This window comes from Spinacia oleracea, chromosome 2 (genome assembly GCF_020520425.1).
Source record: "Spinacia oleracea cultivar Varoflay chromosome 2, BTI_SOV_V1, whole genome shotgun sequence".
Taxonomy (NCBI): Eukaryota; Viridiplantae; Streptophyta; class Magnoliopsida; order Caryophyllales; family Amaranthaceae; genus Spinacia; species Spinacia oleracea.
The window spans coordinates 61294083-61438261 of NC_079488.1; the positions used below are offsets into that span (position 1 = coordinate 61294083).

Here is a 144179-nt window from a genome sequence, read left to right on the forward strand (position 1 = left end):
TCAAACATAATTGCACTCCCTTTATGTCACGATAACCGGGTTTTGTCAGTTTTTCTCATTGTCGTTAAAAACTGAATGGCGACTCCTATATTACTAGTCAATTGGGTGTAAACTCACAGGAAATCCAATTACACTTGATTAGACAAAAAGAAACGTCACACCCACGAGGGACAAGGCCACGCATTAGCCTCGTGCTTTTTCGACCCCCTCACATCGTGAGAGGGTCTCCTAATGCCTTTTCTTTGCTTCTTACCTTTTTTAAAAAAAAAGTTTTAGGCAGAGTATTAATGTTCTAAAGCTTCTGATAGGATTTAGAAATTGTCTTAAGTTGTAATCTATTCCATAACATTACCAATTGAGATAGTGTACAAGAAAACACCTATTCTTTTCCTCAAGAATCTGACTCTATTATTCGAGAATCAAGTATCAAAACTGTTGTTGCTTTTGTGCAAAGAACAAGTATTGAATTGATCTACACGATATGGGCATACTGGCATACATATAGTTATGTACTCTAACTTCTAACAAAAACTATAGTTTCCCTATCATCACACTTGATATACAACCAAAACTGCAGAATACATCGATTATGCACGATGGCACGAGCGTTTCCCTTAAAGGATATACTTAAGAGCAAATCATACTGCATAATTCCTTCAATCTTGTAGCTGAGACGTCAGTGAAAGGCAAGATCTTGAAGTTGTCATTTCGCAAGCACCTTAAAGCAGTCTGCCCCTTGAGTTCAGTGGTCTGAAATTCCTATCATCATAAAACAACATTAGCAGTGAGAAGAAATAGTTGTGTACAAATCATATACGGAGGAAAAGGAAGAAATGAAGTAGCATATATCACAGTTTCAATCAAGTTTTGCGCATACCTAGTACTTTAAACGAGAATATTAGTATACCAAATTTGTTACAAAGTACTCGACGTTTAACTTCTTTCTGTTAAATGAATATTACCTTACAAGCTGGAGTCTTCATATCGCATATCCACTTTCTCCAAGGGACACAATCAATATAGTGGTACCAACTGCATTACTTATTGCCATCTATACTGCTAAGGACTGCGATAATGAGGCCAACTACCATGCATTAAGAATCCGAACCTCATGTTAGATTAAAGATTTACGTGTTTGATTTATTTACCAAGTTACCAATGAGAAAAGAGCTCACATGATGATAAATAGGAAAAGATAGACAGTCCTTAAGACTGGTCTGTCCAACTTATCCTTCAATTCCAGAGACTTCTTCATACCATAGTCAAATAAACCTATGTAATGTGGGATTCCTAAGTTGTGGAGAGAAAAATAGGATATAACCAAGAAGTATTCCAGTAGTAAATCTTGCAATATTTGAAAAGTTATTGACGCATCCCTAGAGCAAAATTGATGGAAAAGACCAGGAGCAGCGCCATCACAGCTAAAACTGCACACAAATGCAGGCATTCAAAAATTTTAATATAGAAGCAAAGAATCAAGCAGAAGAATAATGTGTGGAGGTCGAAGAAGAACCTTATCTACATATGATCTCCAGTCTCGAATAAGCCCTGATACTGAAGCACCAATCAAACCAAAGAGAGCAGTAGGCGAGGAAAACTCAAGGATATTTCGGACAAAGAGTGTGGCAGTCAAACCACCAGCTAAGGCCGACAAAATGTAGATGATTCCAGGCCTCAGGCCGCCAGATGATCAAGGAATAGGTACTAATCTTGGTTTATAATTTTATTAACTGTTTCCCTTACATAGTTGCATAGTTTCGATTCTAAGGTCTTTGGGTATTTTTTTATTTTTTATTTTTTATGTTTAGTATGGAGCTCTTCGGAGGATAATTGGAGGAACATACAAGGATTTATTTAAGTCATATGTCAAAAGTATGCATTATCAACATTTCACTCGCTGTTAGATGTCTAACTATCAGTTATTCCAGACATGCACATACAAGGATTCCAAACATGCAGAACCGATTCCATCATTGTAACAATCAAAGTTCATATTCGGACAAAATTTTACTATTCCACTCTAATACATTTAGTACTAAGAAACCCCAAGGAAGTTGAAGGGGAAAACCCGTTACATGTTGTGCATCATCAGAATCTCAAGATCACTGGCATTGTGACAGGCTAAATCGCACTCCTATCAAAGATAAACCTAACGTTCACCAACTAAAAATATAGCAAGGGAAACAGGGATCATATCCACAGGGAAACAGGCGTTCTTTCTACTATTAAATTATTAATCTAGACTACTGGGAACAAGAGTTGGATTGATTTGTATAATAAACTAAAACAAGTAATCAAATCGGAAAATAACAATATTAAAATAATCTAGGGCAGCGGTTCACCATAAATGCAGACCGGGATTGGACAACGGACAATAACAATCAATTAACAATCATAACTAGGAAAACATGCATCTCTCGAATCTTATGAATTCCTTAGGATAGAACAACTAGCGGGCTGTCGCTACGTACTAGAAATAATTCCTATCTAATAGCCACAGACCAAAAACATCAGATTTATACCTCTCGGCGCATAATCTAAAGTTAATTAAACTCAAATCAAAATAGTCCGGCCGAACAAAATTGACGAGCAATAATAATAAGCTATAGAAATTATAATCAATCAATCAATAATCAAGTCCACATATAATCCCAATCATGCATTCATGGATCCCCTAAACCCTAGAAATTGAACTACTCACTCATGATAATAAATAACAACGCAATTAACATAATGGAAAACATGATTAAAGCAATGAATTAAATTAGAGCAAGAAATAATACAGAATTAAAGGACAATGGAATAATAAATCTTGAATCTTTGATTAAAATTAAAACTAAGTGTTTTGAGAAATAGAGAAAACTAGAAATAAACTAAGTATTCAAAACTAAAATAATAGATGTCACTAAAAATATAAGGGGCTAGTATTTATAGTTTGCCCAAAATAGAGCCCAAAATCGGAAGTAAAAACTCGCGAAATACGCTGGAGGTTGGCGTCGCCCGATCGGGCGATGTGCTCGATATTCGGCCCGATCGGGCAAAATTCCGCCCGATCGGGCGGTTGCAAAATGCCCAGAACAGCGCCCAGAATGACCGCCCAATCCGGATCGGGCGAAGCCCGCCCGATCGGGCGCGTGTTGAAACTGCACGATCCTTTACCTTCAAAACGTCATATCTCGTACGTTATTTGTCGAAATTAGGCGAGTGACCACTTGTTGGAAAGCTATTGAAGTCTAGAATCCAACCCGATTGGAATTACATCATTTGGAGTTGTAGAACTTGAGTTATTCTTAAAATAGTGGACTATAGTCATTTTTGTACTTCCTTCGTTATTCGCTTTGCTTCAAAACTCTTCAAACTTAATGTTTGTGCTCTCGAAAGTACATAATCTCTTGTATTGATTCAAATGAGTAGGAAATACACAAAAATATGCTAATTCCTACAATGATGAACCTGAAACTACAAACACACTACAAGGAGCACATTAGTACTAAAAATCGCTCCGAATAGCTCATTTGAGATCAAAAAGTACTAAGGGACGGGGGTAAAAACTCTATATAAAACACACATATCAAACTCCCCCAAGCTAGATCCTTGCTTGTCCCTAAGCAAGAAAATCATCGATGAATACAAGACCAACTTCACCCCCAACATATTTCAAAATGAAAAACATAATTCAAGGCAAAATCCAACGAGCATGCATCAATGTCAACCAATCAAATCCACCCAACCACAAATCCTCCCTAACAATCGTCATGCAAAGCAAACCACAAGTGCACAATGGAATTCAAGACTAGTGCTCACACACTCGTCATTCATTTATGTGGCGGATAAAAGATGTACCCGTTCGCTCTCCTCCCAACATATAAGTGAACAATGCCCTCCCAAACTCACAACACTCGTGTGTCTAGAAAAACATACACTCAACCTAGTAGTCGACTCGAAATGTGTCATGTCATAACTTGCATTGATAAACAACTATTTTCACATAAGTACGACTTTATGCACAAAGGTCGGAAGGTCTTCAAAGCTTGTAATGTTAGGCTTAAGTAAGGGTGCGGTAAGTTTGGGTATAATGTGAGCTTTAAAGCCTTGGCTTTGGGGAGCATAAATCCTAAAAACAACCATGATCAACCGATGTAATGACCATAACTCTCCCACTCAACACATGACAAAACAACAAAAAGCCAACACCATACTTTCTTGCCTTTTTTCCACAATTGTAACCAATCACTCATAAGGATATGAATTTGCAAAACTTGATTGAAACAATACTTTGAAATTTTTTATGAGAGTAATAAATTTTTCTCTTTCTTTTCCTTTTCAATCTCTCTTTTTTTCTTTCTTTTTAGAAACCTTCACATTTATTTTGTTCTTTCATCTCTTTTCATTTTCAACTCATTTTCAACAACAAACATGATAAGACGAACTCCTTTTTCAATACCCACTTTGTGCTCAAAATGTAGCACATTACAACTCCCTCACCTCACTACTATTAGCTCCCCCAAGCTAGGCTTGGGACTAGTAACCAATGGGGTTTTACAGGCTTGTAATGTGGCTAGTCACCGAATAAAGGGGCACAAGCAACAATATGGGTAGAAAAGGAGGGAACAAATGTATCTAGATTCATCTGAAGGCTACCTAAACAGAAAAATGCCTTCGTCCTCCACAATGTGCATGTATATGAGTAATAAAACACTACTAATAGTTGTAAATCAATACTCAAAATCAATGACACACCAGGAAGCTATTACACATCCTAACCAAGTCAACTAGTCAAGCACCAAGTCCACAAATAGTTAGTCAGAGTTGACTCGTATTAAGGCATCAAAGTAGTCGAATATCAAATCATGGCTAACACATCTACATTGCCCATCATCAAATACCAAGAATCAAAACAATTTCCAATCAAGGGGCACAGGGAAGCATGATTTTGTATTTATCGGAACGTATTTTTGTAATTTTTTTTTTCAAAAGCGATAAACTACTCTAGAAAGCAATAACACATACCTCCGCCAAGCCAAACTCAGCAATGTCCTCAGTGCTTCAAGGAGTGGAGATCGAGGGTCTCAATCTTCATTAAGCCCCTCCGGCTCCAACTCTTATGTGCCTCCCGCAAAGAGATTGGTTAGTAGATAACCAACGAACGAGCGTAGAAACTTGCCATGCGCACTCGCACAACTTTCGTGCAACAAGACATGCACGATAATCTGAAGGAAATATGTCCTTCACCCAAGGTGCATTAAGTCTAATGCCAAGGTTCAGATTAATTACGAACAATTAATTCAGTGAGATCAAGTGATCGGAACAGCTAGCTGGAGCAATGCTTCCGATCAGTGAGTTCTAATGGTTATTGAACTCACAACTTACTCTTGACTGAACCTACAAGGTCACACCAATGACACGTAACAGATCACCAGATTAAATGAATCGGAAATTCATTTAATAGCTTTTCGGGAATTAGTTGGAAACGTATTATACGATACGACCTTTGTCGAAATCGTATATCGTATCGCGAATATTCGTAAACTGGGCGACCGAATAAATCGTATCGTATGACGGTGATTCGTCGTATACGAAATGATAAATAATATATCGGAAATATATTAAATCGCGAATACGAAGGGCATCGGAGTTGCCGGCCCGTCGAGCCAAGCACGTAAGCGTGCAAGGCCCAACGAGCCAGCAAGCTCGCGAGCAAAGGCGAGCAAGGCCAGCCCAATGGGCGCGAGCACGCAACAGCACATCGCAGCAACGAGCGAGCAGGCCCACAGCCCAGCTGCTCGGCGCACGCGTTGTGGGCTTCAGCCTGCAGTGTGTCGATGGGCGCGGGCGTGCGGTCCGTGTGTGCTTGCGTGATGTCGCCGGTCAAGGCCTTTGGTTCTTGGCCGGTTACATCATTAATACAATAGGCATATTGTATTTTCCAACAACACACAATTCATATTACTCAAACCCTAGAGACAAAGAGAACCCTAATTCTCTCTATGCCTCCAAAGTGAGTTCTTCCCAAAAGCAAAGTATCTTGATCAATTGTCTAAGCTATGATAATCAAGACGGATCTGATCGTGTCGGTGAACCAAGTAGAGGAACGACAAGTGGAGTTCTTTGTTCGTGTTCGTTGACAGATTATTGTGGAAAACACGCTTCGAATGTAAGTTTGCTTAATCTGTGCTTTATACATGTTTCCTGGCTTTGGGGATTGTTCCGCACATGTTATTATGTTTAACTGTATTCCCCTACAGTGGTATCATGAGCCTTATGTATTCAAAGCATGAATTAGCATGATTTTTTTTTTTTTGCATCTGTCGAAAAATTTGGAATTTTTGTTGATTTTTCGGAATTTTTACGTATTATTGGATGAATTGCGTAATAATCAGGTCCGAAATAAAAAATCTTCGCTTTTTCGATTTTTAAAACCCTAATCTGATGGAAAACGATTTTCTAAGATCAACTCATGAGAATAGAATTGCGAAAACAGGCCTCGAAGTATCGTTTTTTGGGCGTTTTTGTTAATTTTTCATTAAAAATTAAAAGTGTCGGACAGTAATTCAATTAAAAGGTCGACCTAAACTACTCGGAATTGCTTGAAATTTTGACACAATGTTGCTGGGTACATGCTTGATCTATGGTAAAATTTCAGATTTTTCCGATAAGTATAAACCCTAATTTTGCCTTTACCCAATTCGTAAAATTTGAAACCCTGATTGAATTTTAATTAATTTTGGTTTAATAATTCGGTTAATTGGGAAAGGGGATATAATTTCATGGGTCAGTGGCTAATTTTAAAAATTATTGGATTAAAATTTGGAATGGTTTCGTTAATTTTAATCGCACTTAAACCAAATTATTAAAAATCTGAAATTTAATTGTTTATGAACGAATTAAAGCTTCGGATTTTATTAATTAAAAGTTCAAACTTTAATGTTGATTCGATCGTTCTTAAAAGTTTGAATATTGTTAGCCCTTGATTTATTAATTTTACGAAATTGGATTGTCGTTAAAGTTTATTAAATCGTTAAAAATCGTTGTTTTTCGAAAATAAAAATCGTAACTTTTTTGAAAAATAAAATTAATGCAAGTTCGTGAATTAAATTTAATTTTAATTAAGATGGTCCATATTACGAACCAAAGGCACGAACATGAGCATGGTGGACGTATGGCTCGTCGAGCCATACGAGGCCATTGTGCTTGGACCGAGCCGCATGCGACACGGGCAGCAGCAGCTACGCTGCGTGCCTCGTGCGTGCTGGGAAAGGAAGGGGCAGGCGGGTGATCTCGCGGGGCTGCGACGAAGCGAGGCGCAAGCCTTGCGACGTCCAGCACACACACGATGCACAACACGCACGCAGGGGCAGCTGCGCTGCGGGGACGCGGTGCGCGCGCGATGGGGCCTGGGGTGTGCGAGCCTTGCTCGTGCGCTCTTGGGCCTCACGCAAGGCACGGGGCTGGGCGCAAGCCTAGCCCGACTAAGTAATTGGACTTTTTTGTTAAAAATCGTTTAATTCGTTGGGCTTCGTATATTTGCATTAATTTGGGCTAACGGGATATTTAATTTAATATTTTATTTGCTTGGGCCGGGCCGCGAGTTTTAATTTAATATTTCATAATTAATTATCCGGAATAATTATTGGTTTGAGTGGGAGCCACTAATGAAATTAAAATGAAATAATTATTTTAATTATTTTCGTAGGTCGCATTATTTTAATTAAATTCAATTTTAATTAGAATAAAGTCTAAGGATTAATAATTTGGAAATTGATTAATCTTTTAGGACGCGTTTATGTGAACGTGAATTTTAATTAATTCACGTAAATACTTGCATATTAATATGGGCCATTCGTTTTTAGCCTACGAATGGGTGAATGCATAGAATATATATTTTATGTAATGCAGGTACTCCAAGTGACTAGTATGGCCAGTTTAGGATAGTTAAATACGGTCTGCGTACCGTTCTATCTTTGAATGTAAAGTTTTAAATATGGTCTGCGTAGCATGGAAATTTTGATGTAATTTTATTATTTTCAAGTATTTCTAAGTTTAGAACTTTAAGTTAGCATTTGAACGAAGATTCAAGACAATGCCAAGCTAACAAGGAGGTGATGAAGATTGGATGCTTCAAGACAAGATGTTTTGGGCCATACTAGATCACCATTTATTTATGCACTTCTATATATATATATATATATATATATATATATATATATATATATATATATATATATATATATATATATATATATATATTATGCGTGAATGTATGAATGTATGTATACTTTGCATGAACAGGTTGTTTCCTATGAATCGATTAGTTTTAAGTTCACTTAATAATCGAACCAGCATAGAAACAACTAGGTCCAAGTAATATTGAGTTTAAAAGTTGCCTTCCAAATCAACACTTACAAAAATCTAGGGATCTAAGATAGTAGGTTTATGCTAAAGCGAGGTGCTATTTTAGTTGACTTAGGTGGTAAGGCGTCCTAAAGGAGCACGTTGATTGTGGTTACAACTCAAACAACAATGGCATTAAGTTGTGGCAATGGGATAAATTATGGCATTAATTTATTAACCAAGAGTAATTTGGAGATTACTAGCAATAGGTTTTGCTTACCTAAAATCTTAAACTGCTTAAGACATGCTAAAGCTGCTTAAGGATTTAGGACTTTTGGGGTCTTGGAATCGTTTCATTCATTTTGGACCATGTTTTTGCTTTTTGCATGAATGAAATATTTTAATAGCTTTAATGATTGCATGTTTTTCTTTTATTTCAAAGTTATTGAATTGTATGAATGGTTATTTATTGCAAATTCTTTTCGATTGTAGTAATCAATATGGCCGCGATCAAAACAAAACTCAAAGTAACTGAAATTTTGGATGTAAAATTGAGCGTATCAGACTTTCTTGATTGGGAGAGGAAGCTTCGGCAAGTCCTCAGGTGGAACAACATTGAATATGTAGTTGACCATCCCATCCCCAACTATTACTCAAAGGATATGACTTCAGAAAAGCATTGTACGTGGGCAAGCCACGTGTCGCTAGTGATGGATCTTATTCTTGGCTCTATCCCCAATGATTGGAGTGCAAGGTTCGTTGCATACGAGCCATGGGCACTCCTAAGGCATCTTAGGGATATATGTCGTGGTAGATTCCAACATGTGGTCAACATGTCGACCAAAATGTTTTGGAATTGGTAAATTCATTTGAGGATCTAAAGCTTAACGCTCCACTGGGTTGTTGCTTTGACGTCGAAAGACAAAAAGCAAGGGAAAGGGTCATTGATCTTGAAATGACAGAACGGACGCCAATCAGAACTCATACAAAGAAAATGGTTGGGCTTCTCAACCGGCTTGAGTTACTTGGTGATCCATTCCCAGATTCTGCAGCTGCGGGAATACTTTTGAATTCTCTTCACCCTGGTTATAAGAAATTCAAACTACTCTATTTCTCCAAGAAAAGGGAGAATACTCTTAGTGAACTAATTTACTTGCTTCATCAGTACGAATTGGACTTTGTAAGTGATAAGCAAGCATCGCTAAAAGTAAAGAGTAAGAAAATCAAGAAAAGGTTCCGGGGAAGATCCAAAGCAAGGGTGCATCTCCATCTACTTCAGGAAGGAAAGTGGCGCCATCCAAGAAGAAGATGAAGAAGGATCGTTCTCCATCTACATCGCAATGCTTCAATTGTAATGAAATTGGTCATTACAAGCGAGATTGCCCCAAACTAAAGGAAGAGAAGAAGGACGGAAACGTTGCTTCTCCTTCAGGTATGTATGTTATACATTGTAATCTTGCTAATTCTACTTCTTGGGTATTAGATACTGGTTGTGGCTCACACTTATGTTCCAATTCACAGGGACTAAGGAGAAGTAGAAGGCTTGATAAAGGCGAGATGGATCTATGCGTGGGAAATGGAGCACGGATTGCTGCATTAGCCGTAGGATCTTATTTTATTTCTTTGCCTAGTGGGTTTGTTTTGGAACTAGAAAACTGTTACTACGTTCCTAGTATCACCAGAAACATTATTTCCGTTTCAAGTTTGGATTCTAAAGGTTTTAGTTTTCAATTTAAAGACAATAGTTGTTCTTTTTCATTGAATGGAATGTTTTATGGTTCAGCACAACAAGAAAACGGTCTTTATGTGCTAGATACGAGCAAACACATTTATAACATAAATACCAAAAAGGCTAAAACTGGTGATTCGGATCTCACATTTCTGTGGCATTGTCGATTAGGCCATATAAACATAAAGCGCATGGAATTACTTAAACGGAAAGGAATTCTAGAATCATTCGACTTAGAGAAGATTGATCAATGCGAATCTTGTTTACTTGGCAAAATGACAAAGAAACCTTTCCCAAAGGTGGGAGAAAGAGCAAGCGAACTACTAGGGCTAATACATACGGACGTATGTGGGCCTATGAGTACGAAAGCTAGAGGTGAGTTCAGCTATTTCATAACGTTTACGGACGACTTCAGTAGATATGGATATATTTACTTAATGAAGCACAAGTCTGAATCGTTTGAGAAATTCAGAGAATTTCAAAATGAAGTAGAGAATCAACATGGCAAGAAAATCAAAGCTCTAAGATCGGATCGAGGAGGTGAATATCTTAGCCACGAGTTTGATGACCATCTAAAAGAATGCGGTATTCTTTTTGAATTGACTGCTCCGGGGACACCTCAATGGAATGGAGTGTCGGAACGGAGAAATAGGACCTTACTCGATATGGTCAGGTCAATGATGGGTCATGCCGAACTTCCTTTACAGTTTTGGGGACATGTGTTGCAAACTGCAGCACTCACACTGAATCGTTCTCCGTCAAAATCTGTTGAAAAGACTCCATACGAATTATGGACTGGGAAACTTCCAAAGTTGTCTTTTCTGAAGATTTGGGGTTGCGAAGCATATGTCAAGCGATTAATTTCGGACAAGCTACAACCTAAATCTGACAAATGTTTCTTCGTTGGGTATCCAAAAGAAACTATGGGGTATTATTTCTACAACAAGTCAGACAACAAGGTATTCGTTGCTCGTGACGGTGTCTTTTTGGAAAGAAATCATATTTCCAAATTGACAAGTGGGAGAATAATAGACCTCGAAGAGATTCGAGACGAACAACGAACTCAGAACTCTTTAGAAGCAGTTCAAGTTGATGAACCTCCAAGGTCTTTAGAAGAGCCAGTGGGAGTAATTCCTCAAAACGTTGTTGCCCCTCGTAGGTCAAATAGAACTATTTTTCAGCCGGATAGATGGACAGGCGTCCTCTTGACTGAAAACTTAGACGTTCTCATATTGGATAGTGATGAACCTTTGACTTACAAGAAAGCTATGACGAGCCCAAGCTCCATTAAATGGTTAGAGGCCATGCAATCTGAAATAGACTCCATGTCTGAAAATCAAGTCTGGGATTTGGTTGATTTGCCGGATGGGTACACACCTATCGGATGCAAATGGGTCTTCAAGTTGAAGAAAGACAAAGATGGAATTGTATACATATACAAGGCTAGATTGGTAGCAAAAGGTTACAGGCAAGTTCACGGCTTTGACTACGATGAAACCTTTTCTCCAGTCGCGATGCTTAAGTCTATTCGGATAATCCTTGCGATTGCCGCTTTTCATGACTATGAAATATGGCAAATGGATGTCAAAACTGCCTTCTTGAACGGTGTTCTTGAAGAGACTGTGTTCATGACACAGCCGGAGGGTTTTGTCGATCAAAAGAACCAAGGAAAGGTATGCAAGCTTAAGAAGTCCATCTACGGACTAAAGCAGGCATCAAGGAGTTGGAATAAACGGTTTGATGAAGAAGTCAATAAGTTTGGCTTCATCAATCAGGACGAATCTTGTGTATACAAGAAGGTCAGTGGGAGTAAAATTGCATTCCTAGTCTTGTATGTTGACGACATACTGCTTATTGGAAACGACATTCTTATGTTGGAGTCTGTAAAGACTTGGCTCGGGAAGTGTTTATCAATGAAGGACTTAGGAGAGGCACAATACATATTGGGCATCAAGATCTATAGGGATAGATCTAAGAGGATGATTGGACTAAGCCAAAGCACTTACATTGACAAAGTGCTAGCTAGGTTCAATATGACGGAAGCCAAGAGAGGCCATCTACCCATGTCACATGGCATATATCTAAGCAAGAATCAGTGTCCCAAAACATCTGATGAGCGTAGAAAGATGAGTGGAATTCCATACGCTTCGGCTATTGGATCCATCATGTATGCTATGATTTGTACAAGGCCGGATATTTCGTTCGCACTCAGTGCAACGAGCAGGTACCAGTCAGAACCAGGTGAGGCGCATTGGACTGCTGCCAAGAACATCCTAAAGCACCTGAAAAGGACTAAGGATCATTTTCTGGTTTATGGTGGTACAGATGAGTTGATTGTTAAGGGCTATACGGACGCAAGCTTTCAAACCGACAGAGATGATTTCAGATCACAGTCTGGGTTTGTGTTTTGCCTCAACGGCGGAGCAGTAAGCTGGAAAAGTGCTAAGCAAAGCACTATTGCGGATTCTACAACTGAAGCCGAGTACATTGCTGCCTCAGAAGCAGCGAAGGAAGCTGTTTAGATTCGGAAGTTCATCGAAGAACTTGGTGTTGTCCCCTCCATTAAAGGACCAGTGGCTTTGTATTGCGACAATAGCGGAGCCATTGCCCAGGCAAAGGAGCCTAGGAGCCACCAGAAGTCCAAGCACGTACTGCGGCGATTTCATATACTTCGAGAGATCGTTGAAAGAAAGGAAATCGAGATTTGCAAGGTTGGAACTGACGACAACGTCGCGGATCCATTGACTAAACCGTTGCCACAAGTGAAACACAACGCACATGTAGCAACCATGGGAATCAAGCATGTTGGAGAATGGCTTTGATTTTCTAAGTATTGTTTTAGAACATCCGTTAGATCTATGTTTAAAACAATTGGTTTAACCATTTCATATTTATGAAATTTATTTATTTCATATTCATTTAATTGTGGTTTAGAATAAAATGATAAGTCCATGTGATTCAAATCATTCAAATGGGATGTCAAGATGGATTCTTCGACAAAGAAACACCCATAAGTGAACTTGAATATTGAAGTCACAAAGGATCCCTAATCCAGGTCATTGAAAGGTGGACAACCAATGACTAATGAAGATTAGATTGCAAGTAGATTACTTAGTTCTATTTCTTGAACTAGAGTGACTGGATGTCAGAATCTTTTGCATAGATACTTATTGGATCTTGTATCGGATTGACCATGAGAACGCTTTAAGAGATTAAAGTCATGTCATAAGTAGTTCTCATTAATGGTTATTAGAAACCGTTCCTCAGAACATGAGCGATTATGTCTGCTCGTTTGAGAATTAGTTCGCTTTGATACTAGCTAAACGTCGCACCGTAAAAGGAGGCTATAAAAGCAGTTATTGGGCGTACTATGAATCAAAGTGAGTGTTCATAGATTGCAAGAATGGATTGTCCTCCTATCTTTGATAGGATATGGTGTTGTTGTGTAACAAGGCCTCTCGGAGAGTTAGATACTGTAAAATGCATTGCCGTGCTCAGAATGGTTAGGCTTAACCTTCTGCAAAAGTTTGACAGTTGAACTCTGTAATCCAAGAAACACCTCTGAACCTAATAAGGATGGCTTGGATCCTACCTTATGTTCAGTAAGTAACACTAAGTGACAAAGGAATGTGGATGCACACTTGTCTGAATGACAAGTGGGAGATTGAAGGAAATATGTCCTTCACCCAAGGTGCATTAAGTCTAATACCAAGGTTCAGATTAATTGCGAACAATTAATTCAGTGAGATCAAGTGATCGGAACAGCTAGCTGGGGCAATGCTTCCGATCAGTGAGTTCTAATGGATATTGAACTCACAACTTACTCTTGACTGAACCTACAAGGTCACACCAATGACACGTAACAGATCACCAGATTAAATGAATCGGAAATTCATTTAATAGCTTTTCGGGAATTAGTTGGAAACGTATTATACGATACGACCTTTGTCGAAATCGTATATCGTATCGCGAATATTCGTAAGTTGGGCGACACGAATAAATCGTATCGTACGACGGTGATTCGTCGTATACGAAACGATAAATAATATATCGGAAATATATTAAATCGCGAATACGAAGGGCATCGGAGTTTCTGGCCCGTCGAGCCAAGCACGTAAGCGTGCAAGGCCCAACGAGCCAGCAAGCTCGCGAGCAAAGGCGAGCAAGGCCAGCCCATTGTGCGCGAGCACGCAACAGCGCATCGCAGCAACGAGCGAGCAGGCCCACAGCCCAGCTGCTCGGCGCACGCGTTGTGGGCTTCGGCCTGCAGTGTGTCGATGGGCGCGGGCGTGCGGTCCGTGTGTGCTTGCGTGATGTCGCCGGTCAAGGCCTTTGGTTCTTGGCCGGTTACATCATTAATACAATAGGCATATTGTATTTTCCAACAACACACAATTCATATTACTCAAACCCTAGAGACACAGAGAACCCTAATTCTCTCTGTGCCTCCAAAGTGAGTTCTTCCCAAAAGCAAAGTATCTTGATCAATTGTCTAAGCTATGATAATCAAGACGGATCTGATCGTGTCGGTGAACCAAGTAGAGGAACGACAAGTGGAGTTCTTTGTTCGTGTTCGTTGACAGATTATTGTGGAAAACACGCTTCGAATGTAAGTTTGCTTAATCTGTACTTTATACATGTTTCCTGGCTTTGGGGATTGTTCCGCACATGTTATTATGTTTAACTGTATTCCCCTACATAACCAACAACAACATTTGCATAAAGTCCGAATGAACTCTATGCCAGTAAGGAGTAGGATGCCTAAAGGAAGAAGAACAAAAAGAAAAAACAATAATAAAAGAAGAATAAGAAAAGGAAGGAAAAGAGAAAGTAGGCATACTCTCCTTATGGAAGTTTTTTTTGCGGAATATTGATTCTTCAACCTCAATAATCAATGAAATAGCTCTCTCTGTGTTTTGGAATTCATGGTGGGCAGGCTCTTCACCATATAGAGCTCTCTGCAAAGCATCCACCTCTTCTTTGTAAGTACTATAAGTATCTGCAAAAGATTCACAAAGAGGAACATACTCTATTGGGTCATTGGGCTTTTGATTTTCGTGGAGAGGAGGAAGATCCTCAAGCAAAGGTTTTATGGGGAAAGAGAAGGGGAGTGAGACGGTGTAAACGGGGCTAAGAATAACCCTTCTTGGACTTGGAATATGAGGGGTAGGGGTTGACACAACAACAAGGGTTTTATCAACTTCAACTTCCTCATGGACTTGCTCTATAACATATGGCTTTTCAGTTTCAACAAATCCTTCATTCATTGATCCAACAGTCACATCATCATCCTCCAACTCATCCTCAACCTCTGTTATAAGTTCCTCCCACTCTTGGTTGCCTATGGGTTCACTCAGTTGACCCCCATCCCCAACACAACTCGAATCATTATTTTCAATAATTTCTTGAACTTTTCTAAATCTCTCAAGATTTGCCTTACTAGATTTAATAATCTCATTAGTAGCCTCTTGAGATCTATTACACTGAATCACAATCTCAGAGTTTAATCTTCTTAATTCCTCTAAGAAGCTATCTCTGCTTTCTGATTCGGGTTGAACAGGATTGGGCAAGGGTTCACAATAATACACGGGAGAAGCAACAGTGGAATCATGAGGAAAAACATTGATATCCATGCAAGGGTTAGATAAGTCATTAGAATAGACATGATTATCATAAAAATTAGAATGCTCCTCATTATAACAAGCATTCAAGGGAGAGGGGGTAGAAACATGTAGATTATGCTCATAATTTGGATTAGCACATGTAACATGAATCGTCATTTCCCGCTCATACAAATCCTTTGCAAACCACATATAGTAATCCCACATATCATCCAAAGACAAGGCTCGAAAATCACCATTAAATCTACTTTCTATCACATTCCTTGTATACTCATTTAAACCACCATAAGCAAAACCACAAGAATCCCAAAGATTCAAATTGTGGTAACCAATAAAATCATTTAGCCTATCGAAATACACCCAAAAAAGGCTCATTTACGAATTGAGGGAAAGAATAATAATCCATTTTTTCAGGGGAAAAAAGTTTAAAAAAATAAAAAATAAACTGAATAAAATAAAATATATACATGGTCTCAAAGAACAGGAAGTTCTATGAGACTCAAGAAAATAATCTAGATCATAAAATTAGTAGCAGAAAATTAAACCGTTTCCCCGGCAACGGCGCCAAAATTTGACAGGCTAAATCGCACTCCTATCAAAGATAAACCTAACGTTCACCAACTAAAAATATAGCAAGGGAAGCAGGGATCGTATCCACAGGGAAACAAGCGTTCTTTCTACTATTAAATTATTAATCTAGACTACTGGTAACAAGAGTTGGATTGGTTTGTATATTAAACTAAAACAAGTAATCAAATCGGAAAAATAACAATATTAAAAGAATCTAGGGCAGCGGTTCACCATAAATGCAGACCGGGGTTGGACAACGGACAATAACAATCAATTAACAATCATAACTAGGAAAACATGCATCTCTCGAATCTTATGAATTCCTTAGGATAGAACAACTAGCGGGCTCTCGCTACGTACTAGAAATAATTCCTATCTAATAGCCACAGACCAAAAACATCAGATTTATACCTCTCGGCGCATAATCTAAAGTTAATTAAACTCAAATCAAAATAGTCCGGCCGAACAGAATTGACGAGCAATAATAATAAGCTATAGAAATTATAATAAATCAATCAATAATCAAGTCCACATATAATCCCAATCATGCATTCATGGATCCCCTAAACCCTAGAAATTGAACTACTCACTCATGATAATAAATAACAACGCAATTAACATAATGGAAAACATGATTAAAGCAATGAATTAAATTAGAGCAAGAAATAATACCGAATTAAAGGACAATGGAATAATAAAGCTTGAATCTTTGATTAAAATTAAAACTAAGTGTTTTGAGAAATAGATAAAACTAGAAATAAACTAAGTATTCAAAACTAAAATAATAGATGTCACTAAAAATATAAGGGGCTAGTATTTATAGTTTGCCCAAAATAGAGCCCAAAATCGGAAGTAAAAACTCGCGAAATACGTTGGAGGTTGGCGTCGCCCGATCGGGCGATGTGCTCGATAGTCGGCCCGATCGGGCGGTTGCAAAATGCCCAGAACAGCGCCCAGAATGACCGCCTAATCCGGATCGGGCGAAGCCCGCCCGATCGGGCGCGTGTTGAAACTGCACGATCCTCTATCTTCAAAACGTCATATCTCCTACGTTATTTGTCGGAATTAGGCGAGTGACCACTTGTTGGAAAGCTATTGAAGTCTAGAATCCAACCCGATTGGAATTACATCATTTGGAGTTGTAGAACTTGAGTTATACTTAAAATAGTGGACTATAGTCATTTTTATACTTCCTTCGTTATTCGCTTTGCTTCAAAACTCTTCAAACTTAATGTTTGTGCTCTCGAAAGTACATAATCTCTTGTATTGATTCAAATGAGTAGGAAATGCACAAAAATATGCTAATTCCTACAATGATGAACCTGAAACTACAAACACACTACAAGGAGCACATTAGTACTAAAAATCGCTCCGAAGAGCTCATTTGAGATCAAAGAGTACTAAGGGACGGGGGTAAAAAATCTATATAAAACACACATATCACATTGTGAACAACAAAATTCTTGAAGCCATTGGGAAAAAAGTGGCGAGTTTTCTTGTTTGAAGTCTGAACCATAACCAATGTTTGGCATCAAAGTAACTCCCTTGAACTTTCACCTCACTCGTGAAGAATTTCCTTTGGCCTATGCCAGTTAGTCTGTAGGGGGAAATCATTCAGATTAACAGGCAAATTAGAGAAAAGCAATTCTGAATCAAATAGGACAAGCTAATGTTTTTCATGGAAATTTTTCTCTTAAGACACACCCCATATAAGGGGAGCCCAATATATCTAGACTAGGCATTCTAATTTGAGTTAGTGGGGTAAATCTAATTATTAAATATTATAGAAAACCAAGATTTTATCAACTCTAAGTAGAGTGTTCACTTTTACACATCCCTTCATCCAATGTGAATCGATTGTGCGATAAGGTGATAATTGAAAGGTTGGTTTCAGTTGACTTAATCCAATACACAAGAATTGTCTATTGCTTGATGATGAACAAGAATCTTATACAGTTAGTCAGTTAAATAAGATATTTTAGCTGAGAAATTGTTGAAGTTCAGAATTATGGTAATAGCAGGAATTTAAGCATATTTTTTCTATGCAATTAACCAAGTAGCCTAATCATTTTCTAGGTATTCTCTCCTTGATTTCCTGTGAAATTTATTTGGCTCTTCTTCATCATAACTGGATAAGAGCTAGGTTCGAGTTAGTCAGGCAAATCTCAACTATTAAATCTTGTAGAAGACCAGGATTTTATCAATTCTACAAAGTAGAGTGTTCGTCTAACTCTAGCAGATCCAAACCGGAATAATTAAAAAGAAAATTTAATTTTTCTTGCCACCAATGATTAATTTCTTGAGTGAAACGATTACAAACTAAGTCCTAAATCTAACTTGTCGAAGATTCGAGAAACTAATTGAAATCAAACAAACCTTATCTCCTCTTAGATTCTAGCTCCTGAAGTTTTGGTTCAATCAATTCCCATCATTGGAGGTATTTCACTCCATTTGTCTTTATTTTCGGCATTCTCAACTGCACAATTCATCGCCCTACACTATAATACTAGTATATTGTGAAATTTAAAGTAGTAAAACTACGACCAAAAACCAAAGAATTATTTTCTTTAATTCATGTTCTATCTATTTCAAGGGATATTGGTAAATGGACAGGAATTAACAGAGAAAATATTTTCAAAATCTTCCGGATCATGGACAAGGACTGGAAGAGTTCATGACATAAGTGAATATTTTCGTAAACTCGATCGGCTGCCACAGCTTGACGAAAAATACAATTAAAAAAATCAGATTAAACCCAGAAATGGACATCGAATTCATCTAAAATGTTGAGTTTAGAAAAACATAAATATAGTAATGTATTACCTACAACCACAATAAATCAAAAATTCAAAAGGAAAGGCTCTATATAACATCATACCCACGGATGGAATTCTCAATAAATACTGAAATGAAACTAACAATAGCAGAAATGAATCAGAGAACAAATTCACAAGAAAGCAAAACTTTAATCAACATGAATTTGTGGTATTAAGAGAGAACGATTTCAAACCTTTAATCAACCTTAAACTCGACTCCATCTCTAACGAAGACTAGAAGGAAAATGAGGGTGAATGTATCAGACTCGACCCTATCTTTCGTAATGGGTGAAGCAACAGAGGAGGTGGTGAAGTTTGGTGATGGCAGTTGTCGTAGAGTTCGAGGGAAGAGAACACAGATCAGAGAAGGGAGGCGCAGGAGAGAGAGATTCAGATTGGAACAAGGGAGAGTGGGCGAGAGGGCAGAAACGTCATTGCAGATCAATAAGGGTAAATCAGTCAAAACACTATTCTTAAGAGAATTCTCATTTTTTGGAAGAAGGATTTTAAGGGCATGTCAGTCTTTTTACTATTCCAAAGAGCCATTTCTCATTTTTAAAATGTTTAATATTGTAAAATTAGCATATAGTAAACTCTACTATTACCCAACAACTTATGTTAATGGCCTACGGAGTACTTATAGAGTTATAGCTTAATTTTTTTTAAAGCATAGTTATAGAGGCAAATATCTATTATGTCAAAGCCATTATCTACTCTTATTTGAATTTGTTGATTTATAAAGTGGAGCGCTAAAAGCCGCCCCATATTACTCAAAACCGCTCCACTATTTTCCCTTATTTTACATTAGTACCCTTACTTAATCTTACTTTCCAATTCTCTTCCACCACCGCCGACCACTACCGCCGGCCACCATCGCCAGCCACTACCTCCGGCCACCACCGCCACCATCACGTCGTCGACGACAAAATGGCTAAGTCTTCACAAGAGGGTAATTTTTTGTCCGGATTTTTTTTAGAAACTTATGAATTTTTAGCTTGTACCATGGTACAGGGTTATAAATTTTAAGCTTGTACTATGGTACAGACTTATGAGTTTTTAGCTTCGACCATGGTATTGAATTATGCAGTTTAAGCTTGTACCATGGAAGGAGCTTAAAATTCACAAGCCCGTACCATGGAAGGAGCTAAAAATTCATAAGTCTCTATTTTTTTCCAAATTACATCTCTACCCTTTTAAAAGCAAGAACATGAAAACTAACATTATAATTAATACCTGTAATACCCCTGAAATCCTTCTTCAAAAAAATTTAATTTCTCTTAAGAATAGTGCACGGACAGAATTGCCCCGATGACTCACCTTCTTTGTTCCACCTTGTCTGCCGAATCAGTTCACAACTTCAATATCCTCCGCCCCTTTCATTCTTCTTCCTCCTACCACCATCGTCTCTTTCTCTCTCCCTTATCTCGCAATTCGGCGTTTGACCTAGGGTAATACTGGATTCTCTTCATAATTTGAGAGTTCTTGCCCAAATTAGGTATATCGATTCCCGATTTTCTCTCTTCTTTCCATTGTTTTTTAATTTTCTTTATCTCAATTTCGATTAGTTAGTATACTACACTTAATTGCTACATTTCTTCAATTGTTAGTTTAATATCAATTTCTGCAATTATATATTTTGTTAGATTTTTTACAATAGTATCTCAATTTGTAAGCTCGCTCTGTTCCTGTATTTCCCTATTGTGATGTTTTCTTCAATTTATTTTGAACTATTTCAATTTAGGGTTTCTATTTGAGTTTAATGTAGTAGTTTTCGGTTAATAATTAGAGTTGGTTGAACATGTGTTTGGTTTCTATGTGTTGGAATTGAGTTGGAATGGAGAAAATTTAATTTTGTTTCCATTTTTATTGTTTGGGCACTTCACATTTTTCATATCGATGGATAACCCAAGAAACTCCAATAATCAAGTGAATTATGAAGTATTATTTTGAAACATTCTTAAGAAAGTCAGTAAAATACACTATAGAAAAATAAAAAATGAATAATGCGGAATGGTGAATTGCCGTGCTTAGGGACTCTTGAAGAACTGAACTGGCTTCAGTTTCAGTACTTCAGCAAGCATTATACTCTGTCTGCTTTGTTTTCCTAAAAGCTTCTCATACCATGAAATTGTAACACTTACTTCAAAATGTAAAAAAAAAAAGAGTTTGTTTTTGTTCAACATTTTCCAGTTCAATTTAATCATTGTTTGCTATTTGTAAATTGTTCTGCGTAGCTGATACATATTTGTTAGGGATAACTCTGTATTATTTTTGCTTGTTTAGATTATTCCAATCTTTACAATGGTGATGATTATTTGTCTCCTCGTCAGCCCAAGTAGGAAATATTATTGACTATAGTGGATGCCAGTCTCTTGAATGCCAATCAACTTCTAGAATCGGTATATTGCTCATTCTTTCTACTTAAAAGTTCGTTTGTCGTCACTGTGACAAGGATTTCTAAATTATTTGAATTGAATTGGAGCTTAGTATTTGTGTAATATGTCACGGTTGTGATTATATTGTACATATTAGTAACACTTGTATATTTCGCCCCTGAGAATGATGTGGCTTGCAAATGGTGGTGAATACAGATTTGGGCTCATGTATATTTACATTACGAGATGAGTACTTGTTTCTTTTCCTCTTCTGCAGGTCCTGTGACACAGCTCACCAAGTGGAAGATTTCCGGTTTTTACTGCCCCTGGTTTTCCTTACAAGGAAATGATCAATTATTGTGAAGTTCTTATGATGGGTAAGCAGCAAACGATGTCCCATTTGATGACGGTCCAGAGACAAGAAAGCTTAATTAGCTTCTGCATCCAAAACGTTGACCTTGAGCTAACCAACAGGACAGTACCTCCGACAGTGGTAAGATATGATTCTTTGACTTAACTAATTTTTCGTATTGTTCTTTATCTGTTGAACTTTATCAGTACTTTTCTTTTTAGGGTAAAAATGCTTCAAAATTTTGTCAACTTTGAATTTCTTATGTGGGTATTGTTTGTTTAATTTGACATATTACACATATTAAGAATCGTTTAATCTAAACTCAAATGTACCTCAATAATTTTTGTATGCTTGCATGAATTGTATGAAATGCTTTGAATTTAATTTGGAGGTTGTTTCAATTAAATGGAATTTTTGTGCTCTGTCTAATGGTTTTTAGGGATCTATTGATTTGTCCATGTTTATTGGAAATTTTTACGGGGTTAAAATCGGCTATTTTCAGTAACAATGATAAATGTGTGTCTCACTAATTAGTAATGTTCGATTAGGACTTTCATTTCTTACTGGTCTTGTTTCTTTGGATTTATCAGGAAACAATCTGAACGGGAGTATTACTCCTAGCATAGGAGAGTTGACATCATTAACAGACTTTCTGGTAAAATACCTTCAACCCTACCGAACTGAGTACTTTGGAAATCTTGGATTTGTCGAACAATAAGTTAACTGGAAGAATTCCGATGGGTACTCAGTTACAGTCGTTTAATGCTTCAGCTTATATGCGGAATTCCGGGCTTTGTGGTGACCCGCTACCCAACTGCCCCGGGGATAACCCACATGTTAGTCTGATGAATGGAAATGGTAACACTCAACACAAGGAGAGTGATGATGATTTCCTGGATTGTACATAAGCGTGGTGCTTGGATTTATCGTGGGATTTTGGGGAGTTTGTGGAAGTCTGGTGATCAAAACGTCTTGGAGGCGTGATTATTTCCGGTTCTTTGATGACATGAAAGATAGATTCTATGCAGTTTTTACTGTGAACAAAACCACAGCTTCCAGGAATTCTTGAACCTTATTGGTAAATCTTTATCTTTTACTACATGTTGTATCGTTTTTTGTTTCCAGTTTTCTATTTTTTTACAAAATATGAAAATCACAAAAAGTAGTTTTCAGTTTGTTGTTGTCAGTTTTCAAAATTACCATGATTACTATAAGTATTATTATTTTTTAGTCCGTGAATCAATATAGACCATATGGCTTGTAAAAAACCAAAAACCAAAAACTAGAAGTGATACCAAACGAGCCCCTTAGTTACGTTGCCTGCGTTTTCAATATGTAACTCTTCAGTTCACTCAACTCTTATTTTCTGCAGAGGAGTGTTCTTGTAGTCTTGTTGCTGCATGCCTGCATGAGTTTTTTTACAGTATATAACAGCTCTCATTTGGGTATTAGGTGAGTAAATTTACAAATTTCCTGTTAATAAACTAATTACATTCTTAATTCTAATCGTATGGTCGTGTCCGATACTTGAACTCTTGAAGCATTAACTTTTCTCTTTCGATTTTCCTTTCTTTGTGTAGTAGCTAGAATATTTGGTGTTAATTGAGCATTCATTGGCAAAGTAGAGCAGATAAGGCCTTAGCAAGCTTGGACTGTTCTTTATCTGAAGATCAACATTTGTGTAAATACGATACTAGATTCTCCATAGTAGATTTTTTAGTTATATAATGAGGGGTCAAGGTTTGAAACTTCAAGATATTACTGAATATAAAGACATTCAATCAATACGAAGTATGTCACTGGCATCGTATATGCTTCAAATATATTATTTTTAGCTTGTATAATTAATACCTTTAAAAAACTTATCGTGTGTGACTGTGTCTTGTTCTGACTGGCCCCGGTGGCCCGGTGGAAGATTTTCCCCTGATCTTCTTGTATTATTGCAAGGAGGAAATTTACTACTTCCTCCGTCTCTTTTTGTTCTTTACGTTTGGTATTTTGCACACATTTTAACGAAGAAAAAAATTAATGTCCCAATGGAAAAGTGTGAGAGATTAAATGACACAATGAATTTATTTGATTAAAATAATCATTGGACATAATTTTGATATAGAAAGTTAAAGCATTTATGTGATAATATAAAAGGAAATGTAAAGAATATTTTGGGACACCAAAAAAGGAAAACGTAAAGAAAAAAAAGAGACGGAAGGAGTATTTAGTATGAGTATTACGCAATTTTTCCGTTTTTCATAAGCGCAAAAAGTAGTAATGTTGATAACATTCAATCTCAAATCTTATGTACCATCGAAACTTTAAATTTTACGGTGTTGGCTAATTGTCTTGAACATATGAGAAGAAAATAGTAAAATAAAAATATCTTTCATATGAAATCCCAATCTCATGCCAAAATGAGGAGGTTGAGTGGGCTGGGCTGGTGGTGGGCCGTGGAAAATACTAATATTTTGCTTGAGGATGTTTTTCTTTTTCCTCTGTTTTGTATGAGTGGGACGAGTGGCTTGTATTATTGTGAAATGTGCAACAGTACAACTCCCTCTGAAATCTGAATATAGGGTATTACTATTTGACACTTGTTTTCACTAGAAACGCCCAATTTGATAAATCGATGGGGGATTGATCCCATCTTTGTGAGATCATGTACGACTCTTTTCACAATAGCAAATACTAACTAACAATTAACATATTGAGAATATCTATCAACCATATTGAAAATAGTCAATATTGAGAATGATCATTCTCAATACTGTTATAGGACAAGATACTATAGCAGTATTGAGAATGATCTTGTCCTAGAGAAGTATCTATCAACCTGCTTCGCCGTTAGATGGTTTTCATCTTGATTATTTTAGTGCTTTTAGACCTCATGTTACTCATTCACCTACTTCTGATGTGATTGCTTGGGATCCCTCTGTTGTACTACTCTTAGAAAAAAGGCATCACACCTGCCGTGTTATTTGTTCAAGTATCAGTACTCCCAGTAATAATGTCGCCAACTGTCGTTTCCTGCTAGGGAAATTCTTGCTTCATTTATGTAAATAAAATCTTGTGATGGAAGTATATTGTTTATTTCAGTTGTGGTTGCAAACTTTTACCCGGATACAATAATACTCCATCCAGTCTTACAGTCTTACAGGTATCCGGTGGACAATTTTAAGCATTGTATTGATTAAGGAAATTATATACTCCGTAGAAGAAACCTGGACCAAATTTTTTACTGTTAATTTTCCTGAAGAATTTGAGAGCACATGTATTATTGGGGAGGGACAGTTGAAGAAAGCGGTTGATCTTTTCAAAACGGCATATAATGGCATATGAACAGATAAAGAGGAAATTTAATTTTAGGCATGCTTATGTGGAGTTCCCTAAATTTAGGTGACAATCCCTAAAAAGGAGGTGGCACAGTTAAAGATGCTATTATTCTTTTGTTGTCAAATGTGTCTGGTAGCTTCACTGCAGGCCTGCATCGTCCACGGCTTGCACCTGAAATCACAAAACATTGATATGGTGCTAATTCTGGTCAAAGAAGGTATATCTTTGCCTATTGTTGTTGCGAACCTACATTCTCGTGAAGTACTTTCTACGTAGTCTACTTTGAAGTGGGTCGTTATCGATGTTGTTGTAGTGGGAAAATCATCCTCTACAACAGGTCTGCTATGTGATGAAATGCACATTTTGAACTACAAGAGTGAATTGTTTGAGTTTTCAATGGGCTCATCACATTGCCAAGTTGAATACAACTTTGACTAATATGTTAAATTTGAATCTTTGGATTGACAATAAACGTTTCAAGGGGTCAATCATCACGTAGATCATTTTGTTTCTTAAGTATGGAGTATTTCTATATGTTTTGGGTAATCTTGTAGGAGCGAAGGAATTACCAGTTGGAAAACGTCATTTCTATATCTCTTTTTCTTCAGGAAATAAATTACCGCTATTTTGTTATATATGTAAAGGCGTTATATACTCTTATGTTTTCATATTTTAATTGTTTCTTTGTATCTTTCTTATGCATCATGCCTTTAACATATTGCTTGTATATATTGAGAAATTATTAAAATTAAGGCAATATAATGGAAGGATATGACATGGTTTTCTCTTGATTGTGTTTGCTTATTAACCAGTTTGTATATCAATATCTTTGAAGTTAAAGGATGAACATTTCATGACCTACTACGTACATAGTATTTTGTTGTTGTAAATGCAATTTTATTTAGTTGTTTTTAGCACAATCTCAAATATTCAAAAGGTAATACACTTTTGCTTTCACACAATCACCGATTAATATGAAGTCGAGTTCACTCCGTCTATTAGGCATAATATACATTGTTAATACTCTTCTTCATAAAAGAAATTCATCGTTTTCTTCGACAGGCATCCGCGCGCGATAGCGCACGGTCCAATTCCTAGTTAAATCAAATGCAACAACAAATCAAAACCTTAAATAATATAGACTTATGAATATTTAGCTTGTACCATGGTACATGCTTATGAATTTTTAGCTCCTTCCATGGTACATTCTTAAAATGCATAAGTCAATACCATGGTCGAAGATAAAAACTCATAAGTTTGTACCATGGTACAAGCTTAAAATTCATAAGCTTGTACCATGGTACAAGCTAAAAATTCATAAGCATGTACCATGGTACAAGCTAAAAATGCATAAGTTTCTAAAAAAATTCCTGACATAAAAAAACCCTCTTGGGAAGACTCGACCATTTTGTCGCCGACGACGTGATGGTTGCGGTGGTGGCCGGAGGTAGTAGCTGGCGATGGTGGCAGGAGGTGGTGGCGGCAGTGGTGGTTAGATTTGGGGTGGGAAGGTAAGAGGGTAAATGAGGAGGGTATATGGATAAATGAATGGGGCGGTTTTGAGTATATGAGGCGGTACATAGTAAGCCCCAAAAAGAAATTATATTATATAGATAATGACTATGATAACTATAGAGAATTATTGTTTATATATGACTTTTTCATAGCCTTAAATATATAACATGAGAAAGTTGCACAACTTTCACTTCGTCTATCATTCTTTTATGTTTTTGTTTGTTTATTTAGGACCTTTTATAGCCATAAATATATTACATGAGAAAGTTACACAACTTTCACTTGGTATATTGTTATCATTCTTTTATGTTTGTATATATATATATATATATATATATATATATATATATATATATATATATATATTGATAAAATTACGGTACAAAATGAACAAAGAATAAAAAAAAACGAAGTATCATATTCGATAGTACTTCGTATCACTAGAGGAAAAAACCTTATAAGTTGCTCTTAAAAGTGGCTTATAAGGTGCCCTTCGTAAGTGCCACCAATAGGGGGGTCACTTTTGTAAAATTATCAAAAGTTGCCCTTAACAAGGGCAACTTATAATCTTATAAGGTGCCCTTGTTTGCAACAAGAGCACCTTATGTGAAACTTATAAGGTGCCCTTATTGCAACAAGGGCACCTTATAAGCTGCACATAAGTTGCCCTTGTTGCAAACAAGGGCACCTTATAAGCTGCACATAAGTTGCTCTTGTTGCAAACAAGGGCAACTTTTGAGTTTTTTTTTTAAAAAAAAAAAAAAATCTGCAATATAATTTCTGATTTTGCAATATAATTTCTGTTTCATCAAACATCAGCTTGACATTCTCAAAAATGATATAAATTTCAAATTTCCAATAATATTAACGAAATAATTCAAATGTAATTAATTAAATCGATAAATAACAAAATAATGTAAGAGTCACGAATAACTACATGTCTGCTCTATTTATTACACTGAAGGTAGTTCACAATCGTTGAAGTAAATAGCCCACTTGTCTCGAACTTCATCCAACTCCTTTTTGGTAAAGGGCCCCTCCCTTGGAGTTTTGAAAACCTTTAAAAGAACACCGTACATGCAAACCAATAAATTAAATTATGTTTCATATGCGAAAACAAAAATTATATTGGTCGCGAAAACAATTATATTGGCCAAAAATGACATTTTTGAACCCAACTACCAACATACGAACCTCTTTCCACATTCTAACCCTTTTTCATGATTTATATGATTAGTCAGATGATTATAAGACTCATTTCAAGTTCGTTATGCATGCCTATTGGTCATTTGGGTCGATATAGGTCATTTATGGCCAAAAATGGCATTTTCGATCCCAACTACGAACAAACGAACTTATATCCACATTCTAAACCTTTTTCATGATTTAGATGATTAGTTATATGATTATAAGACTCATTTCAAATTCGTTATGCACGCCTATGGTTTAGAATAGGTCATTTATGGCCAAAAATGGCATTTTCGATCCCAACTACCAACAAACGAACCTATTTCCATATTCTAAACGTTTTTCATGATTCATATGATTAGTTATATGATTATAAGACTCATTTCAAGTTCGTTATGCACGTCTATGGTTCATTTGGGTCGATATAGGTCATTTATGGTCAAAAATGGCATTTTCTATCCCAACTACCAACAAACGAAACCTATTTCTATATTCTAAACGTTTTTCATTATTCATATGATTAGTTATAAGATTATAAGACTCATTTCAAGTTTGATATGCACGCTTATGGTTCATTTGGGTCGATATAGGTCATTTTTGGCCAAAAATGGCATTTTCGATCCCAACTGCCAACAAACAAACCTATTTCCATATTCTAAATGTTTTTCATGATTCATATGATTAGTTATATGATTATAAGACTCATTTCAAGTTCGTTATGCACGTCTATGGTTCTTTGGGTCTATATAGGTCAATTATGGTCAAAAATGACATTTTCGATCCCAATTACTAACAAACAAACCTATATCCATATTCTAAATGTTTTTCATGATTCTTATGATTAATTATATTATTATAAGACTCATTTCAACTTCGTGATGCACGCCTAAGGGTCATTTGGGTCGATATAGGTAATTTTTGGCCAAAAATGGCATTTTCGATCCCAACTACCAACAAACGAACCTATTTCGATATTCTAAACGTTTTACATTATTCATATGATTAGTTATATGATTATAAGACTCATTTCATGATATTTATGAACGTCTATTGGTCATTTGGGTCGATATAGGTCATTTTTGGCTAAAAATGGCATTTTCGATCCCAACTACTAACAAATGAACCTAAGGAAACTTTCTAAATATTTTTCATGATTCATATGATTAGTTATATGATTATAAGACTCATTTCAAGTTCTTTATGGACACATAAGGCTCATTTGGGACAATATAGGCCATTTATGGCCAAAAATGGCATTTTCGATCCCAACTACCAACAAACGAACCTATTTCACTATTCTAAACGTTTTTCATGATTCATATGATTAGTTATATGATTATAAGACTCATTTCAAGTTCGTTATGCACGTCTATGGTTCATTTGGGTCGATATAGGTCATTTATGGTCAAAAATGGCATTTTCGATCCCAACTACCAACAAACGAACCTATTTCTATATTCTAAACGTTTTTCATGATTCATATGATTAGTTATATGATTATAAGACTCATTTCAAGTTTGTCATGCACGCCTATGGTTCATTTGGGTCGATATAGGTCATTTTTGGCCAAAAATGGCATTTTCGATCCCAACTACCAACAAACGAACCTATTTCGATATTCTAAATGTTTTTCATTATTCATATGATTAGTTATATGATTATAAGACTCATTTCATGATATTTATGAACGTCTATGGGTCATTTGGGTCGATATAGGTCATTTATGACCAAAAATGGCATTTTCGATCTCAACTACTAACAAATGAACCTAAGGACACTTTCTAAATCTTTTTCATGATTCATATGATTAGTTATATGTTTATAAGACTCATTTCAAGTTCTTTATGCACACATAAGGCTCATTTGGGACGATATAGGTTATATTTGGTCCAAAATGGCATTTTCGACGGTTCATGCCAATTATAGGCGAATAGTTTTTTTAACTAATTTCTAGCCTAATAATACATCATAAATAAGCTATTTTATGTACCTTTTCCGGATCTTGAACTTCCTTGCAACTTTTGAATATGTCATGCATGAATTTTATCACGTAAGAGCCACACTCGACCCTACCCTCTTGTTGGGCGCACTAGATTAAAGACAACATATATTAGATAATAGGAAATGTAATTGTTTTGGCCGTACAATAAGTAGTGAACAAGTTATTATTTACCTTAACTGATTTCCATTGAGGAAGTGCCCTTTTTTTGACATTCATTTTCATCAACACTCTGCAATTCCATAATTCATTGGAAGTTAATTAACATTAAATGCTTGAATGTAAAATATGATTGCAAGTTTTATTTGATTGCAAGTCCCAAGCATATATTCCCGAGCGCAAGACATGATTAGCAGCTGAATAGATCAGAAACTGACCTGTTCAGCTGCTGCTGATCTGCAGTGGAACAGATCAGTTTCTGATCTGTTCAGCTGCTGATCTGCTGCTGCTGATCTGCAGCGGAACAGATCGGTTGACCATCATATTATCCTTCAGTTGAAAATCCGGAACAGTCAACAGATCAGTTGACCATCATATTATCCTTCAGCGGAACAGGCTTTGGCTGAGACTGAAGTAAGCTTGAAATTCATAACTATAACCCGGAGGAAGAACTAGAGAAACAAGCACATGAATTTGAAGCTGATATGGAAGCCCTTGTTCATGCTAAACTGGAAAAAGAACAAGGAGCATCAAAAGCCAAAGAAACTGTTTCCGAATTTAGTGCTACCATAAATGAGCTCAAAACCCACATCAAAAACTGGAGAAAGAACTCAAAAAGCAGTATGAAGAGTCTTCTGATAATTTGGCTTCAGTAAAGGAACTTGAAGCTCATGTCCAAAACCTTGAGGAAGATCTGAAGTCTGAACCTTGAGCATGAGAAGGAACATGCAGTTACAAGTCTGAAGTTTGAAGGGGAAGAACTAAAATTTCAGTGTGACAACTTGAAGCATTCTTTATATGAGGATGAGTTGGAGAAAGAGAAACTAAGGACACAACTGTTCCAACTCAAAGCTTATCTAAAGAAGAAGGATGAAGCGATTGTGAGTATTGAGAAGAAGTTCAAAGAGAGTAGTGGACGAGCTGTAGTTCAAGACAAACCCAAAGCTACTAGCTTCTAAAAATACAAAATCTGAACGGTGTCCGAAAGAGGTAGGTTCTAAAGAAGTAACCACGTTGAAGGAAAGAATAAAATTTCTTGAGGTAAAAACTCTTTGATGTATCTATTGTAAGTCTGTAACTATAATTTTGATATCATGATTTTCAATCTTATTTCATGTTATTGACATCTTTTTGAAATGACAGGAGCAAGTTAAGTTGAAGGAAGTTCTAACCTTTGTTCATTTTATGATTCAGGAAAAGGTTTCCGCTGAGACTTTCAAGTTCTAACAATTAGGCACAGGTATAAGAAGTGACCTGACAGGCATGAACGATGAAACAAGATTGGCATGCTTGCAGACTGATTTAGAACAACAAATTCTTTTGCTGGTGGCACTAATGTCTGCATTTTAGGTAGTAGAGACGGGATAGCAGCAGCTGAGGCTGCTGAAGAAGAGGATCAGGCATAGGATGTCCAAGCTACAGTTTCATCTATCAGATTGTCAATATCTATTGTGTGTTTGCTGTTGGTTTACTATGTATCTGATTATATTAAACAGTTTGACTAAATTATTACATTAATTAGATGGTAGCCACTTGGTTATTCCTTTTTTTTTTCTTCAATACTACAGAACCATGAAAAACATGACCCTATTGTTTTAGCACTTCTATTGTTCTGCCTTTGTTTTTCTTTTCATTTTCTCTTAGTTCATGTCTAGAATAATAATGTTCCTGTGATGGGGGGAAAGCCCCTTCCATTTGTGTTGTTTTATAGTGTTTACTCGCAATTTTTCTATTATCTGTCATGTCACTTGTATGCCTGTTCCCCCCTCTGTCTGAATTTTTATTTTCTAACAGGATATCTACGTTAAGAAGGTTCTAACTTCACAAGGGTTTTAAACTGGTAACCTTTAACTGTTTTGTTTTTTTATGGATTGGTCTAGTGGCTTGGAGCTCTGATATCTCAGTGATGTCAACTTCTGCAGTGAAATACTGAAATGGACTGTATATCTTTACTTTTAGTCTTTAGACTTTACATCTTGACCTTCTCAAGCCATGTTGTTCATAGATGGACAACTGACATGGGATATGTTAGCTTAGCTCTGGAAACACGACAAAGACCTTGGGACAATAATGATTTCTTTTGCAAGTCTTACTTCTAAAAAGATATTTGGAGATTCAGAGGAAACTAGGAGAATCATATTAGATTATTAGAAGAATGTGGCAATTATGCAATTTTCTATTGAGTTAGCTCGGCATAAAGATGTTTAGAAGATTATTGTGTATCCCTTCTATACTAAACTAGATATAATATACTGTCCTTGGTGTATCCCAATACAGGCACATTGTTGGCTGGAAAATCATCTGATTGTTGAGAAATGGAATTATGTCGTTTTTCAAATCTTGCATATCTAATTCTAACTAATTTTGGGATAACTAGACTCGAAAGAAGGTTATCATCAACCAAACTTCAATGAAAAGAAGTAATACGTAGTACAATATAAAAGGAAAGAAAATAAATAAACATCTAAATGTTAAAACAACATCAATGTTACAGCTATCTTCACAACATTTTGTAATTAAAAATTTCATCTCAAAATACTTATAGAAGCATTAAAGTTTTAAACAAAGTCAGATAAGCAGGATTGTGACCAGAAAGATAACAGAAATATTCCTGTAAGTTTCAGGCTTCAGTAGATGATTAAAGAGCCAGGATGGTTAGCACTTTAGCAGAAATGAAAATAGAGGAAGCATTCACTCAGTAAAAATGGTTCATAACTAGAGAATTTAAGAGCTACAATCTGAGATGAAGAGAACAAAACAAACTAAACAACAACAGGGTATGTGGTATGATTCACGCTTTGGGTGCGAGAGGTTCCCAAGTTCAATTCTAAAATGCCCCTTACTTTCTATTTTACTGTATTTCTGTTGCAAAACAAAAAAGGTTGTATCTGATGTTGAATATGTTATCCACCAATACCGAAATATGCACACAGATAAATCTGCATAATACATCTGACAAACAGTGCCAACTTTTCGTTTGGTTTCAAGATATTGATACTTCAGACATGCATTACAAGAGTTATACATTTCTACACTAACAAAATATCATATGGAGACTGTAAAAAAGCAAATTCGTTTGCTTTGAACAACCATAACTGAAATAATATGTACTTATCATCTAAATATCGAATAGAATTAGGAAAATTCAATAAAAATTTGAAAAGAATTAGAATATAGAAGAGTAAAATTACCTGCTTCGTGAGGATGGCTAATTCGTGTTTTCTGAATACCTGAATTTGGGGAAGGAGAGAACTGATGACAAGGGAACAACCACAAACGAATTAATATGTAATTATCATCCACATAACAAAAAGAATTAGGAGAATTCAACCAAAAATTGAAAAGGATTGGGAAATTCAACCAAATTTCCAAAATAATTAGGAAAACTTAACCAAATTTCGAAAAGAATTAAAATAAAAAACAGGAAAATTACCTTCAACTTATGATGAAACAACTGCAATGGAGATTCGTGAAATTGGGTTAAGAATCTAGGATGAAAACCTGATCAACTTTTGCGCGAATTATTCACACCCTGCCCCAGAATCTCGCGCTTTGAGTTAAGCTTTTGGTATCTATGGAGGATGGAGAAAACTGATCTAAACCCTAGGTTGAGAAGACGTAAGGTATGCTAAAGAAATTGGAATATCTCTCCCTCATTTCAAAGGTATGCAACGAACTTGAAACGCATAGTCGGAGTCGGCGACAAAGTACTCGCCGAATTCATCACTGATTTGAAGAAAAACGGTGCAGAAGAAGAGTAGTGCGCGGGAGCAGCAAGAACAAAGGGGAGCATGAGCACCAGCAACAAAGGGGAAGCAGCGAGAAAACACAAAAGATGCGCTTCCAAGGAATTAGGAGGGGAGAGTTTTATTTATTTATTTTTGTTTTAATTTTTGTCACTCAAAGGATGCCCTTGTTAAATAAGGGCAACTTTTAACTAGCCACTTTTGATGTTTTTTCCCCTAGTGTATATAACATATAAGAGTGTCTGAGTGTTTCATAGCAAGCAGGCATCAAACATTTATAACATTAAAATAAAATAAAAAAAGTAAAACAAGAGAGACGACAGAAAAGAAAATAAGATTTCAATTAAAACAATTGGTTTTATAAAAATAATGATATAAATATTACTTACCATAAATAATCTGGAACACATTCAACATTTTCAGATATCAAGGTTGGAAGGCTCGGTGTCAAGTTCACAATATTCATACTCTTCTTCGTCATAACCATCCAACCAATTTTTAGATGTAACCAAAGCCTCAAGGTGTTTATCCGATAGACAACTCCTTATCTTGGTCAAGATTCGACCACCCATGCTAAACGAAGATTCTGAGGCAACGAAGGATATAGGAATGGCGAGTACATCTTTTGCCATTCGAGAAAGAATCGGATAAGAGGCAGATTGCTCTTTCCAATAATCAAGGATATCAAGTTCCTCTCCCGAAATATGTTTCCTCAATGGAACACTCAAATAGGCATCAACTTCAGATGCACCAACTCTACTTGGAGCTACCGTTGCACGAAAATTCTACAAATACAAACAAATAGTTTAGGTTCAGAAGATAAGAAAGTTATCTAAACAAAGAAAATTATTGGGAAGGGAAATGACCTTATAAATATCACCGGTCTTAAATGGTGTAGAAGAGGCAAGAGGCAAAGGAGATCTTGATATGCTTTGTAATGAAGATGAGGATGAAGCACACGGTGTTGAAGATTTCACATAAAAATTGTACATCTCAATAAATTCAGAAAGCACAATTTGTGCTTTACTATAAGCTTCATCATCAACATATAAAATAGAATACGAGTTTTTCACAGAATCAAGCTTGTAATGAGGGTCAAAAATCACACCAAATGATAAGATGACAGAATAATTGCTCCAATATTTGTCAAACTTACCTTGCATCGTACTAGCCATTATTTGTATCATAAGATCCTCATCAACATGGACATCATGTAATAGCTTTTCAATACTCAAAATATTACCAAAATAATGGTTTGCAGTAGGATAATCAGAACCAGAAAACAGCTTTGTGATAAGATAAAAATGCTCAAAAAAGTTAGACATTGACTGAATATGTTGCCATTCAAGAGACGAAAGATAAAACTCATAACTACTATCTCTTTTAGCAAACATATCAATATCTTCTTTAGCTAACAATTCTCTTTCAAGCATTAAAAAGGTAGAATTCCACCGAGTGGACACATCTTTTTTTAACTTTAATTTTAAATCCGAATTAGTAGCCACTACACATTGCTTAAATTTGATTTTTCGACCTTCAGTAAGTGTAATGTACTTAACACCCTCACGAACCTTCACAATACAACCATTTATAACTCTCAAACCCTCTTGCACAATAATATTCAAAATATGTGCACAACATCGAATATGAAACTATCTACCATCCAAAGGTAAAGGAGAACAAGCATTCAAATCACACTCTAATCTTGCAGCAAACACATCCATATTAGTTGCATTATCTACCGTAATTGTAAAAACTTTCTTTTCAATACCCCACTCTCTAATCAAAGCTTGTACAAACTCATAAATACCATTCCCAGTATGAGAGGATTCGAAATGTTGAAAGTATAAAATTTTTAAACGTAATTTTCAGCTATTGTCTATATAATGGGCTGTAAGGACCAAATATGAATTCACGGTACTTGCACTCCACATATCAGAAGTGAGACATATTCTAGAAGTTGACGCACCTAAAGTATCAAACAATTGTTTCTTTAAACCATTATACTCACACATGCAACACTTAGTCATGGTATTTCTACAAACAGTTTTGACCTTTGGATTCAGATAATCATGCAATCTTCTAGTTCTAGGATGTTCAGCCATACACAAAGGATATCCATGACATAATATTGATTGAGAAAACAATTTTAGATATGTTTTTTGATCAAAATTAGTACCAGCAAGCCCATTTGGATTATTAGACATGCACTCTAAATAAGAAGGGCACTTTAGATAATGTCTCTTAGCATTAGAAGTCCCCATGATACTATCATAAACAAACTTGTGTGTTTTACAGTACTTACAGTGCACCTCATAACCTCCTGATAATGTCATGAAAGTGAAGTGTTCCCATACCGCAGAAGTGCGCCTGCCGCCTACCCTTTTTAGATAATGTGTCTTGTTTAGTAAAAGTTCGCTTTCGTTTTGGAGATGCAATGCGATTACTTGTAGACATCAATAACGCTTCATTATCATCAATTCCTTCAATTAAAAAACAATTTATCACATAAACATAATACATAAAAAAGTTATAAACTTCTAAGAAAATATAAACATTACCTATCTCATATTCATTATCAAATTCTGACGGTACTTCTTAATTGTCCATGGTGACAACAGGAAATTAGGAGAGAATAGAGTGATCTCCTCTGTTTCACAAAAGAAGAATAAATTATGCATACCAAATAATGATTAAGAGTTGCTAAAAACAAAGCATCAATAATAAAGGAATAAACTTGACATCTTATACATTCGGTTTTAATAAACTGGATATCAATTTATGAAACTGAACAAAAAAAGGACAGATAGCAGGTAGCCTCATAAACTTAACTAATACAGAATAACGGAGCATTTTTCCACTCTCTTTATATTACAAAAATGTTAGTCCAGAAAATCGTAACAAGAGACTTTCATTCTCCTCCCCCAAACAATTTGAACAAGTTCAACACTTCGGATTTTTAATCGACAACCAGATCAACTAGATCAACTAGACTGACCCCTGAAATATACTTTTCAAACATTCTATCAATTCCCTGGAAACATATAAGAGTGTCTGAGACTCTGAGTGTCTGATAACAAGCAGGCATCAAACATCAAAAATTCTCTTAAAAACTACCCACCAATACTTCTCCAGAGTTTAAGTGTTTATAATTCAACACTAGAGAAAAACTTAATAATAATGTAGGCATTTAAAGTATGATTATCACTCACACATAAAACACTTTCACGTTTTCATTGACAAAGACAAGCATGTATGTAATGAGATTCAATTGGAGGTGGCATTTTCTATATTTTTAGAATTAAATCTACTTTCATGTCGAAATATAGCACCAGATATATTCCTTTAACATTAATGAGAGCATATAAAAATCAACATCGCTGTCCACAGTTCCACCCGTACGTGTTCTAGCCTATTGACAAGGATACATAATCATAAATTTTCCCATAAACAAATCCCATCTCTAAATTTAGAGACCTTAAGAACAACTGAACAATCATTATGATCTATGAATCATAAATTCACAATATAAACATAATTCAGCATCAAAGTGACACATTCTTACAAAAACCCTTGAAATTCACAGGCATAATTCCGCACACACACAAAGAAATTTTAATTATGTGAATATAACAGATCTACAATAAAATTAATAAAACTCTAAAGATAGGATAAGATGTATACGAAATTACCTCAAGAACAAAGAAATCGTACTCCAAATCTTGAGCTTCTTCTAGATCAGAAAATACCACATCCTTAAAGTTTTTCTTGTTGATTATTGAGCGGGGGTTTCTTGTTGAAGAAGAACGTAACCGTGTGAGAGCAAACGAGTTGTGAAGGGACCGAAGTGATCGGGGGTCTGATTGTATTTCTTGTTGAGAGTTGAAATCCTAGAGGGAGAGGCGGAGAACCCGGAGAGGAAGAGGCAAGAAGATTAGGGTTCTGATTGATGAAGTTGTGAATGCGAGATATTTATATTAAGGGTTTGTTGGATTATTTTTGGGCTAGAAAGTTGGGCTTTGTATCTTTTATTCAAATGGATTTTATGACTAATTTAATTAGTGTTTTATTTTTTTAAGCTAATTTTATTATTTTAGTTGATGTTTTTTAATTAGTGTTTTATTAGTTGATGTTAATATTATTATTGTTATTATTAATATACTATTGTTATTATTATTAAAAGTAAGTCCACATAAGAAACATACTTGTGTTGTATAATTAAAAAATACATATTACTTATAATTACCTAACGCATTTACGATGTGATTGAGATTGAGAGTATATGTAGTGCAAAGTCGTTATAATGTGATTATGTTTAACTTATTCCGATAGGAGTGTCTCTTAATGCCTTCTTTTTTCTTCTTGAGTTGTTTAAACTAATTTTAATATGACTTTGTTTGAACTAATTGTCTAATTTGTTGTTAATTGAACTAGTAAATCGAGTAATTGAACATGCTATAAACTATCTGAATCGTTGTTTGAACTTCATATAACAATTTATCAATACTTAAGTATAGTCCTATTAGAGTTATATAATTATAGTCTTCTCTTATCGAGTTATGTGGTTTTAATTGTATATAGTTACATAGTTATAGTCATAACCGAACTGAATATGACGTCAATCGAACTTAACCTGTATCCAAATGGTAAACAACTTTAATGACCCGGATCAACTTTGGTTATAGGCACATAGAGTTTTTTAATTATTTACAAGTCATAAGCCGTTTTGTCGTAGTTATTTGCTTGTAAGATTTATCACTTATAATTATATATATAACTTGAGTTACTCTGTAGTTAACTAGTGTTAGTAACCTATATTTAACTAGTCTAACTAGTCGTCCACACTCATAGACATAACAAAACTTATAATATCATAATTTGGATTTAATATGTTTCGATATATATATATATATATTCATACTTAATATAAAATCGTACAAGATATATGTCTTTCGCCAATAATAATTAGTGAGTTTCAAATGATAATGAAAGTTTAGGAGTTTAGCATTTTGGATGAGATGAAATGTAGGAATTGAATCTAACATCCTAACTGGCAGCCTTTCTCTTTGTCTGCGGGACCTATGTCAATGTGCTCAACAACGAGAAAAAATGTTACACTATCACACAGGAAACTCGCATTGGCTCGAGACCCACTCACTTACCCCTAATTCCAAAAATGAAATTCGAGTTGCGGAAGTAAATGTTTTTCACTTTCACATTTTGAGATGACCAAATCGATCATTGGTTTGTAATCCATATGCACTTTATATATGTGTCGACTTGACAAAAACAAACGATTATTTGGTCTATATATTTTTTGACTCTAAAATAGGTTAAACAATATTTTTTTACAATATAAAATAATTAAACTGTATAGGTTAAATATCAGACCCGAGTTTGACCCGTCCCCGAGAGTGACCCGACCTGAATTCTATTTAATACGATTATTATCCGATCCAAACCAAGACCCGAACCCGAAAATAACTGTGTTGCAAACCGACTTAAACCCGACTCGATAAGACCCGAACCCGAAATTACCTGCTACAAAGCGACTTAAACCCGACCTGATAAGACCCGAACCCGAAATCAAACCTGACCGAAATGTGATCCGACCTGAACTCGACCTGAATCCAGGATAAGAAAAAACCCGACATGACCCGACTTGAAATCGACCAGACCGAACCCAAAGTTAACCCTAATGGAATATTGATCCGATACGACCCGACCTGATCATAACCCGAGACACGAGATGACCCAACCCAAACCCGGCCCAATAACCTATTTTGACAACTCTAATTAGGACTCACCAATGCTCATGCTCTAAATACATACGGAATAATAGTTTGCCTTAAACGAAAGAGTGAAATTTAGCGGAAATTGAGGCAGGTCCGAGGCTTCATCAAAACCCGCCTCCTTTCAGCTCCAATAGTTCCACAACCCATCGCTGACGTCTACTCTCCTCTGCCCTGCGTTCACCATCACTCTACTCCGACGTCACTTCCGTTAGGGATTCATGGCGTGCATTTGTCCCATTGATTTACAGTTCGCTCCTGAAATTTCTGCTCTTCTCCAGTCACCTCCTTCTCACGAAACCCAGGTAGCAATAATCTCCGCTTCTCTCTCTTTTTTTTTTTGGGATTTTATCGGAATAATTATTATTGATTTACTTTGACAAACAGGGAGAGCTAATATTTGACAAATTTTGTTTGGGTTTTAGGAATATTTTGATAATCTTATAGCAGAAAGGCCATGTCATGGAGTCAAAGTTAAACTCGACGGCGAACTTGGAAAGGGTAAATTCAACTTTCTTTTTATTTGCTTGTTAGTGGTTTTAATAGTTAATGAGCGTACTTGTGATCTGTGAATTTCTGGGTGGTAACTCGGTTACACTAATTCTTGATGGTGCATTGAGTTGTCATATTTCAAAGCTTGATTGTTTTCATAAAATTGTTTTTGTTGATCACCTTAGCTAATACGGAGTAATCTAGTACGCTTCTTGGGGATTTAATATGTTGTCGTTTCAATTCAAACATGTAGAGGTGGAGTTTTGACAAGTGAAGTCATGTCGGACTAGTGTCATGCTGGCTCTGTGTCCATATTTTTTAATTCGGGTTTCGTTCACTTTGGGTTTGTTATGGTTAGTTTTGACAACTTCATTTGTATATTTACACACAAGACACTCACACACCGAATTCATAAATGTATGTATGTTTAAGTATTAAAACCTTATTGACACTTCGTACAACTACTATTGGAATCTGCAACTTTATTTACAGTTTTACGGTCCGTTTGGTAGCCGACCATAAATGGTGTCCATGGGAATGAATTTGTATGTAAATTTGTAAAGAAAATCAACTTGCATTCCCATGGAATTAGCTAGTTCACTCAAAATAATATCTTTTTCTTTATAAGTTTCCATTACCATCCATTACCATTTGAGGAGTGGTATTAGGTGGGAATGCAAATTTATGAAGAAAAACACAAGTTTGAGACAAAATTTCATTACCATGGATATCATCATGTTCTTTTCTTGTCAAATAACACTTAAATTTATTCCCATTCCCACCATTTAATACCGGCTATCAAACAGGCCGCTAGTGTTGTAGTCAAGTAGGTTCTTGTGGCTACCTTTGCATTGATTGCAACATAAAGCGAGGAGACCTATTTCCCTTGCCAAACCTTAACAACTTATTAGCTTAAAAAATTATCCCTGCATGTGGAAATGTCAAAAGTTATTCCACTTAGTACGGAATGGCTTTTTTACATTACACGCAATAGTGCCTAAAATCACTACATGACAAATATATAAAAGAAGTCACATTTTAAAGTAGTAAATTTCTAGTCCTCATCCCGTAAAATAAGTAGCATCCGGGAAAAAAATTACTATTAATAGAAGTTAATAGCTTTACTAGATCAGGAGCTAAAAGGTCTTGTCCTCTAGGATTATCTAGTGTAAGGTCAATTCCTTATCGAGGATAGGGAATCAAATAAAAGCATTTAAAAGCTAATTTTCCTTCAATGGCTTTGGTGGTAAGAATATGTAGGCTAATTATCCGTGATTCATTGCCATTATATTCCCCAAACAGGCATCTTTCTTATAGAACTTCTACCCCTTGTAGTTAGCTTTTATCTTTGAATCAAATTTGAGATACCTATCTAGTCGTGGGTGGGTAGTGGTACAGACGACCATACAAAAGGAATTTCCCTTTCTCTGGATAATCTTAAGATAGTAACTTTTATTTATATTACTTTCTCCAAAAGCTACTTATTCTATGGGCCATGAGGTGGCTTGAAATCAAGACTGCTAATAAATGACGTTAATGAGAATGTAGTTAAGTGTAATTTGAGAAGAATATTTATATCATAAAGTCCATGATGTAGTTCATCCCAGAACTTGAGTTTTTCTTCATAAATGTTCACCACCTAATACTCCCAAAATGATAATGGAAGCTAATGAAGATTGATGATGAAAATGAGAATTCTTTAGGTGAATTAGCTTTCCCATTGACATAGGTGTATGAGTTTTCTTACATTTTTACACTATAAATTCATTCCCATTACCACCGTTTATTAACGCCAGTTAATCTGGTCGTCAATTCATTTTCTTAAAGGACCATCTATATGTGATGGTCTTTACCCTTTTGCATTGATGTGGATCCAAACCCTAACTTTGGTTAAATTTTCCCAAATCCACGAATGTTTAAGAAAAATATAGTTCTTTGATGATTTCTTTAAGTTTTAATGTAAATTTAACCGTTATACTTAAGTAGTTCAATTGTAAATTCACTCTTGAACTCACGAAGTGAGTCTTTAACTCTTGATCCTAGATCTTCAAAATACCAATCCTTAGACCCCTCTCCGGTATAGTTCACTTGTAAATTCACTCTTAAACTCACGAATTGTGTCTTAACTCTTTATCTCGATCTTCAAAACACCAATCCTTATACCCCTCTTGTTTTTAGACTAATGATTTATGCTTAATAATTACAAAGTAACGCAAAGCATCAATTTAATTCAATCAACTATAACCCTTAGTGAAGTTCAGCGTGTAGTATTTATAAGCATGGGAATATGGATTGTTTCAACAAGGATCAGGAAACAATTCCAACTTAGAAAAGGAAAACAACTTTCTGCCTAAGCATTCTAAATCCGACATAAACTAGGAAAGTTTAAAATAACACCTAAACAACTTAGTAATCCAATTAGGTCCTTAAACTAAACATATACTAAATGTAAAATAAGGAAAAACCCCTTAGCCCAAATTACACATGCCATGTAAACCAAAAGCCTTATGGGCTATGATAAACTCATGGGTTTATTTGCTAATAGAAAGTAAAACAACGAAGCAAAGTGAACAGCGACCAAGCCCACTTCGACAACCTAAGTTGTCGCGTGGCCCATACCAAATGGGAAGCGAAGGTCCATTATTTCCGTAGTGGTGTGGCGTGTGGCTTACCGGTCTTCAAAGTGTTCGTTTGAGCCCATTTATTCATTCCAAGCTAGGCTTATGATCAACCCAAATTGAAGCTCAACAGATCCCATAACAAGATGATTGGTTCTTCAAATGAGTTACCCTTTGAATAATCATCACGCATACTGCAGATGTAAAATATTAATAAAGAAAAAAAAGAACTCGTAATTCACAATTTCATGTCTGGACATGTTGCTAGCTGGGTGACTAAGGTGAGCAATGTATATGTTCTGTTATTTGGTCTCGAGGTTATTTATTTATTTTTAAATTTTATCTTTATTTTCCCTCCTATCTATGAAATGCCGTTCTACATTTCCTTATACCGGTGGTAAGTATCCATTTTTCTTGCATTACTGTTAGATACTCCCTCCGTTCCTTTTTGATTGGCCATATTCCTCTTTATGGTTTCCCTTTGAGATTTTTCCATACCATAAATGTTAAATTTCCCTACTTGTTCTTTCTCTATCTCTCTCCTAATGCGCCCACTTTATCAACCCATGTGCACGTTTTACACCTAATCCTCAATAAAGTGAATTTTGTCTACGGGGCAATCAAAAAGGGACGGGGGAAGTATTTGTTTCTTATATAAATTTGATGTCTTTCCTTCATGCTTTACTACAGGAGTATATGCTGATGCTGAATTCAAAGACGGAGAACTTGTGCTAAAAGACCAAATTCTAGTGGGTTCACAACACTCTACAAACAAGGTCTCATCGATGTGACTGATGAATTTGATTCTTTTAGTTTATTAGTTTTGATAAGCACCAGTTTTTTAAATCTGATGTATTTCCTTCATGCTTCACTGGTGCTTATTCTTGTTGTTGCAGATGGATTGCTTTGTATGTGGCTCTTGTTTCCGTTTCATAGGATCAATTGAACTTCAAATAGGGAGAAAGCTCTATTTCAAAGGACTCGGTGCTTCCTCGAGCAATCACTGCCCTAGTGACTCATCTGATGAGGAAGATAACTCTTGTGCAATAGAAGATGCTAATCTTGGAGAATGTTCTGCTTCAGTCTCAAAGGGCGGAATTGCACTTTCTCAGGAATTTATTGAGTCACTAATGGGTGGTCAACTTTTATTACCTTACTCTGAAAAGTTTTCCTTGCCATCGCCATGTCCCTGCCCTGGAGGATGTGGAGAAGAGTTTTACTGCAGGTGATAGACAAAATCTTTTCATGGAAAAATAAGATCTTCTTGATCTTGTTTTTATTATGAAGCTAACTTATACGGAGTACTCATCTATTAGAAATCCAGTCTTTATGCCAACTAGAAAACATTTATATTAATTGTAAAAATCAAATCCCTAGTAGGATCCAAGTATGGTTTAGGAGGGTTTGATGTATGCATCTCACTGCTCCAAGTAAACTGGGTGGTCCTAAAGTAAAGTATCTCATGGTCAATATATTGCTAGTTTGATATTGTAGAAGTTGTTCCTTGTGTTCAACATGACACTTGATGAGAATAATATCATATTCTTGTTTATAAAAAATAAGAGAAAATGTAGATGTGTAACAGTGTATGGACTGTAATTATGGATTAATGGGTATTTTCAAAGAAGGGTGATGGGAACGTTTAGGAGTTAATTGATAGGCTTTCAACTTTAGAGGATGTTGCTTTGTGGCTTTGTGCTGATAAGAATGCTATAAAAGCATTGGTTTTGACTGTAACAATGGATTAATGGGTATCTTCTAATGTTTGTAGTAGTTTAAGCTGTTGGTATTGTATGTAGGTTGATGGTATGTTGGTACTAATAAATAATAATATGAGAAGTTTGTTTTTATCCTATGCCTATCAGCCTATCTATGTTACCCCTCTATTAGTTATTCTATGTGATTAAATAATTCTATTAGATAGCAGCCGTGCACATAGTAATATATTTACAGTTTCTGTGATTTTAAAAATTTGTTCATTGCAACAAAGGGGCTCTTGCCGACAAAAAATGTGGAGAGCCATTTTGTGGCAGAAGTTTTAGTATTAAAACTCTCAAACATATAGTTGTACATTTTATTTTGACAATACACTATGACACCAATGACTTAGTCACACTAAAGAAGAATTCAACGGTCCTTATATGGCCGATAACCAGTTTTCCAGTGTATATAATTCTGTTCCAAGCCAAATTATTTGTTGTTTTATATATAACTTCATCTCGTAGCTGTTCATATGTACCACTTGATGTCTAATTCTTGTCAGCCTACAGCAAATCTTGTGCAGATATTGACTGGGAAACCTGTCATTCCTTACTTTGTAGCAGTGAGAAGTCAAAGCCATCATGCCGGAGGGCACTATCCAAGTTTGTAGAACATGCAAATGGTAAGACTCCTACTTAATTTGTTTTTGATTCTTCGCCTCCTGGCCTTCTTGTCTTCCCTACTTATCCTCCATTTTCTTTGTCACGTCAGATACAAATGACATCTTTATTCTTGCGGCCAAGGTAAGATTTCTTTTTTACCCCATGTTCCCCTACATCTAATATTGTTGCCTTGTTGGTGAGTGCAACTACCATTGCTGTTGTTAAGGTGTTAGCATTATACTTTCTCCCACAGTCCCACCTTACTTTTTAGTACATTGGGGTTCTCTTTTATAATTTGCATGGTATCTGAAGTATCTTGTTCTTAAGAAATGAGTGTGCATCTTATCTCTCTCCCATGTTTAATCTCTTTGGTCTTCCATTGAGGAGAAATCCTCGGATTTGACTTTTTAACTTGGAGATGGTGTTTCTTTTGTTCACGATTTAGGTAAAGTGGTGGTGGGAATGTCAATGGATGGCTTTGTTGTTGTTGTATCCCACTATCAACTACCACCTAATTAAATACTAAGTCAATTACATTGCCTACAACCCTGGTGAAAGCGGGGTGAGTATTTCGGGACGGAGGGAGTATTATGTTATTTTTTTTTATTGAAAAATAAAAGAAAATAATCGGATACTTATTTTCCAAATTCAGTTGGTAAAATCTTAAAAATTAAAAAAATATTTATCTAATCATTTTGTACCCATTGCACCAGATTCACTAAGGGTAGCGTTCCGCGTTTCCGTTTTTGTACCACGTTTGGAGTCGAACCCTATCCCTTGTAACCTTGGCTTGGAAGATTTGAGGAGTAGGTACTTGTCACAGATGTTTTGGATTGATTTAAAGGTAAAATTACCTTACTAGTTGCTTGTTCTCCTTAACTTCTGAAGTGGTTATTTGATGTAAGAAGGTAGAAGTTTGCACGATAAGATTCATCGAATGTTATCGACTACAGGACTATAGGAGGACTATAGGAGGGTGGGAGTATACCTGAAGGTAGATCTAAGACAATGTTAACGTCAAAATGAATTAGGTGATGCCAAACCTTTATTTTTGCATGATTTGTACTCCCTCCTTCCCTTAATACTCGCACCGGTTTGACCGGTGCGGAGTTTAAGACACTTGAATTGACTTATTAATTTAATGGGTGGTAGTTGATAAAAGGGTATTTTTTAATATAGTTAGTGGGAAATGTGTAAGGGGTAGTGGGGGTGTGAAGTTTTAAATGATTTTTTTTAGAAAGTGGGTTAGTAGATTAGTGTGAGAAATAATATAATATTGGTAAAAAATACCCATTTATAGAAGCGGTGCAAGTATTAAGGGACGGCCCGAAAAGGAAAGCGGTGCGAGTATTAAGGGACGGAGGGAGTAGCAGACTGCTCTATCTTTCACTTTAGTTTTACACACTTGACACTCTTTCTTTTTAAAGCCGTCCCCAGTTACTTACACACTTCTCTTTCTTAGAGTTAAATATCTAAAACTCAATATTTTTCCCTGACAAGGTTGTGACGTGTGATATGTTGTGGATAAAGTCACGTTATCGTCTTTGTGAGGCTAAGGTGGTAATGGCTTTACCAAATTAATATTTAGGAGAAATTCAAAGAAATTGAGCTAATTTGTTGTTGTGGAGTATTTTTTTTATAATTTTTTTATGAAGGAACCTTGTCCTCCTTTTGCACTTTGTTCTTTCAACTTTTACCTATAAAAATATTTTAAATCTTTTTGGTTCATGGAAAGGAAAAGGAATAAACTAATAAAGAAAGAAAACTATTCTTTAATTTTGTATATTGAATGGTTTTAGAAGGGAAAGAGTTTTATATTTTTTATAGTGTTTGGTAACCTAACTTAGTGAAACCCTAATCACCACATCACTAGTTCTGCCCATTTCCAACTCCAGTCGCAGGTGTGACAGGTTCCCTTGCCTCAGTCACTAGGTCAACACTTCCTTTCAGCTCGAGTATCATCTTCTCCCAAATTTGCAACCACCACGCCATACAACAATTAATCCCTTCTCCCTATTACACCTTTTTTTTTACAATCACTTTATGAATTACATGGTGAGGTTTTATCATACGATGGTTGAATTTAGTTGACTTGAACATTGTCAGCAACTTTCGGCCCTATAGAATCATTCCCCAAGTTCACAAGTTTGGTTGTTCCTTTACTTTAAACATTAACAATGGAGGTTATCCACAGTTTTCTTTTCAGATTGATAGCTATGGTAAACAGTTGAAAGCTTGGATAAGGTAAGTTGAGGATCTTTTCTGGTATACGATTTTTTATTAGTTATGAGTTTATTGTGGTGTTGATGGCCTGATTGTGTTTTAAGTGCACTGACTTGGGTTGTTTCGTGGTAGAAACCTTAAGTACAATCTTGTCATTGTTGGCGGTAGTATTGAATTATCCTGAAGTGTTCGGCTGTGAAAATGGAATGCGGTGGTGATACCGTAGGTTTCCGTGTAGAAGAAGTGGTGGTTTTTGGTAGGTGCTCGAGGTTAAAGTTTGATGGTGGGTGTTTGGAAGGGTGAATGACGGTGCTAAAGTTTCCATCACGAACCTCTCTCAAGGGGTGCGCGTTAGTGCCACATTGGTGGGAGAGACAAAATTAAGGGTCTTCAAAAGGAGATATAATGATTAGTAAAAATGGAGCGTGATTGATTAGCCAAAAATAAACTATATTAAGATGAAGTTTTTTGGTTCTCACGTATATAATATTTTCATGTGAAGTATAGATAATAGCATTAGAGATGGTATTGTTTTTTTTTTTTTTTTTTTTTTAAATTTTAAAATTTAATTTTTTGGTACTCTTACCTGCATAAGCCGATCTGCTTGCATTTTTTTGTGTCATCTTTTTTCTTTCTGCTTCTGGATTTTAGGTCATTGCTATGACCAGTCTGAGATACAAGAGTTTGAAGGAAGCCCATCTCAAAGAAGTAGGCAGTATAGCACCAAGAGATGCAACTGTTAATTTATCATTACTTCTTGAAGCATGGAAGCCAGTCTCTTTGGGGTACAAGAAAAGGTACTGAAAAACACAAGTGGAAGTTGTCTTGTTTATTCCATCTTAAGCTGGTTTCTAGATTTTTTGTTCATAAGTTAGGGCATGTTCGGCATCATTTCCGTTTTTCAGTTTTGGGTTTTTAGAAAAACTAAAAACTGATTTTTGTTTTGGTTTATACTTTTTTCAAACCGATATTCCATTAAAAACAAAACTGACTGTACAAAGGGGAAACAAAATATCCCAGTGTTTACTACTCTTTAAAAAAATTATACTACTGATACTTTTTTAAAATTTGATCAGCTTTATTACACTTCGTTGCCATTGATGATAATAAAGCTTTTTTTTTGGAATCAATCTAATATATATATTTTTTTAATTTAGAAGCTTGGGTATCTCATCTGCCCATTTCAACCCATCAAACCTAAATTCAAGAAAAGGGAAAAATAACAGAAAGAGAATAAAAAGGAGAATCCGGTAGAAGGTTAGTAGCGGTAAGTCGGCAAGACGACGCCATCCACAGTGAAGATTTTGGGTGTTCCATCAAAGAAATAAAAAAAGAAGGAAAAAAGAGATTAATTTATAATGTAATTGTAGAGATTTTCAATTGTCTTCGCTCCGCCTCGGCGTAAATAACAGGGATGGATCTCCACTTTCTCTGCCTTTTAGGGTTGAATCTTGACTCACCGATAAACCACCACCACTTTACTGCCGATGGTTTCAGGAGGAATGACTCAGGTATTATATAGAGGAGAAAGACTAGATAAAAAGAAAAGAAAAGACCGTGAGATTGTGAGCGTCTGAGCGATTATTCCAAAAACCAAAACTCGAAAACCACTATTAGTTGTTTCGTAATTTCCGTTGTGGATCTGTAAAAAGACCAAGAAGTTGTTTCTTTCAACGAAATGTCCGAAGAGCGTTTTGTTTATTTTTTGATTTAAAAATCAGAAAATCACAAAACAACAGCATTGCCTAACGTCCCCTTAATTATTTAGGTGCCATGTCAGATCTGTAATAAAATGTTGATTGTGTTTCATATCTAAATCTGAGGGAAATGTTTGAAGGTTTGAGGACTATGTTGGAAGTTGAAATTCCGAGTTCTAACTGACTATGATTATGTAAGCTAGAAGTCCTTGAACAGTATCAACTCACTTGGTCACTTATACAACAACAAAATTAAAGCCTTATTCCCAAAAGGATAGCGTGCCTGAACCAAAAATCTATCTCATGCTTAAAGTCATTTAAACTCCCTCCATCCAAGTCCATCCTAGGCGGCTAGGCCTCCCTTGACTTCCTTGAAATCCCCGTTATCTCAATCCCCATGTTGACATCTGATGTCTCACATGCCCTCACATGGTACTTATTTAAGAAGATAATTTTCTTGAAAATAGGAAGACACCAATGAGTTTTCAGTTACTCATAATTTAAAATAAAAAAATATTTTAGTTTTCAAATATGTGTACCACTAATCCACTATCAGCTTACAAGAAAACCTTTTATAAAATAATAAAATTAATTCTACGATTGCCATATTTTTGGTTTAGGCTGTCCAAAACTAATTGGCCATCCTACAATCATAAGTAGAACTTTTATCTTTCCCATATTATCCTTGATACTCTAAACTAATACTGGAAGTTTGAAAAATAGACTACGTTGATATAGTGGTGATTAAAAATAACTTTGAAAGGATAGTAATGGTATTCAACTAAAAATCCAAAATTTGATCTGCAATCAGATGTGGCCGATCTTTTAGGATGGAAGGATATATGAGTAAGTAATCCAATGTTGTCCTTAAAATACTCATGGGGCAGCGCCAGGTTTCTACTGTATGAGAATGTCATTTTGTTTTAATATGTACTTAAGAGATCTCATTTTGGGACTAAGGCTTTGTTGTTGTTGTTGTTGTTGTTGTTGTTGTTGTACGTACTTAAGAGATATTAGAAAGACCGAGGTGGTGTCATCTACACATCATAAAACAGTCAAGGACCAAAAATCACATGTGCTTGAATTGTGAGGCTATTTGTGAACACTTTGAAGAAACATCAAGTATTGCTCAAAGAATGTCATATACATGTGGTTTCTCTACTTGACGATGCTTATACTTTAAGTGATTTATGGATCTGGATTTTGTACTGTTTGTCTAATCCAACTGGTGACAATCCTGCACAAGCTATGATTATTGGTCAAAAGCAATACTGTGCAGGAACTTAAATCCAGTCTACATGGCCAACTTATGTCATAGACTACCTCCGTTTTTTTTGTTCAGCTCACTTACTGTAGATACATGGTTTAAGAAATTGTGGAAAATGTGAGTATGTGTAAGATAAAGTAAGATAAAATAGGAGAGTAGTACAAAAGAGTGGGTGGTGTAAGAAGAAGTGGGTGAATGGAAAAAGTGAGTAAGTGAGTGGAAAGGTGTAATATTGTAGGGTAAGATGGTAAAGGGAATATGTCAAAATTTTCAAGTCAAGTAGAACAAAAAAAACAACCATAAACGGAAAGTGAGTAGATAAAAAACAGAGATAGTATGAATATTTATTTATTATTAAAAGTAAAACCTGTAATTCTCTTTTTTTGTGTTATGGTAAACTGTAATATCCATTGCTACATTAGTTCTTTCCAGACTCAAATGGCAGCAGCAAACTTGAATATAAATAAAGTTATCTTTTGTTTTTCCTTTTTCGTATTTCCTAATTCAAGGTAACAAATTTTTGGCAACTGCATGCATAAAAGATATTAGTATTTATTTTGGATAAAGATGATATAAATATTTTCCTCAAAAAAAAAAAGGATTTTTGGTATTTACTACCTTAAATATACACCACTTTAGTATTAATTACCTTGTGAAAAATTTATTGTTATTTACATCTTAAAGTATATTTTTGTCTTGGTATGACTACCACTTTACGAGTTTCTCATTTTAAAATTAAGATGTCTAATTCGTTTCCTAATCGTTTTAAGTCATTCAAAGTCCATTCTCCTCTTTTACGTGTGAGACCGTGCTTTTGGAATTTGTAAAATATCAAACAAATTATAACATATTTGTGAACTTTTAAAATATTTGTGAAGTATACGAGTTGTTTGAAATACTGTTTTCTATGAAATCCTTACAGAAAATGAGAAGAAATGAGAGTAATGAGCTTTAAATCACTTAAAAAGATTAAGAAACAGAAGAGATATTTTAATTTTAAAATGAGAAACCGTAAAGTGTTAGTGATTCCAAAACAAAAACATACTTTAAGGTTTTAAATAACAATAAAATCATAAGGTAATTAATATAAAGTGGTGTATTTTTAATGTAGTAAATACCAAATTTTCCAAAAAAAAAAAAAAAGATGATGTAAATTTCTCTAGTGAATAGTGATTAGAATGTTAATTATTCTGGAATTTCTTAAATGACTAACATTGTTCTTGCTATACATTTAGGTGGTGGGATTGTATTGCATTGCCTGAAGATGTTGAAAATTGCAATGAAGCTGTGTTTAGATTGCAGTTGAAAGAGCTGGCGTTTGAGGTGATCCTTCTTGTACTAAAATAAATTTTGAAAGCAAAGCCATTATTATTTGTGTTAAATGGTACATCTCATTTTTAGGCGTTTTAGCTAAGTATACACATTTTGCTATTAGAATATAAATACGAGCGCAAACTCTGCATAATGTTCCTTGCATTGAAATAGCAAGGATCCATTTCTTGCTTCCAAATCGGGTTAAGTATCTTGCTCTTGAAGAACGAGGTGAGATACCCTCTGAAAACCGTGGTGAATATTTTCTGCTAGAGAGTTAAAGCTTGATCTTGGATGGCATGGTTTGAGGTCTACCTGGACATGCCTCACTAGCAACATGAAATCACTCCTTAAAAAAAAAAGGAAAAAAAAATGCAATCACAATCAAGCTAGAAGAAACGAATTATTGGTAAAAGGGGGGAGAGAAGAAATCAAACCTCTGTTGGGAAGAGTAATAATGCCGACAAAAAATAATAGTGCAGCTGTGCTTCCCTCTATATTTCCGTCCATCCCCCTACTTTTATTTAATACCTAGAGGGATGGTATTGGCCAAACCCACCTCCCCCCCAAGGTATCTAAACCCCATACCATGGGCTTGAGGTATGGGTTTAAAAATCATAATATTTCAAACCAAACACAAGGTGTATGGGTTTTAGTCATTCTAAAGCCATACCTCATACCTAAATACAACATGATTCATACAAAGCCAAATCTTCAGAAAAGCATGAGTTATCTTCTTTGTTGCTATATCAAGTTAGCACTGACTTTAGAAATGCACAAAACCTGTAGCACTTTCTTCCACACTTAAGCTGAATAAGAGCATTCAAAGAACAACTGGTTAACTGATTCATTCCTAGAATTTCACAAAACACAAATACCTGAGCAAGAAATACCCCAGGACTTAATGATCCATATGATTCCGGTGTCATTAATGTCATTTTCGTAATTATGCAACTTTTCAAAGTCGTTCTAGTTTCTTTACTTTAAAAGAAATGACATTTACTTTTTGACCAATTTCATTTACTTTTACTAGGTTTTTGTTTATTTGTAGGAAAATTTGTTAGAAATGACCTTTTCTTAAGGCTGACTTTGTGAGAAAGGACCTTTTATAAGTAAAGTGGTAAAATGAGACCTTAATAAACTTTTTTGTTGTTGACTGGGACCTTTGGTCGGAAAATGGGCATTGACCACAATTTTGGCGTTCGACCATCATTGACCCATCATGTGCTGGTCACGTGACCTTGAAAAACTTTGAGCATTTTTTATAAATATTTCCCCCCTCATTTTCCTAACCCTCTTTTATTGGAATTTGTTAGAAATGACCTTTTATGTGGTCACCTTTGTGAGAAAGGACCTTTAATAATAAAAACAAAGTGGCAAATTGGGACCTTAATAAATCAAATTTTAATTGTTGACTTTTACCTTTCGTGGGATGTGGATTGAGCTCTATTTAGTGGTTTGCCAGTAAGTAAGATTGAAGAAAGAATGATTATAAAATTATCGAAATCCGCTTTACATATTTAGATCTTCCTCTCCATTTACTAGTTAGAAAATCTGCAAGTCTTAGCATATAAGAAAGAAAGGAGGGTTTAAAGGATGGAGTTACTCCTTATACCTTATATAAGTTCTTTTAGGACATCAATACCCCATAGTGTATATCTCAACAAAATGATGTTGTGCTTGGTTTTAAGTGAGCTGGAGGGAATAAGATTTTGTTGAGTACTTACTGCTGTACTCTACATATCTTCTCTTAAGTGGAGATATTTCCTCTACATATCTTCTCTTTATTGGAGATATTTCCTGTCAAAATCTTCATATTTGAACTACTTTGTGTTCAGTAGTAGATAGATCATGAGTATATTTTAGAAATGGCCATATACAGATGTAATGAGGAGCATGGAACCAAAATATCTAGTCTTACCCCGTGCTAATTTGATAGAGTATGTGACTATGTGCTTGGGAGTAACTGGTTTTTCTGAAGTTCATGAATCAATGAACTGTAGAGAAATTAGGGGTTCATTATAATTCACGTGGAAGTTTTGTCAAAATAATATGATGCAAGAGAGGAGAAAAGGAAGTTCACGTGTAATCATTTTATAATCATTCTTTCTTCAATCTTACCGACAAAACCACTTAATAGAGCCCAATCCACATCCAGCTAAAGGTAATAGTCAACAACTAAAACGTGATTTAAGGTCCCAATTTACCACTTTGTTTTTATTAAAGGTCCTTTCTAAAAAAAACAAAATCAAAGTTTTTCATGGACACGTAACTGGTACATGATGGGTCCATTTTCCGACCAAAGGTCCCATTCAACAACAAAAATGTTCTTTAAGGTCCCAATTTGCCACTTTTCTAATAAAATGTCATTTCTCACAAAGTCGACCTTATCAAAGTTCCTTCCTACAAATTTTCCTTATTTTTAACATTAAATTAATGTTAACTTAACCAAAACGATATTTTAATAATAGAGATTGAAATATTAGATGTCAATGATGATGCTTTATGGTTATTAATGTATTTTAGTCCAAAGTTTAAAATATCAGTATAAGAAATTGCATATCTGATAAATTACTTTTGAGTCGATTTACTTTAATGTCTTTTTCCTTTACTTTTAAGGGACAAAATTGGTTCTTATTGGAACCTGGTCATATATATATATATATAAATCTATATAGGGTCGCCCTCTAATGAGAAGATCCTTATAATGAGAAGAATGAGAAGAGTTTTCAAGCGTTAGATCTGTTTAATCAGACGATTCATATCAAACGCGTGTCAATGTCATTAATGGAACTGTGATAAATATGCGGAACTTTAAAGAGAAACAAAACAGTTGTCCAACTGAAATGGTTCACGTGCCTTACTTTTGAACCCAGCGGCCCAGCCACATAAAACCCCACCCCCACTTTTCTCTCTCCTTCATTAAAATAAACATCACCTCCCTCTTTCTCACTCCTCCATTTTTACCTCCTCTGTAATAAATAAATTAAGCAAGATTTTTTTTTTTTGGCTACACCCACTAAATATCTCCAACATAGTTACATAGCCCATATATTTGGTTTTTTTTTTAATTAGCGATGTTGTTTTAACTGAGCTACGGAACTATTGTTATTCTGAATTGGGTTGATATTGAATAGGTGAAACTTCACTTCTCATTTGTTCATGGTGTTTATCATTAGAAAAGGGAGAGGAAGAATACAGAAGAAGAGATTAAAAACAGTTTGCTCATTTCATTTAAATAAGCAAAACTAAATTTGCTCATTTTCAATAGATGAGCAAAAGTAATTTGCTCATTTCAGTAAATAAGCAAAAAAAAATTGCTTATTTTCAGTAAATGAGCAAAAAAAATTGCTCATTTTCAGTAAATGAGCAAAAACATTTGCTCATTTTCAGTAAATGAGCAAATCTGCCCAAGCTTTTCATGTTATTTTTCTTGATAGTTGTTCGAAATATCAATTCATTCCCCAACAAAATACTTCCACAGAGCTTATTTTTTGTTTGATGCTGGGTTTAATTGTCCCGTGGTAGTCCCGTTATCGCTTTTGGGTCAATTGAAAACAACCTCTCTGCAATTGCAGGGGTAAGGTTGCGTACGTCGGACCCCCCCTTACCCCGCTTCTTGCGGGAGCCTCTTTAAGGCAATGGGGTAATGATAATGATAATGATGAGAGAAACATAAATAAGAATGTTGATTTAGATTCAACAAAACTAAGATTTTCTCAACTGTTGTTGGTCAGTGTGTCGTTATTTACAAAGTACTAGTCAACTTAATTAAGTGATCAAATTTGTGAAAATAAGCAAATTGTGGAAAATGGGATTGAGCAATCGACCACTTTATCTCTTCTCCATCTTTCATTTCAGTGGGTACTTTCTCTCTCCTCCATGGCTGGTAAGATGTAAATCAATGGTGGAGTTTAATTTAAGTACTTCAAATTTGGGATTGGTGGGAGTGATTTATTTGATAAAACTAATTTGGGTAAACGTAATTGCTGAAAATTGTTATATTGTTTTTTTATTTTGAAAGTTGTTTGATTGCGGTGGAGGATGATGATGGTGGCGTGTGGGTTGCAGCGGCAACATCCTGGGCAAATAAAATTGCTTGGAATTCGATGATGAATAATTGTAGGATTTGACGAATTTGGGTAATTTCCTCCTTGGTTTGATGATGGGGTAAGGCTTTACTGAGTTTTATTAGTATTATTAGTGGAGTATAGGTGGGGTTGGAGTACTCAGGATAGGGACGGAGGAGAGAGAAAAGGATGAGGAGAGTTTTGCCATGGTTGACTGCTTGAGGATGAGAGAGAAAGTTCCCGCCCCTCCTCTCGCCGCTCCTCTCGCCTCTCCTCTTGCCCCTCTTCTTGCCGCTTCACCACCAGCTTCCTCCTCGCTGTTGCACCACCTCCTTCGATCGCCATTTCTCTCTCCTTCCCCGCACTCTATCACCTCCATATTCGTGAGTGTGAAAGCAGCAGCAGCTTCAACAGAGAGTGCACCACCACGAGGTATGAGTAATCATAGAAGGGGAATTCATCAGAAGCGTCGAGGAATTGGCCGTCTTCATAAGTTGATTTTGCATCTTCCATTGATTAATTTAATTTAGAGAAGATTGAATTTGGGGGATTTGAAGTGTTAGCGTTCTTCGTAAGATTTGGTTTAGTGCGTGGGTGAAGATGAGCAAACACTGGCAGTATGGGTCAAATAGTCAAATGTGCACATTTCCACAATATGAAATGTCCAGGATTTTGTTTTAAATCCATACTTCGTATACTCCGTAAATTTTTTAATCACGTATTATGACCATATTTTTCATTTTTGGATTAGAATGTGCATTTTTTAATTTTTTTAACATTGGTGCACATTTAGGATAAAATTTATGCACATATAGTTCAAATAATATGCACATATAATTCAAATAATATGCACATATAATTCAAAAAATATACACTGGACTAGAATGTACGTTTTTTTAATTTTTTTTTACCACGGAAACATTGGTGCACATTTAGGATAAAATGTATGCACATACAGTTCAAATAACATGCACTTATAGTTCAAAAAATATGCACAAAGGAGGTTCTCACGATAGGAGGAGTTCTCACAGGAACTATATATATATATATATATATATATATATATATATATATATATATATATATATATATTATGAAAATGATATGAAAATGAAAAGATCCTGAGAAAGAAATGTGGAGCATTCACATAGATGATCAAGATTAGATTGGATTTTCTCATTTATACAATTTGATCATTTAAAAATGCCCATTTAATTTTCTTAATTCTCATTTGAATTGTTTTTTTGTTTATTTAAAACTTTTAGAACAGGCTTACCTATTATGTGTGTGGCCTATTTGAACAACTTTTCTAATAAATACTTTTCCAACCAACAATCAGAGGATTCCATTTGTGAAAATAAAGCGTGGTTTAAGCATTGCATAAATTAGCATAATCACTTTCCATTACTTTTGTAAAAAGAAGTGCTCTGACTTTGTATTAATTGTGTATCTTTCCCAATCATGAATAAGCCTAATACTTGCTACTTGCTATCAACTGCTAATCCTTACCCCAAAACTCTTAATTATCCTAACAAAACACAATCTGGACAACAAAAACCAGGAGATTAACCACCAAAAATGAAAGCGGTACTCATTACAAAGGAAACCTCCAATCCCACTGTTTTGTCATATAACCAGCGAAAGTAACATGCCAATTGCGACTCGGTAAGCTCGGTCCCCAGAGGCCCCAAGTACCAACAATGTTCTCCAGCAATGTTGAATTGAAAAATTGAGGAGAGGATTAAAATGAAGGAAGGTGTACTGAGTAGAGAGAAAGAGATAGAGAAATGAAGCCCCAAAGTATTTTTGCTCATTTGAACATGTTTCATCTTCCGGCTAAACAACCCATAAATACTTTTGATTGAATTCATAAACTATAAAATGATATGATGAAACTATAAAGGAGAGTAATGGAGGAAAGGAAATTGGGGAAGAAGAGATTAATGGAGAACAGGAAATTTACGTCTGTTTTGACCCGAGTGGGCGTTCTGATGTCATTCTCTTTAAAACTTTCACATAATTACCATTGTTCCATTAATGACACACGTGTGACATGAGTCATTGAATTAAACAGATCCCACGGTTGAAAGCTCATCTTATTCTTCTCATTAGATTTCAACCCTGTATATGTGTATATAATATATTAATTAATTGATGTTGAGAGAGGGATTCCAACTTCAAAGTTGATATATTTTCCTTGTAGGATTTTCTAATAATACAAAGTTGGAATTTTTCATTTGAGTAGATACTAAATTGAGATTTTGTATGTTATGAATATGTCCTTGATTATGTTAAGATTACTAGAATAAGGTCTAAGTTCATAGAAGGGTAGCTTGGGAAGTCTAGAACTTTTGCAATTTTTTTGTGAAATTAAGTTTTGGGACATCATAAAATGGATCGGATTAAATGAAGCTTGTATCATTTTCTCTGTTAAGCTTATTTTATGTGCTCCAAACTTCAGAGCTAGGTTATCCGCTATCTAGGCCAACCTTTTTTTCTTTTCAAAGCAATGGCTAAGATATTCCACTTGAAGTTGGGATATCAATAAAAGTTAGTGGTGTATGAGTTGATTAAATTACATGAGAATCTGAGAAAAAGTAGAACATTTGAGGATCACCCTATATTTTATGTCCAAACGTTTTACGAAATTGGGAAACTAAGATTTCAGCTGAACATGGTCTAAGTTCTTCAGTATTTTATTGCTTTTCTAAGCAACTTGTTGTCTTTTGTTCAGATTAGCATCACCCGTGCCTGGCTGCCAACATTAATATAGTCCTGTTATTACTGATTTTTGCAAGTTTCCTCATGTATTTGTGCTTTATATTAATTTGCTAGTATGCCTTTTCTTTATATATGTAGTAGACAACCCTAATGTTGTACTGTGCTTGCCAGTCACTGCAGCTCTTGAAGGAAGCCATATTTGATGAAGAGTGCGCACCTTGTATCCTTGCTCTATTTTTCGGACTCTTCGTTTTGGGTTATAGCTTCTGACTAATTTTCACCCTTGACAATCTTAAGTATTTTCCCTGGAGATTTATGGTCACATCGTTGGCATGTTTGAGTTAAATAATCTGTAAGTCTGTTTATGTGTCCCCCCCCCCCCCCACCCACACACACAACAACAAAAAAAGAAGAAGAGAAGCCATTAGTTGGATAACAATTGATTTAACTTCTATATTTCATAGTGATTTGGTCGTGGCCTCTCCAGTTGAAGATTATTTCCTTTATGTAGATGATCTTCCAGGATCCCCAAAGGTTAGATGCTTGCTTCAGACTTCAAAAAGTACTTGTTTCTACACATCGCCATTACTGCCTCTTGTTTTGATTTAAACAGAAGGCAGCTGAAGCTGTCACTCGGCCAATACTGGACGCACTCGATGATGGTTATTCGATTTGTTGTGAAGGTAGGCTATGTGCATTTCAGAGACTGAGGTTTGAGTAAAGAAATACTTTGGTGGCTTCTGTAGATAATTTGTACATTGGTTAAAACATTGGACTTGTTAATTGTGTGTCTTGACTATACATCTGCTTCTGTTATTAATTTTGGTGAAAAGGTCTTATTATTTTAAAATCATGTGAAAAGAATTACGAATTGTTGACCTTTTGCATCTCATTTATCTTCCTATAAATATATAAAAAGCTCAACTTGTTTGTTTCTTTCATGTAGGAACTGCTTTCTTTCCTCTGCAGAGCTGTATGAACCATTCCTGCTGTCCAAATGCAAAGGCGTTCAAGAGAGATAATGTATGTATTCTAACTTGCTCTTTTTTGTGTTGCTTGAGGTTGTCTTCTTAGTTACTGCAGAGATTGCACTCTTTCGAATTCCTTTCCCACATTTTCTGGATATGAATTTTATCTAGTTATGAGCTCATTCTTTTTTTTTTTTTTTTTTTTTTTTGACTCTAGTTATGAGCTCATTCTTATTATTATTTTTCTTTTTCTTCTATTTTTTATTTTTTTCCAGTGGTTTCAGAGAAGTGTTTTTGTCTAATTTCATTTTGTTGTTGCCTCTGAATGGAATAAAAGAAAGGAAAATTTGTCTGAATATCTTACACAAGTATATAGAAGGCGCTTGTGAGAACACCCACTACTACAAATCGCGCTGGTTAAAGACGCTTATTCAGCCAATTTTCGACGAATAAAAGCGTCGAGAAATTTCTTCTCGACGCTTTTGGAAAGCGCCGTCAAAACTAGAGTCGAGAAAATGTCAAGACGCTTTTTGTCGTCCTCTTCCTCGACGCTTTCCTTCGTCCAATCTGTTTCTCTGGCGTCGAGGTTCTTGACGCTTTTTCGCGTCCAGAGATCTTTTAATGCGTCGAGAGTCATCTATCTCACCCGCCATGTTCAAAATTCGCCTTTTGTAAATTTAAGACAGCTTTAGTTGTTGACATTTTCGACGCTTTTTTGCGCCAGCCTTCCGTATGGTAATAATTTAGTGCCCATTTTGCTGTTGGAATCACTTTTTGACATAGAAAAAGGTTTAGACTTTTAACCACGCTTTTTTTTCCCTTATTCGGATTTATAGATATCATACTAGACAAACTATTTAAAATAAGAAGATACTAGTCGGTGCTAAAATTAGACAAAGTAAGCTTTAAAAAGTGACAAATTAATTATATATTTATATGGTGCATGTTACAATTCACGAGAACGTGCTACATAACTTACAACATTTGGTTCAATATTGACATATTGACCATTATTGTCTAATAAAATTAATAAAACAATTAAAAGGCACATAAGTTCCACATATTACATTCAACATCTAGCACTCTCTCTATTTGCAAATCTGGAGCTGCCGGATATCATCCATGTCACATGCTAAAAAACCTAGGAAAGAATAGATAGGTTAAATCAGTCGAAGTCAGAACTAACAAACATCACTTGTTCAATTTAGAAACGATTAAAAACTTTAAAATTACATACATGAAGCCTGTATCCCTAGTGGCCCATAATCATTTCTATGACCATCATCAACATGAACATCATCACTGGCTTTACACCCAGAAGATCACACGCCTTCAGAAATATAGTTGGTTTGGCTTCTCAGCAGCAACCTGTTCATAAAATTACACAGAGAAATCTAGTTCAAACCCAATAACCCAAAATCTGTCTGGCTAACTAATAGCCAGTGATTTCAGCTGAGACAACCATAACATCATACCAATGTTCACAATTTAGCGCCCTCAACAGAGGTCTTAATCGAGTATCAAAGTTTGAGACAACAACTACTTTTACACCGACATTTCTCATAGCCTAAAATACTTCCCCTACATTTGACCGCAAAGTTTTCATGAGCAGGAATGTTATGGTATTGTCTCAAAATTGCACTAAATTCTGTTACTGTGTAGTTATATAACCAACATTACTGGATCCTTGTCTTTGAAACTGATAAACGAAGCAAAATAGATGGTCCAAAAGGAAACAAAGAAAGTCCAAAGAAGAATACAAGAGAATAAATTTCAAAGGAAAGACAAATACAACAGAGATAATAGTTATTTAAGGAAACATAAAATTCAGTAAGAACTACACACCTCCTAGGGATTATTCATACTTCTGGAGCTGCTTTTTAAAGCCGGAATTAGGGGATGGCTGCAGTCTTTTGCTTCTCACATATTCAAGAGCTTGAGACCTAGTCATGCAGCGCTTCTTGATCAGATATGCAATTGAACATATCAGAATTGTCAATCAACAAAAATGAAGAAATTGTATCAAGAAAAACCAGTGGCAAAAATTATGAAAAGGGGCAAAGAAAACGTAAAAATGCCCAAATCAAAAACTTGTACTAGATTTAGAGTATTAGGCAACACTCAGGTAGTTATGAAAAGGGCCAAGTAGTAGATTTGATACTGTATGCAAATTTCTAACTGTTGTTAAATTAACCGCTTACCACTTTATGTTATAATTTTCCTTTTGTCAATCCTTACACACAGGGGTGAGGGTGTGTGATTAGAGTATTAGGCAACGCTCATGTAGTTGTGAAGGTGGCCTTTGTCCTATAACTTGAAATCGGCAGAATGACATGACTTTTAAGTAACCAACCAGTGTTGTGAGGGTGATACAACATTGATTGATAATTATCACAACCAAGATGCCAATTACACAGAAGTGATAAGCCTAACAACCAGAAGCCAAAGCCAACTTATTGAAGACACAAAGTCTCCTATCTTACGTTCCATAATTGTATACTAATAAACACAAATAATATTATGTAAAATATTATAGGGTTTGTATTAATGTATATTTTAAATAATTGACTTTTATAAGTTTTACTAATACATAATTAAAAGTATTGATGATATTATGCATTGGAAAATCATTTTAAGCCCATATAATATAATATAATATTATTTGATTAACCTAATTAGACAATTTGATTAATTTTATAATACAAATTTATCAATGTGTCATGGAAAGGAAATACTACGTACCTCCGTAAGATTAACAAAAGCAAATCTTAGCTCAAAAGAAGAAACTCAAAATCATGCACAAAATAAGAATCAAGAAAAACGATCATGCAAATAACTAAATAACGCATACAAATCAGAAAATTATTCTAGTCTTTAATTATAAATTGGTTTATATTAAGGCAATACATGGAAAAACTTCCAATTTCTATTAATCAAATACCAATGCCCCATTTTTTGGAGAAGGGAGAAGAAGAAATAAAATGGAAAACGAAAAGAGAAAGGCGTGAGAAGGAGAATATGATCAGATTTAGTTTGAACTTACAAGAAGATCATGCATGTAAGCATGTTTACACGTAGAGTATGGATGGACATTCGTCTCATACCAATAAAATAACGAAAAACTATATTAAAGATAAAAAACAAACAAAAATATGGGTCAAATTGGCATGAAAAATTACGCAAAACTTCCTTGCAAGTGTTGTTGGGGCTTTTTTTATATAGAGATAGATATAATTCAAGTAGAACTAGGGATGATTAACACCACTAATAATAAGCACCGAATGAGGCTGATTCGGATCGCAAAACATGAAAACATACACTTCTAAGTTATATTAGTCTATAGTTGACAACATTAGCTTCAGCAGAACTGATAAACATCATGCATAGTATGCCCAGAACCAACATTCAAAAAGAAAAATACCATCATAACATATAAGGTCAAGATTGGATTGTCTAACTAAGTAACTAGGACACTATATACTAGCACACCAGTATCTTCTTGAGGGTTCCCGCTCAGGTCCGGTTGCGGTGTGTTGGGCTGTGCAGGACATGCGTGATCTGATGAGCTCGTTGGCTTGGTTCTCTATACGCAAGGTAACACGTCAGTCAGTTATCCTGGCTCACATTCTGGCTACTTCAGCTCGTCGTCATCTTATTCACCACCGGTTTTAGTTTGTTTCTTTCCTTTGGTTGTTGTCCCTCGTTTTTTTTCCTAGTCCTCTTGTCAAAAAAAATAAAAATAAAATAAAACTAGGACACTATATCTTGTTTCCTAGAAAAACAAGAATGAACACAACTTTGGTCTCTAAAGATCCTTTCCGCATTGCTAATCTCTCTCGCTACAATTAGTCTACTTAGTGAGTATATATATACACCCACCCAGACTGCCAGACATAGAAGATAAGATTATAAAAACAAGGGAGTCTGAAACCTTAAACTATGAACAAGCATAAATAAACAAATTCCCTAACAAATAAATCGACAATAAACCCAATGTTTAACATTCATAAAATAATAATAGCAGGGTAATGCAATTCCTCCAAGATCTCACTTCATTCACCTATTTTCCTCCTTTTCCAATCTCTCATTCAAAATTTACTTGATTCGAAACTAAGTAAATGGTCAAAATTTATCAAAATTGACATAAATTCACCCATTTCTACATAATTAATCCCGGAATTTACATGTATCTACAAAAGTAAATATCAATGAGAATTGCAAGGAATGAAAAGAACGAGACATGCAATAGTTTAGAGGTTACCTTCGAAATTCGAGCACAAGGAAGAGAAATTCAATGAAAAACGACTTTAAATCTAAAGACCTTCGATTGGGTTTTCTGCCAAAATCGAAAGATAATATTTGACAAAAAAGTACCAAAGAAACGTACGAAGAAGGTGCAGCAAACCTGAAGACAATGGCGAAAAGAGAATAAAGCGTCATCTGTCACAAGAATTGCAAATCGATAGAAATTGTTAGGGTTTGAGAGGAAGCTTGTGTTGGGAGATAATGGCGAGCGGTTTCTTCAAATTCCTCTAAATTTCTGAGCGTGGGCCTGAACTTGTGATATTATTCCAGTGATCCGTATTAATTTTCACGCCAACATCACGTGCAAGACACGTGCGTTCTGGACGCTGAACAATGTCCTCAAAAGCCTCGACGTCAATAAGCGACCCCAAAACACGCGAATTTTTTCCCTCCCATCGTTCACACCTAGGCGTCGACCTTTAAGCGTCCAAAAGGCACAACTTTTGTAGTAGTGACCTCCCTGTATGTGAGAACACTCCTTATATGAGAACATACCCTATGACTACAAATTAGGTGTTACTCCCTCCGTCCCTAAAGATTGCCCCATATTCCTTTGTTTTGATGTCCCTATTTGTTTGCCCCATACATTATTTAGTAACTTTTCCCACTTGTTCTATCTCTATATCTCTCTTCAAGGACCCATCTCACCAACCCATGGGCACTTCTTACACCCAAAAATTAATAAAGTGTAGGCAATATTTTAGAGACGGAGGGAGTATCTTTTAATTTTTTCTTTCTTCTAAAAAGGACTCCATTAAACCTCCAAACTAATATTCAACCAAGTTTTCACATTTAACTAAACTCTTCATTCAGTTTTTTGAAAGTCGACTTGTATATGCTGAATTCATTAGGTACAAATTTTACTTTGTTTCTCTCTCCTCTACCATACTCATTCTCTCTCCTAAAATATACCCATTTTCCCTCCTGGACTCCATTGAAGTTCCAAGTTCAAGCTCAATGAAGTTCTTCACAAATTCAACAAAATTCTTCATCAAATTTTATGAAATTCGACTTAAGGATAATTCAATAGATATGAATTCAATTATGTTTTTCTTTCATCAAGAAGATCCACTTTCTCTAGGAAGAATGCACATTCTCTCTTTTCATATCGGCTCTATTGAAACTTCAAGCTCAAATTTAACGAAATAAAAGTTATTTGAATTCAACGTAATTTATAACAAGTTTAACGAAATTCTTCATCAATTTTAGTTCAACTTATTAAGGTTGAACTTCATGTTCTAAAATATACTTCATGTTCCAAGCTGTGACAATTCATGCTCTAAACTCTCGTATGTTATATTCTAAAATGTGACAATTCATGTTCTAAAATTTATTGATTATTTGTTCATCAAGTTATAATTTAGATTCTTCTTTATTTTTCATTCACAATTATGTGAAATTTGGAAACCCGTTTTTTTACTCAAGAATACTTATGCTCTCTCCTCAAATAGAATTAATGAAGCTTTAAGCTCAAATTTAACAAAGTTCTTTACATTCCCCCATTTTATTTCTACTAAAAAAACACCCCTTTGTCTCTCAAATAGAATCTGTTGAAGTTTTAAGCTCAAACTAAACAATGTTTTTTAAATTCAACTAATCTTAACAACACATCATAAACACGATTGAATCAACTACTCTAATGATGGTGAAAGAATAGAGAGAAAGAGGAGGAGATACAAACATGAATGAAAGTCTTTTTTTTTGAATTAAGATGAAAAATGGCTCATTCTAGTTCAAATATAGAAGATTATATGTTAGTATTATAACAGACTTTTGAATAATTTGAATATGAAAGACAAATTTAAATTGTATGAATGTGGGAAATTTAGAGAGAGAAGATGGAGGAAGAGGAGTTGTAGTTTATGTATTGTTTCTTTTATGTTCTGAAAAACATACGTCGTGTTCTAAAAAACATACATCATGTTCTAAACAAACATACAACATGTTCTAAACTAACATACAACATGCCTTAACTTGTTTAAGAAAAATCTGTTTATTTTACAACTTTGCCATTATGAAATGGCAAAGATTCGTTTGTTCTTTTGGTTGTGGGATGTAATGAACGAAATCAAAATGGCTCTTAAAAGCTTTTCGCTTCTTTTCCATGAAGTAAAAGATGGTCTTCCCGTTGTAGTTTCGTTATCGCTTTTAGGTCAATTGGAAACAACCTCTCTGCAATTGCAGGGGTAAGGTTCCGTATACCCGACCCCTCCTTACCCCGCTTCTTGCTGGAACCTCTTTGAGGCAATGGGATAATGATAATGATAATGAGATCCCTCCTAATCTAATGGCATAGATCCATTCTTATATAAGTAGTATACTCACATAGAGAGGTGTTTACACCAGATTTCTCCTCTATGTATAAACATATCGTTAGAATACTTGCAAACAGTTACTATATGTACCTTATAAGACTTTTGTATTTATAGTAAAGCTAATTAATAACTGAATTATACTTTTTTTCTTATCATTTTGTAAATCAAAGGAAAAATAGCGATGATTACTAGCATTCGTGGCCTGGTGAGCAATTTAGTGTCATGTGATGGATCGATTGAGGGTCAAATTATATACTTCATAGTATATTTTTTATCTTAAAGTAGTCTTACGTAAAATTGTCTATGATGTTTTTTTGGCAAAAATGTTTTTTGGCAAAAAAAATAACTTTTTGTGAATGGTGCTCATGATGTAAACTGAACGTGATAATTTTCGGGATGAAGGTATCAAGGGATACCCTTTTTCTAGCCGAGTTAATTGTCATTTATTTGGTTTTAGATGTCTGGCCTAAAGCACTTTATTAATATCTTAATCTTCTCCTAGTTGTCAACCTTTTTCTGATGCAAGAGACGGTTTAAACTTGCTTTGTAAATATCTTATTCGCTAATTAAACTTGTTTTCCCTTTTGTGCTGAGATACAGGATAGGGATGGCCAGGCGACGATAATTGCTCTACGTCCCATTCAAATAGGAGAGGAGGTACTTGAGAAACCTAGTTTGAATCCGGAGAAATTGATTCTTCTTATGCGATGATGTTTTGGTGGGAATACTAAACCTAGAAACGACGACTTATTTTCTGTTTCTTTGCAGGTAACCATTTCATATATTGATGAGGACTTACCCTATGAAGAGAGGCAGAAATTACTTGCTGATTATGGCTTCAGATGCAAATGCCGCAAGTGCTTAGAGGAAAAGGCCAACTGAAATTATAATAAGTACCTTTTACATTTTTGTTAGGTCCAGAAAAGTTCTCTTTATAGCAAGATTTTGATTGAGTTTCAAAATAAAAGTTTTGTAGTTAAGCGTCATTAGGGTTTTCATTTCTTTGTTAGATAAAGTACACTGCATAGACAGTTGTATTTCATAGAGATTTCAAGTATAGAAGGTGGATGTTGGACAGATTGTTATGGCTTATACCTCTGAGTATTTTAGGCTTCTATTGGGCGAGGATTTAATTTATATTATCATGATTTTCTAAAGAAATATTACTTTCATTGATAGGCCTTCCTTGTGGAGTTTTCTTGTTGTGCTTAATGTTTGGGTTTCTAGGATGTTGTGGAGAATGATCAATCATTCGGGCCCATGGGTAAACCTCGAATGTAGAACACCTCCGTAGTGAGATAGAAAATTGATTTTGAACTTTCCAAAAGCAAGCATGCATGCTAAGTAGAAATTGAATAAACATAACCAAAGTTGTCAAAAACGTTGACATTTTTGGTGCTCGTTCTCGAAGTTCGAGAGTTGCCCATTCAAACTATTCCCATGATATATACTCGGAGGACTGCTGGCGCTTGAGCTGATTGTGCTTTTTGTACTGTTTGCTCCGAATGCGTAGCAATTTGAAAACTCCCCAAATTCTTGAGGGTTTTCGAATTGCTTTTTTTGTTTATTTTGGAAAGTTTTTGGATGTGGAATTTTAGGGACTTGACAAGTCGTTTTGCTGACATACTAAAACACCAAATTCACCTTAGGATATCAAAAATGATATGTGCATCAAGAGGCTTGATTTTCGTAATCCAACCCCAAGGGGAGCCATTTGGAGTTCATGATTAGTGACTCCTTGATTTGTACATTTGAAATCTTAGAAAAATCGTAAGTCCCTACGGCTTTGAACGTTGCATTTCGAAAGAGTCGTCAACAAACAATTTATAGTTTGCATGGAAAGATTATATGACTTAGATAAGGCAGTAGGACATAAAACTCGATAGAGATCCAAGTTCGGGAAAGAAACACTTATTCGGATCAACAAGGGTGTATGTAAATTCTTACAAGAATCATTTTCGTGCAATCATCTATCCTAGCATGAATCCAACTAGGAGGGTTGAGCATGTTTGAAGTTAGAAAATTAAATCTAAAATTTTGTGACCACTTGAATTAGTCGAAATTAATGGAAGTCTAGTCAGGTTGTCCAAAAATTATCTTATTAATCGCGATTGAATTTTGTAGGTCATGTATTTAGCATGGAAAAGTGGTGATCCAAGTAAGCATAAAAAGCCATCACAATGGCAAGTAAAAGACAGAAATAAAATTATACAACACCTAGAGGGACTAGGTTAGTTGAATAAATAGAAACTGCAAGAATTGAAATGAAAACGAATAAATAAGCAAGTAAACATAAATAATCAAATAGAAAGGTTTAAAAAGATGTACTTTAAAGACTTGAAATTTAAAGAGTAGGGATGTTCAAGTGTGGCATCTTTCTCTTGAATGCTTCAAAATGTGCATTAATCTAACTTTGAAGTGAGGTTGCTCACTTGAAGTGTCATCGATTTTGAGTTTGTAATTGAAAATTGAAGTAGGAAATTGATGTGAGTATTGAATTTAGGACTTGAAGTTCCAAAGATTGGGAGACTGAGTATTCAAAGAGAAAATATTTGAATTGTAAAAATTCCCACTTTTCATGCTCCTAAATCCTAATCATAGAAAAATCTAGTTTAAAGAGATGATGCTCTCATTTAAACATCATCATTGAATATTGAGCTTGAAAATTAAATCACGAAGCTTGAAGTTTATGATGTTCTAGTTTGAAGATGAGTTTGCACATCTTCAAACATCCTTGAGCGTTGAAAACTTGGAATTTGAAATCGAAATTTTATGATAATTGTTGTAAAAGTGAATTTGAAGAGTGAAATCCCTTAAAATAATCATATGTTTTGAAGATGATTTTGAAAAACTGAAGCTTTGAAATTGTAAAAAGAGTTTGGTTGATCATTCGAAAGAAAACATTCAACTTTGGTGCTTGTAAACCCCTAGAATTTTGAGCCGGAAAATTTTGTGTTTATTTTATTTTAATTAATTATTTTCTATTAAAAACCTAATAATTTCCTATTTAAATATTACAACATGTATAAATTTATACTCCATAATAACTTATAGCAATTGAATGTAAAATTATTTTAGATTATAAGTATAATTATTTTCAGTAATTATTTTTAATACGAAGTAAAAACAAAAATAAAAGTAATAACAAATACACAAGCAGCTTGATTGTTGAACTAAATAAAATAATTATATTAGGATTTCCAAAAATTGAATATATGATTGATCCTAAATTTGTAAGCATGAAAATGCAACCCTCCTAGTCCTCGAAAGGCCCCTCCCATCCATAAAAGGGGAAGACAAAAATGATAGCAAAAAACAGGATGTATTGCTTTACATATATATAAGCTTTAAGAAAAGAATATACATAGGCTAACAGGATAAGCATTGGGCAGAACCAGCTGAATTCCAGATTTCTTTCGCCATCAATGTAATGGTATTTGAGAGAAATCCTTTCCACCTTAACAGTTAACAAGACACATCAGTTGGCTCAAGTGTTACACTTTTTGTGGTGACATCATAGGAGGACAGGACATTCTTCTGCAACCAACAATTCAACCAGTTAATATCAATCAATATCGTATCAGGTATCTTCTTGAGGGAATTCACTGAGTTAACAAAATCCTATATCAATACCAACTAAGAATGATCACATTGTTAATTTGTTATAGACATTGACCTCAGATATTCATTACTAATTTCAACACAAAATTTATTTATTTAAAGGTTAAGGTGGTGTACAATACAAAATCAACTTCTGCCGATGTGAAAATGGGACCTCTTGGCATGTCGTCAAAACAAGTACCTACCATTGGCTCAAAATCAGGGCTAGCCAGGTTCATCGTCAGATTTCGCATCAGCAACAACACCTGTACACATGGTGGACAATTCATTATACATACAACTATACAAGAAAGGGAAAACAAGGAGATGCAGATGCATGTACAATTGTACATGGTAATACAATTGAAGTAAGTAGAATATTAAGCATAAATAAAACCAAGTCAAATCCATTTTGAGTGATAGTATTAGTAAGCCTATTTCTGGCATTACAAATGTTAACTACTTGACAACAGAGTTGATTGGATACAACTTACTGTTTCAAAGTTGATTGGATCCATCTCTTTCAGTTTTCCCACATGACCTTTGGTTTCTGGGTCGAACACACTTCCTATGAAGCTATAAACCTCTGCGAAGTCTGGTAAACCTGCAATAGCATTTAACATCAAAATTCTTAATGATGTTATTCACAGAAAACATGCAGACCATCAAGTAGAGGGCCTTTACCTTGATTTGGTAACTCAGAAGCTGGTACAGATCTGCTTGAGCTCCCAATTCCGCTTACAGAGCTAACAATAATTCCAGGAAACCTCTTTCTTCCAGCATCTAAAGAATGAAAGATCACAGTGAGGATGGACTATGGAGTGTGTTTTTCCATGTGAGAAGAAACAATAAAAAACATTAGAGTATGTACCTTCAGAAATATTAAGGTTATTTTCGTCTTGGGATGTCATCATTCCACTTGTTGCAGGGTTTGTGACAATGGAACCATCACTCCATGCAGGATAACCCGGTGCAATACCATTGAAAGAAGCAGAATAACCCATAGCTGCTTGTGGATGCATTGGCACTGTCAATTGTCCAAAATACTGCTAAATTACTAATTAAGTATACAAATGTTATACATACCAATCTGATAAACAATAATATTCTCCTCCTAGGTTTAGGATATATTTTGTATATTCTCTATCACAATCACAATCATATGTCATATGTCATATCACAAATTATCAATTAATCATTTTCTGCCACTTCAACAAACCGTTTTTCTGAGCTTTTTGTGGGTAAGGATGAGCTGCCTTCCGCTTAGGGCGAGGTGGTGGCACATGAGCTGTTGTACCATTCTTTTGAACTTTCAAAAAATATTTTTGAGCATGGCTTCGAATCTGCAGAAGGTGAGTTATAAGGTATGCTTTTATACAAAAGTCCATGTTTGATATTACAAAAATCTGACGACAGTAAATCTTTAGAATTCAAAGTGGACCTGATATACGGACATCAAAGGTAAGTCAGCAGAGTGATTCATATTGAAAAATATTGCAATTTGTTCCACAGTAAGTTTGTACTTTGTAGTAATATTTTTGAAAGGAGCATTATAGAATATAGACATGTTGAATTATAAGTCTTTATCTGGTATGGGCTATGCAATTCAAAATGAAGTCAAATGAGAATGCGAATTTGAAATGGCAAAGAGGCTTCTAATCAGGTGATGAATCCCTTAGTTGATCCCCTTTTGAAGAGGTAGGTATCTCCAAAGTCCAAAGAAATAGACAACATTTCAAGGGGTGGAAGATATCCTCAAATACAATGAAGAGAGGTATAAGAACTTCACTTGAAGAAATTACAAGCACACAAGTGACAAGGCATCACAAGAAAGAGGCTTCTTCAGCCTAAAATATGCAAAGAAATAACCACATTCAAGTTGGAACTTTAGAATTCAGGCAGTCTTCTGTTCTAGTAAACAAGGGAAAAGCAAGTCGATCAATCATCAATGTTAAACTTGGAATCACAATCTTGACTATCTTAAAATCTTATCATTTTCAATTCTAATTTTCTTAATATGGCATTTCTAATATTGAATCAAAAGACACAATAAAAATAAAAATAAAAATAAAAGTAACAAGACAAACCTGAATGACAGTTTTAGAACCGACAAAATCTTCAATTTTCTTCCAATCACGATCAAACCTAAAACAATCAGAATTGGTTTCTGAATTTCTAATTCTAACAATAATATAAAAAATGGAAAATAAAAAAGCAAAAAGCAAAAAGCATACAGTTGAAGAGCTTCAAGGAACTTATCGTGCTCTTCTTCAGTCCAACTTTCACGAGACTTAGTAATAGTATATGGCTTCCTCACCTTCTTCCCTGAACACGATGATCCTTCACCTGCCGCTACCGAAGATGACTGCTCAACCGCGCTCATTGAATTGCCTTTTATATATGTTTTTAACTACACTAACACCACTCTTCTTCTTACTTCTTTCTTTCTTCTTTCTTCTTCTTCTTTCTTCTTTTGTGGTAGACTAGCACTAGTTTACTTCTTACTGGTCGTGTAATGGTTATAAACAATAAGTGGTCACTGGTCAGAAGACACAGGACAGAGGCTTCAGCTCATCTGCTTTGTGGCTTTATGCCTGTCTGTGTTTATGCGTTACCCCCACTTGTAAAGTCGAGTCCCCACCAAATTTTGAAAATTAGTATGCGAGTGTTTGGGTGTAGAGATCCGAGGTGGGGTACTATCTTTCACTCTCCTCACATTTTTGGGGGTTATCCGTTCTCCATAAATATTATTAATAAATGTTTAAATGAATTTTGAGGTTTCAGTGATTGTCAACCATTCAACTTCAGAGTTAGGACTCGACAAACATTTGTGTTGTTGTGTATTCTCTTCCATCTTTGTCTACTACTCTAACAAAATGTGTTATACGTGGACACGTGTCTTTTGTTCCTTCTAACATAGACCTCGCTTTTACAATAGCTTGGCTGCCTGCTACCACTTGTCCTCTTCTTCTCCAAGGTCGGAGAGGCCCATCTCACAGATGTATTTCCAAACACATATCTGAGGGTTATGCTGTAATTTCACCATTATTATGAATTTTTGAGTATCATATTTAACAAATGAACACCATTTTTGAACTTTCAATTACCATTTTTTATCTTATGAGTACATGAGTACCATTTTTAAACTTATTAATACCATATTTGAACTTATTTTGGTCTGATATGTTCTTGTAAAATCATATCTGAAATGGGAAATTACTTCATCTTCTTCTCCTGTCTTCCTTGGATAAGCATTTCTTTCAACATGAAACGCACATACTCTCTCCGTCCTTAAGAGATTGTCCCAATTTTCTTTCTTTGTCCGTCTCTGAGTTTGCTTCATACATTTACAATATATGGTCCTCACATGTTTCCTCTCTCGTTCTATTATTTAAATTAGCAAAATGATAAAACTACCAATTCACTTGCTTTTCTTTTATCTTGAAGTATTTCTTAATAAAGTAAAAAAATGTTATTTGGGGAAATCTTTAACAGTTGATTATACCAAAAAGTGTCCTACAATCCGACGTAAATCAAAGTTGTTTATTTGGTCTGACTTTAATCACGAAGGTCCGCATCACGAAAAGGGACAAAAACGTCGTTTCACATCTTTATTAATCATCAAACGACCTTCATAAACATTTTCAAAACATTTTTGGGCTTGATCCGTACCTAAAACCCTAAACTCGACTTATTATTATTAACCCTAATTTTAACTCGTTGTTATTAATTTTCGACGAATCATAGAATTATTCTCAAGATCAATTCCATCGGCATGCGTTGGATTCCAGCGCATCTCACTAAAACCAGTCGCTCGCGCTTGACCCAACAGTCGTCCACGTTGCGTCTTGACAACTGGTTCATTTTAACCTAATTCTACTATTTTCCTATAAATACAGTAGAATTAAACCTCATTTGGCACGGTTTATAATCACGAACTAAACTCACATTTTTCAACTCATTTCTCTAAAAAAAAAAATCATTTTTCTTATTACATGCTAAACATTGCATTAACCATTTCATCAAACTTTCATCAAATTTAATCACAATTCGCCCCTTACGTGATTGCGCCCTACTGAAGGCTCGTAATTCCCAAGACCAAAAAAATATCTGAGGACTTAATCAAATTCTTTTCATTTTATTATTACTAGTCTTATATGCACGCGATGCGTACGGAATTATTAAAAACTTAAAATTGTATTGTTACAATTAATATATCACAAAAATATTAAGCACTACAAAATCATTCACAAAGTTCATATAACAAGTCATACAATCCGTAAGTCAATTCCCTTACACGACGAAAAACCAAATCTTAATACCAAAGTAAAGTAATTAAACATATAAAATAGTGTGTTTCACTTTTTTCTCTTGCTCGCAATGTACTTGCTTAACAACAAGAACTCCTCCGCCCAATCGATGTGCAACACATAACTAACATTATAAGAATGTTATGGATTAAAATCACCAATTGGTGAAGGTAGCACCCATGAAAAAACTTTGTTTCCGAAAGCAGAGAATACTTTTTCTATGACCTAATTGTCTATTAGACTACATGAACATATTTTTTTTTTCCAGAAGTAATACAACATGACCTAATTAATTCAGAAGTTTATGTAGTCAGAGTATTAGATTGAAACCGGATGAAGTAATGGTTTTATTTCAGTAGCTAAGTAGCCTAAAATATGTTATACAAGATCATGTAATATTGTTACTCTCAAATAACCAAAATTTTCAAATATGGTAAGTCGAAACAATAACCTATAAAATAAAATAAAATATTAATTTAGATAATCAAAATTTTATGTTTCTCAACATAGTACGTTAAATAATATTCAACTAGTGTGTAGCCCGGACAATGCCCCGATTGTTACTTTGAATAATTAAAATTCGAATTTTTTTTTTCAACTCAATATTTGACCAAGATACATGTAGACCATAAAAGTGAATATATTCATTAAGTTCATCAACTACGGCCCTGTTAAGCAAAATTAGCGGTAGCGGGTAGCGGTTAGCGGTTGAGTAGCGGGTAGCGGTTAAAATAGCGAGTAACGGTGAATAGTAGCGGGTAACAGTTAGCTGTCAAGGTAGCGGTAACTAATATGAGTGTTCGGTAAAAGTAGCGGTTGATATTATAAAAATAAAAATAAAAGCAAGAATATTATTTAAAACTTTATTATAAATTTGTCAAACGCTACCCGCTACCTTAAACGCTACTAATTTTAACGTTTGACAAAAGCTACCCAACCGCTACCTCAACCGCTAACCGCTACCTCAACCTCTAACCGCTACCTCAACCGCTAATCGCTACCAATTATCGCTACTTTACCAAACACTTACAAATTTACAAGTAGCGTCTTGACTAGGTCAAAACGCTACCCGCTACCTCAAACGCTACCGCCGAACACGCCCTACACATGTCTTACCTTCACCATGCAAAATAATTTTCCTAATGTTTTAATGGTTTATATCACGGTTTTCCTAATATTATAACGGTTATTTTTATTCTAATATAGTCTATACGAAATAAAAAGTAACATAAAACTTTAGTTGTTTTAGACTTCATGTTAACATGTATTATAAATTAACGTGCATGGATAAATAACAATTAGTGGTTGGTTAAGATGGTAATGAGAGTTATACTTCAAACTTGAGGTCTTGTGTTCGAACCTTATTGTATTAATTTTTTATTGTCAATAACATCACATAACTTTGGTGAGTGGATGATGTGGCGTAAGCAGGAGAGTTCTATGTGACACATAAACATTTTTCGCAACGTCTTTTAATATATTAGTATAGATTTTTCACTTGGCGATTACATTTACTTTCAAATTAAAATGGAAGGAGCATTTTTTTTTTTTGGCAATTAAAAGATTTTATTACCAAAAGGAGAGAAAGGCAATAGCCCAATACAGGCACATACCACTAAGCCACTCAAGCCTCCAGAGCAGAAACAATCAGCTCATCTAAACACTAAGTTCTAGCAAATAAGAACAAAGCTCATCAGTTAGCCTACTAGCTACCCTTAACTGGATTTATCTAAACAGTTCAGTGGGACTTTTACAATGCTTGTTATACACTTGATTATTCCTATTTAACCATAGAGAATACACACTCTCATCAAAGAACATTCTTAACAACTTGTGTCTATTACCTCCTCTCTTGCAACTTTTAAGAACCCACCTCAGTTCATCAGTAAATCCAACATGCCTTCTTGCAAACTGCAGAAGTTTCAGAACCTTCTGCCAAACTTGAGCTGAAAACTGACAGTCAAAAAACATATGCTCCAAAGATTCAGAACCAACTTGGCACATAGGACACAAACTGGAGGATACTATATTCCACTGCAGCAGCCTATCCAGGGTAGGAAGTCTTTTCCAGATATTAACCCATAAAATAAACAGACTTTTTGGTGTAGCCTGATTGTGACAGGTTAATCTCCTCCAAGGAACTTTGGCATGAGTGCCACTAAGCTTCTGGTACATTAGTTTAATAGAAACTTCCCATGCTTCATCACTACAGACCATCCTCCCACTTGCTCAATCAAATCAATTCCTTCCAGAATCTTCTTTAAAGACCAAGACATGGTGGCAGGCAATGCAATCCCACCAAAGGCTTGTTTTTCACATAGTAGCTGTTTACCCACCTTGCCCACAGCTTATCTTTCTCGTGAGCAATAGCCCACGACAGCTTGCAGATAGCTGCTTTGTTCCAAAGCACCATATCTTTAATGTTCCAACCTCTTGCTGATCTAGGCAAACAAATGGTATTCCAGGCAACCAAAGCCTTTTTTGAGGCAGCAGTGTCACCTGTCCAGAGAAATAGCCTGCAGTACCTTTGGATTTCCTTTATAGCTTTTTTTGGAACAACAAAAATCTGGCACCAGAAAGATTGTAGACTCAACAGGACAGTTCTCACCAACTGTAACCTGCCTGCATTGGACAAATACCTATTTGTCCAACATTTTGCTCGAGCAAGAACTCTATCAATTAGTGGTTTACACTGAATATAGGACAACTTTTTAATGGACAGGGGAACACCCAAGTATCTGAAGGGAAAGTCACCGGTAGGCATGTTCAATGTGTGCAAAATCTCCTGCTGGATAGCCACTGAAACTCCACCAATATATATGTTACTCTTATCCAAATTAGCTTCCAAACCAGAAGCTTTAGAAAAGAGCAAGAACTTTTGGAACATCATAGAAGCAGAAATAAGGTCTGCTCTGGCAAACAAAAGCAGATCATCTGCAAACATCAGATGTGTAATGTTCAATCTTTCACATCTAGGGTGAAAATTGAAATTTGGATCATTTTTCAATTGCATCAAATTTCTTGATAGGTATTCCATTCCCAGGGCAAACAAGAAAGGGGATAATGGATCCCCTTGTCTTAACCCCTTTTTAGCAGCAAAGGGGGGGCAAGGTTTACCATTGAGCAAGATACTGTAAGTGACAGAAGAAATACAAGCAAGAATCCAGTCAATGAACAATTAAGGAAACCCTAAGCTTCTCATCACATCTACCAGAAAACTCCATTCAATGGAGTCATATGCCTTTTTAAGGTCAACCTTAATCATGCACCTTGGTGAAAGATGCTTCCTGTTGTAACCCTTAACCAACTCAGTAGCTAATAGAATATTATCAGCAATATGCCTCCCAGGGATAAAACCAGCTTTGCACTCACTAACAACTGATCCAACTACCATCTACAGCCTAGAAGTTAGGATTTTAGAAATGATTTTGTAGAGAGTAGTGCAGCAGGCTATAGGCCTAAAATCTTTAACTTTAGTAGGGTTAGAGAGTTTAGGAACCAGGGTAATTGTAGTACAATTCATCCGAGGAAGAAGCTTCTTATGAGCAAAGAAATCTAAGATGGCAGAATAAACATCAGCTTTAATAACTTCCCAGGATTTCTTAAAGAAGACAGCATTTAGACCATCAATGCCAGGAGCTTTACTATCATCAATCCCCTTTAGAGCTTCATCTATTTCTCTTGTTGTCACAGGTCTACAGAGAAGAGCTCTCTCCTGGTAACTTAAAGTGCTACCAGCTCTCATAACAGGAACATCAATCATAGGCAAAGTGGGAGCACAAGACCCCAACAAAGAGCCATAAAACTTCATAATTTCAGCTTGAATATCATCCACTTTTTCAAGCTTATTGTTGTTGTCATCAAACAAAACTGAAATCTTGTTAATTATATGTCTTTCCTTGACTGCAGCAAAGAAAAACTTGTTATTAGCATCACCTGTTCTCAACCATTGTAACCTTGATTTTTGCCTTAATGCAGTTTCCTCAATTCTAAGCCACTTCCTCAGATGAGTAGCACAAGCCTGTTCCTGGCCCAACAGAAAGGTATCACCATGCTGCTGCTGCAGTTGGGTCTGGACACTGCTTAAATGGTATCTTGCTTGCTCAATTTTATCATGGATACCTCTATATTCCTGCTGATGCAAGTTCTTCAACTTCTGTTTTATCATTTTCAATCTACTCCAAACAGAAGCCATAGTAGAGCCACTAGCATGCCTCCAGCACAACTTTACAATAGGTAAGAAATCATGATGATCAGCTAAGTAATTGAAGAATCTAAAAGGTCTACCCCCACCTTTATCATTAGGCAAGCAGTTGATTAGGATAGGACTGTGGTCAGAAATGCCAGAGTTGAGATATTCAGAACACACAGACCCTTTCTCACTCATCCATTCTCCATTCCCAAAACACCTATCAATCCTACTTGAAGTTTTGGTAACATCTCCTCCCTTATGCCAAGAATAATAGTGACCACTACTTTTAAGCTCAACCAGCTGATAAGTATCAACAAATGCAGAAAATCCCTAACCTCAGCTAGAGACACTGGATTTCCATTCACCCTATCTTGCACATCAAGCAAAGCATTGAAATCCCCTGAAATGAGCCAAGGAGAGTTCCCCACACAGACACTTATACCCCCCAACTCACTCCACAAGTGTTTCCTATCATCTATGGTATGCAGACCATAAACAACAGAAAAATAGAACATAAACACTCCATGTAAATCAAACACCTCCAGATGAATAAACTACTCATGACTCTTTACCAGCTTACCAGTCACTAAGCTAGCTTGCCATCCAACCCAAATTCTACCCCTAGGACAGTATAAATAATTTTCCAACCAACACCAGTTTTTACCAAACTTTTTACTAACAACAGGATACTTGCTAGCTTTAACTCTAGTTTCAAGAATGGCTATAATTTTAACTTTATAAGTATGCATCAGATGTTTTACCTCAGTCACCTTAGAGGGGTCATTTAACCCTCTAACATTCCAAGTACAGAGACTCAACATAGTGGATCAGGTGGTAGAATAACATCCAAGTCACCCTCCAGATCATCTACACCTCCATCTTCTTCCAATTCTTCATCAGAAACATCTTCCACCAATGGACAGAAAGTATTACTAGTGACAATTGGGACACTTCTTGTACCCTTGGTGGCCACTCTCCAGCCTGCATCTGCTCCTGAATGAGTCATAGGCATTGCTTGGTTTACTGGTGTTACTGAAGGTGTAACAACAACATTGGTAGTGGTCACCCGGCCCTATTCTGCTGCTTCTTAGGAACCCACACTTTTTTCACCACTGGTGGAACCTTCCTAACAGGAACTGTATCACAGTTGTGTCCTGGCATCTGACATTTCTTACAATATGAAGGCTTCCAGTCATACACCACCTGCTGCTTGAATTCATTCCCATTGACATCTTCAATCCACACATGGTCAGGCAGATTAGCAGTGACATCCATCTCAACTAACAACCTAGCAAAAGATACCCTTTGCTGTCTAGTGGTACAGTCATCTGCACACACAGGCACACCCAGAAGGCTTGCTATCCTACTAAGTGAATCACAACTCCAACAGTTGAGGGGAAGGTTAGACAGTTTCACCCAAAGAGGGATTACCTTCAATACCTCCTCATAGAAATTGAAAGCAGCTGTCCAAGGTTTAATGATCACAGGTTTATTGAAGAAGGTATAGGGTCCTTTGCAAAGAATTTCATCCCTCTCAGCAAGCGAATTAAATTTAATAACAAAGTAGCCATCATCGTGCAGGAAAACATTAGGAACTCCTACCCGACTCCAATTTGCAGCTATGTAACGTTTTACAGAAGCAATTGTAGGAACATCACCCACCACATACATCACCAAAGAAGAAATCCATCATTCAGTCATAGCATCTAATTCAGCTCTCTGCAATTGGGCCAACTTCTTCCCTTCCTTCACAACTGGTGCAACAAATTGTAGAGTAGCACCCTTACCAGTCAGTGGAGAACGCTGGAACAGACTAGACCAAGCTGGTGGAGGAGCCTGCATCTCAAGCCTCCGCTGAGCAGAGGGAGCCCCTTATCTCTGTAATGGTGCTGTGGGTTTAGGCATTCCACCCCCAATCTGCTCAGTGACACCATTGATGATCTCTTGAGGCTCCACAGTAAGATTTACAGTTTGTACTCCGATATCGTTGTGGCTTATAGATGAAGAAACCCCCAAATTTGAACGTAACGGCTCTATTTGAGTCGAGCTAGAACCAGAGATTCCCAGGATACGATTATACCCAAGAATGGTGTTATGAAGTTCCGGTGAAACCATTCCTGCACTAGGATGAACCAATGGTGAAGCAATAAGTTGCTGCAAGGGTTCCTTGGTGGCCAAATCATTCCTCGATTGAAGCTGCGCTGGGAGAGAAACAGGGGTGAAATTTGTGTTTTTTGGGGTAGCAACAGGTTCCACATGAGAGCCACTATCTTTAGGTTGAGTATTGCTCGCTGATTTCTTCTTCCGGCCCATCTATGGAGATGGAGCACGATAGTACGGATACCCTAAACGTGCACCAGTCGAGAGGAGAGGGAACAAGGTATTGGCTGAATTTAATGGAAGGAGCATTGTATTGATGTTTACCCATGTTTATAAATTAGGAATAAATTTTAAACCAAATAAGTTTGGAACCCGACACTAAATGACTAACATTGAATCCAAATTAATAATAATACCAGTAATTAAATAATATAATTTGGACTTTACGTTAATCCTACACATAATCCAATTTGGACTTTAAGTTACTCCACACAGACATCAATTGAAGACAAATATTCATTCATCGCAATCAATCCTAACCCCCCCAATATTTGTTCGTGGCACCTAGGAACTCAGTCAAATACGGAGAATCCAATGCCTCTCTTTCTCTAACCTATTCACTTCTCTCTTCTCATAACTGATCATCAAAAATGGCGTATATCCCTTACCTTTTCTCACCTCGTTTGCTAAATCACATGTGCGTTGTCTCTCTCCAACAACTCATAAGAAGATTTGAACAAAAAAGACGAAAATATTCACCTCTTTGAATCATATCCTCCCCTAGTTTTCCTCTTGAGTTTTCCTCTCAACAGATTCAACTGTATACAGACTACTACTATCTCAATTCGTCATTGAAGCATCGTCGATTGGATTTGGAGACAATGCGCAGATATATTCCTCCCCGTCAATTAACTTGTCTATGGTATTGGGTTCGTGCGTGGTTCAAATTGCCAGATCTGGACCTAATTAAGCAATTTTTTTCGATCTTATGTATCTTGGTGTATACCATTAGTTTTTGTCCATTTTGTTAATTGTGTGGGGGAATTGATTGGGTTTATGATTGACTAAATCACATGATTTTGAGTTCGATGATTTATGGGTTTTTTAGGGTTTGTTCAAATGATGTTTGTGGGTTTTTAATCATTCAACTCACTCATGCATAATTCCCATATTCGTCTTCCCGTTTATACATTAAAAATGTTTGCTAAGTTTTGTAATTGCATTTTCAGATCTTATTAAAATGTCCAATTTAAATATTTTGTCCATATTTTTAGATACTAATGTTTGTCGATTGAATTTCTTATTTTTTAAATTGTTATTTTTTTTTTATAGATATGAGGTTATATTTGATCGGCAAAGTGCGATAAGATTAAGTGGGATGTCAGAGAAATCTTACAATAGATCGTTTAATTCTTTGCAGAATGTTCCTGATGTCAAGTGGGTTTATTTTGCGTTTTTTTTTATCTTTGATTTTTTTTTGATTTAATATTTTGAGGTTTATTTGCCGTTTTTTTTATCTCTATTCTATAAGGGACACTTTGGATGTGAGAGAACTGACAATTCAATTCGGATGGGTTAGGATTATCCCTTTTGGGCATAAAGGATTAAAATGGTAAGTTTTTAAAATTGCCAGAAAGATGTTGTTTATGTGAATCGAAATTTGTTGGGTTTAATGTGGATTTGAGATTCATGAATTGTCTGGATTTGCACATCATATACTTGTGAAATTTCCTCAAAGGGATAATTCTTGTTCGATTGTATTCAGAATGGGTTTATGTTTCCAGTTACTGTAAAACTTGTTCAGAATGGGTTTATGTTGCCAGTTACTGTAAAACTTGTAGATGAGGTTCTCAGAGGTTGTAGTGGGATGAGGGGATATGTGAAAATGTTGTGTTTTGGAGTTTTAACTGTAGTGATTTATTGTTTTTATATTTAGGTACAAGAGTCGATTCTTTGACTAACTTCCAACTTGGTGGTGTTCATTATTATATAAAAGACTTGGTTTTCTACCTTGATCCAGTAATCTGATGTTAGTTATTGGATAGCTTTCATTATTAAGAGGAATTTATTTACTTGAAATTTTGAACTTTGGAATGGGACATGTAAATAAATAAGCAAGCGGGTTGTATTTTGGAACGATTAAGGTTATATGCTAAGGAGGGGTAGTTGCCTGGTTGGAGAAAATTGCTTTGTTTTGGGGGTTACTCTGTTTGTTGGTTGGATATTTATAGAAGAATTTTGATTATGTTAATTATTTACTCCCTTTGTTTTCAGTAAAATGGTTAGGATCGAGTGAGGTTGATATTTTGGTGTAGCTGTTGTTTTTCAAGCAATAATAACTGAAGTTGTAAGTTAACATTTAAGAGCCAAGGATGCATATATCAGTACATGTTCAAGTAATTTATGGACGGCGTTGTGATTGTTTGTAGCAATTATGTGTATTTTTTCACAATTAAAAATACTCTTGATATTTGTAGCATTCGAGATCGCTAAAGTCTAATTAATGTTGCCTTGGATCTGCAGATTGAAGACACTACAACAGATGATATTACAACATATATTAAGTTGAATAACTATTTTATGGTGGATAAAAGATTGGAGATATGACTTATCAACAATACGGAGTATTAGTTATGTGTATCCTTGATGTAATCATCCTCAAAATTTGTGAATTGATATTTTAGATGACATATAAAAAACAATAATATAACCAAGAATAAAACTCAAGAAAATATTACGATTCAATTCATTTTTAAGAGTTTGATAGAAAACATACCTTGTGCTAAAATACATTTCCGGTGGTTATTGTATGCAATGACGAAAACTGAAATTTAAAACTTGTATACAAATATGAATTCATGAAAGTTTTAATTAATTTTTTTAATTTAATTAGACGATATCGAACATATCTTATATTTAAAAGTTTATTGAATCTGCATAACAACAATCTAAAAAAGATGAGTTCTATATCGGAAATCAATATGAATTTCAAGATCTAATGATAAAAATTCACGAATATTTTAATTAATTTTTTGTTTAATTGGACGATGCCGAACATATCTTATATTTTTAAAGTTTATTGAATCTGCATAACAACAATGTGAAAAAAGATTAGTTTTTTCTATATCGGGAAATAACATAAATTGTTCAACTTCTAATTTTCTTTCTTGCAAGGATCTGGGAGAATAATCTTACGTGTATCGACGCAAGTTCAAGAAGAACGGTGGAGTTTTTGGAACGAACTCGTGTACACTCGTTTGGGATTTTTTCTAAGGGTGTAAACTGATTTGGGATTTTTTTCTTCTTCTTAGAAACGCGTAGACTTTTTTTTTTTGGTCACAGAGTATAATTTGTCTATTATAAAAAAAAAGAGTATAATTTGTCAATTGTAATAATAATATTCGTTTTTTTGATGTATTGTTCACTTTTATTGTCTGACTTTGTGGAAAATATGAGTGATTCTAGGGCTTTTATTGACCGACTTTCCTTAAAATTAGAATTTGACAGCTTTGGTGCGTGAGATAATTGATTGATTTGCTGGATTGATTGTTGGATTGATTGATTTGTTATTTTGATTGCTATAATTTGATTGATTGTTGTTGCTGTTTTTTTAAATTTTTTTTTTTTCAATTACCAAAGGGTATAATGGACTATTCCATAGGGGGACATCAAAAGTGTGATTACTAAAATGCCCTCAGCTCTTCCCTTATAGAATTTAGATTGATCATTTCGTATACTTAGTTCATATTTTATAATGTTTTAAATCATTTAACATGCGTATTAATGTGTATGTACAAATTTAGTTGTTTAAATAGTTACTAACATTGGTCTTTTGTAGGTTTTAATGCCCCAATTCGTGTAGTAATATATTTAGTTAATTATGACTAACTTGTCATATTTTTGTAGGATTAATTAATACACAAACCGTATTAATCTTGTATACAAATATGCTTTTATTTTCCTTTTAATTCGTAAATCACCTAATAAATAAAAATCGGAGGCAAATGTTCATGCTAGAATCCAGTGCAACCCACCAAGTTATGGCGGGCCACACTTCGCGTTGGCACTGGTGGCCTTCGTCTATCCTAAGGTTCAATGTTTCCGCCGCCATATCATTAATGCTAACCTCTTTAGTTAATCTCTTTTACATGTATAATTAGTCATTTAATTATGCAATTTGTTTGATTAATCGTACGATTAATTGTATTTTATTTGACCGTAGGATCTGGTTGTGTGTGCTAGTTTCGTCTGATCCACCAGGGAACACTTCTTTCTAGAGGGAGGCGTTGGAACCGGCTGTAGTACCTAGTATTTTTAAATGATTATAAATATATTTAATTATATTCATAATTCATTTTTATTATTTTTACGAATTAAAATCGCATTTAAATAGTTATTTAAATGTATTTAATTACTTAAAAGTATTTATTTTTTTAATTGGTTACGAAACAAATTTAATTTCAAGTTGGAAATTTAATTGGGTTTTGAAAGTTAAAAACGATTTGAGTTATGCTAGCCCAATCCAATTTCAATTACAAGCCCTGACAAATTTAAGCAAGCCCGGTCTTGATTTAATGGAGCCCGAAAGTAATCTTCTATAACCTAGCCCATCAAGGGATATGAAACTTATAAATACCCCTTGATACCTCATAAACCCCCACTTTTATAAATTTTGCAAACCCTCGAGCTCTCTATCCTCTTTTTTTCTACCTCTCCACGACACACTCCCCCTTCCTCTTTCTTCTCTTCGTGCGCCCAGCCCGAGCAAGCACAGCCCCACGTCCTCGCTACTGCTGCGTGCTGCTTCCTTGTTGCCCCACACACTCACGCGATCCCAGCAACCAACGCTCCCTGCTCTCGCTGCCCCTTCCATGCCCGCTCCGGCTGCTGCGCCCGCACACCCGCACTCATGCAACATGGTATAATTCATTCGTGATGGCTGCTGTGATGTGCCACACACACCTCCACCCCTATTTTTTCTCTCTTTTGCGCCCGGTCACACGTACTCATTCGTGATCGTTTCGTGGATAGGCTGACTTGGTATAATTCCTCGATCTTCTTCCTAATCTTCTCTATTTTAAATTATGTTTTAAATTATGATTAATATTGGATTTTGATTGATTATTATGCTGGGATGTGTTATGAACACCAAAGTTGAGGATTTTCATGATTAGATTGTTGAGGACTATTTTAATTTGAAGGAAATTAATTTTCAGATTTGGTTTATTTAATAAAGCTTCAATTTTTATTGATTTAAATGCTTTTTATGATGATTTAGGGTTAGGATTTTGGTTTATACCTAACGACTAATTGATTAACATAATTAGATGAAAATTTTAATTATGGTAATCAATAATAATTTTCAGATTCATTAAAAGTCTTAAAATATAAATTTTTAATGGTTTTAAGCAGGAAATTAATTAAATTTCATGCTAGCATTTTAAATGATTAATTAGAATTATTATTCTAATGATTAACGATTAGTTTCTAATTAATCAAACGTTTTTTAACTAAATAAAGTTGCTAGAAATTTAACGAACATGGATAATAATTAAGTTTCGTTATTTTAATGATAAGAGGAGATTTCTAAATTAATGGATTGAATCAAAAAGTGGCCCCCGTGCTTAGGTATTCAAGGTACATACAAGTCTAGGGTGACCAACTTATTTTAATGTGAATATATGTGGTGATTTTATATTGTGATTCATGTTACTTGGAATATTTATGGATTCATGTTTGATTGTGTGAGCAAGCATGTTATAGATATTGTTTATATTTATTGAGATGAAGTGAACGAGCATTTTATGATTGGTTATGTTTGTGGAATTTAAATAACAAGCATGTTGTCCAAGTATGTTTTATGCATGTATGATTTGATTCGCATGCAAGGAATTATTTATGTTGTTGTACGTAAAGTCTAGCATGTTATGAGCCAAGTTTATTCAGTAACCACATATGAAGGGTCTGATCATTTAAGCCACTGCATGTAGGGTAGACTTTCGAGTCATTATATTAAGTCTCATATGAAGGGCCTGCTCACATAACCCACCGCATATGTAGAAAGAGTCAAGGTGAATTGAATTAGGAATTATTTGTGCCTAGTGCACAACCCACATGTTTACAGGCTGTTGTGGACTCAACAATATGTTGAGAAGGAACAATGGAGTATTTTCACTTGAGTCTTGAAGGTGTTGATCACAAGTCCTAATGATTCTAAAATAAGTATTGTTTGGTTATTCGTTTATTAGATGCCTTGCTTGATCGTGTCTTGAGTCGGTTTTGTGAATTTTTTTTAATAAACGTAAAGTGCAATCTGAACAAGCTTCAAAATCATGGAACGTATATACCTTTAGTATGAATGATGGGGATGGAACCTTACCAAGAGGTTTGTACTCCTATATATGATACATGACGTTGTTTCATTTCTTTTATGCGTTGGAATTCCGCCGGTAAGGTCCGACAATTGGATTATTATTATTATAATGGTTTTGGTGTTTGGTGGGCTCCCAACACTCATCCAAGGGTCATTTGTTTTATAGGCCCGTTCAAACCTTATTCTAATTAATCTATGAGTTAAGAGTCGTGTCAAGAGTCAAGTCTTGTACTCATGATTAATTGTTTATTCAGTTGGCTTTCGCATGTGACTTAATTTATTATTGGAATGAAGCATGTTAGTCTAGGATTCCTTCTAGCTTGTTTGTACTCAGATTTTTGCTAATTACGTGCTTTGTGCTTTGTTCATGACCCTTTCCTTAATGACCCTATGATGATCCATCATTTTCACTTGCATTGTTGGGGAGTAGAATCTTAATAAACAGGTTGGTAGAGATGACTTGCAAGAGAAGTTATCTAGCAAGGGGATTGGTTGAGCGCGTTATTTTCTCTTGCATTGTTTTTAAACTCTATTAATTGAATTAGTCTAGACTATAAAGTTTTCAATTAGTTAATAGATTTTGATTTCAAAGTTTTTTGGTTTGGGCCGTTATGGTTCCAACTTGTATGGAGGCCATTAACTATTACTTATTGTTTGAAAGTTAGTTAATTTCGCTGCGTAAATCTGGTACTAGCCTTAGTCGTTATCAAGGTGACGGTAATACTTTGGTAATTATTTTATTTTAAGTTGAAAAATGATTTTATAAAAGTAAGGAATTATTAGAGTGTTACAAAATGGTATCAGAGGCATAATGTTAATTTGTAGTAATGATTACTACAAAATGGTATTTGCAGAGCTTTAATTTAAGAGCCGTTTTGCATTAAATAATAGTGGAAAGCGGTAATTCCTTAAGCTACGATTTAAATGGCTACTAAATAGTAATTCATACTATTTGAGTGGTTTTTCGAAACCTTATGATATTTTGAAGATTTATTTTCCTAAAGTCAAAATGTTATTTTTGAGTACTCAATATTTTGAAAGTCAAATACCAAGTATTTAAGTGTATTTGAAATTAAGTTGAATTTTTAATTATTTAATTATTATTTATTTAATTTAAGTTTTCGAAATTTTGGTTTAAATTCAAAATTTCAGAAAAAAATCGAATTTTCGGAATTCATTTACTTATTTTAATTATTTTTGGAAAATATTTATTATTCGAATTTAATTATTATAAATTATTCGATTATTTAATAATAATTTTTGATTTTAATTTTAAAAAATTAGGATTTATTTCTTAATTAGTTTCTTAATTATTATTTATTTTATGTGAGGAAAGGGTAGATTAAGAAGAGCATATTTAGTTTAAGTATGCATTTAAGTGTCTTTTATGTGCTAAGTGTTTATTTGAGTGAACTTATTTAAAGCTTTGATCATGTTCTGTTTTGCCTTATGTGACTAATTGCATCATAATTCATGATTAAACATGTACTTGTGCATTGAAATTGTTTGGCTCCACGAACTTAATTTGCTTTCTTTTTGGGGTTAAATTCTTATATGGGAACACGTTAGTAAGACTTTTAAGTTGTGTATTTTCAGGATTTAAGAATGTTGCCTTCAAAGTTTTCCAATCTAGGCCAGTTAGAGAAGCTTGATAGTGAGACTCCACACTTGTATGTGAAGTAGATTGAATTTGCATGCAATTATTTTGCAACACTCAAGAATATGCCACATTTGAGGAATATGGATGCGATGGATGAAATGATCACCTATTGTTTACCCCATAGGACACCTTACATATCACTTAAAAATAAGTTTCATGATATGCATTATGAGGATGGTACGCTTAATTGGCATAAGTATGACACTGGTGATGGTAGATGGAGGTATGACACTGAGATCATGAGTAGTATTTTGGAGTTGGCTGAGAGTTCTTATGAGGATGATAAACTTGTTGAGAGTCTAGGCTTAGAGTTTGTGGAAGATAATGATGACATTGAGAATGAAATGGAGGATAGTGATAATGATAGTGATGATGAGCTTGTTGTGATCGAGAATCCGGACCCAGTGATTCCCTAGCCTACTATTGAGATATCTAGTGGATCTGAGGCAGAGCCTGAAACTAATAATGAGGTCAATAGTGTGCTACAGCAAGATGATGATGTTATGGATGAAGATTTTGATCTAGAAGAAGACATGGATGATCCTGAAGATCAAGACTTCACCCCAGAGCACTACACACACAGAGAGAGAGAGAGAGAGAGAGAGAGAGAGAGAGAGAGAGAGAGAGAGAGAGAGAGAGAGAGAGAAAGGGAGAGAGAGAGAGAGATGACAGGTGTGATGCCGTTAACATTGCATTCTATTGTTTTAGTTCATTATTTTATTTGTTGTTGAACAATAAATTAGCAAAGCTACTATCTATGGTTTTAGTTGAGCAATCTTTTGTTATTCAAGGATGTATAATTGTTTTTAAAGACATAAAAGTATTTAGTTTCTTTCGTTATTCTCCAAGTTCTCAGTTCTAAGTTATTTAAATTCAAGTGAGTTTGAGAGATTAACGCAAAGGGACTATGTGCTTATTTCTTTAACAAAATTCTAAATGCATTGTGGTGTATCTGTATACCACATAGCTATATGATGTGAACAGATAGGAAGAAGGGCCATGGGTGGCGCCACTTCTTCCCATGTGCTCGAAATGTTTGATACTTTGTTGCATAGAAATTGATTGACATGTCTGAACTATAATATATCTTAGCATTTTCTATGTTAAACCTAGTCATTCAAGTTAGTCTTTTATTTCATTCAGGAGAAGAGGTATGACTAACCAAGGAATAGCTGATGTGGTTAGGAAACTAGCTGAGGTAGTTCATAATCTAGCACAGACTAGGCAGAACCATGTTCATTATCCAATTGGGGATATGTTAAAAAAGGTAGCTCAGAGTAAGCCTCCACTGTGTAGACACCTACTTTTGTCCCCATTCCCGAAAGGGAAGGTTCGATGATGAAAGCATAAATCTCCACTTGACAAACGCATCTCCTATAAAAATAACGAATCACGATCACCCCTTTTCATTTCACCCGAAACCTGCTATTTATAGAAACCTGCTATTTATGCAAACCTGCTAAAAATAGTAACTGACGTAATGGGTAGTTGTTAAAAGTGGCAAGTCATAAAAGATAGAAACCTGTCAGAATTAGGTGTTGCACTCCAACATAAATCCTAAATGAGATAGAGATTATGAGAGAATCCTATTCCTAATATGATTCGAAAATAAGAGTCACGTATTAATTAAAATCCTAACGAGCCTAGAGTTCGTAACGGGCACAGACGCATCCCGTCACAAGGTTAATACGCACTAAAAGACTCAATTAAATCTCAAATACTCCGGATTCTAGGAATCCGAATCTGACTAAGAAAAACAGCCCAGATCCTATTTTCAATGCCTGGCTCTGGGCGCCGAAATCTTCGGCGCCCAGGCCTGGGCGCTGAAAATACCTAGTACGTGTTTTTTCCTAATTTCTCGTGGATTAGAGTTCTACAATTCTATCTTTCCACGAACTCTTTTCTATAAATAGGGCCTTAAGTTCGACGTGAAAACAACAAACACACAATTATTATTCTGAGTATTGACTCTGAACCCCTAAGCCTAAGCCTCACGCTGCAAAACCGATCACGCGTTCTGTCGCAATCGATCCATAAATCGAACAGAACGTATCCCGTCCCATAATTTGAGATTCGTTAAATAAAAGGAGAAATAGCAAAGTCAAAGTGGTTAGTTTTCTGAGAACCGTGACGCACCTCTCAAGGGTGCGTCGTAATGTGTCCCTTTTCCATGGTTTAATTGCTTTCCTCGCCCTTTTATGAACTGTTAAACTAACTAAATCTGATTGTTCGATCACGCTTAATAAATATGATATTTTAGGGAAATTGGATTATCATGCTAGGTCCCTTCAAACAATCTAAATCAGATAATCGCGCTCGATCTAGTACTATATGTTGTATATTGTTAAAATCAACTCAGATTAGTTTAATAGTTAACGCATGTCCCTTCAATTATTTATGCTGAGCTAGTAAGGATATCCTGCCTCTGGAGTTATCGAAGAGCGAGTACTCCTCTCGGTAGTTACAGTCCCCCGAACCCTCAATCTCTACCCTGCGGGTGTACGTTGAGCGATCCCCACCACCAGGGATCACAAGGGAACCTACGGCCGTCGTGGTCAAACATAATTGCACTCCCTTTATGTCACGATAACCGGGTTTTGTCAGTTTTTCTCATTATCGTTAAAAACTGAATGTCGACTCCTATATTACTAGTCAATTGGGTGTAAACTCACAAGAAATCCAATTACACTTGATTTGATAAAAAGAAGCGTCACACCCACGAGGGACGAGGTCATGCATTAGCCTCGTGCTTTTTCGATCCCCTCACAGTGGCGACTCCACTGGGGATAGTGAAGGAAATTCTCGTGCTTGTAGGTAATCAAAATAGACGAAGGGTGAAACGATCCTACCCTGCGTTTATTTCCCCATCAAGTTGGGACGACCTGAAAATCAGCATATTAATGTGAACGGGCAGAACCGCATAACGAATCTTGGCTCCCTTGATGTTTCATCTCGGGAGTTGGGACTAAGGACACCCATCGCCAACCGGGGGGTGCATACGCTTCGAATGTTGTCCATTCGGCACTTTCGCTAGTAGTACACCCGTCCCAAACCCAATCGCTCGCCCACTAAGTCCCTCTCGCCTGCATGCCCCCTTGGCTTGCACTTGCGGGTTGGCCTTCTGGGACGAAATTCGTCTGTTGAAAGCACTACCCCGACCGGGGCATGTGGTGGATCTGCGATAGAAGCGGTACCAAGCCAGGCGCAAATAATACCCATAGAAGCCTATCATAAACTACATGACATATTATTATTGCCTCATGATGGAATGTTAGTTATGTGTAGCGAAATATATGATTGTGTGTGACAAACTATCCTAGAAAAACCAACGACCTAAAAAAAATTGCCCAAACATTCATAAACCAATTTGCCAAAGAGTTATACAGAAATACGTGTTCCCCAAACCCGAACGATCGCCACAAAAATAAGCGACGCTCGGGATGGCCTGTAACGAATCCCACAAACGCTGCACAACGCGTAAAGGACGTTATAAGGCAAGCACGCAAAATTAAAGTCGCAAAAACAAAAGTATACGCAAACAGAGAACGAGAACCAGCCAGGGATGCATTATCAACGCCCCTGGCTGGGCGCCAGAATTTCTCACGCCCTACGCTGGAGAATCGGTCCTAATACTTGGTGTCGTTCTGCAAGTTAAAAGGTTAAACCATATTGAGTCTCCCTTCCTAACATTTAAATCAATGAGCACCCATATGTAATTGTCATCCCTTGCTAAGAATCCAAGGCCTCAATACTCTCTCTCACCAATAAAAAGAATATATTATAGTATTTGCAAAATGGAAACAGTCACATTCTGAAAATCATTCCCCCATAGTCGCACAACCCCCAAAGTGAACCTAAGGTGTCAATACCGTTAGCAAAAATTAATGGCCTCAAGGCTTATGATCACATTGGGTCACGACTATCATAGTCCTCTCGAGCCACTCGCTCCTCGAAATACTCCTAAGTACGGACTAAAAGATTTTCCATGAATGCAACATGACAAACCATGAAAATATCCAAGTCGGCATGCCATAAGGCTACCATTGGGGTAAAAGCAATACACACTAAGAGGGAAGCCGCACTAATGATTTTAGTCTTGCAAAAATAAAAATTCGATCTCCCCAACTAACTACCTTGACAACATTAAGCAAAATGGCGCATGGCAAATGAACACCCAAGGGTTAAAATCTAAAGTGTCAACCAACGAAAGTTATGGTCCAATTACCCTAAGTCTGAGAGTTGCTTGGTCAAGTATTATAGGCTTACGCCACGTCATTATTCTGAGTCTAGGCCACCTCCTTGTATTCATACACGGGTTATAATCAGAAAGATTAATGAAAGTTCGAGTCTAAATCACAACTTCCAATTAAATCCCGAAAACTGTAAAAAATTATTTTCGATGTAATTCTTTCGTTAAATTTCAATAAGGTAAAAACAACATTTTGAATCTACGCTATTTTCACATTTTAAGAAACGACTAAATACGCTTGCAAAGTAAGATAATTTAAAGGTCCACCCTAGGCCAACTAAAATTAAAGGTCCACCCTAGGCCTACTAAAATTAAAGGTCAACTATAGGCCTACCAAACGAGGCTCACTCAGTCTCGCCTCGTGACTCAAAGACCATAACCATCTACCTTTTAGCCCAAATAAATTTTTTTTTGAAGGATTTATGCTGGGGAGAAATCCCAAGCAAAAAGAAAAAAAGAGAAAGAGAAAAGGGAGAGCGAAAAGAGCGAGCCACGAAGTACTTAGCCCGTACCTCCCAAAGTGCGAAATTTACCCAAGTAAACGAAGGGAAAGAATTGAGTTAGCCCGTATACCTCCCAAAGTGCGGAATTTACCCAAACAGACAAAGAATTGAGTCAACCAATCCAAATCATGCCACAAAAGCTACATAAAGTTCTACGATGTCTACCCTTTCCAGTCCTTATGTTCTTAGACGCCTTCGCTCTGGGGCCCCTGGTCAGCTCATTTAACCCATCTATGTTCTCATTGCCATAACCCAAGAAACCATTACCTCGACCCTTGTTCCTGAACTTGTTATCAACTGCAAAACCACGTACGGCCATTGACACGTGCGTCATACCCATTATTTCCAAAGCCTAAACCTGCTCCTGCACCACCGTTAGCATAATGACCATGTAACTTGTTTGGATACATCCTGTTGATATACGCTTGAGCCGTCCCCATGCTATTCATTGGCCTTGGTTGATATAAACTCATGACACTAGCTTGAGGCTGCAAATTGTGAGTCCTGGCAGATATAATCCTCATGCTCGACTAATACCTATACAACTTATCCTATCTCATTCAACCCATCTTTTAAGCCGTCTTGAGTCACGAATAAAAAAGAAAACAAATGAAAAGTACAAAAAAAATAATGAATAATAAAAAAAAGCAAACTTTGCAAAGCGCCTTTAAAAATTCATTTAAAAAGAAAAAAAAGCATTTGGCGCACCAAAAAAGATCCGCCCAGAAAACATTTCCCGCGCCCACACCTGGGCGCCGAAAACTTTGACGCCCCAGCCTGGGCGTTGAAACTCTCTGCCTGCCAAGTTTTGTTCAGAAGTGCTCGTCATTTTATCCGCACATGCACGGAAAAATAACGAACACTTGGAGGGGTACAACACGTATTCAGATATACGTACCAAAAAACACATGAAAAGATTTTTGTGCAAATACATGTACTTAAAAAAAAAAAACAAAGTTTTGGCTTATGGCAAAGCGGCAGATTAAAATAATAATAAACTTCACTTATTTCACCCTATTTCAAACATTGCGATTCCACCTCAGAACGTACTTGTTTAAAATCGGCATTCTAAAAAACCATTTTCTAGGCTAAGAACTACGCAAGACCTGATTCCAAATTAAATCTATTTAAGGCGGATACGTAGGCAATCCATGATTCGGTCCAACCAATTTGCAAAAATGATAAAGCCTATAGAATAACAAGAATAAGAAATAGAAGTCCCTTATTGAAATTTAATTACTTGCAATCCAAGTCGAAAGAAAAATTGAAAGCACGAAGAAGAATCCAAGTCATCAAGATGCCAAAATGAGCACACATCGAAAAATAATAAGGGCACGTACCCTTGTCAGAAGGAGCACTCACACTCCTAGGCACTTAGCCAAGACTCAAAAAGATCGCTTTGCCTCAATTGAATGGGGGCTAGCGCAAGCGTCCATGACCTCTAAAGTACTCGACTTGACTCTCCCTAAAAGCGAACTAACTCACTTAAAGACCTTCTTTCACCACTAGACATAGTCGTTCGCTTAAACACCTTCTTTCACCACTAGACACAGTCATGATCGCCAACAAGTAGTAAAGGCAGTAAGCTTGCAATAAAGAGGATTGTTCCACGGCATCACCCCATCGTTCCTTCGAACTCAGGGCACCCGTTCATGGTAATTCAAATGCTTGCAAATCCCCTTTAAAAAAAAATCAGACATTGTCAATAGGACTTGGCACTTAACCAAGGCTCACTCTACTCAGACATATGACACGGGCATCTAAAATCGAAATCTGAAAGCATCATTAGTGGGAAGACATAATAGCAACAGGGGGCTAAAAAAAAATTTAAATGAAAGAGCTAGGGAAAGAACTAAGTATACCTTGACCTTTTGTGCAGACATACACCAAGTAAATCTAAGTCAATTTGAAAACGGTTTATATTCCCGCAATTCTGGAAAAGATGGCCTTAAAAGCCTAAAGCATATGCCAAACGGGCACAAGTATATCTTGACGCCTGCACCCTGGCTTCCAGCAAATCCTTAGACAGCATTCCAAAAATCATAACAGTATTTTGATTCACTCATGTAATCCTGTACGAACCCTTCTATAAGTCAACTTACTTAGGACACCTCGCACTGTACACAGTAGGATTCAGATTTTAAATAATTTCCAAATAATTTTCAAAGACTTCTTCGAACAAAATAAAGAGTCGTTGGTTTAATCTAAGTATGCGTTTATCCCGATGTTGCAAGTGAGTCAAAAAGATTTCTAAATATGATTATGGGTAAAGAAAGGCACCTATCTTTTGGTCAAGGCACACTTCAACATGTAACTACCTTGACCATGGCGATGTCGCATAATACGACATTTACAAGAGAAGCAACAGATCACTACTCGAACGTACCTCGCACTAAACGAGTCTGGTTCAAACTATTCATGATCCGTGTCACCATGAATGCATAAAAACGTATGCCAAGCATTATAGCACCAAGCCAATCCCGTGGCTACAATTGGGGGGTTGAGAAAAACACTCTAAAAATGCTCGAAATGACGAATTTATCGCAAATTTTCGACGCTAATGCTATACACACGTCATAGGGGCACAATCCTAAGCTTTAATCGTGTAAAACGAACCTTAGAATGGCTACAACCCCCTCCCAAATTCTAAGCACTACTTAGAGTATATAAAGTCACCCCACTAACAAGGGTAACTGAAAATCGCGAGTCACCAAAACTCCGATCCAACTACTGCACATAACGCTCGCCCTTCAAGCGCCCGTTACACAGTCTACGTCGTTCCAAAGCAAAGGCGAAAGAAAAAATCAAGGATAAAAAAAAACTGTCAAATTCTTCCCAGAAATTATTTTCAACGCCCATAGCTGGGCGCCGATATCTTTGACGCCCCAGCCTGAGCGCTGAATATCTCTGCTTGCTAAATCTCGCCCTGACATAAAAACAAGAAAGAAACATCTATGAATCCTCGCATCGAACGAAGTAATAAGCTGTGCACGCCCACGCAGAAGGTGCTACACTTGTTCGAGCACCTAAACGATTCAGCGCGATGAAATACTCCAATGCAAAAAATAATGATGTCCCAACACCTGGAGGAATGTTCTAAGACACGCTGTTAGGCCACACAAGCCTACGTTTCACCATAAGTTCAACCATCCCACAGTACAAGTCTAAAATAAAGTAAGGCACATTGCACTAATGCGAGCACGACCAAGAGTAAGAGGCAAAGACTACTTATCGCCCAAATGCAAGCCACACGACTTCTACATTAAGGATTATAGGTAGCAAAATATTACCTATCACGGAAGGGATAGCTCGCACCTACACGAGCGGAACCCCAAGGCATCTTTCTCAAAAGAACCTACCAAAAATCGTACGCCAAAAGGAAGCATCCCAACATGCATACTTGGGGGCTCCAAGCTACGAAACAACCATAGCAAAATAAAAAAATCCCGAAGCAAATGTTTGAACAATCGAAAGGGTACGATGTTTGAGCCCACTTCATGAATGGGCCTGAACCCTATAAAGCTTCTAAGCAAACTATTCAAAATCAGTCATTGCTCAAAAAAAAATATGATTCAAGCAAACTGATTAATGGACCACACACAACGGCCATTCTATGAACGCTCATTTGCACATACATATCATCATTATAAGTATCGAACATTCACGAACGCGTTCAAAAGGAAAAATATACAACAACAAAAGCGGTCAAAGTCTTACGCCTCAAGGTATGTTCCTCGGGCCATATAGACTCGCCCAACTATCGCAATAACTGTACGCCTTAAGAGCAACAGTTCCTTAAAATAATCGCCCCAAAGCGACAAGCACCGTAGTCCACCAATCGGCTACGGCTTCTCAAGAAAATCATCACGTTCTAAAAACAAAGAAAAAACAAAAGAAAAGAGAATACATAGAACTTCCAAGTGAAATAAACGAATGAATAAGAGGCCAACTGTGTCATCAAAAGACCAGCCCAAACAACACTTTCAACGCCCCACCTGGGCGTGAATTATTTCAACGCCCAGGCCTGGGCGCCGAAAATGAACCCAGGCTAAAAAAGGCCCTAACTTCTATTGGGCCCTGCCGCATCCATTCGACTCGAAAATTGCCGATTTCCTTACTGAAAGTCGCACATCACGACTTTGTCAAGAGTAGTACACCACTACAAAGATCGCTCGCACTTACGAGTACAATCCCAAACATGATCAAGGACATCTCAAATTGCGTATCCCCAAGGAACCCCTTTGACAAGAAATGACCGTCAAGCACGAGTGCTTGGTGGCTCGAAAGAAAATATATATTATGAAAACTTAAAACAATATTCCCAGACTACGCTGTACGAAGTCCCGTGTTTGGATATCTCAAAAAATAAAACCAGTTTACGACCTCAAGACAAAGGTCGCCGTTGATACTTATACATAGTCCCCTAATCAAGGACCCAGGTAGTGGCAAAATTGAGCCATAAAGACTAGCTCAAAACCATGAAGGATGATGACCACGAGACAATGGTCCGTCTAAGCACGTTGTCAACCCACATTCAGGTTGCAACTAAATCCGAGCATCCCTCGAAAGAAAATAAATTCTTCAAAAAAACAAAAACAGGCTCGCCCACCTTCAGCGGGCGGGGTCTGCGTCACTAGCCGCGCAGGTCCTCAGTTTTCGAAAAATAGAATTTTCAAAATTCAAAATGAAACAGGCTCGCCATCTTCAGCCGGCGGGGTCTACGTCACAAACCACGTAGGTCCTTATTTTAAAAAATGAACACAAAAAAAATTTCAAAAATAGATTCGTCCACTTCTATCGGACGGGGTGTCCACCCTTAGCGGGCAGGTTCGCCATCTTTAGCCGGCGGGGTCTACGTCACAAGCCGCGTAGGTCCTTATTTTCAAATTTCAAAAATAGATTCGTCCACTTCTATCGGACGGGGTGTCCACCCTTAGCGGACAGGCTCGCCATCTTTAGCCGGCGGGGTCTGCGTCACTAACTGCGCAGGTCCTTAGTCGCTGCAGCGATAACTTTTTCTGGTTTTCCGTTTTTTCCAAAAAAGAACGATGTGAGTAGCTTTCCCTTTTTCCAAAGATTGGTTTTTCGTTTTTTCCAAAAAAGAACGATGTGCTGGATTTTCCTTCGTTTTACGTCCCATAAAAACAAGGGGGTTTTCTCGTTTAGCTAACCCTGAAAATGAGAATCTTTAAAAAAACATTTTTTACCTCGTGATTGGGCTTGGCCAGGCCCAATTACACTTTATAACTTTGACTTCAAAAACATCTGTAGCTACTCCCAATGACAAAGTGAGGGAGTTTCTGAGCACCTTTAGATCCTTCCAATGACAAAGTGAGGAAGTTTCTATACTATCCGTTGACAAATCCCAATGACACGTGAGGGATATGTCGACACTTCAAGTGATGACCCTTAAGTCAAATGTTATCACTCGGGGGCTCGTGAGACCCTCGCCAAAACAGGTCACCATGGCTTGTGCGACGCACTCCGTCTAATACTTTGACCATCGTCTTACTCCAAGACTCAGTCAAAGTGGGGGCTAACTGTAGACACCTACTTTTGTCCCCATTCCCGAAAGGGAAGGTTTGATGATGAAAGCATAAATCTCCACTTGACAAACGCATCTCCTATAAAAATAACGAATCTCGATCACCCCTTTTCATTTCACCCGAAACCTGCTATTTATAGAAACCTGCTATTTATGGAAACCTGCTAAAAATAGTAACTGCCGTAATGGGTAGTTGTTAAAAGTGGCAAGTCATAAAAGATAGAAACCTGTCAGAATTAGGTGTTGCACTCCAACATAAATCCTAAATGAGATAGAGATTATGAGAGAATCCTATTCCTAATATGATTCGAAAATAAGAGTCACGTATTAATTAAAATCCTAACGAGCCTAGAGTTCGTAACGGGCCCAGACGCATCCCGTCACAAGGTTAATACGCACTAAAAGACTCAATTGAATCTCAAATACTCCGGATTCTAGGAATCCGAATATGACTAAGAAAAACAGCCCAGATCCTATTTTCAACGCCTGGCTCTGGGCGCCGAAATCTTCGGCGCCCAGGCCTGGGCGCTGAAAATACCTGGTACGTGTTTTTTCCTAATTCCTCGTGGATTAGAGTTCTACAATTCTATCTTTCCACGAACTCTTTTCTATAAATAGGGCCTTAAGTTCGACGTGAAAACAACAAACACACAATTATTATTCCGAGTATTGACTCTGAGCCCCTAAGCCTAAGCCTCACGCTGCAAAACCGATCACGCGTTCTGTCGCAATCGATCCATAAATCGAACAGAACGTATCCCGTCCCATAATTTGAGATTCGTTAAATAAAAGGAGAAATAGCAACGTCAAAGTGGTTAGTTTTCTGAGAACCGTGACGCACCTCTCAAGGGTGCGTCGTAATGTGTCCCTTTTCCATGGTTTAATTGCTTTCCTCGCCCTTTTATGAACTGTTAAACTAACTAAATCTGATTGTTCGATCACGCTTAATAAATATGATATTTTTGGGAAATTGGATTATCATGCTAGGTCCCTTAAAACAATCTAAATCAGATAATCGCGCTCGATCTAGTACTATATGTTGCATATTGTTAAAATCAACTCAGATTAGTTTAATAGTTAACGCATGTCCCTTCAATTATTTATGCTAAGCTAGTAAGGATATCCTGCCTCTGGAGTTATCGAAGAGCGAGTACTCCTCTCGGTAGTTACAGTCCCCCGAACCCTCAATCTCTACCCTGCTGGTGTATGTTGAGCGATCCCCACCACCAGGGATCACAAGGGAACCTACGGCCGTCGTGGTCAAACATAATTGCACTCCCTTTATGTCACGATAACCGGGTTTTGTCAGTTTTTCTCATTGTCGTTAAAAACTGAATGACGACTCCTATATTACTAGTCAATTGGGTGTAAACTCACAGGAAATCCAATTACACTTGATTTGACAAAAAGAAGCGTCAGACCCACGAGGGACGAGGTCACGCATTAGCCTCGTGCTTTTTTGACCCCCTCACACACTGTACCAAGGGGAGTATGACCCAAGCGTACTGGAGAACTGGCTAAGGGAGTTTGATAAGTTGATAGTAGGTGTGAACTGTCCAGAAAAACTTAGGGTTAATTTTGTATTACGCTAGGGGAGAAGCTGATTTGTGGTGGCAAAGGTGTGAGAATGCTTTAAGGGCTACACCTGAATTTGGATGGGAATTATTCAAATTTGCCTTGAGAAACAAGTTTTACCCACCATACCTGAAAAGGCAGAAAGTCGAAGAGTTTATTGAGCTGAAGATGGATGGGATGTCTGTCACTAAATACTATTCTAAGTTCATAAAATTGTCTAGGTTTGCACCTGAAGTAGTGGCAGCGGAGGAGCTTAGGGCTCAAAGATTTTAAAATGGACTGTCAATGGATTTGCAATTGTTGCTATATGGGGAAACCATTACATCTCTAGATACCATGTATGGAAAGGCTTCTCGTCTGTATGGATTGCAGTTGAGGAAGAACACTAGTGATAAGAGAAAGGATGTTTGAAACCAATGTCATGGAGGTAACCAACAGAACCAGGGGAACTTCAAGAAGAACAAAGGGAATAACCATTTCCAGTTCCTGGGGAACAAGGGTGGAAACCGGAACAACAATGGTAATGGGAACCAGTCTGGAAGAAATGGAGTGAGAAGTTACGAGTGTAGATGTTGTAACACGAACCACCGTTGGAAGGACTGTGATGGTAATGCGGTGATTTGTAGGTGTTGCAGTAAGCCAGGCCATAGAGAATATGAGTGTTATGAGAGGAATGGGAGACCTAACCAAAACATTGACTAGAACAATAATCGGAACAACAACCAGAATAGACATGGGGGAAATGCTGGTAATTATGGAAGAAACCAGAGGGGTTACCTAGGCGGTAACAATAATAACAATAACCAGAATACTGGAAAACCTGGGGGAACCAACAACAGAATGAGAATAGAAAAAACAATGGAAATGCCAATGGAGGTGGCTACAATAAGGGAATTGCCCAAGGAAAGCTGAATGTGATCTCTAGGCAAGAAGCAGAAACGTCCTGTAACGTCATAACTGGTACTTTTCTATTAACTCCATTTTAGTTAAAATACTATTTGATACTGGTGCAACTTATTCCTTTATCTCAATCGATACATTGGGGAAACTAGGTTTGAGCAAACTTGAAATAATTGAAGTACCCATAGTTATACCAACTGGTAGCATAGTGAAGTGCACCAAGATCCATAAAAATGTTCCTTTGGTCTAATTGAGTTTGAATTAGGAGACTTAGACATAATCTTAGGGATGGATTGGTTGGCCATGTTCAAAGCCAAGATTCACTACGTGTAACACCCTAATAATTCATTGCCTTTATAAAACCATTTTCAACTTAAAATAAAGGAATTACTTAGATATTACCTCAACCGTGATAACGGTTAAGGCTATTACCAGAATTACGCAGCGGAAATAACTAACTTTCAAAATATAAATAATAGTTAATGGCCTCCATACAAATTGAAATCATAACGGCCCAAAACCAAAACGTTTAAGTAATTAAAATCTATTAACTAGCAGTTTAAGTAGTCTAGACTAATAAAATAATGGAGTTTAATCAATTTAGGAGAAAAACTACGCTCAATCAACATCCCCATGCTAGATAACTTCTCCAGCAAGTTATCTCTACAAACATGTTATTGAAAATTTACTCCCCAACAATGCAAATTCAATGGTGGATCATCATAGGGTCATTAAGGCAAAGGCCATGACCAAAAGAAACATGAAGCACGAAATCAGCAAAGCTGAGTACAAACAAGCTAGAATGAAATCCTAGTCTAACATGCTTCACTCATAATAAATAATCCACATGCAAAAGCCATATAAATAAACAATTAATCATGGAGACAAGACTCGACTCTTGACGCGACTCTTGACTCATAGATTAATTAAGAATAAGCTTCGAACGGGACTAAAAGAAATATCCATAAAAGGAAGGGTGTTGGGAGCCCACCAAACACCAAAAATATAATAAAAGTAACCACTTATTGGACCATACCGACGGAATTCCAGCGCATTAAGAAATTAAAACAACGTCTTGTATCATTAGTAGGAGTACAAGTTTTCCAGTTTTCCGGCAAGACTCCCCTTATTGTTCATACTCAAGGTATATACGTTTCAAGAGTTTTGAAGCTTGTTCTGGTTACGCTTTCCGTTTATTAATATTTTCTGACCAAGTGAACTCAAGACACAACACAAGGCATATAATAAAAGCAACCAAACAACACTCCTTTTGATTCATTAGGAATTGTGATCAAACATACAAGACTCAAGTGATATCACTCCCATTGTTCCTTCTCAATATACTATTGAGATAACCCGACATTCCCATTAACAAGCGGGGTGTGCACAAGGCACGAAAAATCCTTAATTCAATTCACATAGACTTCCCAAACATATCCTACAGACGGGGTAGAATAAATAGTGCAAGAGGCACGAATAGTTGGCTCAAAATATGATAGACATTAAGTACGATAGCATAATAATAACCCCTTGCATGTGAAACAACCATACATGCATAAAAATATCGGAACAACATGCTTGATATTAAACTCAACGATTATAAATAATCACAGCATGCTTGTTCACATAGAATTCATAAATTCAATAGTAATCCACAACATGTTTGTTCACAACATCAAACATGAATCCATAATAATCCAAAGCACATGATTCACAATAATAAAGTATCACAAAATATCCTCATGTAAATGGTGGTCACCCTAGACATGTACGTACCTCGAATATCTAAGTACGGGGGCCACTTTGCGAATCAAGGCTCTAGATTAGAAATCACCTCCTATCATTAAAATAATGAAATTTAATTATTATTCATGTTCATTAAATTTCCAGCAACTTTATTAATATATAAAACACTTGAATTAAATAGAAATCAGTCGTTTATTAATAAAATAATAGTCTCAATTGAAAGGTTAAAACCCTAGTATGAAATCAACTTATATTCACGTTAAAACCCATTAAAAATTGATGTTTTAAGTCTTTAAAATATTCTGAAAAATATAATTGATTATCATAATTCAATTCATCATCTAATTATGCTAATCAATCGATCATAAATCTTAGATTCTAACCCTAAATCACCATTAAAATCACTTTAAATCATCAAAAATCAACACTTTATTTAATAATTCAAATCTGAAAATTATAATACTTCAAACCAAAATAACCTTCAATAATATAAACACATAGATCCTCAAAATTCGATGTTCATAACCAATCCCAACATTTTTATCAATCAAAAACCAATAATAATAATGAAAATCTATAATTTAAAATACGTAATTGAAATAGAATAGATTCGGAAGAAGAGAATTATACCAAACCGGCCTATAGCACGGTATAATCACAAATTGGATGTGATTGGGCGCTAAAGGATCCAAAGAATACGGAGTATAGTGCACGGCACACACACGATGGCTTGCGTGTGAGCGGGTGTGCGACGGAGAACAAGCAGCAGGGGCAGGGGCACGCGGTGCTCGACAACAACAAGGAAGCAACACTCTGCAAGGGCCCACGAGTGTGCGAGTGCGTGCGACGAGGGGCGAGAGAGGGAGTGCATGAGTGTGCGGGTGAGAGCAGCACGAGCAGCGACGAGGGGTAGCAAGCGATGCTCGCGTGTGGGCGCTGGAGCGCGCGAGGGACGAAGGAAACAGGGGCAGCGAGCGATTCTCGCATGTGGCTAAGCGTGTGTAGACGAGAGCAAGGAGAGAGTGTAACACCCCGACAATTCTCTCTTTTCTAAAATAACCTTTTAATATAAAACATAGAGAATTATCAAGGCATTATCGCCCGTGTGAAAACGTAACGGCTTATTCAAAATTTTGCAGCGGAAAACATAAAACTAACTTTAGGTTTATAAATAATCAATTACAGAGTAAAATCCCAAACCGGTGATCAATCCGGCCCCGGGAAAAGCCATAGGCGACCTATGACCCCAACTCCTGATTGTCCGTCACTTCAGACGTGCACAGTCTAAAGCTATTGCAACTCAGTTTCACATTACATGATTTACAGATTAATCCCTTGTTATGACTCAACAATCACATAAGTCATACAATCAACCATTAATCACGACTGTTTTTATCTTGGAATTAAGTAAGTGATCACAAAGGTACCAATCAAGACTCATTCCAATTAATTCAACCTTTCCTTTAATAAAGATCAACCCCTCTATATGGGTATAAGGTTCAACTTACTAAACAAGGTCCTCGGCCCTCGTAAAGTAGTGAAAAGCTAAAAGGGAATAACGATCAATCGATCTGAATCAACACACACACACACACACACACACACACACATATATATATATATATATATATATATATATATATATATATATATATATATATATATATATATATATATATATATATAGTGTTCATGTAGACACCTAATTTGTGTCTCCCCTTTGGGATGATGACGATACCATTATCCTTATTAGGTGATTGGAATAAATCCATGCGGAAATCCCAATTGCTAAGAATTCTTCCAAAATTCAAGATCCAAAATCCAACCCCCGAGACCGTTCCCCTTTCGGTTCTCGGTACAAAATATAACTTTCCAAATCCAATTTCAAAATCCAAGTACAATCTCATCTAGTATACCATCCCATTGGTTTTAATAAGCCTTTTCCAATCAAAATCATATAAGGCAAGTCAAATTCGGGCGCCGACCCACAAAACCGAGCATGCCGGGCCCCGTCCCGTAAAACCGGAATTCAAAACCAGAGAAAGGCTTGTTTTTAGACGCTAAATGATGCCTTAACCTCCAAGAAAATACAAAACACCAAACCTAGTACTATTCGAACAACAAGTACAACACTACAAGACCAAACAAGGATGGAGCCGCGTCCTTGCTTTGGCAGCATTCAAGCCACGTCACCAGCGCCCAGCGCTGGTCCAGCGCCCTGCGCTGACGTGTGCTGGCGCCTTGCATCCATTTCCCCTATAAATACCCCTCATTTTCAGCATAATGAGGAGGAGAACAACAATACAACGTCGTAATTCCGACATTACGCCTCAAAATACAACTCAAAAACTCCTCAAAAAACATATACAAAATTCCTAAATTCAAAAGCAATTGGGAGCTCTTGCCTAAACCTAACTAGGTAAATCCGAATCCTATTCTAATCAACTATGTTGCTTTGATTTCTAAATGATTAGCAAGTTGGTGTTTTTAATCATTAAAAAACACCACTTGCAACAATCATACATGTTTTTCAAAAATACAAACTTTTTCAAAATACAAAATACAAATTTTCAAGATTCGAGGATGTCCAAGTTATTTACTGAAGGAAATAATGCCCTTGGTCCAAGTATGCATTCTATGATAAGTCTAATAAATGCGGTTCAGTATTAATTAACAAGTTAATAATTCAGTGAGATCAAGTGAGCTGAATGCCTAGCTAGAGGCCGCTTCAGTTCAAGTGGAATTAATGATATTAATCCACAGCTTACTCTTGACTGAACCCGTAGGGTCACACAAATAGTACGTAAACGGATCAAGTATTTAATGGCATTAAATACTCCATCTATGAATATTCGGAATCGACGGATCTTGGTTTCAGTGGGAGCTGAGATCGTCACAGGCAAGAAATGAATACTCCGGAAACGATGATATTACCGGAAACGGAAATATGGATCGTATCGGAAATATAAATATTATCCAAGTCGTAGATGTTGCCGGAAACGGAAACATGGTACGTATCGGAAAATATTATCGGAAATGGAAATATTACCAGAATCGGAAATATTGCCGGAAACGGAAATATTGTCAGAAACGGAAATATTACCGGAATCGGAAAATAATTCCGGAAACGGAAATATTAAATATTTGTTCGAAACGGAAATTAATTCCGGAATCGGAAATGTTAAATATTGTTCGTATCGGAAATGAATTCCGGAATCGGAAATTTAATCGGAAGCGTATCGTACGAATAAGCATCGGACGAGGCCTGCCGGACGAGGGCCCAGCACGAAGCCAGGCCATCGCCCAGCAAGCCAAGCGCGCCACACAAACAGCCACGCCAGGCCCAGCGCAAGGCCAGGCCCAGCAGGCCGTGGCAGCGCGCACAGCGCGCGCAGCGCGCGCGGGAGCTTGCGTGGGCTTGTGGCTCGCGCAGGCCTCGCTGCGTGGGCTGCTGCTCGCACGCACGCATGGGCGGCCCATCGAGGCTGCCGTGTGTGTGTGCGTAAGTGTTTGTGTTCGTGCACGTTTCCTAAAACGTGCAGAGTTCGGTTAATGATTAAATTCCTAATTCTATTTGATAAATTAATTAAATTAGAGTTCTTGTAGGATTCTAGGTTTAATTAATTTGTATCTGAATAGGATTCCAATTCCCTTTCCATACCCCTATAAATATGTGGCCTGGGTTCACAATTTATAAAGAGTTTTCAAAGTATTCAAAGTGAGTTTTTGAGAGAAAAATTCAGCCACACATCTTGCTCAAAAGTGCCGAAAATTCTAGTACCTTAAGGGCGATTCTAGTTGGTCAATCTTAAGGCGGATCCGGACGTGCTGTGGACTATCTACGGAGGGACGACACTTGGAGTCCTAAAGACTTGTTCTTGTTCGGTTCGGGGGCAGCTAGGGAAGGCACGCAACAAAGAGTATGCATCTAAATTATGCTATATGATTATGTGTAAATAATATGTAATCCTGGGTTAATGGTTGTTTCCGCATGATTTATGTAATATCATATGTATCATAACCTAACAGTGGTATCACGAGCCCCTTATTATTTTCATAATCTAAATTGCATGAACATGGTTAAATATTACAAATTTGCAAGAATTAAAAGGGGTGATTAATTTTCGTAATTGTTAATTAATTGCAAATTGCGTTTATTTAATTATACGTACGCAGTTTTTCGGCAGTTTCTACGTTACTCATCCAAATCGAGTGATTTTTGTGTCAATTCCGCATGTAAAAGGCATTCTAAAATTTTGACAAAAATAATATTTTTCTGCCGAACCCAGAATTCTCAAATTCGAAGCTTAACTATGACTTTTCGAAGGTTTTAGTTTTTCGAATGCAAAATTTCGTAAATTTAAGATGTTAAATTAAATATTTGCGATTCTTGTTGATAAATCTTGAATTTTTGATTGACCTACTGCATATGTTTAACAAGTTTGAATGCCTAGTCTTGTTAATTATGCAATCTAATTTGTAATTATGATTAATTTGTTGAAAATTAGAATAATTTAGAATTAATTTGATTTTCATAATTAATTGTAATTTAATTAGAAACCTATGATTAAAAACCACCATAAAAATTGTAAATTTATGATAAATTTTAAATTTTTATGTCCTAGACTTGAATCCATAACAATCGGAAATCAATTGGATAATAAATTTTCGATTTTTCGCCCTAAAATTATGAAATTAATAATATTTATTAATTTGTCATTAATTTTATAAATTTTAAATTTTTTATGCGATTCGTTCATATAACTTGCACGCACAAAGCAATGGACGCTTCGTGTTACCCTTAAGGGGTGTTGTATAATGCGGGCATGCGACGACGAGCAAGGGAGCTCGTCGCCCATGCGGCACGAATGCAATGAGCAAGGGCGTAGTGCACGAGCACAAGGCAGCAGCCATGCCTTGTGTCGTGGGCCACGAGCAATGGACGAATGGGCATGGGCGAAGGGCGAGCCAAGGCAGTCGCGTGTGGGCAGCAAGCGAGCTGCGCCACAACGCGCACTGCCTCGCGCAAGAGCGCGCAGCCTCGCGCGCAGCGAGCGCAAGCTCGCGTGCCACGAGCGCTGCGCCCAGCGTTGCTCGCGCGCACAGCGAGCGATGGCTCGCGCGCACAGCGAGCGATGTCGCGCGCCCAGCGAGCGATGGCTCGCGCGTACAGCGAGCGATGTCGCGCGCCCAGCGAGCGATGGCTCGCGCGCACTGCGAGCGATGGCTCGCGTGCGACGAGCGCTGGCGCGCGCGCAGCAAGCACCACAGCGTGCGATGGCTTGCGATGGAGATGCAGCAGCTATGCGACGAGCGCATGGGCTGCGCGCACATGGCCAGCGATGGCTGTGTGCGAGCGGCCCATGGGCGTGCAAAGCGTAGGGTGTTTGCGTTACGATTAGATCGTTTTGAATGTTTAATTTGAAATTTTCAGTTTACGTAATTTTAATTAATTTTAAAATTAATAATTTAAATTATTTTCTAGGATTTTAATTTTGAATATTGTAATTATAATAAATTTTATTTATTCTAATTATTTTACTAAAATTAAAATCATGAATTAATTTAAATACGACTGAAATTAAATTAAACTTTTGGATTCAATTATAAATTCATATGAGCTTTAAATTTTAATTAAATTTGTATGTTTCCGGTTAGACTAGAAATACATTTTTATGTTTAAAATTAGTAAAGCATATGAATTTATTGGTTTGAGTGAGAGCGCTTTTAGTCATAAACTCTTGATTAGGTCTACAAATCCTTAAGGTTAAAACAACTTGATTAGAATTAATAAGGACTGAATAATTGGTAGATTATTGGTGCCCTTGATTAATTGCTGCAAATGTTTACGTGATGCATAATGTGTTTTACTAACCAGCTATGTGGGCCATTCATGATAATGAATGGGTGAATGGTATATATATTGTATATGTACTGTTTTGCAGGTTATGAAGTGACTAGTATGGCCCAAATAGGATAGAAAATATGGTCTGCGTACCATTAATTTGAATGTAATTGGTCTAAAGTACCAAAGTTATTTTTCAATTCAAATATGGTCTGCGTACCATCAAATAGTTGTAATTAGTTATAGCTTATCCTATTTGAAGAAAATGGTGCCTCCCACGGAGATTTTCAAGACGGACTTTGAAGTTAAAGCTTCAAGATGAAGTCGGGCCATACTAGATCACATTTATCTTATGCATGTTTAAGTTATTTATTGCTTTTAAATATGTCTTAAAATGCATGAGATCAAAAGCTTGATTATGTTGCATGATTAAGGATTTTAGTTCACTTAAAATCTAACCAACATAGTAAGAGCCTTAAGTTCCAAACTTAAAAATTGAGTTATAAGGTGCCATGCCAAAATATACACTTGCTTGGATATCCTTTACATCAATCTAGTAATAGTTTTCGCTCAGCGAGGTGTTACTTATTGGTCCTAAAGGGGAAAGGTACACAAATAATTGTGAGTACACGTTAGTTTTGGTGAAACTCAACGATATAAGTAAGGAGTCCTTTTATGTCGTGGCAAAATCGATAGGTTTACCTAATAAGTTCTTAGACGTACCTATCAACCAAGAATAGTTTCTAGACTATTAGCAAAAGGCTTTTGCTTACCTAAGATGTTTTAGGATTAAGTCGACAAACTGTGCTTAGTTCTTCAATGATTTTAGGGTCTTGGAATCATTTTATTCACAACTGCCGGAACAATAAAATCGAATAAAATGCTAATAACTTGTTTGAATTGCATGGTTGCTTTAATTTCAAGTTATTATTCATGATAAATGTTTAGACTTTGCATGCTTCAATGTATGTTTTAATTATTGTTTATAATTAAATATCTTGCACTGCAATAAATCCTTTTAGAAAGGTAACAGTAAATTTCCTCAATTGGTAGTGAATCCAAGAACGATTCACGGAAATGAGAGAAAGTGAGCAATTTAAAATGTACGTTTCTTTTAGCGACTTTTATGGTGGTTTTCGAACATCAAAATCGAATGGCAAACCAATTGGTGCTTGTGAATTCAAAATACAATGTAGTTTTGAGATCATAAAGCATTGAGTTTAATACGCTCAGCTTTACCAATGGTTAACAACCTAATATCTTTGTCCATTTAATTCTCGAATGAGTCTAGTCCCTAGACATTCGAATAGATCGATGCTTAGAGAACTTTAGAAGCTTCTGGTAAGATCATCTAGTTGAAACAGAATATTCAACATAAAATGGTAAAGAACCTTGTTGGTGACATTGGACATGTCTAACAAAGTATAAAAGTCAACACTAAAGAATTCAATTCTTAAGACTATAAGAAAGGGTACAAGAAATAGGAAAACGAGGAACAAATGAAAGGAATTTACGATTCCGTTTCTACCTATAAGTTTATGTTTAAAGAGAAGTGACCTAGCAATCAAACTTCCTTGGTATCATATACCGCTTGAGGTTCTTACTTCGGTAAAAACTCAAACAATGGAAGCTAGGCTACACTAATGACCTACAAGTGGGAAATGAAGCATGGCAATGCTACATTAGTTGTAGGGTCATCTAGTTTGTTTTAAGTCCTTTCAAAGGCTGGAACTTAATGGCTATTTTGTTCCATAATCAGCATACCTAAATTTCTGTTTTTCAAACACAGAAAGACTCACATTCAAGAAAAACAAAAACAATGTTTGTTTGTTTATTTGAATGAAATGGTCAATTACAGGATGAGTCAATATGCTTGATTAAAACAAACAACTCTTTATAGAACTTTACTAGGTTCAAATCAACCCCTTGATTTGAGTTCCACTAAATCTTTGGCATTGTTGCTTAGACCATATCAACAAGTTAACATTCAAAAGCTCTATTTTAATGGACTTTTGAAAGTTGATTGATTTCTAGATCATTTTAAGACAACCAGTCTTACTTGTTGAAAGTAACAAAAGATATGAACTATTGTTAGAACGCCTAGACGATAGAGTTCAAAGCTAAAGAAAGATTTTATGACTTTATTATTTCACATGGATTTGAGTGAATATAGGTTTATTTACTCAAATGTGATATAAGTTGAATCTGTTTGGCTAGTTCAAAGATTCAGAAGTATAAAATCCACTTGGCAAGAAATCATAAAGATCTAGGTTAGATCATGTTGATGATTACTTGAGACCAAATATGATTATCAATGATTGTGTGTTGTAAGTTCACAATCTAGGTCCATAAGATATGGCATATCTTAGTTGGGATAATCGAAGTCAATTAGTACTTGATTCGAGTAATGATGAATCATAAAGACTTTTCCTATAATTTCTAAAACAAAATGCTCAACTACCACCAAACTAAACCAAATTCGTCAAAGCTTTTGAAAAGTAATTTCAGAATAACTTTTCATATCTAGAGAGTTGCTAAACTCAGTGGGAGCTTAGTGTTTGTTATTCAACAAACTAAGGCCCAAGTCTAGATATATGTTTCATTGTGATTTATTCAAATGAGACACAAGGGTATTGTTTCTACCACGAATTTTTGAGAACATAATGTTTGTTTGCTCGAAATAATGTCCTTTTGGAGATTCGTTTCCAAAATGACAAGTGGGAGAAAATAGACCTCGAAAGTCTTCGAGGCGAACAACAAACATAAACGGACATTCCGGAGGCTTTTCGAAGTGCTTCAGAAAATCCGAACTTATTCTTTAAGGACTTTAGAAGTGGTTTTAAAGAATAGACATCTCTTAGAAGACTTTACAAGTGTTTCAAGGAGAACAGAATATTCAAAGGACTTTCAAGTAGCTATTGATATTCTATTGTTTGATGTTCTATACCCAAGTAGGCATAGAGTTCAAGTCACTGGAACTATGAGATTCTTCTATTAGATAGTAAAGAAACATAGAGTTCTGGTCAATGAAACTATGAGATTCTTCTATTAGATAGTGAAGAAACCTACAACTTGCAGTCAAACTATTATCATGTAGAATAATGAGTTTGTGACCTGTAAGAAAGCTATGACGAAACCCAGATTCCCTAAAATGGTTAGAGGCCATATATAGACTCAAATGTTTTAAATGGTTAGAGGCCATAAAACATACTCAATGTTTTGATGACAAAATTGAAATTTTGTTGATTTGCAAGAATAGTTTCACACCTATTGGTTGCAAGTTTGTTTTAAGGATAAAAACCATCAAACATGAAATTGTGTTCACAACACAAAGCTAGATTAGTTGCTAAAAGGTTACAAGCAAATTCACGGTATGAATTGTGTTGAAACCTCATGCATAATCGTAATGCTCAAGTCTATAATTCAAGCAATGATTGCATATTGGTACATATGGCAATTGGATGACAAAACATCTTCCTCAGTCAAATGTTGGAAGAAACTATGTACATGGTATGTCATAGGATTTGTGGATCCAAATAAATGCTTGAAAAGAAAAGCTAGTTTATAAAATCTAAGTACAGATTTAAGCAAGCAATTGGGAATTGGAACTGTATTTTAGTGAAGCTAATAAGTATTTTAGTGTACATGATTCTTATAGATATATAAGAAGTTTAGTGGGAGTACATAAAACTTAAATTGGTCCTGTGTGTATCACACACATATCTCTCTATTGTGAAATAACATTCAAATGCTAATGACTTAGATTTGAAATTATTCATCAATAATGGACCATGGCGAAACTTAGTACATACTGGGTATTAAGATCTATTTACAAAGATCTTATAATATTGTTTTAGATTAAGTAATGGCATTTACTAAATCAAACACGAAAGTCTCCATTGGAGATATTCGACCCATGTGAATAAATCTAAGTAAAGGATGTTTGAACTATGTATAAGCATTTACTAAGTTAAACATCAAAGAGTCTAAATGAGATTCTTAACCTATATTATATGTCAAAGAATTTAGCTGAATTTAGTATCTACTGAAACTAGATAAGCTAAAGTTACATGAATAGAATTCAATTGGGAATTATTCTGCAAAAGAATTTATCATGTATGATATAATATGAGGATCGCCAAAAACGTATCGTATGACTTTAGCCATGACGAACATATACCAATCTCTATTGATCTAAGTAAAGATCAACTAGATTGAGATCAAGAATACTAATGGTACTTGAAAAGGTACATAGGAATAGTTCTTGATTCAAGGAAATAAAGATATGCTAAATATTGATGCTACACGCATAAACACTGGCAAAGGATCAAGCAAGACCCTTTGGAGTTAACCATTGATAAGGACGAGCTATAGAGCATCGTGTTTTGAAATGGCAACATGGATTGGAGACCATGAGTTGTTGCGTGGGATATTAAAATATTAATTTCTATGTTCTAAGATACAGCTGGAAAGTATTCCACATATCTGTGAACTGCTTGGATAAGTAATTCCAAACAAAGCATCACTAGCAACCTATAAAGTTGAAGTAAAAGTAATTATTGCCTAAGAAGCAATAAAACAGGGTTGTTTAAAGTTGTTCACTGAACTTGGGTAGATCACCTATCTGCTGGCTTGATGATTCTTCATTGAAAAATGCGTAGAACCACTCTTGAAGCAAGAAAAACGTCTGCTAACTTGATGGCTCTTCATTGCAAAATGCGTAGAACCACTATCGAAGTAAGAAAGACTAGATCACATAATAAACAAACTCGAAAAGATCTTATCATCATATCTCGAAGAACATTCGATAAAAAGGATATTAAGATTGGCAAAGCATGATAACTAAACCTATGCAACAAGTGAGAAGCAACACTCACATTGTAGCACTGGAAATCAAGCATAGCTTTGAATTCCATGAACTGTTTTAGAAGATGGGTTTGAGGCCCATGGTTGTAAAACATTGGGGTTGAACATTTATCATATATGAAATGTATTTTCATATTCCATTTAATCTTGGTTTAGTATTAAATGATGAGTCCCTTCAATTTGACGATATATTCAAGATAGACTGTCAGGACCAGTCCTGTGACTAAGAAATGTCTATCAAGTGAACTTGAATGTCAAAAGTTGAAAATGGTCCCTAGTCGGAGTTTTCTATAAAATTGGACGCATAGAAAACGTTAGACGATTAGAATGCAAGATGACTAGTAGTTTTGTTTCTTGAACTATGTGGACATGGCAATGTCATAATCATTTGCATAGATACTTACTTTGGGAAGACTAGTATCGGACAAGACCTATGAAACTTTACTGTAAGAGATGAAAATCTGTCATAAGTAAATTTCATTAAATTATTAGACACTAAATCCTCAATACCTGAGTGATTTGAGATTACTTGTTTGAGAACTGGTTGCTTTGACGTTGACCAACCGTCGCACCGTAAAAGGAGGCTATAAAGGCAACGCTCAGGTAATCACCTATCAAACGAAGTCTAATCTCAAGATCGCAAGATTGGGATTGTCCTCCCATAAATCGGGATGAGATGCTTAAAAGTTGTACAAGGCCACTCGGAGAGCTAGAAACTGTGAAATGCATGGCCGTGCTCGGATAAATCATAGGCTATGATTATCTGTTTCTTTGATCAGTTGAACTCTGAAACCGAGGAACACCTCTGGACATAATAAGGATGACAACTCTTACCTTATGTTCAAGAGAAAGCATCGAGCGACAAAGGAATTAGGAAATGCACACTTGTCCCTAAGGACAAGTGGGAGACTGAAGGAAATAATGCCCTTGGTCCAAGTATGCATTCTATGATAAGTCTAATAAATGCGGTTCAGTATTAATTAACAAGTTAATAATTCAGTGAGATCAAGTGAGCTGAATGCCTAGCTAGAGGCCGCTTCAGTTCAAGTGGAATTAATGATATTAATCCACAGCTTACTCTTGACTGAACCCGTAGGGTCACACAAATAGTACGTAAACGGATCAAGTATTTAATGGCATTAAATACTCCATCTATGAATATTCGGAATCGACGGATCTTGGTTTCAGTGGGAGCTGAGATCGTCACAAGCAAGAAATGAATACTCCGGAAACGATGATATTACCGGAAACGGAAATATGGATCGTATCGGAAATATAAATATTATCCAAGTCGTAGATGTTGCCGGAAACGGAAACATGGTACGTATCGGAAAATATTATCGGAAATGGAAATATTACCAGAATCGGAAATATTGCCGGAAACGGAAATATTGTCAGAATCGGAAATATTACCGGAATCGGAAAATAATTCCGGAAACGGAAATATTAAATATTTGTTCGAAACGGAAATTAATTCCGGAATCGGAAATGTTAAATATTGTTCGTATCGGAAATGAATTCCGGAATCGGAAATTTAATCGGAAGCGTATCGTACGAATAAGCATCGGACGAGGCCTGCCGGACGAGGGCCCAGCACGAAGCCAGGCCATCGCCCAGCAAGCCAAGCGCGCCACACAAACAGCCACGCCAGGCCCAGCGCAAGGCCAGGCCCAGCAGGCCGTGGCAGCGCGCACAGCGCGCGCAGCGCGCGCGGGTGCTTGCGTGGGCTTGTGGCTCGCGCAGGCCTCGCTGCGTGGGCTGCTGCTCGCACGCACGCATGGGCGGCCCATCGAGGCTGCCGTGTGTGTGTGCGTAAGTGTTTGTGTTCGTGCACGTTTCCTAAAACGTGCAGAGTTCGGTTAATGATTAAATTCCTAATTCTATTTGATAAATTAATTAAATTAGAGTTCTTGTAGGATTCTAGGTTTAATTAATTTGTATCTGAATAGGATTCCAATTCCCTTTCCATACCCCTATAAATATGTGGCCTGGGTTCACAATTTATAAAGAGTTTTCAAAGTATTCAAAGTGAGTTTTTGAGAGAAAAATTCAGCCACACATCTTGCTCAAAAGTGCCGAAAATTCTAGTACCTTAAGGGCGATTCTAGTTGGTCAATCTTAAGGCGGATCCGGACGTGCTGTGGACTATCTACGGAGGGACGACACTTGGAGTCCTAAAGACTTGTTCTTGTTCGGTTCGGGCGCAGCTAGGGAAGGCACGCAACAAAGAGTATGCATCTAAATTATGCTATATGATTATGTGTAAATAATATGTAATCCTGGGTTAATGGTTGTTTCCGCATGATTTATGTAATATCATATGTATCATAACCTAACATTTACAATCACCTCTTGGGCTAGAATCACCTTCAAAGATGACACCTTTTAACATTAAAAGTTTTAGTGTTTTGAGATTCAAAACTCCATTTTCGATATACAAGTTCAAGTTTTCAATTTTCAAGATCTCATCATGTTTAGGGTTGTTCATGGTTATTTCCCTAAACTAGGATCATTTCAAGTTCAAATTTTAATTATTTCAAGTTCAAACCTTCAATATTCAAGCTTTCAAGTTCAAGTTTAACATGCAAAATCTAGGATATTTGGGTTGAGAAACCTCTCCCAAGTTGAGATTTTTGGCTTTGAATTCGTGTCGGGCGCACTTATTTTTAAGGAGCCGCTTGGCGTTCGAATCTCATGTGCCCAAGTACAAATTTCAATTATGCACCTTTCAATATTGCAATTTCAATATCGCACCTTTCAATACCGCAATTTCAATATCGCACTTTCAATACCGCATTTTCAATACCGCAATTTCAATACCGCAATTTCAATTCCGCACTTTCAATACCGCAATTTCAATACCTACTCCCTAGTCCTTTTCTAGGGGGTCTTGTATTTACTAATTCCGCACTTTATTTAGTATTGTGATGTTGCTTTATTTTCTTTATTGCTTTCATCACCGCACATGCTAAATACAACAAAATACAAAGGTTACATCACGCTTAACAAATATATTTTTGGACAAACCGGCTTTAGGTTCCTTAAATCAATCTTTAAAGCAAAGTGACCACCATACAATTAGAGATTCAATTTGCTCTAAATTCAAACCCACATAGTCTAATCTAGGGTATATTTTCGAAAAAATGTTGTGCCAACGTACTTGAATATTTCTAATTATCGCGGAATAAGCATTTTTGTTCCCGTGCCCGGATCTCACCCGTCCGTTTCAAGGATTCAAGGCCTTATCCAAAATAGAGTCACTTGCGGTCTTTCCAAACGAGACTTTAAACAATGTTTGGTGGCGACTCCTTCGAGGTACAAAAATTCTACGGTTTTCTAAAGAACCGCCCCTCTTGTAGAACGGGAAACAAGTTTTGCACAAAAAACACCCTACAATTCTGGCGACTCCGCTGGGGACTCTACTAATTTCAATTCGAAAATGCAGGCAGATTTCGAGCAACAAGCCACTGATCTGCTTAAGTACTGGATGCCAGCACTGGCGCCAGGCGCAACCCCTGCGCCCAACGCCACTGCCTGCATTCAGGACAGTGGCTCACAGTGGCTCGTCGCCCACTTTTGCTCAACTTTTCGTGTTGGGAGTTAGTCTATTTTTGAATCTGGAAGGATGCTCCCAAACCTCGTGAACAAGTGCCGAAAAACGAGCTTTACAAATACAAATTCAAGTACGATTTCAATTTCAATTTCTAGGCATTTCATGCATTTTTCGAAAACCATATTGTGCAAAATGAATTTCTACCTTTGCCCAAACGGATGTGTTCTACATTCGTGCTAGCCCCGGGGGCAACGAAATGGTGACTCTCCATACGGTTCCCGACCAAAGTGTGTGACCATTTCCGCGCCTACCGAAACTTGGAATTTACTTGACATTCCTGATGTCAAGTATGGAGGCCGTCTGCCGACACACACTTCCCTTAGGCGGATGTGAAAGCTTGTCGCCGGATCCGTCTCTTAGCCGAGTACCTTTTGACACCCAAAGCCGACCACTTGCATCATACAAAACTTAGACCGACCTTAGGTTGAGAACTTTGCATGTCGCATTCATATGCATGACTAGTGTGACAACATGCTACTTGTGCATTGTGTGGGCGTCTTTGCTCGCGTGAATGGCTAACCTCGAGTTCTAGCTTGCTAAAACCAATTAGCCTCCAACTAGGAAGCCAAACCCCTAGGAGAATCATTCAAACCTCATGCATCTAAATCGCCGATTTTAGGGTCTTTAGGAGTGTCACTCCATTTGATTCAAAACCCTTAAACACGCCTCACGCACAAATGCCAAATTCAAAATTCAATCCAACAGCGTCATAATGCCGGATTTTTCAAGTCCAAATTCCAAGTTCTAAGTTTAAAATTCAATCCAATGGCGTCATAATGCCGGATTTTTCAAGTCCAAATTCCAAGTTCCAAGTTCAAAATTCAATCCAACGGCGTCATAATGCCGGATTTTTCAAGTCCAAATTCCAAGTTCCAAGTTCAAAATTCAATCCAACGGCGTCATAATGCCGGATTTTTCCAGTCCAAATTCCAAGTTCCAAGTTCAAAATTCAATCCAACGGCGTCATAATGCCGGATTTTCAAGTCCAAACCTCAATTTTCAAAATTCAAATCCAACGGCATCATAATGCCGGATTTTCTAGTCCAAATTTCAAGTTTCAAGTTCAAAACCGAATTTTCTAGAACCTCAATTTTCAAATCCAAATCCAACGGCGCCATAATGCCGGACTTTCTAAATTCAAATTTTGAGTTTCAAGTTTCAAGTCAAACCTCAAATCCAACGGCGCCATAATGCCGGATTTTGTAGTTCAAATTTCGAGCTTCAAGTTTCAAGTTCAAATCCAATGGCGTCATGCCGGATTTCCTATTTCAAACAGTCAAGTCTTCAAACCTCAAACTCAAGTTGCCAATTCCAATCTCAAAGTCTCAAGTTCCAATGTCCGAGCCCATGCCGGCATAATGCCAACTTTCCAACTCGACCTTCCAAATTTCAAGCTTCACGGGTCAAATTCCAAATTCATACCGTCGTAATGCCGACTTTTCTATTCTATATTTCAAACCTCAAAGTCCTATACTTCAAGGTTCCAAGTCCACGGCGGCATAATGCCGGACTTTCAAGTTCCCAAATTCAATGTTTCAAATCCACGGCGATATAATGTCGGATTTTCCAAATACAAAGCCTCATGTTCTACATACAAAAGTGCGTCCTTTCCATTTCAAAGTTCAAGTTTCAAGCCAAATTCAAATTCCAAATTCATCTTCAAGCTACAAAGACATCTTGCTTTCCATTGCTCTCCAATTCAAAATTCAAAACATTTCCAACAGGTTGAAACTCCCTAGAAATAATACAAGTTCGAGATTCCATTCAACGGGTTGAAAATCCCCTGAAATAATACAAGTTCAAATTCTATCCACGGGTTGAAACTCCCCTAAAATAATACAAGTCCAATCTTCCAACGGGTTGAAACTCCCCTAAAATAATACAAATTCCAATTCTCGAGCGGGTTGAAATTCCCTTCAAATATTCCAGATCCAATGGGTTGAAACTCCCCTAAAATATTGACGGGTTGAAATTCCCTTGAAACAATACAAAGTCAATTCCCTTTTCAATTGGGTTGAAATTCCCTTCAAATACTCCAAGTCCAATGGGTTGAAATCCCCCTAAAATATTGACGGGTTGAAATTCCCTTGAAATAATACAAAATTCAATTTCCTAGTACAGACCAATTTCCAAATTCTTGAGCGGGATGAAATTCCCTTCAAATAAGTCCAATTTCCAATAGGTCAAAATATTCTTTTTCGACATTCCAAGTTCTAGTACAAAGAGTCAACTTTCACAAAAGAATGAACGCTCCTCTCAAACATTTCCAACGGGTTGCAAATCCCGAATACAAGTACAAAATCCAAAATCCCAAATCTTCGGAGTGGCACTTAGGGTCAAGTCTAGGTCTCATTCATTGCATGCATATCATATAATGTGTCGGGAAGTCCAAGTTCTAAAATCTTCTGGTATGTTCTAACTAGGAGTCCAAAGATCATGTGGGTTCGCCGAAGAGGAGAAAGGTTGAAAAGAAATCCATCAGCCCTAGCTTCCCTCATAGCCGGCATCGAACGAGCAGCCAGTTCATCTCCTACAAATCAAACTCCCAGTCCCCTTCAAGAAACAATCCAAATGTCTGCCTTTGATCAACTCGCTCAACTCCTAACGGCTTTCGCCAGCCTCAGTGCCAATGTGGAGAGCATAAGCAACCGATTAGGTGCCGTGGAACAGGGCGCGCCCACTGATGACTTAACCAAGAAGATCGAGAGTCTTGTCAGTAAGGTTACCAATCAAGAGAACTACTTTGACACCTCAATGGAGGACAACCTCAAGGGGAGGGCAAATCTTCCGGAAAAATTCTCCGCCAATGACATTCCAAAGTTTAAATCAACTTACAATCCCAAGTACCATCTCAAGAATTTCAGAGCTACAATGGCCATCAAGGGGGTCGGACTCGAGCTATACCCAGTGGTATTCCCTATGTCTCTGGAACCTGTCTGCCAGAAGTGGTACTATTCACTCAAGGAACATCAAACAAATACATGGGAGGCAGTTTCTCGAGCATTCATGGAGCAATATCAACCCAACATTCAACTTCAAACCACTCTAAGGGAACTGGAAGTTCTCAGGCAAGGGCCTCAGGAAGGCTTCACTACTTACCTCAACCGGTGGAGAGAAATGGCATCCCAAATGGTGACCCGGCCCTCCGAGAGAGAATTAGTCAAGATTTTCATTGTCGGTGTCTGATATATGCGTTTTATATAGAGTTTTTACCCCCGTCCCTTAGTACTTTTTTATCTCAAATGAGCTCTTCGGAGCGATTTTAGTACTAATGTGCTCCTTGTAGTGTGTTTGTAGTTTCAGGTTCATCATTGTAGGAATTAGCATATTTTTGTGCATTTCCTACTCGTTTGAATCAATACAAGAGATTATATACTTTCGAGAGCGCAAACATTGAGTTGGAAGAATTTTCATGCAAAGCGAATAGTGAAAGAAATAGAAAACTGAATGTCGTCCACTCTTTTGATCATAACTCGAGTTATACAACTCCAAATGCAGCGATTCAAGTTGGGTTGGATTCTAGACTTCAAGAGCTTTCCAACGAGTGGTCACTCGCCTAATTCCGACTTATAACGAAGGAGATATGGTGTTTTTAAAATAGAGGATCGTGCAGTTTCAACACGCGCCCGATCGGGCGGGCTTCGCCCGATCCGGATCGGGCGGTTATTCTAGGTGCTGTTCTGGGCATTTTGCAACCGCCCGATCGGGCGGAATTTTGCCCGATCGGGCCGACTATCGAGCACATCGCCTGATCGGGCGAAGCGTCGCCCGATCGGGCCACGCCAACCTCCAGCGTATTTCGCGAGATTTTATTTCCGATTTTGGGCTCTATTTTGGGCAAACTATAAATACTAGCCCCTTATATTTTTAGTGACATCTTTTATTCTAGTTTTCTAATTACTTAGTCTATTTTAGTTCTCTCTATTTTCTCCAAACACTTAGTTTTAATTTTAATCAAAGATTCAAGCTTTATTATTCCATTGTTCTTCAAGTCGGTATTGTTTCTTGCTTTAATTTATCTTATTGCTTGATCATGTTTTCTATTATGTTAATTGCTTTGTTATTTATTATCATGAGTGAGTAGTTTAATTTCTAGGGTTTAGGGGATCCATGAATGCATGATTGGGATTATATGTGGACTTGATTAATTGATTGATTGATTATAATTTCTATAGCTTATTATTATTGCTCGTCAATTCTGTTCGGCCGGACTATTTTGATTTGAGTTTGATTAACCTTAGATTATGCGCCGAGAGGTATAAATATGATGTTTTTTGGTCTGTGGCTATTAGATAGGAATTATTTCTAGTACGTAGCGAGAGCCCGCTAGTTGTTCTATCCTAAGGAATTCATAAGATTCGAGAGATGCATGTTTTCCTAATTATGATTGTTCATTGATTGTTATTGTCCGTTGTCCAATCCTGCTCTGCATTTATGGTGAACCGTTGCCCTAGATTCCTTTAATATTGTTATTTTCCGATTTGATTATTTGCTTTAGTTTAATATACAAACCAATCCAACTCTTTGTTACCAGTAGTCTAGATTAGTTAATTAATAGTAGAAAGAACATTGTTTCCCTGTGGATACGATCCCTGCTTCCCTTACTATATTTTTAGTTGGTGAACGTTAGGTTTATCTTTGATAGGAGTGCGATTTAGCCTGTCAAATTTTGGCGCCGTTGCCGGGGAAACGGTTTAATTTTCTGCTACTAATTTTATGATCTAGATTATTTTCTTTAGTCTCATAGAACTTCCTGTTCTTTAAGACCATGTATATATTTTATTTTCTTTAGTTTATTTTTTTATTATTTTTTTTTTAATTTTTATTATTTTTTTTCCCCTTAAAAAAATGGATTATTATTCTTTCCCTCAATTCTTAAATGAGCCTTTTTGGGTGTATTTCGATAGGCTAAATGATTTTATTGGTTACCACAATTTTAATCTTTGGGATTCTTGTGGTTTTGCTTATGGTGGTTTAAATGAGTATACAAGGAATGTGATAGAAAGTAGATTTAATGGTGATTTTCGAGCCTTGTCTTTGGATGATATGTGGGATTACTATATGTGGTTTGCAAGGGATTTGTATGAGCGTGAAATGGCGATTCATGTTACATGTGCTAATCCAAATTATGAGCATAATCTACATGTTTCTACCCCCTCTCCCTTGAATGCTTGTTATAATGAGGTGCATTCTAATGTTTATGATAATCATGTATATTCTAACGACTTATCTAACCCTTGCATGGATATCAATGTTTTGCCTCATAATTCCACTGTTGCTTCTCCCGTGTATTATTGTGAACCCTTGCTCAATCCTGTTCAACCCGAATCAGAAATCAGAGATAGCTTCTTAGAGGAATTAAGAAGATTAAACTCTGAGATTGAGATTCAGTGTACTAGATCTCAAGAGGCTACTAATGAGATTATTAAAGCTAGTAAGGCTACTCTTGAGAGATTTAGAAAAGTTCAAGAAATTATTGAAAATAATGATTCGAGTTGTGTTGGGGATGGGGGTCAACTGAGTGAACCCATAGGCAACCAAGAGTGGGAGGAGCTTATAACAGAGGCTGAGGATGAGTGGGAGGATGATGATTTGACGGTTGGATCAATGGATGAAGGATTTGTTGAAACTGAAAAGCCATATGTCATAGAGCAATTCCATGAGGAAGTTGAAGTTGATAAAACCCTTGTTGTTGTGTCAACCCCTACCCCTCATATTCCAAGTCCAACAAGGGTTATTCTTAGCCCCGTTTACACCGTCTCACTCCCCTTCTCTTTCCCCATAAAACCTTTACTTGAGTATCTTCCTCCTCCCCATGAAAATCAAAAGCCCAATGACCCAATAGAGTATGTTCCTCTTTGTGAATCTTTCGCAGGTACTTACAATACTTACAAAGAAGAGGTGGATGCTTTGCAGAGAGCTCTATATGGTGAAGAGCCTATCCACCATGAATTCCAAAACACAGAGAGAGCTATTTCATTGATCATTGAGGTTGAAGAATCAATAGTCCGTAAAAACAACTTCCATAAGGAGAGTATGCCTACTTTCTCTTTTCCTTCCTTTTCTTATTCTTCTTTTATTGTTGTTTTTTCTTTTTGTTCTTCTTCCTTTAGGCATCCTACTCCTTACTGGCATAGAGTTCATTCGGACTTTATGCAAATATTGTTGTTGATTATCGTGCATGTCTTGTTGCACGAAAGTTGTGCGAGTGCGCATGACAAGCTTCTGCGCTCGTTCGTTGGTTATTTACTAACCAATCTCTTTGCGGGAGGCACGATTTGATGATGCTGAGACCCGAAAGGCCGAAAGCTCGGTGAACGGTGGGCACCGTATTCATGATCGGGGTCGTGGTCTGTCACTTCCCGCGCCACATAGCTCATCCAAGGCAATTGATTCGACACCAGATGGCACCATCTTTGGTGATGAGTTGTCGTGGCTCTCATCCCCTTCCTTTCGTTGTCTGTACATAAACTAAGATTGTGTAATGGGGACATTGCATCAATATAATAGGGGATGAGTATTTCACTATCCATTTATTGCTTTTCGTAGTGTATTTTTCGCTTTTGTTTGTGTGTTTTAGTATAATTTTTGAGCAAGTGTGTGTTTCATTGTAGTTTTTGGTGTTAGAGAGGTGAGAAGAGGGTATTTTACGGTTTGGACGTTTAATGCTGTGCAGGTCTAAGGCTCCAAGTTCGAAAAAGTTGAATTCAAGCTGAAACGGAGTAGTCTGCGTTTTGCCCGATCCGGATCGGGCGAGGAGCGCCCGATCGGGCGCGTGTCGATTCAAGGAAAATGTTGGAAAATCGCCCGAACGAGCGACGGTTGCCCGATCCACACAAAAGGCGAGTGAAATGCCCGATCGGGCGAAATTCCGCCCGATCGGGCGGTTGATGATGACGTCGTAGAAAGGTCAAGGAAGGATTCTGGGCTGAGAAAAGTCAATAAAACAAGGCATTGCATTTCGCCCGATCCGGATCGGGCGAGGTGCGCCCGATCGGGCGCGCACAGATTCAACGGAAAGGTTCGAAATTCGCCCGATCGGGCGATCTGCTGCCCGATCGGGCGATTTGCGAATCAGCGACAAATAAGCCACGGTTTGCTCACTTTCCTCATGATAGCCCTTGAGCCAATGAGGACATTGTCTGATTTTGCTTTGGGGGGTGTTTCACTCACTTGTACATATTAGGTATGTTTTTCCTTTTATTTTTGCATTTACTTATTTTTGTGTGTTTATTTTGGTGTGTTTAATGTTTTCTAGAGTAGTTTATTGCTTTGAAAAAAAAAATACAAAAATACGTTCCGATGAATACAATATCATGCTTCCCTGTGCCCCTTTGATTGAAAATTGTTTTGATTCTTGGTATTTGATGACGAGCAATGTGGATGTGTTAGCCATGATTTGATATTCGATTGCTTTGATGCCTTAACATGAGTCAACTCTGACTAACTATTCGTGGACTTGGTGCTTGGCTAGTTGACTTGGTTAGGATGTGTGATAGCTTCCTGGTGTGTCATTGATTTTGAGTATTGGTTTGCAACTGTTAGTAGTGTTTTATGACTCATATACATGCACATTGTGGAGGACGAAGGTATTTTTCTGTTTAGGTAGCCTTCAGATTAATCTAGATACATTTGTTCCCTCCTTTTCTACCCATGTTGTTGCTTGTGCCCCTTTATTCGGTGACTAGCCATATTACAAGCCCATGAAAGCCCCATTGGTTACTAGTCCCAAGCCTAGCTTGGGGGAGCTAATAGTAAGTGAGGTGAGGGAGTTGTAGTGTGCTTAGTTTTGAGCACAAAGTGAGTGTTGAAAAGGAAATAAGAGAGTCCTTCTTATCTTGTTTGTTGTTTGAAAAAGAGAAAAAAAAATAATGAAGAGTGAAAGAGATGAGAAGAATAGAAAATATGAAGGTTTCCAAAGGGAAAAAAAAAGGAAATTGAAAAAAATAAAAAGAAAAAAATTCATTACTCATAGAAAAATTCAAAGCATTGTTACACTCAAGTATTGTAATTTCTTATCTTTATGAGTGATTGATTTTAATTGTGAAAGAAAGGCAAGAAAGTATAGTGTGGTTTGTTTGTTGTTTCATCATGTGTTGAGTGGGAGAGTTGTGGTCATCATTTGTGGTTGATCATGGTTTTGCTAGGATTTATGCTCCCCAAAGCCAAGGCTTTAAGCTCACATTTTACCCAAATTTACTGCACCCCTACCTAAGCCTATCATTACAAGCTTTGAAGACCTTCCGACCTTTGTGCATAGAGTCATATTAATGTGAAAGTAGTTGTTTATCAATGCAAGTTATGACATGACATATTCCGAGTCGACTATTAGGTTGAGTGTATGTTTTTCTAGACACACGAGTGTTGTGAGTTTTGGGAGGGCATTGTACACTTATATGTTGGGAGTAGAGCGAACGGGTACATCTTTTATCCGCCACATAAATGAGTGACGAGTGTGTGAGCACTAGTCTTGAATTCCATTGTGCATTTGTGGTTCGCTTTGCGTGACGATTGTTAGGGAGGATTTGTGGTTGGTGGATTTGATTGGTTGACATTGATGCATGCTCGTTAGATTTTGCCTTGAATTATGTCTTTCGTTTTGAAATATGCTAGGGGTGAAGTTGATCTTGTATTCATCGATGATTTCCTTCCTTAGGGACAAGCAAGGATCTAGCTTGGGGGAGTTTGATATATGCGTTTTATATAGAGTTTTTACCCCCGTCCCTTAGTACTTTTTTATCTCAAATGAGCTCTTCGGAGCGATTTTAGTACTAATGTGCTCCTTGTAGTGTGTTTGTAGTTTCAGGTTCATCATTGTAGGAATTAGCATATTTTTGTGCATTTCCTACTCGTTTGAATCAATACAAGAGATTATATACTTTCGAGAGCGCAAACATTGAGTTGGAAGAATTTTCATGCAAAGCGAATAGTGAAAGAAGTAGAAAACTGAATGTCGTCCACTCTTTTGATCATAACTCGAGTTATACAACTCCAAATGCAGAGATTCAAGTTGGGTTGGATTCTAGACTTCAAGAGCTTTCCAACGAGTGGTCACTCGCCTAATTCCGACTTATAACGAAGGAGATATGGTGTTTTTAAGATAGAGGATCGTGCAGTTTCAACACGCGCCCGATCGGGCGGGCTTCGCCCGATCCGGATCGGGCGGTTATTCTGGGCGCTGTTCTGGGCATTTTGCAACCGCCCGATCGGGCGGAATTTTGCCCGATCGGGCCGACTATCGAGCACATCGCCTGATCGGGCGAAGCGTCGCCCGATCGGGCCACGCCAACCTCCAGCGTATTTCGCGAGATTTTATTTCCGATTTTGGGCTCTATTTTGGGCAAACTATAAATACTAGCCCCTTATATTTTTAGTGACATCTTTTATTCTAGTTTTCTAATTACTTAGTCTATTTTAGTTCTCTCTATTTTCTCCAAACACTTAGTTTTAATTTTAATCAAAGATTCAAGCTTTATTATTCCATTGTTCTTCAAGTCGGTATTGTTTCTTGCTTTAATTTATCTTATTGCTTGATCATGTTTTCTATTATGTTAATTGCTTTGTTATTTATTATCATGAGTGAGTAGTTTAATTTCTAGGGTTTAGGGGATCCATGAATGCATGATTGGGATTATATGTGGACTTGATTAATTGATTGATTGATTATAATTTCTATAGCTTATTATTATTGCTCGTCAATTCTGTTCGGCCGGACTATTTTGATTTGAGTTTGATTAACCTTAGATTATGCGCCGAGAGGTATAAATATGATGTTTTTTGGTCTGTGGCTATTAGATAGGAATTATTTCTAGTACGTAGCGAGAGCCCGCTAGTTGTTCTATCCTAAGGAATTCATAAGATTCGAGAGATGCATGTTTTCCTAATTATGATTGTTCATTGATTGTTATTGTCCGTTGTCCAATCCTGCTCTGCATTTATGGTGAACCGTTGCCCTAGATTCCTTTAATATTGTTATTTTCCGATTTGATTATTTGCTTTAGTTTAATATACAAACCAATCCAACTCTTTGTTACCAGTAGTCTAGATTAGTTAATTAATAGTAGAAAGAACATTGTTTCCCTGTGGATACGATCCCTGCTTCCCTTACTATATTTTTAGTTGGTGAACGTTAGGTTTATCTTTGATAGGAGTGCGATTTAGCCTGTCAGTGTCCTTCCAAAGTACAATGCTCACATGAAGTACCTAGGCTTGGAAAGCTTCAAGAGAACCTACGACATCGGGGTCGACATAGAGGATGACCTGATGAAAGCACCCACACCCACAGCCCCAGCTCCACAAACTGACAAGTGGAAGGGAAAGAGACCTGAGACAACACACAAAGTTCATGAGGTTAACGCCCTAGAGGCTCCTCAAGGTCCAAAGTCAAACAACTTCAAAAGCAATGCTAATCAGCGCAACTATCAAGGCAGACCACAAAGAGTCTTCACAAACCTCGGGATGTCTTACAGTGAGGCATTCGATCGGCTGGTCGAAAAATAAGTCATAGCACCAATCGGTCCAACACCCGATCCTCCAGTCGACAAAAGATCTAAGAGTTGGGATCCGGCAGCTCATTGCAAATACCATCAAGGGAAGGGTTATGACATCGAGGACTGCTACAAGCTCAAGCACTTGATCCAGAACATGGTCGACAACAAGACTTTACCCTTACCACCCGGGGCTAAGCAAACCCCCTCTGTACAAGCCATCTCCTATGACTGCGAAGATGAAGAAGAGGAGTTTCCATGCAATCTGATCTCCACGATATACAAGCCAGGTTACGAGCTGATGGTTCCAAGCTGTTGCCATCTACTTCCGAGTGCTCAAAACTGGGTGATCCCCGAACCTAGGGTAACCACTGACATCCAAGAGAACATTTGTCCACTCGCCACCTTGAAGGCATTAGGGTTCTCCGAGTACGATCTCATGTTGAGTGCCCAACAAACTGTCAAACTCCAGGGTGTCACATACAAAGTCTTGGGAGTCCTTGAGCTGGTTTTCTCCTTTGACACCTATTATGACAATGCTGAGTTCCTGGTAATCGATGTGCCTACTAACTTCGACCTACTATTTGGAGAGCCTTGGTTCGAGGAAATACTAGATGGCCTTGCCTGCCTCACCCTCAAAGGTTCAAGCTTCCAAGACACTCTCATCAAGCAAAAGCCGGTTGTACGCCAGAAAAAGGATGAGTGCATTCAAGAATACTACCACAGATGGGCAATCTCCGCTCGTACGATTCATCCCGAGCTGCCAGAGGGAAAAATGGTGAGAATGTTCCTCTTAGGGCTCAACACTTCATGCAAGGGCAGCTTCGCCGCATTTCCTTACAGCACATGGAATCAAGTCTGGGACCAAGTCCTGAAACTCTGTGCATGCAGCCCCGTCTTCGACGATTATGACGATTATGGCACAGATGTTTGGGAATACCCTGAGAACTATCTTTACGATTAGTGTCTTTGTCCAGGTCCAGAGTCTGTCTTTCAATTTCCGAGTCTAGCAATGAGTCTAAGTGTCTAGAACTAGAGTCTTGCATCAATGAAGAGCCTCTAAAGGCCGAGCTTCAAATCAAAACAGTCGATGTAATGATTGCTGATTTCAATAACACTTCAATTTCTACTTACTCTTCGAGTCCTAATTCGAAACACAATCTTAATCCAAACAACTTTGCTTCACAAGAAACTGACTTTGAATTTCTAAAAGCTATCGAAAATCATGAAAACAGGACGCCCATAATTGAGGAAACAGAAAAAATCAACCTTTCTAACAACAATGATTCAAAACTAGTTCAGATTGGTTTAACTCTTTCTCAAGCAGAGCGGGACGATCTTATCAAACTACTTTCAGAGTACATAGACGTCTTCGCATGGTCCTATCATGATATGCCAGGGGTTGATCCAAGCATCGGTCAGCATACTGTTAGGTTATGATACATATGAACAACATAAATCATGCGGAAAAACCTTAATGCCAGGATACATATTAATTGCACATAATCATATAATTAGTCTAGGATGCATACACTTTGTAGCGTGCCCTCCCTAGCTGCGCCCGAACCGAACAAGAACAAGTCTTTAGGATCCAAGTGTCGTCCCTCCGTAGAAAGTCCACAGCACGTCCGGATCCGCCTTAAGATTGACCAACTAGAATCGCCCTTAAGGTACTATTATTTTCGGCTAAATGGGCAAGAATTATGGCTGATTTTTCTGCTTAAAAATCTTAGCTTTTAATGTTTGAATACTTGTTAAATGTGCGTATAAATTTGTGACCCTAGGTACATATTTATAGAATCATGGAAAAGGATTTAGAATCCTAGTAGAATACTAAATTAATTAATTAGAATCCCTTTAGAACTCTATTTAATTAATTTCTATCTTTTAGGATTAGGATTTAATCATAACACGAATTTCGATAGCTTTAGGATTCATATAGCACGCACACGAGCACGAGCACGAGCACCGCACAGCCCGCGCGCATGCCTAGCGGCCCACGCGAGCTGCACGGCTTCGCAGCCCATTGCTCGCATCCCACTTTGCTTCGCGCGCCATGCCTTGCTGGGCCTGGCCTTGTGCTGGGCCTGGCGAGGCTTTGGCGTGTGGTTTGATGCGTATGGCTTGCTGGGCGAGGGCCTGGTTTCGTGCTGGGCCTTCGTCTAGCAAGTCTCGTCCGATGCTAATTCGTAAGATACGCTTCCGATTAAATTCCCGATTCCGGAATTCATTTCCGATACGAACAATATTTAACATTTCCGATTCCGGAATTAATTTCCATTTCGAAAAAATATTTAATATTTCCGTTTCCGGAATTATTTTCCGATTCCGATAATATTTCCGATTCTGACAATATTTCCGTTTCCGGCAATATTTCCGTTTCCGGTAATATTTCCATTTCCGATAATATTTTCCGATACGTACCATGTTTCCATTTCCGGCAACATCTACGTCTTGGATAATATTTATATTTCCGATACGATCCATATTTCCGTTTCCGGCAATATCATCGTTTTCGGAGTTTTCATTTACGTGCCTTTGACGATCTCAGCTCCCACTGAAACCAAGATCCGTCGATTTCGAATATCCATAGATGGAGTATTTAATGCCATTAAATACTTGATCCGTTTACGTACTCTTTGTGTGACCCTACGGGTTCAGTCAAGAGTAAGCTGTGGATTAATATCATTAATTCCACTTGAACTGAAGCGGCCTCTAGCTAGGCATTCAGCTCACTTGATCTCACTGAATTATTAACTTGTTAATTAATACTGAACCGCATTTATTAGAATTAACATTAAATGCATACTTGGACCAAGGGCATTATTTCCTTCACATACAATTCCCCTCATTCCAGGTTCAAAACCCATCAAGCAGAAACTCCGTCGCATGAAACCGGATGTTTCCCTCAAAATTCAAGGAGAAGTCTCTAAAGGCCGGGTTTATTCAAGAAGTTCAAGTATCAAGATCTTTCAAGGTATTGGGTTCCAAGTAAGTGTCCAAGTTCATTCAAGAAAACATTATATGCAGATACGGTGTTCCTCACAAATTCATCAGAGATCAGGGAACCCATTTCCAAGGAGAATGTGAAGACCCATTCAACAAGTACAAAGATTCAAGATAATCTCTAACCGAGCAAGGTTGTGCCAAGCGAGGCATCTACAATTCCAAAGTACAAAATTCAAGTTCTATAATCTCTAACCGAGCAACGCATCTACAATTCCAAAGTACAAAATTCAAGTTACAAACTCCAAAGGTTCAAGTTCTAGAAACATCTACAAGCTTCAACAGTAATGGGGCTACAATCTACAAACTTCAAAAGGGGACACCGTACAATCTTCAATATAAAAAATCCCAATGGACCCATGCTCCAGGAAGTTCAACATCATCGCTCTTCGCCTTATCGCCCACAAAGTCACAAACCAATGGGGCAGTCGAAGCAGCCAACAAGAATGCCAAGACCATAATCATGAAAATGACTACCAATTACAAGGACTGGCCCCAAAAGCTGCATTTCGCATTGTGGGGATATCGAACTTCAACTGGTGCAACTCCGTTCTCATTGGTCTATGGAATGGAAGCAGTACAACCTATCGAGCTAGAGATACCTTCTCTAAGGATAGTCCTCGAAAGAAAAATCCCAGAAGCTGCATGGGTACAAGCCAGATATGACGAACAAGTCATGCTCGATGAGCAATGGCTTCAAGCCGCTCACCATGTACAAGTCTATCAGCGCCGAGTGGCCAGACATTTCAACAAAAGGGTCAGAACCCGAAACATCAAGGAAGGCGAGCTTGTCCTGAAAGCCCTCCTCAAAGGCACCATGGACCCAAGGGGAAAATTCAAACCCAACTGGGCAGTCCCGTACATTGTCAAGAAAATCCTCTCCGGGGGAGCAGTCGAACTAACAGACATCGACGGAACATAATTCAGATCTCTGACCAACCTCGATCAGCTCAAGAAGGTCTATGTCTAAGTTCCATGTTCAAATTCAAGAATCCAAATTCAAGTCCTGTAAGGTAGTCAGAACTACGTCCGGCCTGATTCCCTAACGGGACACGTAGGCAACCTCATTTCGAGGCCCGACCACTTTAATACAAAAAAATTCAAAATTTCCTCAATTAAGGGCATCCTAAAAATCAAATCAATTCAAAATTCAAAATTCAAAATTGTTGTTGTTGTTATTCCAAATGTGCCAATTCAAAGCAAAGCATGTTCAAGCGGAATTTAACACAATAACTCTTTATTTGGACCTAAGGCCTTCAAAGCTAATTCAAATACAAAGTCAAGATCAAGTGAAGCAAAGTTCAAAAACCTTTTCACTTCCTAAACACATCTTCCAAACACATTCCAAACACAATTCATTCCAAACACATTTAGCCTACAAAGATCTAGGGTCGGGCGACTATGCTCTCGAGTGTTGGCACCTTGAGTACTATCCCCTGGCTCCTCCCGCAATCAATCATCAATCTTCCCTTTTCCCAAGCGGCGGGAGAAGGAACTTGCAAGCCTTCCAAGACGGGAGGACGACGAACCTCCTTTGGATCCCGAACGGTCAAACACCGGATGGGCCATACTCCCGTCACCTTCCTCATAGTAAGTTGATGCAGGACGTCTAGCTCTAGAACCTCGGACTCTAGCTGGTCCGGAGAAAGAAATGTCCCTCTGGCTTAGGCCTCTCATCCATAAAATATACCTCGGAGACAGAGTAACTAACTTAGGTGGGAACTGGATTCTCAAGAATAGTTTGGCAACCCAATACCGCCTCCAAACTTCAAGCCGACTCGCATTCAGCACAACAGGTTTCGGGTTCTCTTCAGTACAGTCCGGGATCTCCTGTTTCAAGCCATATTGTCTCATCACTCGAGCAGACAAGTAGAAGACCAGCATCGAGAGGCTTGGCACCCTCAAAGCAGTAGAACCAGGGGCATGTCTCATAGCAGCAATTCCCCACCAAGGAACTACCCACCTTATACAAGATTCAATCCTAGAGAGTGCGCACCGCCACTCATCCCATGAAAGCCGGCCATACAACGTGGGTCGCACAGTGAATCCCTTTCTATTATAGCTCGCCATGTTCTCCGGTGGTGCCACCCACATGAGCCTCTCCATAAGCCAAACCTTGGGGAGTATACAAGAAGCGCATTTCAAAATTCAACATTCAAAATTGAAATACAAGTACAAATTCAACATACAAGAAAGCTCCAGATCCTTACCTGGAGTAACACCGGACTTCCCGATGGCAAGGAAGAGGGGTCCGACTTCAGCATATCAAGACCCGTCAATGTTTCGCCAATCACAAGCGGCATTGGGTCCCGACCATTAGCAAACTGCTCTACAATTTCTATTAGGGGGGCATCACCGTTGCCAAACCCCTGTCTCGAAAAGAGAAAGCGAGCGAATATACAAAAACTCAAGGCTCTCAGGCGGAATACTTTAGGAACATTAAGCCCAGCAAAGTAGGTGACAAAGAGGGACAAATCCACCCCTCTGCCATATACAACAGCACTCAAAAGTGGGGGCTTCAAGCCCAAATACCTTTCAAAACTCAAGAAAAAGTGTTCTTCAACACTGGGCATGCATGGCTCCAGCATGATGGGCCACCCCAATATAGCACTAAATTCCTCAGGGAGGGGACATACCTCATTATTTCCAAAACGGAAGACATGATGATTCGGGTCCCAAGCCTCCAGAGCAGAAAGAATGAAGTGCAAATCCAATTTTACAAATCGGAAAGAGACGAGCACCCCAAGATGCATGCCATCAAGCTCCCTTTTCTCCAATTTGCTTAGCGAACCAAGCCACGAGTTCAAGGCACTCTCAAAGAACACATCCATATTTTATTTTCTTTTCGAGAGGAAGAAGTATGCAATGATAGAAGGGAAGGATTGATGCAAGAAATAATCCAACAAGCTCCCTATTTATACAAGAGTCGGCTTGCACGACAGCCCACGAGCGCCGAGCGCCAAGCCTGCGCCAGGAGCAGGGGCCTGCATCTAAGGACGAGGCCACCGTCCTCTCTTATGACTCCGAGTACACACTCTTTAGTGTTCCGGACAGTAGAGTACAACCTCCATTATTCAAGATTCCAAAGCCGCAAGCCGCGCAACTTCAAGCAATCCGGATCAACGCTTCGGGCAGATTTCGGGTCATTTCAAAATTCAAGCATCCTAGTCCTAGATCGGCATCCTAGGTCGAGTCTGCATATGCATAGCAAGAGTTGAATATACCTTGACTTGCGCTTTTCCTAACCAAAAAACCTCAGTCAAAGTGGGGCCTTATAGTGGGTATATACACCCAGAAAAATGGGGCAAATTTTTTCAAAATTTTTTGGCAAATTTCTCATGCATGCATCTAGTCACAAATTTCAAGGCACACACAACGCATATAATTCCCAACATTCAAGCATACAAAAATCAATCTTCAAATTTTGCAAACCAATTCAAAGTTCAAAAACCATACAACCATACAAAAATTCAAGTTTCAATCCCTACAAATACAATACAACCCAACCTATACAAAATCAACCCAGGCAAGCTGGAACTCGCTACCATGCAGGGTCAGTCCGAGTCGTCGCCATCAGTGATATCAAACACAGGTTCCTTGTCCCTACTCCGCCTCCTGAGGCGCTCCAGCTCCTGATCCAGCTCCGTCCCAGGGGTATTAGGATCCTGCCCCGAGATACGAAGTGTGCCAGTGGTAGGATGAACTCCCTACTGAGGAGAGGAATACTGATACGGCGGCGGCATCAGCATATACTGGTACGACCCAAACATCTGAGCCTGGCGCATCCTCTCCATCTCTGCATAGTAAGCCCAGGAATCTGGACCCCAGGGCTGAGGACCACTTCCTCCGAAATAGTAACCAGGGGAAGAAACAAAGGGTCGTGAACTGCCTGCACCTCCAAACGAATGCCTGGTGGGATCAACATGTATAAAAGGGGAAGCTCCCCGCTCAGCATCAGAATGCCTCTGATGAGCACCAGCACCGGACCCCTGTCCCAGATCCAAGCTCGGCCCCTCCTGCCTCAAGGACGTCTCCGCCTGGGGTTCTCTGTCAACAGATCCTCTACGGTCTCGACGGCGCTCCTATACAAAATACAATTTCAAGAATTAACATCCAAGTTCAAATTTCCAGAATACAAATTTCAAGATCAAGAAAGGCACCTCTCTGTCCTGGCCAGAAAGCTTCCGGGTTAGCTTGGCACAATGCCTCTTCCAAGAATCAAGCAAGAGCATCCATCGACGCACTCTCGCCCGAGGCGCCTGCATACAAAATCCAAGATCAATTTCCCAGTACAAGATTACAAACAGTTTCAAAAAATGCAACAGTACTTACCGCGACATAATGCTCAGGTACAGCATCATATGATTTCCGGTGCGGAGGAGAAGCAAAAGGGATGGTCTCCACCACCTCTTCCCCGTCCGAGTTCTCATAGCGGAGGATCCTATCAGCATGGGGAATATCCTCAGGATCAACCTCCTCCTCCTATATACAATCATACAATCATACAATCATCCAATCAATACAAGAATACAAGAATACAAGAATACAAGGTTCAAAGCTCACCGGCAGTACGAAGCGTACTGGTGGAGCCAACCTCCTCAGGAAGTCGTCATAGCTCCCCTTCCTGTGTACAAAATCCCTCCAAGAGCGGCAAACAGCATCGCCCCTAGCCTCCACATAGAGCCGGGCCAACTCTTCATCCAACGCCAGCATGGACCCTGGTGGGTCCTTGGGGATAAGTCTCTCCCCCGAATTGTGCTAAGGGGACACTCTCTCTCCTAGGTACCACATATGGCGGTACACACCTGGAAGCAAAACCCGCCGCCCAGATAGGAAATGGGCACGAGTAGGCGAGGCAGGTATAAGAGCGTTGGCAAAAGGACGCCATACCACCTGCAAAACAGACAACTCAGGCAACAACACAAATACAAATACAAAGAGGGCACAACAGTACAAGAATATCACCTTGTCAGCAGGTAGGACTTTCCAAGCTTTGCGAGAGGCCGCCAGAGGCACACTCCTGCGCACCGCTCCTATCCAAGAGGCAGCATACGGGTAAGCCGCATCTCTAGTATGATCCGGCGCCAAAGTCGAAAAGTGCTCATATATCCAAATATTTCAAGAAGCAAGCAAAACATCAGTCAAGTTCAAATACAAGCATACAAGTACAAAGTACAAGGTACACGGAGTCTTAAATACCTCCAGCACACTCCACAGAGCAGCCATGCTCGGGTCACTCCCCACCGCAGTCCGGGATGCCCGCTTCATCTCATACAAAAGGTGGCTATATGCCAAGCCACCCCAGTTATAGCTCGAAACAGCTCTCAAGTCCCCCAGAACGGACAGGAACCGGATGTGCACCCGACTGTTCCTACTCGGGACCATCACTCTGCTCACCAAGGCTAGGAGAAAGAGCCTAACCCTCTGCTCCGCGGATACACCCACACCGCAGATAGCCTCCACGATCACCGTCACAGAAGCATGGGCATCGTCATCTAACAAGTCAACAACAGGGCCAAGCAAGTCCCTGGCAGCGGCAGAACGCCACATCAGCTCCGGATCAAAGGTCACGTTCCTCTCAGAAAAAGGAAGACCCGTGATCATAGCAAACTCAAAGGGGGTAATGGTGATCTCCCCCCATGCCATGTGGAAAGTGTTGGTGGTATCCCACCACCGCTCCAACAAAGCCCACAGTCGGGGCTTGATCCCCGTTCTCCTCGAAGTGCCTCCCATGGTACGCCAGAAGTCGGCCAGGCCCGTCTGCGACCAAATCTCCATGGCCTCCTCAACAGCACAACGAGCTTTAAAAGTCCTCTGAACCACCACCAAGGACCAGAAAGTACGAAACGGCTTTCCATCGGCCTACAGGTGAACGAGTTAACTCCAAACCTATACAAATACAAGATACAAATTCAAAGCACAATACAAGACTCACCATGCCAGCGCGAGGCCGCTGAGACAAGTGCCACTCCGGCCGAAACACCAGGTCGGAAGGGATCCAACTAGTACCCCTAAAAGTAGGCGCATCCCGGGGAACCATACCCCCGTTGGGCGCATTTATTGCAGCCGCTTCATCATCCGAAGCGTCCTCCTCACCAGCTCGAACTACCGACGATTCGGCGAGCTTCCTCCGAGTGTGACGAGGCATACTAAATCAAGTGAAGTACAAGGTGTCCAAATTCTAAACTGGGGGCTATCCTATACTAGCCTAAACAAAGTCAAAAAATTCAAGATGAATCCCCAGTGGGCCTCTAGTTCAAGGTACAAGTTCAACACCAACGCCTAGGCTACCCATGCCAAAGCAGGTATAAAAGTTCAACACCAACGCCTAGGCTACCCATGCCAAAGCAGGTATACAAGTTCAAACACCAACGCCTAGGCTATCCATGCCAAAGCAGGTATACAAATTCCACAACAACGCCTAGGCTATCCATGCCAAAGCCGATACAAAAAAATATACATTCAAGAAAACTTTCAAAAATTCAAAACTACAAGTTCCAACAGTTCAAGTTCAAGTGGCTATCAAACAGTCTTCTACAAGATTCGAAAAGCTTAAGCATACAAGCATCATTTCAAAGTACGAGAAAATCAAAACTACATGCAATCCTAGAGTTATTTCATAAGCAAAAACATGAAATACTTACATGGATAAGGCAAGAACAAGACCAAGGGAAGACAATTCGACCTTTGAGAGAGAAAGAGAGCAAGAAAGCAAGATGTTGCTCCTCAAAATGGCACGGCAACGGGCACTTATATAGTGCAGCCCCGCGCCACACGCAGCCCCAACGCCCAGCGCTGCCCCCCTGCATGCGCGAATCTTCAGCGCGCGGTCTCCCTTGCTGATTGCACGTCCTTTGCTGCTACGGTCTTCCGCACCAAGCATCAAACATCGCATCAAGCCATCCATCGAAAATACGGGTATACACCTGTATCTCCAAGTACAAACAGATGCATATTTCAAGAATACAAAGTCCAAAAAATACAACGACTCAGGCGTTCAACTCCCAACGGACCCAAGCTCCGGGAAAGTCAGTCGAAATTCCAAATTTTAAGGGCCAGCAAAAAGCTCTTATCCCCAGCAAAGCACATCCCCAACGGATTAACTCCGGGTATTCAAAAATTCAAGATTCAAAAAATTCAAGATTCAAAATTTTCGATGCTAATTTCCGTCTTGAACTGAAGGCGGAAAAATACAAGTACAAACCGGAGTCATCACCAACCGCACCGAGGTAGACTCTATCCTTTTTTATAACGCCTCTTTTATGCAGGTACCGGCGTACAAAGAGTGGTCTCGATTGCAGAACATCTTGATCATTCTCCGTCCCTTTCAAAATACTTTGACTTGCGCTTTCCTAACCGAACGCTCAGTCAAAGTGGGGGCTTCTGTAGACACCTAATTTGTGTCTCCCCTTTGGGATGATGACGATACTATTATCCTTATTAGGTGATTGGAATAACTCCATGCGGAAATCCCAATTGCTAAGAATGCTTCCAAAATTCAAGATCCAAAATCCAACCCCCGAGACCGTTCCCCTTTCGGTTCTCGGTACAAAATACAACTTTCCAAATCCAATTTCAAAATCCAAGTACAATCTCATCTAGTAGACCATCCCATTGGTTTTACTAAGCCTTTTCCAATCAAAATCATATAAGGCAAGTCAAATTCGGGCGCCGACCCACAAAACCGAGCATGCCGGGCCCCGTCCCGTATAACCGGAATTTAAAACCCGAGAAAGGCTTGTTTTTAGACGCTAAATGATGCCTTAACCTCCAAGAAAATACAAAACGCCAAACCTAGTACTATTCGTACAACAGGTACAACACTACAAGACGAAACAAGGACGGAGCCGCGTCCTTACTTTGGCAGCATTCAAGCCACGTCACCAGCGCCCAGCGCTGGTCTAGCGCCCTGAGCTGACTTGTGCTGGCGCCTTGCATCCATTTCCTGTTAGGTTATGATACATATGACAATTCATAAATCATGCGGAAAAACCATTTAGCCAGGAATACATATTATTTACACATAATCATATAGCATAGTTTAGATGCATACTCTTTGTTGCGTGCCTTCCCTAGCTGCGCCCGAACCGAACAACAACAAGTCTTTAGGACTCCAAGTGTCATCCCTCCGTAGATAGTCCACAGCACGTCCGGATCCGCCTTAAGATTGACCAACTAGAATCGCCCTTAAGGTACTAATAATTTCGGCACTTTTAGGCAAGGTATGTGACTGATTTTTTCTCTCAAAAACTCACTTTGAATACTTGAATAATCTATGTAAATATGTGACCCTAGGCACCTATTTATAGAGTTATGGAAAAGGTTTTGGAATCCTATTAGGATACTAATTTATTTAATTATAATCCTACTAGGACTCTAATTAAATAATCATTATCTAATAGTTTTAGGATTTAATCATATTTCGAATCCCGATTGCTTTAGGATTCCCGCACAAGCATTGCACAAGCACCGTACACCCGCGCAAGCCTTGCGGCCCACGCTAGGCGCACAGCGCTCGGCCCACTGCTGTGCTCTCGCGCGCGCGCCCCTGGCCTTGGTTGGGCCTGGCCTTGCGCTGGGCCTGGTCGAGGCTTGGCATGCGATGGTGCGTGTTGGCTCGCTGGGCGATGGCCTGGCTTCTTGCTGGGCCTTCGTCTAGCGGGCCTCGTCCGATGCTAATTCGTACGATACGCTTCCGATTAAATTCCCGATTCCGGAATTCATTTCCGATACGAACAATATTTAATATTTTCGATTCCGGAATCAATTTCCGTTTCGAACAAATATTTAATATTTCCGTTTCCGGAATTATTTTCCGATTCCGATAATATTTCCGATTCTGACAATATTTCCGTTTCCGGCAATATTTCCGATTCCGGCAATATTTCCATTTCCGATAATATTTTCCGATACGTACCATGTTTCCGTTTCCGGCAACATCTACGACTTGGATAATATTTATATTTCCGATACGATCCATATTTCCGTTTCCGGCAATATCATCGTTTCCGGAGTATTCATTTCTTGCCTGTGACGATCTCAGCTCCCATTGAAACCAAGATCCGTCGATTCTGAATATCCATAGATGGAGTATTTAATGCCATTAAATACTTGATCCGTTTACGTACTATTTGTGTGACCCTACGGGTTCAGTCAAGAGTAAGCCGTGGATTAATATCATTAATTCCACTTGAACTGAAGCGGCCTCTAGCTAGGCATTCAGCTCACTTGATCTCACTGAATTATTAACTTGTTAATTAATACTGAACCGCATTTATTAGGCTTTAACATTGAATGCATACTTGGACCAAGGGCATTATTTCCTTCAGTCTCCCACTTGTCCTTAGGGACAAGTGTGCATTTGCTAATTCCTTTGTCGCTCGATGCTTGCTCTTGAACATAAGGTAAGAGTTGTCATCCTTATTATGTCCAGAGGTGTTCCTCGGTTTCAGAGTTCAACTGATCAAATAAACAGATAATCATAGCCTATGATTTATCCGAGCACGGCCATGCATTTCACAGTTTCTAGCTCTCCGAGTGGCCTTGTACAACTTTTAAGCATCTCATCCCGATTTATGGGAGGACAATCCCAATCTTGCGATCTTGAGATTAGACTTCGTTTGATAGGTGATTACCTGAGCGTTGCCTTTATAGCCTCCTTTTACGGTGCGACGGTTGGTCAACGTCAAAGCAACCAGTTCTCAAACAAGTAATCTCAAATCACTCAGGTATTGAGGATTTAGTGTCTAATAATTTTAATGAAATTTACTTATGACAGATTTTCATCTCTTACAGTAAAGTTTCATAGGTCTTGTCCGATACTAGTCTTCCCAAAGTAAGTATCTATGCAAATGATTATGACATTGCCATGTCCACATAGTTCAAGAAACAGAACTACTAGTCATCTTGCATTCTAATCGTCTAACGTTTTCTATGCGTCCAATTTTATAGAAAACTCCGACTAGGGACCATTTTCAACCTTTGACATTCAAGTTCACTTGATAGACATTTCTTAGTCACAGGACTGGTCCTGACAGTCTATCTTGAATATATCGTCAAATTGAAGGGACTCATCATTTAATACTAAACCAAGATCTTTTCAAGTTTGTTTATTATGTGATCTAGTCTTTCTTACTTCGATGGTGGTTTTACTCATTTTGCAATGAAGAACCATCAAGTTAGCAGACGTTTTTCTTGCTTCAAGAGTGGTTCTACGCATTTTTCAATGAAGAACCATCAAGCCAGCAGATAGGTGATCTACCCAAGTTCAGTGAAGAACTTTAAACAACCCTGTTTGATTGCTTCTTAGGCAATAATTACTTTTACTTCAACTGTATAGGTTGCTAGTGATGCTTTGTTTGGATTTACCTATCCAGGCAGTTCATAGATATGTGGAGGATTCTCCAACTATATCTTAGAACATAGAAATTATTATTTTAATTTCCCACGCAACAACTCATGGTCTCCAACCCATGTTGCCATTTTCAAAACACGATGCTCTATAGCTCGTCCTTATCAACGGTTAACTCCAAAGGGTCTTGCTTGATCCTTTGCCAGTGTTTATGCGTGTAGCATCAATATTTAGCATATCTTTATTTCCTTGAATCAAGAACTATTCCTATGTACCTTTTCAAGTACCATAAGTATTCTTGATCTCAATCTAGTTGATCTTTACTTAGATCAATAGAGATTGGTATATGTTCGTCATGGCTAAAGTCATACGATACGTTTTTGGCGATCCTCATATTATATCATACATGATAAATTCTTTTGCAGAATAATTCCCAATTGAATTCTATTCATGTAATTTTAGCTTATCTAGTTTCAGTAGATACTAAATTCAGCTAAATTCTTTGACATATAATATAAGTTAAGAATCTTATTTAGATCCTTTGATGTTTAACTTAGTAAATGCTTATACATAGTTCAAACATCCTTTACTTAGATTTATTCACATGGGTCGAATATCTCCAATGGAGACTTTCGTGTTTGATTTAGTAAATGCCATTACTTAATCCAAAACAATATCATAAGATCTTTGTAAATAGATCTTAATACCCAGTATGTACTAAGTTTCGCCATGGTCCATCATTGATGAATAATTTCAAATCTAAGTCATTAGCATTTGAATGTTATTTCACAATAGAGAGATATGTGTGTGATACACATAGGACCAATTAAGTTTTATGTACTCCCACTAAACTTCTTATACATCTATAAGAATCATGTATATTTTATGAAACTAAAATACTTATTAGCTTCATTAAAATATAATTCCAATCCCCAATTGCTTGCTTAAATCTGTACTTAGATTTTATAAGCTAGCTTTCTCTTTCAAGCATTTATTTGGATCCACAAATCCTATGACATACCATGTACATTGTTTATTCCAACATTTGATTGAGGAATACGTTTTGTCATCCAATTGCTATATGTACCAATATGCAATCATTGCTTGAATTATAGACTTGAGCATTACGATTATGCATGAGGTTTCAACACAATTCACACCATGAATTTTCTTGTAACCTTTAGCAACTAATCTAGCTTTGTGTTGTGAACACAATTTCATGTTTGATGGTTTTTATCCTTAAAACAAACTTGCAACCAATAGGTGTGAAACTATTCTTGCAAATCAACAAAATTTCAATTTTGTCATCAAAACATTGAGTACGTTTTATGGCCTCTAACCATTTAAAACATTTGAGTCTATATATGGCCTCTAACCATTTTAGGGAATCTGGGTTTCGTCATAGCTTTCTTACAAGTCACAAACTCATTAATCTACATGATAATAGTTTGACTGCAAGTTGTAGGTTTCTTCACTATCTAATAGAAGAATCGCATAGCTTCAGTGACCTGAACTCCATGCCTACTTGGGTATAGAACATCAAACAATAGAATATCAATAGCCACTTGAAAGTCCTTTGAATATTCTTATTCTCTTTGAAGCACTTGTAAAGTCTTCTAAGAGATGTCTATTCTTTAAAGCCACTTCTAAAGTCCTTAAAGAATAAGTTTGGTTTTTCTGAAGCACTTCGAAAAGCCTCCGGAATGTCCGTTTATGTTTGTTGTTCGCCTCAAAGACTTTCGAGGTCTATTTTCTCCCACTTGTCATTTTGGAAACGAATCTCCAAAAGGACATTATTTCGAGCAAACAAACATTATGTTCTCAAAAATTTGTGGTAGAAACAATACCCTTGTGTCTCATTTGAATAAATCACAATGAAACATATATCTATACTTGGGGCCTTAGTTTGTTGAATAACAAACACTAAGCTCCCACTGAGTTTAGGAACTCTTTAGATATATTATGAAAAGATATTTTGAAATTACTTTTCAATAGCTTTGACGAATTTGGTTTAGTTTGGTGGTAGTTGAGCATTTTGTTTTAGAAATTATAGGAAAAGTCTTTATGATCCATCATTGATCGAATCAAGTACTAATCGACTTCGATCATTCCAACTTAGATATGCTATATCTTATGGAGCTAGATTGTGAATTTTACTACACAATCATTGATGATCATTCTTGATTTAAGTAATCATCAACATGATCTAACCTAGATCTTTATGATTTCTTACCAAGTGGATTTTATACTTCTGAATCTTTGAACTAGCCAAACAGATTCAACTTATATCCCATTTGAGTAAATAAACCTATATTCACTCAAATCCATGTGAAATAATAAAGTCATAAAATCTTTCTTTAGCTTTGAACTCTATTGTCTAGGCGTTCTAACAATAGTTCATATCTTTTGTTACTTTCAACAAGTAAGACTAGTTGTCTTAAAATGATCTAGAAATCAATCAACTTTCAAAAGTCCATCAAAATAGAGCTTTTGAATGTTGACTTATTGATATGGTCTAAGCAACAATGCCAAAGATTAGTGGAACTCAAATCAAGGGGTTGATTTGAACCTAGTAAAGTTCTTTAAAGAGTTGTTTGTTTTAATCAAGCATATTGACTCATCCCGTAAATGACCATTTCATTCAAATAAACAAACAAACAAGCATTGTTTTTGTTTTTCTGAATGTGAGTCTTTCTGTGTTTGAAGCAGAAATTTAGGTATGCTGATTATGGAACAAAATAGCCATTTAGTTCTAGCCTTGAAAGGACTTAAAACAAACTAGATGACCCTACAGCTAATGTAGCATTGCCATGCTTCATTTCCCACTTGTAGGCCATTAGTGTATCCTAGCTTCCATTGTTTGAGTTATTACCGAAGTAAGAACCTCAAGCGGTATATGATACCAAGGAAGTTTGATTGCTAGGTCACTTCTCTTTAAACATAAACTTATAGGTAGAAACGGAATCGTAAATTCCTTTCATTTGTTCCTTTGTTTTCCTATTTCTTGTACCCTTTCTTATAGTCTTAAGAATTGAATTCTTTAGTGTTGACTTTTATACTTTGTTAGACATGTCCAATGTCACCAACAAGGTTCTTTACCATTTTAATTTATGTTGAATATTTTGTTTCAACTAGATGATCTTACCAGAAGCTTCTAAAGTTCTCTAAGCATCGATCTATTCGAATGTCTAGGGACTAGACTCATTCGAGAATTAAATGGACAAAGATATTAGGTTGTTAACCATTGGTAAAGCTGAGCGTTTTAAGCTCAATGCTTTATGATCTCAAAACTACAGTGTATTTTGAATTCACAAGCACCAATTGGTTTGCCATTCGACTTTGATGTTCGAAAACAACCATAAAAGTCGCTATAAGAAACGTACATTTT

At 37.2% G+C, this 144179-nt stretch overlaps 5 protein-coding genes, 1 long non-coding RNA gene and 1 pseudogene across 7 annotated transcripts; 1 reads left to right on the top strand and 6 right to left on the bottom strand.

Annotated features, from left to right (window-relative positions):
• Positions 1-627: 627 nt before the first annotated feature.
• LOC110787137 (RHOMBOID-like protein 8) lies at positions 628-19289 on the bottom strand (annotated as a pseudogene).
• An 8173-nt stretch (positions 19290-27462) lies between these two features.
• LOC130467878 (uncharacterized) lies at positions 27463-33913 on the bottom strand. Its single transcript, XR_008927862.1, has 5 exons — positions 33416-33913; positions 33174-33234; positions 29998-30055; positions 29815-29913; positions 27463-27694 (listed from the first exon to the last, which is right to left on the bottom strand). It is a non-coding gene; the product is annotated as an uncharacterized lncRNA (long non-coding RNA).
• A 234-nt stretch (positions 33914-34147) lies between these two features.
• LOC110787138 (zinc finger BED domain-containing protein RICESLEEPER 2-like) lies at positions 34148-36064 on the bottom strand. The gene is made up of 4 exons (XM_056835957.1): positions 35650-36064; positions 35389-35517; positions 34595-35334; positions 34148-34513 (listed from the first exon to the last, which is right to left on the bottom strand). Exons 1-4 carry the CDS (start codon positions 36062-36064, stop codon positions 34148-34150), a joined length of 1650 nt encoding a protein of 549 aa, XP_056691935.1.
• A 3506-nt stretch (positions 36065-39570) lies between these two features.
• LOC110787132 (histone-lysine N-methyltransferase ATXR2) lies at positions 39571-67046 on the top strand. Its single transcript, XM_021991704.2, has 15 exons — positions 39571-39825; positions 39946-40021; positions 43321-43406; positions 43527-43855; positions 44901-45013; positions 45103-45134; positions 47868-48013; positions 51416-51503; positions 58454-58502; positions 58580-58634; positions 58747-58816; positions 58896-58965; positions 59229-59305; positions 66471-66527; positions 66639-67046. Exons 1-15 carry the CDS (start codon positions 39742-39744, stop codon positions 66750-66752), a joined length of 1446 nt encoding a protein of 481 aa, XP_021847396.1. The 5' UTR covers positions 39571-39741; the 3' UTR covers positions 66753-67046.
• A 1985-nt stretch (positions 67047-69031) lies between these two features.
• LOC110787133 (protein REVEILLE 8-like) lies at positions 69032-72093 on the bottom strand. Of its 2 annotated transcripts, none has more exons than XM_021991706.2 (8): positions 71705-72093; positions 71558-71615; positions 70690-70813; positions 70342-70497; positions 70155-70253; positions 69965-70074; positions 69677-69736; positions 69032-69404 (listed from the first exon to the last, which is right to left on the bottom strand). In XM_021991706.2, the coding sequence occupies exons 1-8, from the start codon at positions 71851-71853 to the stop codon at positions 69336-69338; spliced, it is 825 nt and encodes a 274-aa protein (XP_021847398.1). In that variant the 5' UTR covers positions 71854-72093; the 3' UTR covers positions 69032-69335. The 2 variants fall into 2 exon arrangements, with proteins under 2 accessions (XP_021847398.1, XP_021847397.1); XM_021991705.2 differs by having other exon boundaries at positions 69032-69407; positions 71705-72083.
• A 3412-nt stretch (positions 72094-75505) lies between these two features.
• On the bottom strand, positions 75506-75997 carry LOC130467449 (uncharacterized). The gene has a single exon (XM_056835958.1). It carries the CDS (start codon positions 75995-75997, stop codon positions 75506-75508), a length of 492 nt encoding a protein of 163 aa, XP_056691936.1.
• A 3037-nt stretch (positions 75998-79034) lies between these two features.
• LOC110787140 (uncharacterized) lies at positions 79035-79643 on the bottom strand. Its single transcript, XM_021991711.1, has one exon. It carries the CDS (start codon positions 79641-79643, stop codon positions 79035-79037), a length of 609 nt encoding a protein of 202 aa, XP_021847403.1.
• Positions 79644-144179: the final 64536 nt, after the last annotated feature.

Bases quoted from the DNA above. Each gene is read 5' to 3' on its own strand.
- LOC110787138 (XM_056835957.1), bottom strand. From the start codon at position 36,064: ATGACATTATCAGGAGGTTATGAGGTGCACTGTAAGTACTGTAAAACA. The intron at 35,518-35,649 runs GTACCGTGAATT...AGTTTGTACAAG, and splicing joins TTCTGATATGTGGAGTGCAA to CTTTGATTAGAGAGTGGGGT. The intron at 35,335-35,388 runs GTAGATAGTTTC...TTATTGTGCAAG, and splicing joins TTCTCCTTTACCTTTGGATG to AGGGTTTGAGAGTTATAAAT.
- LOC110787132 (XM_021991704.2), top strand. From the start codon at position 39,742: ATGGCGTGCATTTGTCCCATTGATTTACAGTTCGCTCCTGAAATTTCT. The intron at 40,022-43,320 runs GTAAATTCAACT...GCTTTACTACAG, and splicing joins CGACGGCGAACTTGGAAAGG to GAGTATATGCTGATGCTGAA. The intron at 59,306-66,470 runs GTATGTATTCTA...GCTGAGATACAG, and splicing joins AGGCGTTCAAGAGAGATAAT to GATAGGGATGGCCAGGCGAC.
- LOC110787133 (XM_021991705.2), bottom strand. From the start codon at position 71,853: ATGAGCGCGGTTGAGCAGTCATCTTCGGTAGCGGCAGGTGAAGGATCA. The intron at 70,814-71,557 runs GTTTGTCTTGTT...CACCTTCTGCAG, and splicing joins GTTCTAAAACTGTCATTCAG to ATTCGAAGCCATGCTCAAAA. The intron at 69,737-69,964 runs GTAAGTTGTATC...CCATGTGTACAG, and splicing joins ATCCAATCAACTTTGAAACA to GTGTTGTTGCTGATGCGAAA.
- LOC130467449 (XM_056835958.1), bottom strand. From the start codon at position 75,997: ATGGTCTGTAGTGATGAAGCATGGGAAGTTTCTATTAAACTAATGTAC.
- LOC110787140 (XM_021991711.1), bottom strand. From the start codon at position 79,643: ATGTATGTGGTGGGTGATGTTCCTACAATTGCTTCTGTAAAACGTTAC.